This window comes from Xiphias gladius, chromosome 7, assembly GCF_016859285.1.
Source record: "Xiphias gladius isolate SHS-SW01 ecotype Sanya breed wild chromosome 7, ASM1685928v1, whole genome shotgun sequence".
Taxonomy (NCBI): Eukaryota; Metazoa; Chordata; class Actinopteri; order Istiophoriformes; family Xiphiidae; genus Xiphias; species Xiphias gladius.
Window position 1 is genome coordinate 28,306,585 of NC_053406.1, and position 142,125 is coordinate 28,448,709.

Below are 142,125 nucleotides of genomic sequence, written 5' to 3' on the forward strand. Positions count from 1 at the left end.
GAACAGATCCTGGGCGAAAAGAGAGCCAAAGCATCATTATTGAGATCACGTCTGGTGTGGTGCTTAGCGGGGAAGCGTCCTGTCAAATTGTCCTTGAGCCTAGCACCGAACCTGCTCACTCAGTGCAAGCAGATCTCAATGTGAGCTGCTGACACACCTTTAAAAATGCACAAAGGAAACTGCAAGGCACGTCGAGCGACCATTAGATGTTACATCAAAATGTGAGCACGTCAGGTGGACTGGGGGACATCACAGAGGGTTCGGATTTCAGAGGTTTTCTTTCCAACCGAGCATCCGAGGATTGATGTGGGTAAAAGCTGCACTGGCCTAAGTACAAGGACAGATTTCTGACGGGTGATTCTTATCAAGCAAATGCGTCAGTTCAAACCAAAGTAAAGTAAAACAAAAAAAATGACGAAGCCTGTCCTGGTCTCACCTCGTGCTCCTCAGTGACGGAAAGGAGAGCACGCACTTTATACTTCCACTGGGCTTCGCTACGGTTCAGGGGGAAACGTTGCACCTTTGGCTCCTCCACCTTTGTCTGACAGTTTTAGCCACTTCACAAATCGAGCTTTGCATAGAAATGGTACGATGGTGATCTTACAAAGCAGGATGCCCTGCCATGGATCAAGCTACGCAGCCAGGTTTAAAACAGTTACATCAGCTCCACCTCAACCAACTGCAGCAGTAACATTCTGCTTGAACATTAATGCATCAGCAGTGATAATCTCATAATATAACCTATAATAATATAACACTCTCAGACACCGTTTTTCTGCACTGACTGCTTTTACTTTTAGTACTTTAAGTATATGTTGCTAATGATATTTACGTACTTCTACCTCAGTAACGGGAGTTTTACTTGTAATGGGGTATTTTTGTACTGTATTTTCGAGGCACTGATGCCTTTACTTAAGTAAAGGATCTGGGTACTTGCTCCACCACTGATGCCTTTGGCAGCTGGTGCAGTTCATTCCGGTGAAGCTTTTTCTTTTTTTTGTAAATAAAACCACTTTCAACTTGGCTTCCTCTGTTACTGTGGTCCCCAGTATTAATAATATTTAATAAAAATTCAATTGGTCAACAGGTTATGTTTGTGTTTATTGGTATTTGTCTTAACAGGCTGAAAAAGTTCAAATAGACCTGACGGTAGTTGTAGCTGTACGAAGTTTGACCAGAAGTGTTTTCTTGTCCCAACTTCCAAATCAGTCCTGCCCGAACTGTCAATGTCGGCGTCCCTCAGGGGATCCACAGGCCGTATGTTGAGACTCACAGCAGTAATATTAACACATGTCTAGCCGTCTGTAAAATGCGTGGTGACGATAATTCCCTACTGTCGGTTGAAATCAGCAGCATACTGTCCTGCCGTCAGGCCAAATCTCTGGGATTATGTTATTACAGCCGTAATGCCAGTGTACAGTACACACACGCACACACATGCGCGCACACACACATGCGCGCACACGCACACACACACACACACACGCACACACACACACACACACACACACACACACACACACACACACACACACACACACACACACACACACACACACACACACACACACACACACACACACAGAAACATCCTCAGGAAAACTGATGCTTTGTCTTTCAAAGATGTTTCAATGGACAAAGTGGGTTAATAATGTCCGGGCTAACGTGGAGCTTCGGCTTTACACTGGTAACGGCTCCGAGCAACAAATGGAAAATGTGTCAGGATAAATGATTAATATCTGAGTCGTGAGTCATCTTTAGATTTGCCTCTCATTGGGTTGCAGTTGAGGTCAGCGACATGACCAGAGGAAGAACAGATGGATTACATGTCAGGATTATAACGTAAAAACGCCAGCTGCTAAATATAGATTATGCACCTACGTGTGCCGGGCCGAGAGACTCCTGCCTTTATGATTAGATTAAATAACATCAGTAGATCTGAATACGTGGGGAGTTTAGTAAAGCTCTGACAGCAGCTAAGTGAGCGAGGCTGACATTCAGACTACAGCTGCTATCATTAGATCAAATTATAGTCTGCAGATGGAGGTTTTGGGGTCAAGTTTAAAGACATTTTAAGCACAGAGATGAGGTTAGGATCGAGATAGAGAAGAGAATTAACACTGGCTGCTACGTGCTGCACGTGTAATATTAATACAGAGGTAGTTCAGTGGCAGCAGGTCATTAAAAGTGGGTACTTTACAACTAATACCCCTTCTCAAAACCCCTAGTAGTGTCCCCTAGAGGTTGCAATGTTCATGACACTGGGATAGAAAATACTGATGATTTCGATTTTCTTTTCACGTCAGTCTGTCCCTTGAGGCCATTTTTAACCAATATACAACAGCGCCATAGGATTTACGGCGCATTATGTATTTTCTACGGGGCTGTGCGGCCAGTGTTCACCTCGACTCAACTTTGGCCCCGAGACATGCTGACCTCCGCAGCAAGCATCCACTGGGATTCTGCGTCTAGGCTACGGTTACTCGTTTCCCAGACGCCGTCGGCCGAGGCATCGTTGAGAAAACCCAGGCCACAGCAGATCAGGGACAAGCCTTTCGGGAAAAAGTGCCACAGGTAAGGTAAGCAGGTACTCAGGTGGCTCACTGAGAGAGAGACAGAAGTTAGGGCGGGGACAATTTTATCGTAGAGAGGAACCGAGGAAAAGTCAATTCTGAGCAAATCTCTGAATTCACAAAGTTCTGTAACTCTTTTTCTCCAGGACTTGAGAATTAACATCTGAAGCATGGCAGGAAATATGAGAGGAAGAGAAAAGCAGGTTAGAAAATGAGTAATTATTTACATTTTGATGTCGTCTGTAACGTCCCAGCTGCCTCGTATGGTCACGTGTTGCTTTTCGTAGCACAGGCTGCGGCGAGCGGCCGTTCACTCTTGCGCATTCGGATTGAAACGGGCCGTACAGGAAGGAGGAAGTGTCAAGGTCTGGTAGCTGGTCACTGCCAATCCAGCAGCAGGCCGGGATAAAAGTGCTGCTCTCTGGAGAGTTGATGTCTCTGGGAAACTGGACACCGCTGCATCCCGGGCAACACACAAAGGGCACGTCAAAACAGCCACACCCACGGTTTTCTATCGCTTTCCAAGTTTTTATTATTAACTTTTGATTTAATAACAAACCAAACAGCACAGTACTTTACATAATCAAGGTCTTTTTGGACAACAACAGACGGATGCGGCTTTGTGATGTGAAATGAAGAGGCTGACAAAACTGGAACACATTTTACTGTGGACACATCAGGCTGAAGAGCTTCTCTCCAGGGTGAAACCTCCATCACTGGTACAAAATCCACACCTAGTCATTCAAATCGATTAACAGCAAAGGTAATTACAAAGGCTCGTAAAGAACTAGTTAGCTGGAGTGACTCCTGCCTCCTCCTCTCAGACTGTAACTGGACACTTCTCACACTGCGGCAGAGATCAGTTTTGAACACACATTAAATTTATAGTGCAACAATACCAGCGGTCAAACATGTCTCATCTAAACTGAATCTGCTTTGCCAGTTCTGCTGCAGGTCTGCTTTATGAGTGCAGCTGGGTTGTGTTAGCAAAGAAAAATACAGAATCAGATTAGGATCGGGTGTGTGTCTGTGTGTGGGGGGGGCAAAAAACTTTATCGTGACATCCGTAATTTCAGCCTGAAACTTTTCCGAAACAGAAAAGAGCCGAAAAGCCCAAACGTTTCACCCGATGTGGCCGGTAACAGCGAGCGGACTGCGAGCTGCTGCAGGCTGACGGGGGCAGACAGCGGAGAGGGAGAGTGGACCTTTCCCCGCGGCTGAATGGGATGATGTATGGAGCGTTTAGTCCATTCAGACAAGTCACTGTCAACACTTAACAGGCTGGAACACACACACACACACACACACACACACACACACACACACACAGGATAGTCCTTGTGTTCACATGTACACGCGGAGCTGGCTGCCGGCTCCACGGGCCACTCAGAGAGATAATGGCTGCGATCATTGAAAACACTACACGCATGAGGCTGGGAAAAGAGTAACACGTGTGTGTGTGTGTGGGAGCGGACACTGTAGGTGGCCATGGTTAAGCATGATCAAAGCAAATAAGCAAGACAACGAAGTAAAGTGTATGGGGGGGACATCAGACTCAGATGGACATGCTCTGTGAGTTTGTCTGGCACTTTTTATAAATCCTAATTTTATTAGTTTACTGTTAAATGGAGACAGGAAGCACAGCGACGGACAGAGAAAGAGAATCAAACTCCCCAGGTAAAGGTCTCCAGCTGGACTTCAACCATATACGTTTCCTCTTTAGGACCTGAACCGCCAAACTCCTGGCCAATCAAACGCTTTGCCTCATGTCTTAGGTTTTATTCGTACTTGTACTACAGCTGATTGCCAACAGGCTCCTGTGTGAGAGGAAATACATGAACTAGTGTGAAGTCTGTCTTCTAAACCCAACAACCCTAGGAGTCTAAAGCCATGCTAGCAGCTCTGTGAGGACGTACTCTGAACTAAACGCTAACGCATTCTGGTTTAGCCTGTTAACGTTTGCTTATTAGCACTGAACCCAAAGTGCAGCTGAGGCTGAGGCGAGTGTCATTAGTTTTGCGGGTATTTGGTCATAAACCAAAGCATCGGACGAATTAAAATTCTGACCCAATGATGAAAAGTTAAAGTAATTTTGAGGGTCGCGTGAACAAACGTTCCAAATTCCATGGCAATCCATCCAATAGCCGTCGACACACTTCACTCAAAGCCACAAATGTCAACCTTACGGTGGCGCCAGACGAAAAGCCAGGGGATCGTCACAGACACTAGGATTCATCCACAGGGCACCGCGGATATCTCCACCAAATTTCACGGAAATCCATACAATACTTGTTGACGTATTTCCATAAAAGCCAAAAGCGTCAACCCGCTGCTGGCGCTGGGGTAAAAGGCGGGCGATGGCCAGAGTCATCAGGACTGATCCCGTGGGGGAGTATGAACGTCTATACGGTACAAAATTTAATGGCATTGCATCCAGTTGCTAAAATAGTTCAGACTGGACAGTCGAACTGACACTGCCATCCCTGGAGCCATTCAGCTACTGTAGCATAGCTCAGAAGAAAGAAAACAAGACAAAAGGCAACGGTGAGAAATAAAGAGAAGCTGCGCTAAACTGGTGAACTCCCTTATTCACCTGTCTGAGCAGCCAATCACAGTGTTCTCTTGCAAACTGCCACAGCCGTCTCTTCAATCAGCGAGGCGCTCGACAGCGGCCTGACGGCGTCCAGTGGCGGACCGTCGGCTCAGTGAATCAGAACCCTTAAGCGCGTGGTACGCGTCGACGAGGTTCTGCAGACAGTTCACTAAAAAACTGAGGGGACCACACAAGTCACCTGAACGCACATCGTCATGCAAAGGGACATATAATGAAATGCACTTTGTTGGCAGTTAGGAAATTCTAACAATAAAACTAGTATTTCGTTAAAGTCAATCAAAGATATTCTAAATTTTCACTGACTGCAATTAGTCTGATGGAGTAAATGTGTCTTTTATGGTGATCTTCTTCTGTTGCAAAAACTTCAAAATTCCTTCACACAGACACAAAGAATGAAGTAAAATAACCCCCACTCAGCCAAAACATAAAAAAAAACATCAGTAAATTTATCAATAATTTACTGAATGCAAACAATTTAATGGCTCAAAATGCACCGGAACCAAAGCTGGAACAACATGGATCCAAAACCAAAACTACCGTCAATGACAAACCTCACAATATTCCAAAAAAGCAAGCGCTAGAAAACATTTCATAGTAGTCATTCACATCCATGTTTTTTCTTTCTGAATAACAACTTTGGTTTTTACAGGTTGAAGGGATCCAAATGAAACTCTCTCAACATGTATGAAACTGTCAATGTAAGAAAAAAAATAAAAATAAAGCAGCAAAACAGCAGTGACGGGGGGCAACAGTGAACACACAAAATGTCTGACGACACAAGATTTGAAAATCACATTTCTGCATGTGAACGGTGAGGAGGCAAAAAACCTCATTAACATCAAATTTTTCAAAATATATTGTATATAGAGATATAAATACAAACGGGCACTAAAAATAAAAATAAAAAGGGTCTGTGTGTCACTGTGATTGATTTTACTCCCAGCGTATGTACAATCAAGGCTTACAAAGCTCATAAATTCAGGGATTAAATCACATACCGACACCGCCGTCCTCGTAAAGCAAATACTCGCTCTCCTCTGTGTTCCCTCTTTCATCCATCAGTTCGTCAATCCCTCTTCACATGTGCACTTAATCAGCCATCCTTCTCTTTTACTCCACCACATACACCGATATTAATCCGTATTATCTGTCAGTCCGTTTACCCCACTGGTGTTTATCCAACACTCCTCCTGCTGCATCTTCCCTCCACTCATCTGTCCTTCCGCTCCCCCTTTACTCCATCTTGGACATCTCAAACTTCGTCGTCATGGTCTCCTGCAACAGAAAAACACGCCGTCATTATGAATTGTTTGGTAACGGCAGTCGAGAAGCGTTGATTGTGAACTTTCCGCCTAATCTAATACTACAGACTTGGTTCATTCATGTCTGTACCGATCCTTTAATCACTGATCCACCTGGCGGATTTTTTGTGTTCGGTGCTTTGTCTGCACATGTGATGCAAAAACCACGGGTGTCAATTTGCAACCATAACAGCCTCCACCCTTCTTCCAAGCCAGAGCGGGTAAAAAACCACTTCTTTGCGGACCTCGCCTTGTGCACGGGGACACTGATGCGTTGGAACAGGCTAAGAGCACAACACAAACTGCCGACACAAAGTGAAAAGCACACCATTGTCTATAATATCATTGTAAGCTACGGGACTAAGATATCCCTTCCTGTAACCTAATGGGTTTAGTAAAAGCCAGAAAAAACAGTTCCAGACTGAAAGCACACGAAAGAATGCGTGGCCTCAGTCTGTGAGCACTTCTGTGGCTGTTTTCTGGGAGAAACCGGGGCCATCGCAGACGCCCTGAACGCCCTTACGCTTAATCCACTCCAAAGGGATCGTTGTGAACCTGTTCACAGTCGTATCCATGCTCAGTACAATGTGATGTGTCATCAAACGAGAGGAGCTTACTGGACACCAAACCATACTGTTTGTTCAGCCAACCCTCGATGTTTAGTGTTAATACATCGGACCGGTGACCCGGCTAAGAGTTGGTAGAGGCACGCTACCTCTGGCCCCGTTGGTCCAGTTTGAGTAACACATCCATGGGTTTGCAGGCCTATCCGGCGCTAAAACGCTGCACAGAGGTTTTTATACTGAGGAAGGATTTTACAACTTTGAAAAGTTAAGACAATTGCAAGGTAAAAAGTAGAAATATGGTGTTTGAATTTGTGCGATTGGCCAATGCAGCACTTGTGTCGAGTGACGACGCACTGCGTCCTGTCGCAACTCCAACTCAACGGCGTGGCCTCATTCAACTGAATGAGGGGGACCGCTTGTGTTCTTTTTCACGCATGGCTCATGTGGTTCAGTATGCAACCTAAGGGGATTGAGCTGCAGTGCCACTTGTGGCCACTAGCTGTTGCTCCAGTAAAACCCCGACTGTAATGACGTGACGGGGAAAACCCTCCACATCACTCTAGAAACACAAAGTGGATCATGTTTTACACAAGAAGCTGTTAATGGTGGATATCAGTTTTTCACGTCAGTCTTTGTGTGTTGTGTTTTCCGGTCTATGCTCAAAATAAGGGGACATTGGCGTTCAGCAGGACCGTGTACTGCTTTCCCTCTGCTCTCCCTCGATCTTCATTCAGTGGCAGACTATTTCATGGATGCGACGTCTCGGTATTTCAGACTTTGCGAACAACCCCGTCCTCCATTCTTCCCCGTCCTCTGTCCCCCATTTAGCGAGGAGGCCGACATTGTTAAGGTGATTCCTTTTGTTACAGACATGATGGATGAAAACTGCAAACAGACGAGTGACTGCGATAAGATCACAGTCCACATGTCGTAGCCAATTTGTCCAGTTTTAAACAGAAGTCCTGTCTGGAGCGAAGCTAGCTGTTGTTCTTGGTTTCAATACTAATTTACCGAATTAAGCAGACTGACGGGGAAATGCGTCAGGTGATGGATGGCGACAAAAGACAGCCAAGCCTTTTTTTTTCCTTCGTTAAAAACAAGCCGGTTTTTAATCGCTGTTATTTGTGGTTGTTCAATTCAATCAGTCTGTGTACTAGTTAAAAAACGCACAAGATGGGGGATGATGGGGAGGAAAAGCTCCGGCTTACCCTTGAACAGAGTAACCTAACACAAAGTCCATTTTCAGAGTTAGTGAATTATGGGTACAGTCCTGTTATCTGGTCCTAGTCCCAGTCTATGCGGCGCTGAAAATAGTCCCCACCAAATGTGCTCTTCCCTCCTGTTTGAATAACATTTGCTAGAAATCACAGTGACCAGCTGTTTAAAGAAATTAATGACCCCCCCCCCCTTTTTTTTTACACGAAACTATGAATTTTTGAGGTGTTTTTAAAGATTTATGTCTTCAGTAGAAACCAGTGGGCTTGGAGCCGAGCTTCACAGACAGATGAGGGAGGTCGGAGAGTGTTGAGATGGACTGAGACGACGTTTTTTTCATTGTTTTTTTTTTTTTATAGTAAGAAAAAAACGGAAAATATTGCTTTCTCTTCCAGTGAGCATTGGGATGGTGGCAGGGCAAAGCAATGTCCCTTTAATTCCCTCCTTAATCAGGATAAATGACATAATTTGTCATTATGGGGATAACGGGCAGGCTGGGTCCGGATTTCTCCTCAATATACCTCTTAAATAACTAGAGTGCATTATGTAATCCGCCACAATGACATGGAAAGTAGCGAGTTAAGGCAATTATTTCCCCTTAGTTTCATCCCCTAGCGAGGGAGATGCACTGAATTGTTCATGTTTTCTCCAACGTCCGACAACCTTCACTTTAAAACATAAAATCACTGGTGTGATGGGGGAAAAAAAAGTCGGTTATACCCTTAAATTACTATCATTATTAAATCAAGCATCTGAAATAAGCAACATTTTATTCTGAGCCGTTCAAAACCTCCCTTCCTTCCTTCCTTCCTTCTCCCCTTCGTTTGCCCTCTTTGCCTTCCCTCCTCCTCTCCTTCGTTACAACACAAAGAGTATAAGGGGCGTTCTGGTGTGTGAGAGCCTGCCGTGTGCTATGGATTTTAATATCTCTCAGAGTGCATACAGCAGCTTACATAAGAACTTGATTTTACATAAGAGGCACTTTGTTGATTGTTGGATCACTTGACAAGGTTCCGCTCGGAGATGAAAGAGTAAATAATTTCAGAAGTGGTACGAAAACGCTGCGAGCAAACAGACAATAGAGGAGATCAACAAAATCGCGAACAGACATTAAACGCGTCAGGTCTGATGAGACAGTTACTGACTAGTTTTTCCAGAGGATTCGTGCTTAACGTCAGATAAATAATGAGTGTCTTCTTGTGTTTTGTGTGTCTTTGTCTTTAAAACGACCATTAATGGCTGCGGCAGCACCGGCACACCAAACACACGAACGCACACTCAAGCTTCGCACCGTCTTATTGTTCTGCTTTCCATGACAACAGAGAAGGGGATAAACAGCCGTGTGACGTAACTGTGGCCACCGATGCCCTCTGCTGATTGTCTGCCACCCCCTGCTGCTCACAAATATGAAAAACAAGCATGTGCGCGTTGGAGTGTGTGCGTGTCCCCTGCAGACACACACAGATCTTGTTTGAGGAGATTTTCTAAAACTTGGTCTCAGTAAAACAAAACGACTAAACATTTCTTTCTTGGCAAAAAGGCCTCATCTGTGTTTTTACCCTTTTAGGTGCCAAGTATTTACAAAATGAACCAGCTTTTATGTGTTGTTATTGTCTCTTCCTTAGCCTTTACATGTTTATGAATATATTTACATCTTGTACTTGGGGTTGTAGTTTTGAAGTAGTTTTCTCTAAGTTTAGATGCACTGGTGTCTCAACCTGACAACAACTTAACAACTGGGGAAAAAAAACAAAACAAAACAAAACACTGTCTCTTTCTTTCGTCAAGTGTGATTCTCTGCACATTCAAGTTTGCTTTTATTTGTCTATACTGTATGCAACTTCAACCTGATCTAACAGTTTATTCAGTGGGCTAACTCTGAATCTACGTGGACCGTCTTCCGCTGCTATCATGTTCAAGTCCCGCTCACCGACCAGTAAAAGCACACAACGGACACTTTTAAAAACCAACCGACTTTACTCTTATTCGGCCCTGAAATGGCCTCAATTCTCAACAACTGTGAAGTTCAATCTTATCTCATTGTCTGTGTGCAGTTACATCATAGTTTACAAAAGAAGTGAGCAACGTACCTCATCCGAGTCCAGCAGGGGGGGCAGGGCGCTGTGGAGAGAAGACTTTCAGCATCACATCTGAGGTAATGTACCGTATTAACAATTTCTGCAATCAGTGGTATTATAGGCCGTCCAGACCAAGAACGATAACTATAAATATTTATTTTGAAAATCGCTCTAGCTCAAGCGGATGGCGGAGTCCGCACCACAACTGTAACGACCGCGACAGCGGCGAACGACATCGTTGGGACCACCTTCGGAGCGTTTTGACGAGCGACAGAAACGCCGACAGCCAGTCAAAATACATTGGAAATACAGGGTGTCACGTTCAACACGGCAGACGTCGTGGAGAGACTCATCACTGAGGTTAAAAAATAAAAAAACCCGACGCCAGTTTGATAAAGCAAAGTATTTACAAAGACGCTGACAAGGAGGAGGACGCCTTGGATGCAGTCGGGCTCACACTCAGAATCCGTGGTGGGTGGTGGTGTTTTCTTTTTTTCAACAAACAGCAGCTTGGCGCCACAGTTTACAGAACGTTATCGTCCACCGTCGCGGATGCTCACGGCGTTATCGTTACGGCTATCGCTCTCGGTGTGGAGGAAGGCCCCTTGGACTGGTTTCATGCCGACGATGACTTACACATCTGCCATGGACGACGGGATGTTCTCTTCTACCCATTTCAGATCCTCATCCTGGACAAACAACAAAATGGCGTTTAACCGTTTTCGTGTATTTTCTCTTCAGGAATTCATGAAAAAAAGCGAGACTTTTGACAGAGTGGGTGCGATCAATTCGAGATATTTCACTTTTAAAGACAAAGCTGATGATTGAGTTTCTCGCTACAATGAGACGAATGATAACAGCTGAATAAATACTGCTTAATATCTGTAGCAGTAGAACTACAAACAGTCTTGGCCCTAGGTTTGTTCCTCTGAACTGAAAAAGCATTTTGTCATCACTCACCACTTTGTTGGGTTTGACCGTACCGTTGGTCTCATTTTTCATGCCCCTCATCTTCATCCCCTCTGGAGACATGAAGCAGTAAAAAAGGAAAAAAAAAAATCACGTTTACAACTCCTCATGAAGCACATTCCACTGAAATCTGATCATATACTGAAGACGGTCCCACTTCATACGATACGTGGCTCGTAAACATTATGTTCTTTGAGTTCTATCTTGTGCGGACACTAAACATCATTTAATCTCTTTTAGTCTTCATTTATCATGAGGATAACTTCCGAATAAAATACAAACACACAGAAATAAGTGAATAAGCTGCAGGTAACAATCAGACTCACAGTACGCGGCAATTTGAACTAATGGAGTTAATTTTTCATCGATAATTTAACAATGGGCTGTGAGGCAGCTGTTGAAGATCAACCATTTGGCACATTCGCGGTGGTTCTGAGCGATTACTAACCAACTAGCGACCTAACTAACCAACCGATACAACGAACTAAAGAGAAGGGCAACGAAGGAGGTGGAGAAGCGAGACAGAAATAACACAGGAAGGGAAGGAAGGAGGAAGCAAGTAAGGGAGGAAAACAGAAAGAGAGGAGACAGGAAGGGGGGGGTGAAGGAGGTGTGTAAGTTTCTAACCGAACGCCTCATTCATCATGGGCTCCTTCTCCTCTTCCTCACTCTCTTCATCCACCAGAGGACTGAAGGCATACCTGTTGCAGAGACAGAGAAACTGAATTTACTTCACGGTTCAAAACACAAAAACTGTCAAAGTAACAGCAACAGCCCTGATACACCCCCCCTCACCTCTGGTTATTGGCCGATGGTCGCCATAGGAACATGATGACCAATAGGATGAGGGAAAACAAGAAGCGCCAGAAAGCGTCATCTATCCACAGCTCCCTCCAGTCCTACCGACACACACAGAGATAGAGAGCGATAGGGGGACATGTTTAATCAAGACACCTGAAAACCATTCAAAATGTTTACAGGAGGAGAAGAGACTGGAAATTAAATACATTTCTTCCTCTTGTGGCCTGAATATCTCCCCGACAGAATTTAGAGAAGAAGAAAAAAAAAAATGTCAAAGAACACATTCAGTTAAAAAATGTAAGAGTAGAGGGGAGTCGCACAATTGAATTGCGTATTTATGCTGAAATATTCTAACAAAGGTGACGGAAGCCTTTTTTGCAGCCTACAAGTATAATGGGAAGTTCATAAAATTAACACTTGACTTTCATTACAAAAAAACGTATGAATGAAATCACCATTTACTCCAGATACGACTGTATCGACCCTGACACCCAGAATATAAAGTTTATTTAGTACTAATGTTCAGCAGAAAATGTGCCGCTGGCACATTTTTTATTCACACTTTTTACATTTGTAATGAATCTATAAGCAAATTGGCACATAACTGCAAAACGTTCTCCCTGGCAACATATTTCACTGGGTTTTCTACGATATCCACTTGTAGCAGCCAAAGCCTGATTAATGTTTTTATGGTTTATATCTTTAGGAAACTCAAAGCACATCTCAACGTTCTGGACTGGAAATGAATTTGCCACTGGACATGATTCAGGCAGCAATTACGTTTCTTCCAAAACGTACGTTTTTTAAATAATTTTTTGAAGGGTTGAACTGTTGGTGAGGTCGGGATTTTACAGTTCCAGTAACTTTTCAACATAGCCACTGAGTGTTCATCTTTCGAATTAAATGAAAAAGAAATTAAGCAATAAAACACATGCTAAACCCTGCTGATTAAACCCAGAATCTCGAGCACTTACAGAAAGACATTTGGACATCTTGAAGGTCTTGGTTGTCCAAATGATGAAGATGACCGATGCTGAAAAAATAAAGACAAACACATACAAGCTTTAAAGATCTGACATGAGTTCCAGCAAATATTAAACACAAACACAGGGTTTTTTTCATACCTATGACGGCGAAGATGAGCGTGTTGGTGAAGTGTCTGTAGAGAGAGAGCTTCACCACGTTCCTCCTCAACCTCAGCAGCTTCATGGTCTGAGCCAGGCTCACAAAGATGTGACGACACAGTCAAGGCACATCAACCACGAGTAAAGTAAATACACCAACTGCAAATACTCATCAGGGTTTTAGATCGCTGTAAGTGAAGTGGTTTGCCCAGTTTGCGTTTGCACCACAGACAAAGTGGGTTCGAGACCCACCGTTTCAAACGGTCCTGGGTCTGGTTGTTTGGTCTGCAACACAGTTCAAGGGGAAAAGGAGCAACTGCGGCAAACATTTGAGGTGTTACGCACCCGTAGTCTGTGAATCTTTTCAAAGTTTTACAAGCTGCATGTCTTAATTTTACTTATTGTTTCAGCTGCAGAAATATATCATTTCTAATATTGTCAGGAATTGATATAAACACCTTAAAAATACAGCAAAACATACATTAAAACTGAATGTATGTATCACTGAGTCAAACTTCATTTAATCGTTAATTAAAAGACATTAACATTCAGTGCAAATGGTTTCTACTAAACATGGAAAAAACACGTAGACAAACAAAGCAGAGAAATAGCAAACAATACACGGTCGAAACCTAGTATGTGGCTGGACAGCCCGTCATCTGTTTGTTTCTCTCCTACTCTCTGTGCTCACATAGACAGTAACTTAATCCAGCTGAATTCCCAGTAAAGCTGTTCTCATTTACGTGTTGTTCTGTTTCTGTTATCGTGACGACGGAACAAGTGCGAATTAGTGACTGAAACGCGGCCCATTAACACACGTTAACCAGCAGACGCTTCCAAACCATTTCCAAGCTGCTGCTCTGCTGCTAAAGTCCTGATTTTACAACCACGACGTCGTCTGACAAAATCACCAGACACATACGTTAGATACAACGACTGTATTTACTTGTAACATGATCAGTCAGCGTGAAAGTTAGAAGCTCATTCGTGTCTATGTCAGCTGCTGTGTGGTCAGTCAAATGAGACACACTGAGACTTGTGCCTGCGGATGGAAAGCCCGAGTTAATGCTCACGGGGCAACACGGGCAACCCTCTTTTTTTTTTCGGAAAGTAGCCAAGGTTTTTCCAAGAAGTCGCTAGATTTGTCGCTGGGAGCTTATGTGAAGAAAAGTCGCTAAAAGGGCCTGAAAAGTCGGTAAATCTATCGACAAAGGCTCTAAGTCGGCAACACTGCCTGTAAACGCCCCCTGATGTGATAATAGAAACTGTTTGCGCCAATTCATTTTGAGAGAGAAACAGCCAATGTGGAAACTCACTCACTCACTGACGTTCGCGTTTATAGGGCTGGTCCTTCTGTTGCGGTCCAGACAAAAAAAACAAACAAAAAAAAACAAAAAACAAAAAGTGAATGCCATATAAACAAACTCTCAGTAAAACTAAAAAGGGGGGCGAAGGTGCAGTAGCGGATATCCACCAGCAGAGGGTAGAGTCGAGCACAGCCAGAGGAATAGCGGCCAGGAGAACTACATCATCTTCAGCCTAGAGAGAAAGAAAAGTTAAGACAGAGGAGGAAAGGGACGGGATTGGATGGGAAGTGGGGATAAACAGAAGCAGAGAGAGTAAGAGGGCAGGATAGAGAAAAAAAAGAGTGACGGGTTGTACGAAAGAGAGGATGAAGGGTGTATAGGTAAAGAGAGAGGCACAGAGACACAGCGTACCACACAGGTAAGACAGCAGCTAGGCTACTGGTAATTCTAAGTTTGTGTTGCCTGACCTGGGGCAGCAGGTGGGTGGGGTTTACCAATTTCTAAAGATAGTTTTAGAGGAGTCAGCAATCACACAAAAAAAACAACAAAAAAAAAAAAAAAACAAAAAACACCCCATTAAACCCACCCAACAAGCAAAAACAAACAGAACAGAACAGAAACACCAAGAAATTCCTGGTGTCAAATCTGCAGAGGCCAACATGCAGAAAGGAGCCTTAATCCAGACAGAAAGACAGACAGAGGACAAAGCAGGTCTTTGGCTTTTATCTCCCTCTTGTGGCAGCAGGCACAACATGAACAGCTGCCTGAATCACTCAACAGTGGCCGGCAGTTGTCAAAAACTATTTTTGCTTCTATTACAGAGATTAGTTCTTAATCTTGTTACATATCAGGGATAAATATTTCCGTGTCCTTCTTCACCGAGCAATACGGTTGAAAGCTTGTGAGTGAACTTTGAGTTTAGAACATCTTATCAGAGATATTGGTATATCTATAATAACAAATGGCTCAGAGAGAGGTAAAAGTATCCATTACTGCGGCGGCAGAGTTGAACTGAACACCTCCTCTGACAGTGAAGACACACAAACTTGGGCTGATCCCAGTTGTTAGTCGCGTCCTCCAGCAGGTGAAATAAAACGAGAAAGAAAAGTTTTTCAGTCTCAAGCTACTAGTCTGAAACTCTTCAAAAAAAAAAAAAATCGGACCTCCACAGGCCGGCCTTGAAATTTCCGCATTTTCAGCTCGATCATGATTATAAACCAACAGTTGCGATTGCAGTCGGCAGAAATACATCATTAAATAAGAATCTGAAACACATGAAACTGAACAAATCGTATTCTGTGCCAGAAAACTTAAGCAGAGCACCCAGCTCAGCTAGCCAGAGGTGAGCGGCACACCACAGGAAGACACTTGTCTCCGGCGGTCCCTGGCTGGTCCTTTGATAACACGCCCCTCCAAACATGAGGTTTTAATAGGGATGAATTAAAGTAAAGTTCATTTCATGTAACGTTAGCAGAGGCCTGTGGATTGTCCCCCGGCTGACGACAGCACAGACGTTATTGTGGTTTCGGGGATTCGAAGGTGAAAAGGCATCGAGCCATCTATTAAACCTGGACCCGGTTTTACAGGATCTCTCAGTCATACACTCTCTGAAAAAACAAAAGTGCTTTCATGCATCGCAATCTTATTGCCCAGGTTTAGAAGGGAGATGCCACTGATGTAAGGGCGACTTGTTCACTTACACCCTCAGTCCAGATTCCTTTTTACACAAGTAAGAAACTATCTAGTGAAATGATGAGAGGTCTCAGGTATGATTCGGTTTTTTTTTTCAAAGCCTCAGGTTCTGTAAAAAGCAAAAAAAACTTTAAAAATCACTCAATAGTTTAGTTTAGGAGGCGGAGTGTAACCGTGCATGTGATGAACACTGTTTTCCTTTGTTTCGTGGCACTAACTCTGTGTGTGTGTTTTGGGGGGGGTTGTATACGTGTGTATGTATACATACATACATACACACACACAGATGTATACATATACATATTATAGCTTTAATTATTGTGGGAGGTTTGTGTGGATGGGGGTTTTATTTGGCTTTTATCCATCTATTATAACTCGTTGTTCTACACACCCCATGAGTGTGAACACTGGGAGATAAAAGGGGCCCCATTAGTTTGTTTGCATGTTTACCCGTCGTATAAGTTTTGGTTCATGATCTCTCTGCTTTGACCCGATTGCTTTATCCTTGTCTATGTCTGTGTGTGTGTGTGTGTGTGTGTGTGTCAGTTTGCGCGTGCGGGCACGCTGATGTGTGTGTACAGCTTAAAGGATATCCACCAGACAATACAGGCATCAGTGAAGGCCAGCACTATGTCACACAAAAATTTACTGCTGGTGATGTCGCCTCGATCCTGTAGAGAAAGACAGGTTAGAATCGCTCGATCGCTCGCTCGCTCGCACGCACGCGCACACGCTCGCGCCGGGACTTACAGCGTTGACTCGTAGGATTCCCTCGACGATGGAGAAGATCAGGTAGAGCAGACCGACTCCGACCACTCTGTGAAGCAGGGCGCCGAGTCTGGGCCTGGGGGGGACGCACAGAGACACACGGTGCGTGAGAGAGACGGAGTCTCGTTACGACTGTTACAGCAGAAATTTGCAACGAAAAATGTGATAACTAACTCGCGTCTCTCACTTTAAAAATGGAACACTCTGCAGTTTTTTGACTTTGGTCAGAAGAAACGAGCGATCTGAGCTCAGGAGACACGTGACGGGGATTTGTCATCGTTTTTGACATTTCATGGATCAAAGTGATGAAAATGATCATCAGTTATAAGTTACGCGTATTCCTCCCTCCCCTCATTAAAATACAAGGAAACCTCAGGATGCCATAACTACAAATCCCAGACAGCTTTGAGCAGGAGGAAACTTACTTGACGATGCCGTATCCCAGACTGGCAATGATCACCAGCACCCTGGCCAGAGTCCTCTTCACCGCAGAGAGCACCTCGGCGAACACCACCGCCCCGTGGACTCCAGGGAGACACATTACAACTCATTATCCCAGAACGTCGCGTCCATTCGCTCCCTCAGCGTCAAAAACCAACAGAAATCTCCTCTGTGCGTTTTCGCCTACCTGACAAGCCGTCATATCGGATGCTCTGGAACTCGGCATAGTAAACAGCTTTCTCCAACATGCCCAGGAAGATGACTCCCCCGATCCAGAACTGGATCCTGAGCAGATCCCTCCAGTAACAGGCCGACAGGACCAACCACAGCACCGCCAGCAGCACGTACACGATGCACATCACCATGTAGAACTGGAGGCAGGGGAGGAGGAAGGAAAGAACCGCACACAGTATTGACTTTGGGGGAACACGTCCAAAGAGAATTTGTCAAATATAATAGATTCTTAAGTGCTCTTAAAAACCAGCCTTGGACGTGAGTTTGAGAGTTTGAATTGATTTAACTGACCCACTCTGACATGGACCTTTTGGAGGGTGATCAGCAGCAGTCATTTATTCCTGTGACATCAAACGCAGTGTTTGACTCTGGACTTCTGATTCTGTACCTTTCCTTTCTATTTGTCGACTCCTGCTCGAGTAACGTTTCGCTGAAACTACGGCGCCCGACTGTTTAAGGAAACTACTGGGCCTTTAAAAAAAAGACCAAGAAAAAAAAAAAAAGTGAGCCGCTTTTAAATATTTACGTTTTCATTGGTACCAACCGGTTTCAAAATGAGAACCGCGGGGTGAGAAAGTAATGATATGGATTTATTGATGATAACAAAAATATACAAAAACCCCAGACTTAACCTTTGAATCACTGAATGCAGTAGTTTGATTTTAAATTCTGCAGGGTTTTCTTGTGTGTGTGTGTGTGTGTGTGTGTGTGTGCGCGTGCGTGCTCGTACCACCATCAGAGGCCATTCAGTGGCTGATATGTAGTCATGAGGACCGTCCATGCTGATCTGCACTGCAAACACAAACAGACACTGTTAGACCGACCGGTCCAGACCCGGACACAGACACAGCAGTTTCTCGTGTCACACTGATATAAACATCCCGCTCCCTTAAAACACTCGAATCCAGTGTTGTGAGCAGGTTCACCGCGGATCGACCACCAAGTGAAAAAAAAATTGGTCAGCAGAACAAACTGTCAGGCCCCTACTCTTAAAGCAGTCGTCCGTCAAAACGTTTGAATCGCCTGACTCATCTCAAAGGACGTTTACTGTGGGACACGCGTGTACTGCTCAGCTCTGAGTTGTAGTAAAAGTTGCATCAAATGCTATTCAATAAACATGTCAGAAGACACGCAACGGTCAGCAAGCATGTTCAGCGTGTGCGTAAACGTGTCACAGTGGCAACATCCGTGACAGCTGCGATAAATACCTCCGGCCCGAACCTTGAAAGGGCGGGTTCACAATCCCTAGGGTCTCACTTTCGAAAGCAGCAGTCAGGCGTCAGCTTTTGCTTCTGCTGTAATCATTCTTCCCGCTCAACGGCCAGTAGGAGGAGAGGTCCCTCCCTAATGCGTGACAAGTGACGGGGAACAAAATCCCCACCCCTCACTCGTCGGTCTGAGTCCAGTCAAATCAGGCGGGTTTCCTCCACAACCACAGTCTTTCACATACACAGTCCCCTTTCTGTGCCACATCGCCTCCACTGCAGCGCAACGAGGAAACGGACAGAGGGGATTTTATACTAGAAAGACTGAGACGAACCTCAGCACTCAGCGTTTGAATGAATTGTCACACGGGACACAGAACGAAGGATTTCGTCCCAGGCCTCTCACCGTTGGAAGCGCATTGGGAAGGAAGAATTATCGCAGCAAGCAAAACCGGTTTCACTGTTCAAACAGGGAGGGGTGACAAACCGTGGACCCGACCTCCCGTTACACTTGAACATTTTCACGCAAACATCACTAACGGTTAATGGTTAAACACGTGGTGCGGTACACCCTCAAAGCAGTGGAAATGTGTGTGTCTGCGTGTGGAAATGTGCACTGACGCTGCAGACTCCAGGGCGCGGGGGGGTTGGCGGGGTCGGGGGCTCGGTTCTTGTCCTTGATCTCTCTGATGTTCAGGATGAACATGTAGGGTCCGTCCTCCCAGGTCTTAGCCACCGCGTCGAAGTGAGAATGGGCGGCAACCTGTGCAACGAGAGAGAGAGGAGCTGTGTGTGTGCGGAGGGCAAAACCTCACCGGGGATCGCACCGCCGGCCTGGCGTCGTGGCTTCGGCCAAACGCCGGTCTGGGGAACTGGGATTCAAACTAGCAAGCTCGGGCCACTCTTCCCGCCTGCTGTAATAAGCAGGTTAAGCTCATCCGGCTGAGCAGACCCCCTGACTCACCTCTTTCGCAGGGACAGTAGCTTTTCCTGTTTCTCCTGAAGTGCTTTTCTTCTCCGGTGCGGCGGCCTGAGGGAGAGAGACAGAGAGAGAGAGGGAGGGGGAGAGAGAGAGGGAGGAGGAGGAGAGACAGAGAGAGAGGGGGGAGAGAGAGAGGAGGAGAGAGAGGAAGGGAGAGAGAGGGAGGGAGGGAGGGAGAGAGAGAGAGAGAGACAGTGAGAGAGAGAGAGAGGGGAGAGAGAGGGAGAGAGAGACAGAGAGAGACAGAGAGAGAGAGAGAGAGAGAGACAGAGAGAGAGGGGGGGAGGGAGGGAGGGAGGGAGAGAGGAAGGGAGAGAGGAGGGAGGGGAGAGAGGAAGGGAGAGAGGAGGAGGGAGAGAGGAGAGAGAGAGAGGGAGGGAGAGAGAGAGAGAGAGGGGGAGGGAGAGAGGAAGGAGAGAGGAGGGAGGAGAGAGAGAGAGAGAGGGAGGGAGGGAGAGAGAGACAGAGAGAGGGAGAGAGAGGGAGGGAGGGAGAGAGAGAGACAGAGAGGGAAGGAGAGAGAGGGAGGGAGGGAGGGAGAGAGGGAGGGAGAGAGAGAGAGAGAGAGAGAGAGAGAGGAGGGAGGAGAGAGAGAGGGAGGAGAGAGAGAGAGAGAGGGAGGGAGGGAGAGAGGAAGGGAGAGAGAGGGAGAGAGAGAGAGACAGAGAGAGGGAGGGAGGGAGGGAGAGAGAGAGAGGGAGAAAGACAGAGAGGGGGGGAGAGAGAGAGACAGAGAGAGAGAGAGGAAGGGAGAGAGACAGAGGGAGAGAGAGGGAGAGAGACAGAGAGAGGGGGGGAGAGAGAAACAGAGAGGGAGGGAGGGAGAGAGAGACAGAGGGAGAGAGAGAGACAGAGAGAGAGAGAGAGAGGGAGAGAGAGAGGGAGAGAGGGAGGGAGAGAGAGAGAGAGAGAGAGAGAGAGAGAGAAAGGTAAGCAAAAAGCAGCGATCAAGGGAACCTCTTACTAACGCTACTGTTTGCTCTGCTCTGTGTGTTTGCTGTAGGTGTGTGTCGCGTGTGTAGACCTTTGGTTTTGGAAGCTCCACCTCTCTCCTCCTCAGCCCTGACGTCTTCTCTGTGATTGTCTGAAAAACAGAAAAAGGAGCTTTAGGACGGAAGACGGGAAAACACGGTGTCGACACGTCTGGTCTCGCTGGTTTAGTTGAAGGACCGTTAAAGGGTTCTGGTTCCCGTTGTTACCTAAGCTCTCTCGTGCGTGAGTACAGACAGAGACGGGTAGATTCAGTAGAAACGAGGGCTGGATGACGCGTGAAAATAATCGGGCTTTTGTCGAACACTGAAATGGGCCCTGGAAAACAAAAATACAGCGCGGAAACAGATTCTTCGTTGTTCAGTGTTTTACCAAAGGAGACACACTCGCGGCGATCAGGCGAAAACTGAGCCGAGCAGCAGAACGCGACGCTACGTGACAAACCGGCCAGTGTGTCAAATAAAGAGCCGGAGCTACGATGAAGTGTCGTGGCAGAGCAGCTCCGCAGAGTTTGGAAGGACTCCCCAGATCTCTGCGGTCCGGAGTGTGAACACCCAACGCCGGGTCGCTGGATTTCGCCGGCGACTCCGTAAACCTGCATTTATAGTTGTGTGTTAAGGGGCCGCGGTGTAACCTCCGCAAAACTGTAACCGCTCGCGAGGGACGAAGCTTCCAGAGAGATAACACGCGGGCGCAGCACGGGGACACGCATCTAACGAAGGCGTCTGGGCTTCAAAAAAAACCCCAAAAAAAAACCTTCCGCTCGCCGTGATCGCTGCTCCGTGTAACCGAATTACCGTGAATGAATGAATGAATGCGGCTGTCTCGCTTTCAGTTATAGGCCACGGCGGCGCGGAAGTTACCTGGATGTAACTCCAGTTACATGAGCGCGCCGTCGCCCGCCACGACGCGCGTCGCAAAGTGAAGGAAAGAAACGCAAACACACTGTGATACTGGGGGGGTGGGTTTGTTCATCATGAGCTGCCGGACCGAGTCGGGATCCCGTTTGGGGTCCTTCCTCTTTTTACACGCGGCTCTGGTTGAGAAAGACGAGCAGAGAGAGGGAGAGGGGCGGGAAGCGTCTCTCACCGGCGGCTGCGGCGGTTCTGTCAGTCGCGTTTCCGCCCCGAAGACGTTCAGGCCGAACTGCAACATAAACAAACAAACACCCGGTTTAACACACAATCACCACATACTGCTGCTTTCCTTCTTTTTCGTTTCCACTGTGTGTGTGTGTGTGTGTGTGTGTGTGTGTGTGTGAGAGAGACCGCGTTGGGGTTGATCTGCGTTTGGCAGAGGACGGCAGGATACTGGTGGAAAACGTAGAATCCACTTCCTCCTCCTGGTTGTCTGACCTCCGTCAACCTGAAGTAATTTCCTACTCGGGACGCCTGGAGACACACAAACGATATAAAGACGAAGAGACAGACGTGTTGTTCATTTGTACACGACGGGTCCCAACGTGTCAAATCAAGTAGGAGTAATTAGCGGCGACGTAACATCGACCACAGGGAGGTAATTCAAAATGACGCGTGTCCCGAAACACGGGCAGCAAAACCTTATGTAAAATAATCCGCTTCACGTAAGTGAGCTGGACTGATGTTCACTTGACGTCCTCGTGGACCATCTTCTGTCTCTCACCCCACTAGCTCAGACCCTCCCAGACCTTCGGGGTCCGTGAGCTCATTTTCTGACCCGAAATCTTCACAACTCTACCGACCAGATCTGACGGGGTTTTTCCAGATCCTCATCTGAAAACCTCACCCGGGGAGCTCGGGGGGGGGGGGACAGCAGAGCAGAGAACAGTGTCTTACGTCCAGGCTGAAGACCTCATCGTAGCAGCGGGAGCTCCTCAGATACCAGGAGACACTCAAATTGACAGGAGTTGAGAAGTTACAGGTCCCTCCCAACACTGCCGACACACACACACACACACGCACACACACACACACACACACACACACACACGCCAGATTAGCAACTAGAGGCAGTTTCTTTCAGGCAGAATCCATCTCTGAACTGGACGCACAGATTTATCTGACGCCGAGTAAACTGTGTAAACTGTTTCCGCCTCTGTCCTCTCTGTCCTCCGGAGGATCTACTCACGTTTGAGATGGATAAAGCTGCTGTTGAACAGAGTCTTAGTGAAGTAGAAGAGAGTCTGCTTCTTCAAGGTCTCCTGGAAAAAATGAACACACACAGAAGAATTAGGTTTATTTTTCCGATCTGTTGTTTGTTCTCCGGACATTTTTACAGTTTCCTCTTCAGACCTCTAAAAACAAAACAAAAGGCAGTGTGGGATTTTTTTCACACTGTGACCATCATTGTGAAAAACTGAAACGTTCTCCCGGGCTTTTCCGTTTATACTCTAAACCAAATGACTATTGTCTAGCGCCGCACTGGAGAGCGAGGAACCGAAAACCTCGTCGTTTCACCAGAGACGTAAGACGGGCGAGCGATCCGAACCTCACGGAAACTCTGGCTGGATGCTAACAAAAAGAGAAGAGCCTCCCATTTGGTCCAGCACGGTCCAGTACAATCCAGTCCAGTAGATCCTCGTTTTATCTCAGACTTCGGTGGCGCGTTCAAGCTTTTCCGAAAGACGGATGAAAGGAAAACGCTCGGCGAGGGAACGTGCGAGGTGATGATGAGGAGCGGACAAAGGGAAGATTTCCAGCTGATAGCAACGTCCGTGATCCTCATCGGCTGGATCAAAAACATCCGTCCGGAGCGATGTCCCCGTTTCAACGCGAACGCCGGCGACTGGGGTTCCGGACCAACTGAGGCCCAAAACTGCATGAACCTCTCAGTTGTTCGGTTTGAGGTTTTTCTCTGGATCCTGGTCTCCACTGACTCCCACTAAGAGGATCAAGATTTTGATGGCCCCGCTCCTTTATGAATATTCCGTCATTTCCTCAATGGCCACGCATTACGCGCACAGAGTCTGCTACGGACACCGAACCTCTGTCCTGCGTGCGACTTACCGTTGGCACGCGAGCGCGGCGATGGAGAACGAGCGCCGCAGCGGGGACGGAGGGACGGGGAAGGTCCCACGGTTACTAAAACCACGCCTTCTCGCCTGTATGGAAGAAACGGGACGGAGCGTATTCCGGGAAGAGACAAGAGGCGCCGGAGATTGAATTTGAGCAGGAAAGACGGAGGGAGAATCAGGGTTTTGTGCTGCTGTTTACTTCACCCACTGCTTTATTGATCGATTCATTTGCTGCTGTCGGACCACAAATGATCAGATGAGTGGTAACACGATGCTCCGTGTTTCGGAGAGAGCTCGGTGCCAGGAGATAAACAAAAAAAACAAAAAAAAAAGCAAAGAAGAGAACTTGTTTGGTCCTTCGAACAAAGTCTTTCCTCGTTTCCAATCTGACCTCCCCGTGTTTAAGTCTACCTTTGGAAAATGGCTGCCATGTTTCGGGGGAAAAAACCATGTGGCGGCTCGGTTTCAGGATGAAGGGTGTAAGGCTGCAACTCCCCGTCATAACTGATCAATTAAGATAATTACATTTTGGGAATTGTAATTTCACGGAGCCCAAAGTGGCATCTTCAAAGTCACATTGCTCGTTTTATCCGACCATCGGCGCAGAAAAACCAAAAGTGTTCACTATTATATATGATCGCGAAAAAGCAGCAAACTCGACTGAGAAGCTGGAACCAGAGAATATCAGACATTTGGGTTCTGATATAATTAATCGATTATCAGAAGAGCTGCTGATTAGTGTTCTGTCGACTGACTAGAACGATCAATCGAGTGATAGCGTCAGCTCTAGGGTTAGGATTATTCTCCTCATTATTATTATTGTCAGAGCCGAAAACCCTTCAGTTGATCGGCAGAAAATCACGGATTGATACTTTGATAAATTACAAACTGAACATTTAAAAAAAGGAAAAACAAATATTCACTCGTTTCAGATCTAAAACGGAAATATTGCCTGTCGTTCTTAGTCTTGATTATTAATGAGCGGAATATCTTTCGGACTGTCGGTCGCACCAGACATCTTAGGACATGGAGCCCGTTTTATCATAATTATTATTGTTATTGTTATTATTATCAGCGGGGTCACTGAGTTAAGTGCTTCATCGTTCATTTACCAGCAGATACTTGGATTTTTGAAGCAACAATGCCAAACATTTGCCGGCTCCAACAACTCAATTGTGAGGATTTGCTGCCTTTTTTTTTTTTTTTTTTGGGTCATATACGATAGTAAACGAACTGTGGGCCAGATATATATAGAAAAAGACACCTGAACGCATCACTGGGAAACTGTTATGAGCATGTTTCGCTTTTTTTTATGACTTTTTTTTCAGAATAAACGGTTAATCAATAAGGTGAGAAAGTAAGTGTCAGATTAATCGATAACGAAAATAATCATTAGATGCATCTTAAGTTAGTTTGATTATTACTATTGGGAATATTAGAATTATTCGTCTTCACTGCCCTCCAGTGGCCACCGTCTGGAACTGCAACACTACAACAAATCTGTACCCGACACGCAGTTGTTACGACCTTATTGATATCGATATGTATCGATCATGAAGCCCCCCCCCGACTCCATTCACGAACACCGCGGGGTTTCGTTAACAGGTATGTTTGTCTCCTCTGTGATTAACGCGCTAACGTCGTTCACACTGTTTCCAGCCGCGGCGCCGGGTGCGACCCCGTTCGGGTGGGTCGCAGAGCGGACCTCCGCCTCATCGAAACGCGTCCGAACGAGGCCGCGGCTTCCTCATCTCCCCCTCCGACCAGGTGAACGGGTGAAACCATCCGCCGGAAGCTTCCGGCACCGCCGACACCACGTCCAGTGGGTCGAGTCGCGTCGCGGCTACGAGCAGGAAACTCACACTGTCGACGTTCAGGATCCATTTCCCCGGTTCGGACACGGCGCCCACCGGCCCGGTCAGCCCCGTCAGCATCAGCAGTAGCAGCGCCGAGGACCAGAGTCCCGGACCGGCCCGACCCGGACCCGTGGAGCTCGCCATTAGAGCCGAGAGGAAGAAGAAACAACAACCAGCGGCAGCACCGAAACCACCGCGACAACTCACAACAAGCTGCTCTCTTCCTGGTTCCGGCTGACGTTGTCGGGAGTGGCCTGATGCTTTCAGGGACCGTGGGAGGTTAGACCCGTTCACTTACTTGTTTTATATTTTAAAAATATCTGTGTTATTCCTGCTGAAGAATCTGGAGCCGCAGTCTCCAGTTGTCAGCAATTTCATTTCTGTTCATTTACTAGTAAATCCCTCAGTTCGATCGGCTTTTGACTTTGATTTTGAAAGTATTGACCGGAGGTAAAGGTACCTGTGTGTTGCGTGTTGTTATAACGTTTTAGAAACGGGAACGCGAACGGCGCTAAATTACCCCTTTATCGCTAAAGAAAAAAAACAAAAAACAAACCATTTGTTTTTCAGCAGGTTTATTTCATGCTGTGCATTCAAGACCTCCAATCACATTTATTTTGAAAGTGCTGAGCGGGAAGTCTCTATCTGCGCTTGCATGCGTGAACTCGACGCAGTTTGGTCGAGGTAGTTCCTCGCTGTGACCGCGGGGGGGCAGTAAACACCCTCGGCGTTTAGAGAACCGCTGGTAAAACAGCTTCTTCGGTGAATCGGTCGTTACCGTCACCGGCGTCGACGATGTCGCCGGGGATGAACACACCGACGACGGCCCCACGACGCCGAACCACCCGCCGTACTTGACGTCGAGGGGCCGGCGCCGGCCACTGGTTCCCGGCAGTGCTGCAGTTCCCCCCTCTGACCACCGGAGGGCAGTGAAGACTCGCGTTGTGTTTTTCTTTAAGAAGTCGTCAGTGTAAAGGCAGAAACAATGCTACGTATATTCGTTTCCGGTTAAATCCTTCAAAATAAAACGCTAAATAGTTCAAAAGGAAGATAAGTCGTTTTTTGTTGTTGCGTAGTGGATTTAAGTTACACTGTAAAAAAAATCTTTACGATTAAGCATGATGAATTGATTTCTGGCTCAGTTTACATTTTTGTGTTTTTTTCAGTACATATTTAGCTTTTGCATAACCTTTGTTCCCCTTGTCACTTTTTCTGTCCTTTGCTTTTCATTTTAATCGTTAATGAATTTTATTTAAATGGAAGCCTTTTACAAATGTATTGGTAAAATTACTGTTTAATGTTGTATTTTACAACTGTTTCATCTTGTGCGTTAACTTTGGCTTTAATAAAGTTATCAAAATAAGCTGAGGGAGGTGTCTATGTTGTGCTTTTCAGACTAAATTTGTTCTCCACTGTCGAAACCCTGCTCAACGCTGGACAAAGGGAGGGAGACTAAAAATAACTAGAAGGGATAGGAGCAGAGACAAAGTAAAGCCGGACACCGGACCCATAAAACTACCGACTGTACTAGCGTTTGCACACGGAGGACAGGCCTTTGGCAGCCGGTGGAGATGTGTGTTGTGGAACACGGAGGTCAGACTGCTCGGTCCCTGCAGGACACGCCAACAGCAGCAACAGAGTTCAGGGGCCTAGTTTTGAATGTGTGTGTGTGTCGTAATCTCCAGGTGGAAATCAGCTACAATGATCATTGTTTTTCAGCTGTCGTTCCATTGAATACTTTTGGTCAGATTTTATCTTGTTGTTGTTGTGTACTGAGCATTTATGTCTATTTAGGATTGAGGTCGGAATTTTCGGCTAAAACAGACTTGGACTAAAGTACCCGTGCTTTCCCACTGACCTCTGAACGCACCATGAACTGCCTCAGCGGGGTGTGTGTGTGTGTATGTGTGTGTGTGTGTGTGTGTGTGTGTGTGTGTGTGTGTGTGGAGATGTGTGTGTGTGTGTGTGTGTGTGTGTGTGTGTGTGTGTGTGTGTGTGTGTGTGTGGAGATATGTGTGTGTGTGTGTGTGTGTGTGTGTGTGTGTGTGGAGATATGTCTGTGTGTGTGTGTGTGTGTGTGTGAGATATGTCTGTGTGTGTGTGTGTGTGTAGATATGTCTGTGTGTGTGTAGATATGTGTGTGTGTGTGTGTGTGTGTGTGTGTGTGTGTGTGTGTGTGTGTGCAGGGCGGGGTTGCTGATGCATTGAATAAGAACTTGGATCTTTTTGCTCGACTGGTTTCTGGGGCTGGAGGTGGGCGTGACCTCTCTCTCTCTCTCTCTCCCTCCCTAACTCTCTCTCTCTCTCTCTCTCTCCCTCTCTCTCTCTCTCTCTCTCTCTCTCTCTCTCCCTCCCTCTCTCTCTCTCCCTCTCTCTCTCTCTCTCTCTCCCTCCCTCCCTCCCTCAGTCTCCCTCTACCTCTCTCGCCCACTCGCCGTGTCAGTCTCTCCTCTCTTTCCCTCGGAGCAGCAGAGGTCCCGGTAAGTTCGACCGAAACCCGGCCTCACTCGCCTTTTGACGCCTGTTTAAAGTCTACGCCGCTGTTCGCCGCTGTTCGCTGCTGTTCGCCGCTTCTCGCTGCTGTTCGCCGCTGTTCGCCGCGTGTGCGCGTTTTTGCGGGGAACCCGAAGCTCGCGCGGGGGTTTGGGCATTTTTGTTCTGCCCCGCGTCCAGTCGCGGAAAAGTACTGACGCGACCCTCGCGGTGAGTTCCACCGGACTCCGAGGGAACGGAGCTGGGCGGTAGAACCAGCCGAACAGTTAGAAAACAGGGTCCCCTTGACGACGGGTCCAGGTGGAGCCGACCCGACCGCTTCGTCCCCCCGGAGGCAGGGTCCGGATCCTCCAGCGCGACGCTGCGAACGAACAAACCAACTCGTCAAAAACTTCCACCGGTGGAGTAAAGCAGCAGCGGACTAAATGTGCGTCGGCTCTTTCAAAGTAAAAGTATGAATTGTGCAGAATGGCTCCTCTCAGAGTCTCAGGTGAAAGATTTCACCCCTCGCTGATGCTGCTGTGGTTGAGATGGAGCTGAGGAGCTGGTCTATATGCTGCTGGGGAAGTGGATCGATAACAGTGTGTTGCGCTGGTCCACTAATGACAGTGTCTGTACGTGTGTGTGTGGGTAGATCCATGCGCAGAGGGAGTCCGGATCCATCCCCGCAACCCGGACAAATTCAGGTTGTCGTCAAGAAGAAGATCTGAGAACCAGCAAGTCCTCACGATTCAGAAACCGGAACTAGGAATCGATCGCATTTACGACCCTAACAAATAATCGATCATCAAAAACATTTCTGGCGCTTTTTCTTTAATTCGACTAATAGTTTTAGCTTCAATTATATGTTTTGCCAACTTTTATCTTCCAGAGTAAACAGTTGACTCAACGAAAGATCACTGTCATGATTGGTATCGTACTTATTTTCCCAGCGAATCAAGTGTTTGGTCTGTTAAACATCAGAAAATAGTGAAAAATCGGCTCCGGGCGTCTTGTTCTGCCCAGAACCCAAAGAGATTCTCTTCACAGAGAAAATTCCGGTGTCAATGAATGGTATCCAGATGAAAACAGTTGACTTTTATAGTGCTGGAGTTGTTTCCCGTGGTTTTCATTACTTGTCCACTGAACAGGCGAAGGCGTCGACTTATTGTTTATCCTGAATCTTTTCACTGTGTCTTTCTGTAGCAGACGGACGACAAAATGTTTCTGGCCAAGAACTTGATCGGAGGCATCATCAATATTGTGAGGTGAGCGCACGCTTCTGACGGAGCGGGGCTAGCAGTTTCCCCCCGCTCCCAGTCATTGTGCTAAGCTAGGCTAAGCGCTTCCTGGACCAGGGTGTTGACTCATCTCGTTGCCTTTTTTTCTCCCTCCCCAACAGCAACATCGACCCGGCTCAGTTTATTCCTTCAGACCCAGTGAGTACCGACGGCGGGAAGTGCTCGGCTCCCCGCTCCGCCTGGCGCTCGGGAAGTCTCAAACACGTGCATTTCATGTGACGTGTCACGGACCCTCTATCCTGCGCCGCGTATAGATGTTCTGTCCCCTTCGGACCCAAACATGAAGCGACTCGGGCTCAGCTGTAGAACAAAATCCAGTTCAGGCCAACAGCACTTGTTCTGTCAAAACCAGTCTCCAAACGTATTCATTTATTAAGTCCTGAATGTAAAGCACAAGAAATCTACACCCTAGTAAGCCCTTGTTTTTCTTTAGGCTAAAAAAAAAAGAAAACAAGTGAAAAAAATCCGTCATTTGAGTGAAACCATTTCAGCCTGTTCCCAGCACACATCCAGTTTTATAAAACCAGTACGGAGCCTGGAGCACTGGTCAGTTACAGACCAAAGTGTTTGGTTTTAACAGAAAATAGATGGATCAATGAGAGCAAACCCTGATAAACTGATCAATGAAAACTGCACTTAGACGATGGATTTTAAAAATCTGTGGTTGAGGGAGTCTGGCCAGTGCCAGTGTAAGAATGGTGAACTCTTGAAGGGAACCTGGAGGAAGGTTTAATTAAGTTTGAACGTAACAAATAATCAACACATTCATCACCTGTGTCGTGTCCTCACAGCGAACGACCCCAGATGGGTTCCTGACAACTAAAACTGAGAAACGCTGCAAAAACAGCTGGATTCAGACTCGTTTGAATCCACACTCAGGTTTCTCCCAGTGAAAGACAAGCAAACAGACACCCTGGGCGTCGCAGTGCAGGTAGACTGAGGAATGTGTGTGAGTGTGTGACCTAACAGTAGCTCTTTGTTCGTGTGTGTGTGTGTGTGTGTGTGTGTGTGTGCTCGCAGCCTCCTCCTCGCAGACCTCTGAACTTCGCTGAGACTCATGAGAACGATGAGGAGAAACAGTTTCGGAGAGTTTTCCAACAGCTGGCCGGAGATGTGAGTTTGTAATATTCATTTTTTATCCACTTCCTGTCTGTTCTCCTGTCTGTTCTCCTGTCTGTTCCCCTGTCTGTTCCCCTGTCTGTTCTCCTGTCTGTTCCCTGTCTGTTCTCCTGTCTGTTCTCCTGTCTGTGTTAAAGCGTCTCGCGTAGAAAACTGCAGCGGAGGACTCGAACGCACGGGTTCAGTCAGAGCTTGAACCACCAACCCGTCTGCCGCTGGTTTGCAGTCTGAGGGTCACATGACCGCAGGCCTCACGGCAAACCGCGCACGCGACGGCGCAGACTTTGATCTGTTCTGTAATTACAGTGTGATGAGCTGTTTACATCAGCCTCTACGCTGAGCGGAGGGTCCGGCTAAGAACCGAGCTTCGAAATGTTGGCGGCTCGCGACAAACAGCTGGTTGGTCTTAAAATTATCCAGTGACTCACAGGACAAAGAACAGAAATGAGAGAAAAATCTGAAAACATGAGCCTAGTTCTGCGTAGCGGGGTTTTCTACTCGTATCGTGTTAATCCTCTCAGGACCCTCCAGATTGATCCTGGTACCCCTTGTTGTGGATCCCCACCCCTATTTGAGACCGCTGGTCTATGGTGCATCTATGTCAAAACAATCGGGAAAACGCCAGAGTCGCCATGTTGTCGCCTCATTGTGTAGTGTTTCCCTGATGTTGTATCGCATCACCGCGATTCCTGTTCCTGGACATGTGCGTGGACACTTTTCCATTGAGGAAAACAGGAAGCGCGGCGCTTGTGTGTGGAGGCCGACTGTTCTCCTCCTCCGACTACTCAACCGTCGACCCGATTTCGAACGTCAGAGGTGATTTGGCTGCTCGTGAACTTTTGACTTATATTTTTAAAGGTCCGTGTCGCTGCCGGTCTGTCTTTCTTTCTTGCTCTCCACCCGACCCTCCATCACTCGCCACACCTGTCCGCCTGACGTCTGCTGCATTCCTAACTCCAAACCCCACCCTCCGCTGCCCCCGTCCCGCCTCTGTCTGCCTCCCTCTCATTGTGACACCGGGCAGGTTCCGTCGCTCCTACCGGTCCGATCACCACCTGTTCTGGAATATCCAGCGAGGCGAGGCGACAGCAAACGAAAAGACAGAAAACTCAGCCGTTCAGCGCAGGCCCTTGGAGAACCCCGTAGAGATTTAACTTCTCTCTGTGGTCCTCCAAACTCAGCTGTACCCAGGGGGCCCCTGGTCAAGCACTGAAAGAACTCTCTGTTTCTGCTCTCAGAGAGTGATGACACGGTGAAGCACGTACCGGGGCCAAACAGAGCCAACAGGGTGATTCTCGAGCAGCTGCGTTGAAGCCTTCCGTCAAATTTCGGGAACAAAGTTATATGCTCGTATCAGGGTGTATCCAGCCTTTTTTTTGGGGGGGTTGTCAAAGAATCTGTCTGGAAACAGACAAAGGGAGTTTGAAAGGCCGAACTGACATCACCTCATCTCTGTCAGGACGTTTTTAAGATGCCATTTTAAGCAGCAGTGGGATTCCCCGGCTTGTGAAACCTGATCAGAAAGAGCTGTCAAGTGTTTTCTTTAAAATTTCACAAATGCTAAATAATTGTTGACTGAAGCTTTAACGCAGTGCAGGCTGGTTTCTCTTTACTTTTCAGTAAACTATACTCAATCAAACTAGGGGGTTTATTTTTGTTTGTTTGTTTTGCTTTTTTGTGTTTTGCATTTTTTCATGAGTGAATTAGACGGTTGTGTGGCCACAAAGTACAATTGGCAGCCTTGGGGGGGACGGAGGTGGAGTATAAAACTCTACTCATTTCTATGGATCAGCTGGACTTCAAATACAGTGTGTCAGTCTGTGGCGAAGATAAACAGTGAATCCATTTATTTTGTCCTCTGACAAACATGTGGAAACATCAGAGTCGGCTTCAGGGTGTGTTAGACAGCCAGAGAGCTCTTTCTCTGCATTCCTGCCATTGTCTAGAAGGGCAGCACTCGTGCTTTTGGGGGCGTTGTAATATGTGTGTATGTCTATGTCTGTGTGTGTGTGTGTGTGTGTGTCAGAAGTTTTTCTCTGACTCATCCGAGGGGTGTGTGCACCAGTTAGACCAGAACTCACCCAGCTCTAGTTGGGTGGGTTTTTTTTTTTTTTTTTTCCTCTCTCTAAACCAACAGCAGAAACAAGGGTGATGATGAAGACAATGAGGAAGGCTGTAGCAAAGTGTCCGCCTGACCCCACCCACCTGGCACTGCTCCGGGCGGGTGGGGTCAGGCGGCCGTGCTGACTGCCGACTGTCTGGAAACTTCCTGCTAACTTTTTAAAGGCACAAGCCCCGGGTCTGTCGTGGCAGTGGCTCAAAAGCCAAAGCTCGACGGGGAAGAGGGTCTGGGGGATTTTCAGGATTTGAAGTCACAAAATCAGGAATTGATCTTTAACCCCTTGGCATCCAGTTTCCCCCTTTTACTTCCCAGTGGCTTTAAGGCTGTTAAAATCATCTTATTCAACACTGTCTGACTGTATCATTTCATCAAGTAGAAATATTCCAGATGTAATTTTAGAAGCTTTTCCACAAAATTCAGCCTGACATTTTTGGTGTCTTTTGGAAACATTTTGATCTCCACTAGAATTTAACTAAAGTTTGTGGGGGTCAACCAGAGTTTGGCTGCACAGCATGGGTTTTCATATCGACTGAGCCAGCTGGACCTCGGTCGGGCTCAAGTTATTAAAGCGGGTTATCTGTGAGATGAGTGTATTTCTGCACATTGTACTTGCTCTATAAAGAGAGAATATGCTGCCCTGGCGTCAGAGGAGATTCAAGTTACAGTTAAAGCAAAAGCAGACATACTGTTTAAGTCTGAGAGGACACTTGTAATCCTTTTTCACCAGTTACTTTATGATCTCATGATTTGTTCCGATCTTCTAGAAAATAGAAGAAAGTGAGAGTAACTTCTTTTGTGATCACACGGATCACGAGAAGGAAAAAAAAAAAACAACTCAAAGAGTTTATGGTGGTAAAATAATTCAGTGGTCACGACAAAATTCTTTGGACAAAAAAGTCCTCGTCCAGGTCAGGAAACTCTAAGACGGCTTTCTGGTGAACCAGTTGTCTCGAGATTACGGGTTGACGCCACACAATAACTTCCTCCTGCTCATGGGGAAATCTTTACCAAACTTCCCTCTGGCCCTTATAATTTCAGTCGAATCCATCTTTGCTCACACGCGCGCATGGTTTCACCACGAAAATATTTCTATTAAAATTAGAATTTAGTGAAGAAATTGATAGAAGCGAAGAGAGAAAATACCACAGTGCCGTAAAAGATCCCGGTGTCCAGAGATTGCGTGGTGTTGCTTCACAGTGTTTTAGCAACGTGCCGTTGGCAACAGGCAGCAAGAGAGTTGGAGAGTTGTTCTGAGCCCGGACCCTGGTCATGTTTTTTTTTTTTTTCCTTTCAGCGATGAGTCAGAAACTGGAAAAATATCAAAAGGAAATAAAAGGAAACAGCTTTAGTTTAGTTTGAGTCACACCAAGATCAGCCATGACTCACTTTGTTTGTGGGGCTTCCTCTGTGGAAAAAAAAACAAAAACAGTGAGAACACCCGTACTAATGTGTGTGTGTGTGTGTGTGTGTGTGTGTGTGTGTGTGTGTGTGTGTGTGTGTGTGTGTGTGTGTGTGTCTTTTACCAGGACATGGAGGTGAGCCCCAAAGAGCTGATGGACATCCTCAACAAAATCATTTCCAAACGTGAGTCCTCTTGTCTTCTCTATAATAAATGAAGCGGAGATGAGTCAGGTATTGATCATGTGCTGGTTTACTGACTGGCAGTAACGTCTGTGTCCAATAAATATGCAACTAAACCGAACTGCGCTAAAAGTCATTGATCTCTTGTTTCAGATGGAAACCTGAAGACTGACGGTTTCAGCATTGAGTCCTGCAGGAGCATGGTTGCCGTCATGGATGTATCCTTCCAGGAAAATAAAACACAGTACAGTACCAGTGAAACTGGGTATTACTGTATATCATTATTAGCAGTAGTGTCAGTAACAGTGCTAGAAGCAGTAGCAGCACCAGCAGTGGCAGGAGTAGTAGGGAAATCAGAAGCAGCAGCAGTAGCAGTGCTAGTGGCAGTTCCAATAGTAGCTGTAGTAGAGGAAGGAGAAACTCTAGCAGTAGCAGCTGTAGAAGTAGAAGTAGCAGGAGCATTAGTAATAATACCAGTAGTAGCCATGGTAAAAGTTGCAGTAGCAACAGAAGCAATAGCTGTAGCAGCAGTGGTGGCAGCAGTAGCAGTAGCCGTAGCAGCAGTAGCAGTAGTAGCATTAGTAGTATCTGCAGCAGTAGTAGCAGCAGTAGCAGTAGCAGCAGTAGTAGTAACAGCAGTAGTAGTAACAGTAGCAGCAGTTGTAGTAGCAGTAGCAGTATTAGTAGCAATAGCAGTAGTAGTAGCATTAGTAGCAGCAGTAGTAGTAGTAGCAGTATTAGTAGCAGTAGTAGCAGTAGCAGTAGCAGTATTAGTAGCAGCAGTATTAGTAGCAGTAGTAGTAGCATTAGTAGTAGCATTAGTAGTAGCTGTAGTAGTAGTAGTAGCAGTAGTAGTAGCAGTAGTAGTAGCAGTAGTAGCAGTAGCAGTAGCAGTATTAGTAGCAGCAGTATTAGTAGCAGTAGTAGTAGCATTAGTAGTAGTAGTAGCAGTAGTAGTAGTAGCATCAGTAGCAGTAGTAGCAGTAATAGTATTGGTAGTAGTGGCAATAACACATGTTTACTAGTTTTTGAGTTTGAACTTTGACCCCTCTCCCTTCAGAGTGACAGCACAGGAAAACTGGGCTTCCATGAGTTCAAATACCTCTGGAACAACATCAAGAGATGGCAGGTCAGTTCATGTCCTGTCCTTTCTTCTTCTTCTTCTTCTTCTTCTTCTTCTTCTTCTTCTTCTTCTTCTTCTTCTTCTTCTTCTTCTTCTTCTTCTTCTTCTTCTTCTTCTTCTTCTTCTTCTTCTTCTTCTGCTTCTTCTTCTTCTTCTTCTTCTTCTTCTTCTTCTTCTGCTTCTGCTTCTGCTTCTGCTGCTTCTTCTTCTTCTTCTTCTTATGCTGCTTCTTCTTCTTCTTCTTCTTCTTCTTCTGCTGCTTCTTCTGCTTCTTCTGCTTCTTCTGCTTCTGCTGCTTCTTGTTCTTCTTCTTCTTATGCTTCTTCTTCTTCTTCTTCTTCATCTCCCTCTTCTTCTTCTTCTTTTCATTTTTTTTCTTCTTCTTCTTCTTCTGCTTCTTCTTCTTCTTCTTCTGCTTCTGCTTCTGCTGCTTCTTGTTCTTTTTCTTCTTATGCTGCTTCTTCTTCTTCTTCTTCTTCATCTCCCTCTTCTTCTTCTTCTTTTCATTTTTTTTCTTCTTCTTCTTCTTCTCTTCTGCTTCTTCTGCTTCTGCTTCTGCTTCTGCTGCTTCTTGTTCTTTTTCTTCTTATGCTGCTTCTTCTTCTTCTTCTTCTTCATCTCCCTCTTCTTCTTCTTCTTTTCATTTTTTTTCTTCTTCTTCTTCTTTTTCTTCTGCTTCTTCTTCTTCTTCTTTTTCTTCTGCTTCTTCTGCTTCTTCGTCTTCTTGTTCTGCTGCTTCTCGTTCTTTTTCTTCTGCTGCTGCTTCTTCTCCTTTTCTTTTCTTCTTCTTCTTTTCTTCTTCTTCTGCTTCTTCTGCTTCGTTTTTTCTTCTTCTGCTGCTTCTCATTCTTCTTCTTCTTCTCCTTTTCTTCTTCTTCTTCTTCTTCTTCTTCTTCTTTTTCTTCTGCTTCTTCTGCTTCTTCGTCTTCTTGTTCTGCTGCTTCTCGTTCTTTTTCTTCTGCTGCTGCTTCTTCTCCTTTTCTTTTTCTTCTTCTTCTTTTTCTTCTGCTTCTTCTGCTTCGTTTTTTTCTTCTTCTGCTGCTTCTCATTCTTCTTCTTCTTCTCCTTTTCTTCCCCTTCTTCTTCCTCTCCCTCTTCTTCTTCTTTTCGTTTTTTTTCTTCTCCTGCTTCTTCTTCGTCTTCTAATTCCTCCTCAGCTTTTAGTTTCACTTAGCTAAAGAAGTGTTACCCCAGAGAACTGACCGTGGCCTTTTAACTAAAATGATTGTTAAATGCAGCCGCCATATGAAAAATACACACACAAACAAACACACATGGCACAGACATAACATTCACGTGAAACTGTTTCAGAGAGGTGTCGTTTCCATTGTGTGATGATTTTGGAGGCTGCGGCTCGTGTTGCCGTTGCATTTTACTGCGTTAAGTCCACGGGTGTTTCTATTATTTTCTCCAGGCCATTGATATCAATGACGGTAGGCTACATAATAGAAACACCTCCCTGTATAATGCAATACTGTTCAACAGCACCACAAACTACATCCCCCAAAATGATCACACAGTTCAATCAAAACCTCTCTAACACAGTTTCAGTAAAAACATTATGACCTTCGTGAAGGAGGATTAATTCGATTGTTGTTTGATCATTTGTTTGTTCGTCTCCAGGGTATCTATTTATCCCATGACGCGGATCGTTCAGGTGTGATTGGCTCTGACGAGCTGCCGAAGGCCTTCAAGTCTGCAGGTGAGAGACCTCGCGCCGTGCGTGAGCTAATTAAACCAGGAAAATCGTTTCAGTCTGAACAGAGTGTAAAGTTTTACGCTAATCGTGCTCGTGTGTGTGCGCAGGTTTCCCTCTCAATGATCAGCTCTTCAAGCTGATTATTCGTCGCTATTGTGACGAGCATGGCGACATGGACTTTGACAATTACATTGGCTGCCTGGTGCGACTGGACGCCATGTGCAGTGAGTCTCTCTCCCGCTCCTCACCTTCCTCACCCTCTCTCCTCTCTGATTTTAGCTACTTTTTGAAGAAGGAGGCGACTGGTCTGATTTTATTTGGACTTTTAGACCATAATATCTCATCTTTTCCAGTTTCTGCTGCTTGCATTGAGTGAAACCTTCTGTTTATAGGTGCATCACTGCATCAAAAGATGATACGTTAAACGTGTCATGCATCATTTTATACACGTTTTATATACAATATCAGCCATTTGACATTTGGTATCTTTTGAACCTTCATAAGAATTTAAAATAAGGTTTTTAAAGCTTGTGTAGATTTTAGCAGAAATCATACTTTATGCATCCTGATTTAATATTTGTACTGTAAGTGATGGGGGTTCGTTAAAGTGCCTGTGATGTTGAATGTTTAGATGAAAGTTCAAAGAAAAGACTGTGTCCTCCGGCTGTTTCTCTTCATCTGTGAAGAATATCTGAGGCGTAATAAATATCATAGCTCCTTCCGTTTCTTTTCTTTTCTGCATAATTGGAATCTGCGCTTTAAAGAGCTATGTCTTCAATTTGCAACAAAATATAAAAAACGTCCATCCGCCTATTTAACATCAAGTAGGTATAGTAAGAGTTCAATCTGTGGAGTGACAGCTTTTCTTTTAAAAAAGTGGCCGTCTGTCTTCAGTTTGTGCTGTCGAGCTTCTTGACAGCGCATCAGGAACAAGCTACTCTTTCAAATGTTCAGTAATCATTATTGACTTGTTTCAATATTAATATAACTGTACTAAGTCATTAAACACGGTAAATGATGTATGCGTGTCCTGCAGGAGCCTTTAAGACCCTGGATAAGGACAACAGCGGCTCCATCGACCTGGACATCAAGGAGGTAAAGCACAGTTTAGTTCACTTTCACAGAATTCACCCATAGACAAGGATTTTGTGTTTGGTTTCAGAAGTGGTGGAGGTGGAAAGTTTAAAACAAACCAAAAAAAAAATTATGATGAAATTGGTTGCTGAACTTTCCATGATAATGATAATATAACAAACAGAAATGTGAACTGCTGTATTGTAATCCTGCTTAACATCACTTTCCTTTATGGAAACCTGATACTTCAGTTTTACGACGGACTTTGTGTTTAACTGTCTTAGTTTTGACTGATGTTCAACTCTAGCATATTCTAGGACAATATTAAAGGATTTTTTTCCACCAATAAGAAGTTAGCTGGAACACCTTTTTTCAGCCCCGAGCCGCACACAGCCCCAGCAGCCTCACTGGTACGGTAGCACAGCCTGTATGTAGCCTGAGAGGCGATACCCAGGGCAGTTAAAGGTCGGTTCACAGGTCATTCAGTGCCGCTCGTACAGTGATAACTGAAGGCACAGCGGCGGGTGGGATGGTTTTTATCACTTCAGACTCCTCCCATCGTTCTCCCGACCTTCAGGGAGACTCAAAGAAAACAAATCTGAAACAATAAGAGTGAGAGGGACAGGAGTAGGGTTTTTAAAAAGTGGAAATTACGCCCACGCCCGCTGAGAAGGGACAACATCCAGTGATCAGGTGACGTTTCCAAAAACCTTTTCCATGCAGATTCTGTGACACTGACGCTCTGCCCCTCTCTGTCTCACAGTGGCTTCAGCTGACGATGTATTCATGAAGTGACGGAGGGAAGCTGCTCCTCATCATAAACTTCTCTTCTTTCATTCGATCACTCTCTTCCTCTCATTCCACTCTTTACATTCCTGTGTGTGTGCTCACGGATGCGTCATCATGTTTGAAAGCCCACCGTCTCCATGGTAACGGGACCAAAATGCCAGCGTAGAGCTAAAGTCAAGGGAAAAAAAATCCAACTCGGACCAAAGTCGAGCCGATGCTGCACTTGCACTGTCCTGCTGCTGCCAGGCGGCGGCGCTACAGCGTCCCCATGCTACAGATTTCTATATTTAAGTTCTTGATTTCTATTAGGCCGAAACTGTTTGTGGAATTGACTCTGAATGTTTAACATAATAAAGTGACACGACAGACACAACTGACATTTAATTGTTGTTGTGGCTGGTTGTGGGTGTGACACCTTCTTCCACTGGATTTTCTGTTTTTGTGCAAGTTGCGTTTCTCTGCATCTGGTTTCTTTCATTCCAAGTCAGTTCAGCAATGGCGGCTATTGATGCTCATAGTAACTGCCTGCAACAAAGGGGTAACGTCTGATGCGTTACTTTCAGTGTGGCAGAAAAGGGCTCCCAGACGGTGAGTGGTTAGAACAAAAAAAAATGGAAAAAACTTTGAAGTGGTTCAAGTCTGGATCACTTGTGAGATTGTAAGACACAGAAAAATATCTGAACTGTCCACTGACTGGTTTCATTTCTTGTCCTTTTTAAGCTCACATCATTATGACAATGTGTAACAGCTACAGTATAGTTTGTGTATTGGATTGACACCACAAACGTATGGAATAGAATTTTTATAAGAAAGATATAAATTAAAGTGGTTTAACTGAGATTGTTTGTTGAGTTTATAGTGATATTAATGTAGTGGTATTTGTCTTTCAATTGACTTTACCTCCAATTAATGTCCTAAAACCAGAGTCTTTTTAAGTCGTATCCCATTTAAAGTAATGGCCCTGCTTTTTGTAACCTCATTCTTCTGGGGCCGAAGCTTATGCCAGCACGAATAGTTTATTTTGTATAACCTTTATTAAACCACAAAAGCCTCATTGAGATTAAAGTTTCTCTTTTATGAGAGTCCTTGCCATGAAAAGCAGCAATGGCAGAGTTAGAGGACAAACAACAGGCAAAGACAGATAACACAAAAATTTTTAACAAAATCAAAATTGAATGTAATTGTTAAAAAAAATTATATGCTAATACAAATATGTAAAAGATTTCGGAGTACTTCCTGGACAGGTCGTCAGTTTGTCACAGGCTGGGGTGTAGCCGAGAAACACCGAAGTCATTATCAGCCCCGAAGGCAAAACACCCAGCTCTTCAGCATTTTTTGGCTGGACCACAATAGCGGGGCCAGCCCAATAAACGCCAATGTCCGTGACTGACTGACTGATAAACTGATGAAGTTACACCATTGGTCAGCCGAATGCCGTGTGACCGAGTGCTGACGTTACATTGGCCGTTGCTCTCTCAAAATGAAATGGCGCGAACAGTTTGTCGGGTCATCAGGGGTGTGGTTACAGGCAGCGTTGCCAACTTAGAGCCTTTGTAGCTACATTTACCGACTTTTCAGACCCTTTTGGAGACTTTTCTCCTAAAAAAGCACCCAGCGACAAATCTAATCTGACTTTTTGGACAAAAGTTAGCTTTTTTGAGACGAGAGTCGCCGGTATTGCCCCGTGAGCACGAGGTCGGGCTTTCCCTCCACAGTCCCACCTCTCTATGCGTCTCGTTCAGTTGACCACACGGCAGCTGACAACCACTAGTGTAACTGTTTAAATCAGTCGTTTGTCCACAGGTTTATACATGCAGCGGGTGTCTGTGTTGAGCATCAGGTTGGGAAGGTTGGTTTACTGTCCATTTTGTCCCTGATCTTGGTTTTGGTGTAAGTTCAGAACCTGTGATGTTTAATGTGGTAAGGTCCATGTGCCCGACCTGGGGGTCAGGAGAAAAGCGTCGCAAGATGAACCATAACTCGGCTACTCAAAATTATGATTCTTCTCAAAACGTAGCTTTCTATATTTGGAATTTTCCCGATTATTTTAGCGCTCGAGGCGTCAAAAATGATTAGAATAAAACTGAAGAAAACAACAGTAGATGTATGATCATCCCATCATTCTGAGACGTCGCCAGACAAAAAAGTTGGTAACCGTTGGTTTAGATGATGAAAATCCACTCTGCTTCAGATCACGTGGTCAAAAATGACTCTTTTTGTACGTATAGTGATGAAAATTAGAATTTTTTTTTTTTTAGTATTAACTAATGTGAATCTCATATGAGTTCAAGCTGAGTTTTTAATGTCTTGCATCGTATCTGATGGGAAAAGTAGTATTTCCATAAAGAGGACCAACAGTGGTATTTAGCATTGGTTTTATATTCTGTAGAGACTCTGTATCATTATCATGCTGTTTTTATGTCTTGTGTCCCACCTACAATACTCTCATTGAATATAATGTCCTAGTAATATCAGGCCCACTCGCAGCAGCAACTAACGCAATCCCACTTTAACGCTACGACTCCAGCATCCTCGAGGCAAAGCCGCGGTTTCGGTGTGCGATGTGTGTCCGGTGATGGGCGGGGCCGGTGCGGAGGAGCCGGGGGGGGGCGGGGGGAGCGGGGATGCTGAGCGGGGGTAAAGGTAGAGGCAACAGGTTTCGGCCGCGGGCTGCGGGCGACTTGGTGCGACGAATCTGTACCCAAAAAAACAAAACAAACCAAAAACCAAAAAAGAAAACCGCCAACGAGAATCTGAAGAAGAGCGGATGAAAGGTAGGAGGCCTGATTTATCTCTTATCTTCCCGCGAACATCTGGTCCGACTTCAGGTTCGTGTGAAAGCAATAAATGAAGGTGTCTCCGGATGGACCGCGTTTCAGTAGCAAAAGAAAAACCCTCGCAGGTGCGTGTTCAGCTTGGAGTTAGGGAGAGTGTTGAAACATGATTCAGTCCATTTCAACGGGGGGAGAAGAGATTTTGAGCCCAGCCAACATTAAAGGAGGAAAAAGTCCTGCTCAAACCCTGAAGATATTGTGTTAAAGTAAAGTCAAGTTTAACATGCGACCGTCATAACTGAATGACATCTCTACCTGAGGGTGTGTGTGTCTGCCTAGTTCCTCTGTGTAGTCAACAGTCAACAGTGAGTGTGTTTCACTGCAGATGGACAGATCTGTCTTTCAGTCGCCTGTGTGTGACAGTGCCTTTCCTGATACGGCTTTCTGGAGACCAGTACCACCTGATTCATCATCATCATCTTCTTCTTCTTTCTTCTTTAAATTCCGAACCTGCAAATTTGAAATAAACAAGAATGACTAACAGGAGTAATTTCCTCTCTATGCTGATAAAAAAACAAGATTAAAGAGTCAAAGATAGAGTGGAAGTACCTTGTATTGGCGGGCAGAGCGGCGCGGGGGCAAAGTGTAGGTTTACGGTGTCACAATGTGCACCAGGTGGCGGGGAAGGCTCCATTCTTTACTATCTGCTTACTCACAAACCGACTGTTGACACCGTGAGATGCTGACGTCCTCCCGCTGGGGTTTTAATGCGCACGGTGCCGGGCGGATTTGGGAACTCTGAACCGCGGCGAGATTAACTTCTTATTCATCACAGGTCGCTTTCAGAGTCGTCGCCAACGCCGCTGTTGTCTTGCTGGTCGAATGCTGAGGGGTCACAGACGAAGAAGGCCCAGACCGAGTCTGACCGAACTGCCCGAGCTTCGACGCCATCGCTCTTTCTAAAGGCGCTTCTGCTGCTGGCGGTGTGCAGAGGGCTTTAACTGCCTCAAGCTGCGGTTCCTGTCACAGTCATGAGATGCTGGTCCCAAGCAAATGTGACCGGAATAAAAAGAAAGAAAAAGGCGCTTCGACTTCTCTCGTCTTCCTCTAATAAGACTTTTTTTAGAAGCTCAACATTTCACTTTGTCTTACACGTTTGTGCCTTGGTTGAGTTGAGATCTAATGCATTGTTTCCTTCAATGCATTGCGGGTTTAAGGAAGCGCTGAAGCCTGGCGGGCGCAGCCTGCTTACTCATTTCTTATTGGCTGACGGGTCTTTGTATAAATCGTATAACAGGACACCGTGAACGTCCCGTCGGCAGTTTAGCAGTTTAGCATTTTTGACAACAGTCCTGGTGATTTCTTACTGCTGCACTTCTCCGCTTTTGCCCGAGTTTGGCTTTTCTGCCCCACGTTCCGACAACAGATTATTCTCGAGCGTGCAAAAATCTGCAGAAAGTCAAAGGTCGTCGTGACTGAAAGCAAACATGGAACGCTGCGTACAGACTGGTTATTGCAGTCATTCATGTGGAGATCATAATGCTGGAGTGCGAATGAACGCAGCCGTACTATCTCAAGGGCACTTGAATGTTTTTGGGCTGCGGACGTGTTCATTAGTGCTTAAACAATTGAGTTAAGCGATTAGTTCGACGGGTTTCTATCGTTCATAGCTGATTGGTTGTTTACGTCCGACAGCCAGAAAAAATACAATTTCCGTGCCCTGGTGGGACACTGACATTGTGGGGACGTCTGATCATCTAATTAGAGAGGAGAGAGAGTAATTATAAAGCCAAGGAGAGATTCATCTTATATACAGTGTAGGCTTTGTAGTTTTGACAGCAGCCGGCCGTGTCTCGGTCGTGCTGGTGTTAAAAAAAGAAAGGTTGGCTGTACAGGCTTGTTGTGATGTGTCTCTAGACGGACTGGAAAATCTGAAATTCATCAGTGCCGCAATTTCAGTCATAGATTTGTCCTGGAAAACTCAAAAAAGACCTGCAGTGTCTCCGAAGAATGATTAACTAGCACCAGAATAACGAACGGGTCGTCATATAAACCCAGCATCAGACCCAACCAAATATCCGAATTTCTCAAATCAAAGTCGGTTATTCTTGATATGAGAAAATCTGCTTCTACAGCATCTGGATAATTTGGGTCAGACTTCAAACTGGGAGCTTGTTGTTACAGTGCAAGGCTGAACAGCAGTGAGAGTTGATCCTGTGACTGACTGCGGAAACAATCTGATCAAAACCAGGATTCGCAAATTCATCGTTTTACTTTTAATCGATTTACTGACATGCTCACATCTAACGTTTGGTCTAGGAGCTGAAAATGTGGTTCTCCCAAACCAGCAGAAACTACGCCTGCTATCAAGTGAAAGTATCTTCCAGGTTTCCAGTGCAGTTTTACCAGTTTCAAGAATTCTCTGAAAACAGACGGGAACTTTAAAATGGACAAAATTTGGGAAGGAACATAAGAAATAAGTGGATCCAGATTAGCTGCTATTTGTTTTTTCAACCATAAAGGAAGCATTTTGAGCCGTGTTGCTCAAAGAGAGTGAATATGGGTGGACTGGGATGTTCCGAAATGATTGTAGAGGACAGTTTCAGGCCGGTTGTATTCTTTTACTGCCCACAAACAACTAGCTCCGTGGCGTGTGTGGTGTAACGGGTTGGTTGTCAGGAGAACCGGCACCTGGAAGCCTACAATTACTGGCATGGTTTCTCTGGGGTTACAGTCCCACTGCAGCTACGATGAAAACACTCGTGAGAGTGCTGATCTCTGTTGATCTCACACACAGTGGAGCTACGAGAGACAGCGAGACCTAAATCTACGACTGGTGTCAACACGTTCAGGGAGTAATAACTAAGGCACAAATTATTTTACGACACCAATTCAAGCCTGTCTTGTTAAGCTCCAAGTCTATTTATTTACCGATTGTAAGAGAGAATCGTTGTTAGGTATCCCCAACGATGATTATTATTTTGTAATATCAAAAAAGAGTCAGTACAAACACAAGATAACTATTCACTGAACCTAAATGTCGTGTATTGTATTCAGCACTGGATAGATTTTTCTTAATCACAAGAAAATGAAACAGGAGACATAGTCGTCCATGATCTCTCTGATCTTGCACCTTGAGTTTGAAAATCTCTCTGAGGACTTTGAGTGCTACAGTCAGGTCAGAAGTGATGATACTTGCCGTTTGGTAAATCTGGCAGGAACGTGTTTCATTTAAACAGAAATCCCAGTAGCAAGGAATGTGTGCAAGAGTAGCGACTGTTTGATAGGTTTGAATTGTTTTAAGGTTTTTTTTTAGTACCCAGGACTCCCTAGAAAACAGTATTGCCGCTGATTGGATTTTCCTGGTGGAATAAAGTAAATTGAATTGAAGTGGACTGTTTTTACATTGATGTGAACCTTGTCTGTTTGTCTGTCAGATTGTTTCTCTGGTCAATTCTGTTGTCAGTCACTGTAAATAATCATGGCGTCACTTGGCCCTCCAGGTGCCAAAACCGCCTGATGCTGCAGCCTAATCTGGTCACCTGGGACTGAAAACACACACACACACACACACACACACACACACACACACACACACACACACACACACACACACACACACACACACACACACACAGTAACAATCACACGAGCGTGTTTGTCCAACATGGCTTCAGACCCGCCCATCTTGACAGAGCTGGAGGAGCTGCAGAGGAGAGCCAATCAGGTCACAGATGAGGTAAGTGATTTTTTTTTTTTTTTTTTTCTAGAAGATCTAAATGACTTCCCCACTAGTAAATAAACACTTTATCAATGATTAAAAACACACTTCAAGTTGTACATTACAGGGGTTTGCCCCTCAACGTAGTGACAGATGAACACTGACTGTAAAGTAGCCGCACAAAGCCGCCAATTTAACTTCACTCTCTGTGTCCTGGAAATACTCAGAATGCACCTGCTTTAGTTTGAGGAATAATAAATGAGAATAAAGTACTCTGCATGTGATCGGATCAACTTTTGACCAGTCAGAGCTGATTAATTCCAAAGCACAAACTTCTGTCTGCGGGCAGCACAAAGAAAGCTCATGGGGATTAGAACAGTGTCTTGGAACGAAAGAAACAAAAGATTCAAAATAAACTACATAAAACACCAGAGACCGGTTTAGTGTTGGCGTCAATGTCCCTTTAAAGGACACCTGGCTCACCTGGTTGCCATAGAGTCCTCAGCAGCGAAACATCAGGCATGGATGAGCTCATGCGGGCCGGTGCTTAACACACACACACACACACACACACACACACACACACACACACACACACACACACACACACACACACACACACACACACACACACACACACACACAGAGACACACCCACCCTGGGGTTTAAAGGCTACTGTAGGTCAAAGCCATTTGTCACTTCATCATCCCATTGGTGGGGAAGTCCCCGGGGATTGACATGATATTTAAACAACACATGCACGTACACACACACACACACACACACACACACACACACACACACACAGTGAGGGGTGGAAAGAAAAGGAGAGAGAATTACCTTTCGTGACTGCAAACACAGGTCATGACATCTGCTGTTTGTTGACTTTCTAAAGGTTCAGGGCAAAAGAGCCGTTAAAGATCCGATCTGTGTATTTTTGACTAAATACGTATATATGTGTGCTCACATTGCCGTTCCCATAAACAAGAGTTTTATATACAATTGATATATAAAACCTTTTGTGCATTATTCAGTTGATCGTGAGTAAACACCTGTCGATTAGCTTTGGAAGAGGTAGGCTCTAATTCTGAGTTTTGACTGAACATTTTTAGGCACCATTCTGGAAAAAACGATGGTTGTGTTTGGTTTAAAGAGCAGCTATTGAGTGTAGCATTTCAACTCCGTCTCTATTTTTACCTACAATTAGAGCCAAATTAAATAGTTGTTTCCAGGACAATTCCAAGGACATTATTAGGAATTCACAGAATAGTTAAAATAAAATGTTAACCATTTTTTTGGTAGAGAAAATGTGATTCTGAGTTATACAAAGTCAGGGAGACGTCAATGAATTTTACATCAGTTTAACTGTGGCAACCATGATAGAGCTATACTATTGCCTGGAACCAGTAATTTCATTATCTGAAAAAACTACGATTAAAAAAGATTTATTTATGTAGCTCATCGGAAATTGTATTTATTGCTATTTGAATACAAAGTATATGGAATTGGCCTTTTTTTGTGTCTTTCAGTCCCTGGACAGCACAAGGCGAATGATGCAGCTGGTTGAAGAGGTGAACACACACACACACACACACACACACACACACACACACACACACACACACACACACACACACACACATATATATATATATATATATATATATATATATATATATACACACACACACACACACACACACACACACACAGTGGCTTCAGAAAGTATTCAGGGTCCCTTCATTTTTTGCACACTATGTGTTGTAGGTTTAATTTTAATCTTAAATGGATAAACTTGCCATTCTTGTTCATCTACACTCCGTAACCCACCGTGACAAAGTGAAAACATGTTTTTAGAAATGTTTGCAAATTTATTACAAAACTGAAATCTCCCATTTATGAAAGTATTCAGACCCTTTCCCGTGGCACTCCAGGTTGTGGGAAGGAGCATCCTGTTTGCTTTAATTATCCTTGAGATGTGTCTAGAACTTGATTGGAGTCCACCTGTGGCAAATTTAATTAATTGGACATAGTTTACAAAGACACACACCAGTCTTTATAAGGTCCTACAATTCACACTGCATAGATCAGAGTAAGGGAAACAACTATTTCTGAAGCTTTGAGTTTCCCCAGAAGCATGGTGGCCTCAATAATTGTGAAATGGAAGAAGTTTGGAACCACCAGGACTCTTCCTAGAGTTGGCTGTCCAGGAAGACTAACCAAGCAAGAAGGTCCTTGGTCAGGTAGGTGACCAAGCACCCAACTGTCACTCTAACGAAGCCTCAGGAGTCCTATGCAGAGATGGGAGAACCTGCCAGAAGGACGAACATCCCAGCAGCACTCTATTAATCAGGCCTTTACGGTGGAGTGGCTGGACTGAAACCACCTTGAGTAAAAGGCATATGACAGCCCACTCGGAGTTTGCCAAATGGTATTTAAAGGACCCTGAGAGCGTGTGGAAAAAGATTATCTGGTCCGATGAGACAAAAATAGAACCCTTTGGGCAGAACTCCAAACACCAAGCACTGCTCACCACCTGCAGCCATATACAGAGAGGTGCTTGAAGGAAACCTGCTCCGGAGTGCAGGTGACCTGAGACTGGGGCGACGGTTCACCTTTCAGTACGACAGTGACCCAAAGCTTACAGCCAAGACAACGCTGGAGTGGCTTCAGGGCGGGTCTCTGACTGCCCTTCAGTGGCCTGGCGAAAGCCCAGACTTTAGCCCCATAGAATATCTGTCGGGAGACCTGAAGATGGCAGTTCACAGACTCCTCTCATTCGATCGAATGGACCTTGAGAGGATCTGCTATGAGGAATGAGATAGACTGCCCAAATCCAGATCTGCAAAGCTTGTAGAGACTTGCCCAAGAAGACTCTAAGCAGCAATTGCTGCCAAATGGACTTGTACAAAGTACTGGATTTAGGGTCTGAATACTTTTACTTGTGAATGACAGATTTCAGTGAGCAAAAATGGGAATTTTATCCATTTAAAATTAAACCCGACAACACCAAGTTTGCAAAAAGTGAAGGGGTCTGATTATTTTCTGAAGCCACTGTATTTATGTAAAGCTGGAGCAACAGTGAGTCCTACAGAGACTGAAACTCAATCAGCCAGAGAGAGAGAGCAAACTTCATCATGAAGTTCATTATCATGTTAGTGTCATCATCTCTGCATTAGCCTCCTCCACTGTTGTTTCCACAACAGGAAATGCCCAAATATGTCTCGTCAAATGACTTTAAATAAGACAGATGTTGGGATGTGATGAACTTTAATTAATTTTAGGCTTTCACGTGTTTAAAACCTTGTGTGCGTGAGAGCAGAGATTACAAAGGGGTGAGACAGCAGGAAAGGGCTACGTACTGGTACTGCATGTACGGTAGCTAACTAGTTGAGCCGGGTATTAAAAATGGCTTATTTTTACATTAACTCGAACCATTTGACAAAGCACATAATAAGTATTTATGTTGTCTCTCACCCAGATAGTCATTGGTGTTAGTTTATTTATATAGAAAACAATTTGAAATTGCTGCTTTTTTTTTTTCCGTCAAAATAATGTGGAATAATGTAGAAATGGGCCAGAACTGTTCTGAAATCTCTCGCTAGTGTTTTGTTCAAGGATGCTTGAACGTCTGAGACAGATGGCTGCTGAGTTTTTGCCATCGTCTCTCAATGCGACTGCATCACCACTTGACAATCATATGTTATCTAGCTGTAGCAAGTTGACTTTGACTTGATTGAATTGAAACCGGCATGGCTTTTCAGAAGGAGGGAAATTATGCATCATGACAGCTTTTAGTCACTTGTTTTGTTTTTTTTTTTTATGTGCTCCGTCCTCCAGTGTAAAGATGCCGGGATCAGAGCTTTGGTTATGCTGGATGAACAAGGAGGTAATCAGTTCTACTTTGTCACTCTTTAAATTCTTTTTAAACCTTTTTTCGAATGTTCTGTAGAATAGAATTGTTTTTTTTTTTTTTCAAGGAACAAGGTCGTGAGTTAAAGTAATGCCCCGGTATTTTAAGATATTTGTTTACTGAGAGGTAGACGAGAAGATCCTTTTAAGATCCTACTTTAATCTTTGTGTGTTCAATGCCGTTACTCTAGTTTTGTGAAGTGTCTAACCTAGTTTAGCAGAAAGACAGGAAGCAATGCAAACTGCTAGTCTACATCAAAAAAGCAACGGCAAAATTGTTCTATTTACTTATTATTTGTTTTGTTTCAGTAGCGGTTTGACAAAGATTAACATGGATTGTTTTTTCATCGTAATATCGCGCTTTGAAGACAAAATTGTGTTCGCTGGTGACAATATTACGCCGTGACACCTCAGAAAAAGTAAAAATACTACACACAGCTGGGGAATTCTCACATTCATTATTACCTGACTGACCAAGTTAGCCTCTCGCCATCTTTCCAGTGTTTTCACTGAACTATTTGTCCAGGTTTAGAGAACTGATAACTGATAAGACCTCTCCGTCAGTTCACGTGCACTGGAAGCTGTTGTATGAATCTATACTATGTTTGAAGACGTGTTTGAGGCCTACTCGAGGCCCTTCTCTGATTTGAGCTTTGGTTTCTGGGGATTGTAGGCACGGTCTGCACATGTCGGTCTGTATGCTCTCGACCAATCAGATCACTCGGGGGAAACCATCTGTCGTACACTGTCTGTCTCCACTGTTGTTACAACACCATAAAACCCACCACCATAAAACTCCTGTTCCTAACAGAGCAGTTGGAGCGTACTGAGGAAGGCATGGACTCCATCAACAGGGACATGAGAGAGGCAGAGAAGAATCTGACAGACATGGCCCAGTGCTGTGGTCTGTGTATGTGGCCAATCAGGAAGTAGGTCTGGTTTCCGCGATCCGCACCGGCACCAACCCAACTGGTGGCTTTAGAAACCCATACTGGTGCCCAGTTCCATTAAATGCAGCTTCAAATAAGGTGTATATTGGAGTTTGATACCATAACAAGAGCGCCACCAATCGAATTTACTCGTCTATTCCATTCATCCACCCGACAATTTTCCATGCTACCCTATCAACATGGAAGAGTTGGAAATTCCACAAGCTACGCTAACACCGACAAAATGAGAAAGTTTGATTTACACCAGGTTAAAAAAAAAAGTGCTGTTGGTCTTAAAAACTCTTGCCATCAAAGTGGTTGAACTAAGACTGTCAGATGACAGATAGTTTATGCTGCTTTAATGCCTCCCTCAGTGCCGTTGACTTGATCAGCAAGGGGCTTAAGTTACATTACAAACCATCCTTTGCCAAAATGTTGTGCTCTCAGTCTTGTGCAGTCTCTCAGTCTGCACAACTCTTTGGGGCTATTCTGTAATACACAGAGTCCACTCAAGGAGGCCATATAGTACGTACATGGTTACACATGTAAGAATAAAAAAAACAGAAATAAAGTAAGTGGAAAGTGACAGTCGTTGACCAGTGATTAAAATCAAACTCTGCGTAGATATAAATACAATAAAGAAGAAGAAATTTTAACTACCTAAATACATAAACACTGAAAAATACTCAATAGCTACTTGAATGTAGTCACAAACCTAGCAAGACTGGCTAACTCTTTTTAGCTCTTTATATTATATTTAGTTTTGAAGAAAGTACAGAACAGTACATTAGTCCTCCTCAGGTCCAATCTTACATAACCACAGTACCCCTCAATCCAATTCAACCAAAAACTGAGGGAGGGGACACAATGGAACTGGGCATCAAGGCCAGAGTGCAAACATCCGTGATATCAGTGCACAATTTGGCTCAGCGCAGCCCAGTTTGGATCTGATTGCTCCAGTTCCGCAGAGCAATAGTTGGTGCAAAGTGACGTTATTTATGAGTTGTGGCTGCTTTTGGTTGGTTTTTAGTTTGGGGTGCCTCATGTTTAGTTGCTGGTTGCTGGGTTTTCAGTTCAGCTATAGGGTGTTTGGGAAATAGTTGGTGATTTTTCTTCTTTTTTGGATTTTGTTTTGCCTTCCTCGTCCACTCCCATCTACCACCCTCTCTCTCCATTCTTGGCACTTTTCGTCTTTTCTGCTCCTCGTCTTTCGCTCACCCTTTTCCCTGCCGGTTCTTCTCCCTTTCTCCTCCCTTTTCTCTTTCTCCTATCATCCTTCTTACCTCCTTGACCTCTACTGCCACCTCCTCTTCTTCCTCTTATACTTTCGCCCTCCTCTCCCACTTCCTTTCTCTTTCTTTTCTTCTTCCTGTCTGGCTCTTCCTCTCCTCCACCTTTGTCCTTGCTGCCCACTCCTCCATCCTCCTCCTCTCATAGAGCAGTTGGAGCGTATGGAGGAGGGCTTGGATCAGATCAACTCCGACATGAAAGAGGCTGAGAAAAACCTAACTGATCTGGGCAAGTGCTGTGGCCTCTGCTCCTGTGAGAAGTAGGTGGTGTGTGTGTGTGTGTGTGTGTGTGTGTGTGTGTGTGTGTGTGTGTGTGTGTGTGTGTGTGTGTGTGTGTGTGTGTGTGTGTGTGTGTGTGTGTGTGTGTGTGTGTGTGTGTGTGTGTGTTTGTTTGATTGACTGGTACACATATATCAGTGGAAAGTATATGATGCAGTCAGTTTTCTGTTGAAATTAAAGAATTAAAACACACACCCAGGTATTAAGGACACCTAGCTTAAACTATGTTAGGCTAAATAACAAACACCTCTCTGTGTAACGCGATGCAGTCCCACAGCACCACAAACTACATCCTCCAGGATTATCCTGCATTATCACACAGTCCGACTGTTGTATTAGACTGATGCCGTTTCAGCTAGGTGTACCCAATCAATTCCCAACTGAGCGTATTGCCTTCACGATATTTTCTGTTTGTTTGATTTGATTTGGTGTAGTTGACTAGACAGTGCACAGCGCAGATGGATAATGCATATTGATGGGTCAGATTTTGCTACACACACTTTGTTTATTAGTTACCGTAGCTCTCTTTTGTTGCCTGCTGGCCTTGCCGCTGTACGGATTTTCAGCTGTTTAGGTATCATCTTACATCGTGTTTGTCATCTGTACTGTATAAATAGACCACTGCTGTGCCCATACTGGAAAGCTACCATGGATGATTTACCGAACACTTTACACACTTTACATTAACAGACACTGAGACAACGGCAAAGCCTGTATTCCGGTAAATATACAAATAATGTATTCTAGCCATAGGATCAGTATGGGCTCAGTGTGGTTTTTGTCCATCTCATTAAACAGACCGAGATCAATGTTAAAAGACATTCATAAGGTCGTTCCTCTGTCTCTCTGTCAGACTCAAGGCCTTTGAGGAGAGCGGGGCGTACAAGGCAGTTTGGGGTGGAGCCTCTGGTCAGGATGGCGTTGTGTCCAGTCAGCCGCCATCGTCTCGAGTCGTTGACGAGAGGGAGCAAATGATCATGAGCGGAGGATACATACGGAGGTAGAGAGCGAGTAATACATGGGAGAGTTTAATGAAGTGTGTTATTGTAGGCAGCTGGGTGTCGTGTTAGGAGCGGCGTGGTGAGTGTTTGTGTTTGCTCTTCTCTGGAACAGGCTGACGTGTAATACTACCAGTCATCAGTTATATGGGCAGCTGGCCAAACACAGGACACCATCATAGACACACACACACACACACACACAAAATCGGACATCTTTAAACTATAAGTTAGCCGCCATGATGATTTTCCTGTCTGTCACAGGGTGACTAATGACGCCCGCGAGGACGAGATGGAGGAGAACCTGGCTCATGTCGGCAGCATCATCGGAAACATGAAGAGTATGGCTCTGGACATGGGCAACGAGATCGACACGCAGAACGTCCAAATCGAGCGCATACAGGGCAAGGTACGGCTGTCTCAAAATGACATGCACCAGATATCACCAGACATCAGCAAGTACATGACCAAAAGTCATTTCACGCCGCTAAATATAACCATTGGGTGAATAAGGACTTATTTCAGGTTAAAATCTCTATTCACCCACCACATCTGCTTATCCTGTGTCCTGGGTCAGAGGTCTCCAGTCCGTCACAGGTCTAACATATAGACAGACCACCAGTCACACTCAGCTTCGCGGCTTCCGCAGGCAATTCGCCGTCTCCGATGAACCTAACTGTAGGATGAAAAACCAGAGCGGACGCCGACGCGGCTTAATTTGAACCTAGAACCTTCTTGCTCGGAAGAGAGCGTCAATATGTGTACGGGTCATTTGTGTTTGCCCTAAAAAAAACCCAGGCCCATCAACGGGAAAGTAGCAGCGCGATCTTCTGTACAGGGCGAGTGGCAGCCTCGTATGGCAGAGACCGCCTGACTATTTTAAAACCCCGTGAGCTGGATTTGAGCTCTTCGCTGGCTACCACAACCAGGCTAGCAAGTTCCTTTGCTGTTAGCTAAGGTAAGGTTCCTGTAATATACAGTAACAACAAAAGACAAAATGGAAGTGTGACGGAACACGTCACTGAGTGTACAGAACCTCACCAAATATCATTAAATACCACCGATACTACAAAAACATAGACAGGAATTTTCCATATTTGCAACCATTCGGACCCCTCTGAACGGGTTCTTGTTAAAGTTCCCTTTGAACCCTTTCACTCATTTCACTTTCCTGCATCTGAGTGCGCACTGATCAAAACCGGCCACTAGAGGCGTCTCTCCCGGTTCTCTATCAGTTCTAACGGCTCTGTGTCAGCGTGTTCAGGGAGAACGAAGGGTAGCCTCAGTTTAGGACTGAAGAGTCGGGGATTTTAAGAGAGGGAGAGGGAGAGGGAGAGGGAGTGCCCGTAAAAGGACGTGAATGAAACAAACCACCGGACTTCTTTACGTAACAAATGCAGTAGATGTAGTTCAGGTTCAGGTTTTCGTTCAGAGGTTCTGCAGCACTGCAGGGGTCCGTCATTTCAGCACCACAGAAGCAACTGAACCGTGTCCGCTAGTAGTGGCTTTCTGGAATGAGGAGAGTAAATGTGTAATTGTGTCTCTAATGACGTGCTGACAAAGAAAAGAGAGAGAGAGAGATATGAAAGCAGCTCACTCCTACTTTAGTGCAGCGTTATGTGCTGAAAGATGTGATAAACCTATTTTTCCGTGAACAGAGCAGACAGATCCCCCACCAGCTAAGAACAAAGTTTTTTTTTAATTTTTTATTTAGTTTCATGTCAAAAATGTGTTTTTAAATTGATTGCTTTGGTTGTTTTTGGTTTTTTTGTTTTTGTTCATTCTGGATTGTAATGCTTGCACAGCCTGCTCTGGGAAGATGATTTTATTCAGCCATTGCAAAAAAGCAAACTTGATTTTGACAGATAGACAGAAATCGCCAATGGTTCTGTCCTCCAGGTTCTCATTAACATTTCCTGTTTCTTTTTCCTGTCTTCATCTGTCTGCAGACTATCCTCAATGTGTCCCGCATTGATGCTGCCAACCAGAAAGCTAACAATCTCATGAAACGATAGGAGCGCTCTGCCATTTCCCTCTTTTTCTACAAACTCATCCTGCTTGCACTTACAATGTCTTTTGCATGATGTGCCGATGTGCTGCCGCTGTTATTCTCTGCCTTACATAAGTCACTTGTTAGTTGTCTTTTCATGGTGTAAACATCCTGTAATATTATTGCTATCATATTCCTATAGAGACCATGAATCCATTATTCTCAGTAGTGAGGTTATAGCGACCTCTGGGGTGTTAATTAATCTCGTGTTGTAGTATTCCTGTTTATTCCTGTATTACTCTGAAACTCGTATGAGATATTTCTGAAATGTGTCAGAGGGTCATAATGGCTATTTTTTTTTTGTGAGGATTTCACGGCGAGGCCTTCGTCACTTTATATTTCACACTCCGCGTTTCCCCTCAAGGTGGCCTCTGTGGTCAGCCAGCAGAGAGTAAGATCATAGGAAGCTATAATGATCCCTGTGGGGAAACTGGGCCACTGCAGCAGCACCATCACCGCCAACAGCAGCAGAGAGCAGAATCAGGCGACACCAAATATGTAAAGTAAGAAACAATTTCAAAAGCTGAACACGTGCGGAACGACAGGGCGAAGAAGAGCGGCTTCGTGGGCCGGGGCGTGCATCTTAAGCCGATAAATGGCCATATTCTTCTTCCGAGGAAATAGAGGAATAGCTCTGTGTGTGCAGAATATATATCCAAATTTCAAAAAGGGAAAAAAAAAAAAAATCATCCACAGCTATCAGCAAGCAGTTTACTTCCCAGTGTAAACATCACAGCAGAACTCCAGAGCTGCCACCCCCTTTTCTCTAGTCTGAAATGTTCCATAATGGTTGAAACACGTGCATGAGGGCGCCCTCTGCAGGCCCGGCCGGGGATTGTCCAGAAGAAGGAAACACGTATTTGTCCCCAGAGGAGGATCTCTGGCGACACCAAGCGGACAAACGTGGAACCTGCTCTCCCCGGCCTCTCCATCTTCTTTCTTCTCCACGTTGATATAAAATGGTGGTGAAATGATGATGAATTGGTATGTGGGTTTTTTTTTTTTTTTTTTTTTTAATAACATCTTTCCATCATATTGAAGAGGAATCTAATATCAGGGTTTTTGCTGACACTGGCGAAACGCACATGGATCACAGCATTCCCTGAAAATGACATGCAATCTTTTTTTTTTTTTTGTGCTTTTGTGTCTGTTTTTCATAAAAGCCAATTACTTTTTTTGTTTTTGGTTCACATTGTTTCATTAGCTGCTGTGGATGTGTTGGTTCTCTAGGCGTCATTATTGTTCACAAACAGCCAGACTTGCCATTAATTGTGATCTAGAGTAATGCTGAGGTTCAGATCCTGTGTTTTCAGTTTAGTGGTGTTGTTATTAGTAACACGTTAGTAACTTAATTAAGCTGATGACCTTTGCTGACCCGAGCAGAGGCCTCCGTGCTTCTCATACAGTAGGTTGCGGACAACTGCAAGGACCAGGTGGCGCAACTACCGAGCATGTACACTGGTGTTTGTTGTGATGAAATGTTAAGATATGAACATCATGAATAAAATTGTGCACAAATGTACAGCTTGCACTGCTTTGCACTAATTAGTCCTGTCAAGACGTGGTGATTGTCTGGGGGGTGTTATCAGCATCATGAGGAGGTCTAATGAGTCAGTTTTTGCTATTGAATCACTAAAAACGTGAGTTAATTGTGCAGAGTTCGTGAGTTTTGTGTTTGGCTTATTTGAAAATGGGACTGATTGGTGCTCACTGTATCTGGGGCAGCTGGGGGCGCGCAGCAGCCTGAAAATGTTGCGCGTTCAAGGTAGGAAAAAAAAAATTCTCTCGCTCTGCGGAGTCTGCGCAGTTCCGTTGTTCTCGTCACTCCGAACTTTCGGGAGAACCACGGAGGAAAGAGGGGAGAGAACAACGCCATTTTCCTGGTAATTATTTTTTTTACGTATTCAGCTTTTTACACCACACATCAGGATTAATTCCCGATGACAGACCGCACGCGTGCCGTCTCGGCGCAGTAAAACAGGTAGCTACAATGCGTAAAAAAACCAAAAAAAAAAAAACCAAAAAAAAAAGAGCGAAGCGCCGGAGCTAGCCCAAATCCGTCCTCTTTTCGTCGCCCACCGATAGTCGCGCAGCTGTACTTGGCGCCGCGGTGCGGCGCATAAATACAGCCGCGCGTCGTTTCCCACCCGCTGTGGCGTTCCGTACAGATCCGGGTATCAGCGCCCACGCTCGCGGTCGGTCGGGTTTCACCCGTTTTAACGCGGCGGCGGCGGTTCCGGGCTCGGTAGCTAACAGAGATGGCGGAATCGATGGGCTGCTCCCTGCGTGAGCCGTCAGGCACGAGCAACAGGGGCAGGGGCAGGCACGAGCTCAACAAAGGCACAAGAGAGGTCCCAGCTGATTGGCTCAGGCGGGGCCGCGTGACCAGAACAAACGCAATGTAAACTCTGGGGTTTTTTGGGGGGTGTTTTTCCCAACTGTGTTAACGTATCAACAAATACACATCTGGCACGTTTTGACTTTACGTGTATAAACATTATACTACATAGTGGTTAAAAATAGACTTCAACAGAATAGCTACGTAGTTGTAGTTTTTCCTTTTCTCTTAAAAAGAGAGAGGGAAAAAATATACATTGACTTGAGAGTCTTGACTAGTTCAACATTCATCTGTTTGGAGCTGATGTTTGTTCTTGTTTTTATACACATATATAATATATATTTACATTAAAAAGTGGATTTGTGACAAAAAGTTTGGTCATTAGATAAAGATGGACACATCATCACAGTTCAACAAAACATCACTAGTCCTTGGCTGTAAGTCTTAACCAAGGCATTTTTTTATATTTAGAAATTCAACCAAAAGGGGGCAGTGTAGGGACACAGGCTAAAGACCAAAAAACAAGATGTTCTTGGTTTACGTCGTGAAAAAAACTCCAGTCGAACTCTACATATCTTATTGCTCAAATATGCATTCTAATTTTTTTTTTTTTGTATTATTTTTAAACATCAACCTTGTGTTGTTCGTTATTCTCCAACAGATAGTGTTCCTTCTCCATAATTATAGTTTCATCAAAATGGAAACCGATTTTTTTTATCAAACTGTTCTGGCTCCAGTGAGCTCCTGTAGTGTCAGAATTAGATTTTGAGACTCTCGGCATAAAGCCGCACAGTGTGTGACATGGCTTCTAGTGGAGCATAAGTGGACAACTGTGACTGAAAACATATCGAGCAGCAATTATGTATCTATAATCTAAATCTCTATAGTTCCTTTTTACCTGAAGTCATCAGTGGCGCGCAAATGGCATGTCAGGAGCACAGGAGACATCATGGGTATATACAGTACTGTCTGGATTAATTTGTTTTAGCCTAGATATGAATTTTGTAGCACATCACTTCGTGACACCATTAACTCATGAGCCGCAGATATAGTCAGTGTGTGGCCGAACAAGTGCACCAGCAATCTGCTTTTGCTGTTTTTGCATTTTTGTTATCGAGGAGTTGTGCAATCTTGGCTATGAAACATTTATCTGGGAAAGAAAACGTCTCTCACAATTTTGTACTCGGATACTGTTTTATACTGCCACCAAGTGTCGGAAAGGATGATCCACAAAGCAGAAACCACTAATTTGTATTTCAGTTATCGATCAGTATTAATATATTAACTTTTATTTACATTTACTCATTTTGAGGTCGCTTTTGTGCAAATCAACATAAACATTAATGTATCTCAAGAAAACACTAATCAGACAGAAGGATTAAAAAAAACATCTGTTTGAAAGTAAAGGTGCAAACCTGTCATTTTGAGATTGGGTCTCATAACTTACTGATGGCAGTTGCCTTTTTTCCTGCTAAATAAATGCACTAATAATGTGTATTTTTTAAATCTGTTGCTCAGTAAAAAGCACAACAGTTAAGCAATAATGGTGCTAAGCTCATAATGCTGGTCCATCTCTTTATAGGTTTGTCTGTGGTAGAGTGCAATATTTGGCATACTATGCATATTCTGTTGTGCGCTGTGTTTATGTCGACTTAATTCATCTTTTCACTTTGTGTTTTCTCTTCTCTCCCACTCATTCTCCTTTACCTCTGTCTTGCATTCTCCCACTCTCCTTTATCTCGCTCTACTGCCCTCTCTCTCTTTCTCTCTATCTTTGTCTCTCTGTTTTTTTGCAGACCCTTTGCTGTCAGACAGTTGTCTTTAGTCCAAACTGGCAGGTGGATCAGCACCTGACAGGTCCCCCAGGAGGGCGGAGAAATTGGACTCGGTACCAAACTGAGTCGTAGTGGACCATCAGAAGAAGAGGAAGTGGAGTGGACAAGGCGGAGCTGGAGCGATGTCGGCCTCATGGCGTGATGACGATGAAGAGTTTAGGATGGGAGGAGTAAGAGGAGGGTTGAGAGCCAAACCAAGGTTCTCCTTCACTGAGGTCAAACTGCTGCTGGAGGCGGTGAAGAGGAACAGATATATCATCCTCAGTGAGTAGTTGTGTATGTGTGTGTGTGTGTGTGTGTGTGTGTGTGTGTGTGTGTGTGTGCGTGCGTGTGAGCGCGCGTGCGTGTGCGTTGGCTTTGATAAGCTAGATTCCGTCTGTTTGATAGGACCTTGTCCAAAGCTTGTAGAAAGCAGTGTAATTCCACTGTAAACATTACTGAGAAGTTATCAAGCTTATTATCATCCGTTTGGAGAAAAAAGGAGCTAATTACTGGATTGTATTGTTGCCTGACACTAGGATCGGATTCAGCGAGGAACTTGGTGACATTTTGGTTCTGATATTAGAGTTGTGAAGTGGGAGGGCCTGCTGGTTCTGGAAGTGTTCTTTCCCCATTTTTTTTTTTATTCCAATTCCACATTTTTTTCTTAAAGTTATATCCTCGATGCTCAGGCGAGGATCATAAAGGTTTATGTTACGACTACCAGTTTCTTTTATTTTAATTTTGTCTCTGAGAATTTGTGTTTTGTCTGTCAATTTGGCGTGGCGGACAGTTCTAAATACTACAATGCCATGAACCCTCGCCGCCCGTTTAGAGGGGAAGAAAGAAGTAAGAGAAGCGAGAATCAGGGTGAAAAAAAAAAAATGCTTTGCTGTTGCAGCTGTAAACAAAACGTGACACCATAATTGCTGAATGTACCCACAATTGACCCAGATATTAAAAGTGAACTGATTAAAACTCACACCAGCCGTTTGTGGTGCAGGCGATAGAAATTTAAGCTCTTTGATTGGCTGTTTCTTGCTGAAATGCACCTTGGAAGAACTTCTGTGACAAAGTTTTTACATACAAAAACTTTTACCTTCGACTTTTTATCAGAGAACCAGATATTTTCTAACACAGTTGGTAATCTCTCTTACTGATTGTTCAATGGGTAGAGAAGTGCATAGAAGTGTTGAACTGTGAGTCATGTAGCGCTGTCTAGGTGAGAAAATAAACCAGGAGCTCCCAAAAATAGCTCCTCATTATACCACTGTGAATTCCCACTTCAAAGTTTTTTTTCAGTGATCTCCTCATTGTTCCTCAACACAGAAACATAGGAGTTTCCCGGTTCATTTTCATTTTCTATAGGTTTATGTACAGACGGGTGACAAATTAAATGAAAACTCAACATAAAATGTCTTGTTGGGCCACCGGATGTAGCCAGAGCAGCTTCAGTGCGCCTTGGCATTGATTCTCCAAGTCTCTGGGACTCTACTGGAGGGAGGGACACCGTTCCCCCAAAAGATAATCCTTCATTTGGTGTTTTGATGATGGCGGTGGAGAGCGCTGCCTAACACGTCGGTCCAAAACCTCCCATACGTGTTCAGTTGGGTTAAGATCTGGTGGCTGTGAAGGCCACAGCAAATGATTCACATCATTTTCATACTCATCAAACCACTCAGTGACCCCTCATTGAGGGGGTCATTGTTATCCTGTTTCTCCACTCATTTTTCAGGTTTTTCCTTTCATTTGTCACCCGTCTGAAGCTCTAAATACTCCAATACCCATTACTCAACTCAGCCAGTGTTTATATGGAGAAGTAGTTCACTTGCTCAATTCATCCCAAACTGACCTGGAATCTGAAAGTGAACTGATTTTAAACTGGTGCCCCAACAGACTTTTAAGCTCAGCGATTGGATGATTTTCATAGCACTGCTCATTGGGAGTCGTACTTTGTTTATTTATTTATTTCTTGTCAACATGCTTGTTGTACCTTTTTTAACGTTTTATCAAGGAACAAGGTATTTTATAGCACAGGTGCTCATCTTTTCTGCTGAACTTTCAACTATGAGAGTTTCATTCCCATCCAAGGTTTGGATGTGCTTCAGCTGTCACCTGACATTATCTGTGCCAAAAATGAACTGACTTTAACTTCAAATACCCTTGATGCCAGAAATAACTCTTACTTTTAAACACAATTTAATGGCCGTGCTGGAACCGAATTATTCCCAGTAAAGGCAGATTTATTATTCGCCTCATTGATCATTGATTTATTACCTCGCCTCATAGTTATTTCTTGAATTAAGCGTTTGAAAAGAATAATATAGAATTTTTTTTTTTTTTGCCAAAAAGCACCATCATGTCATCGCAGCACAGGAAGTTGTGGTTGGCGGCAGCAGTAAAGTGAGAGGGATTGAAGTATAAATATTCTTTGACAGTAGAGATCACCTGCTCATGTGTTGAGGTCACTATCTGCTAGTACTGATGCTTTTGAGCTTAGTTTTAAGCTTCTTTCGATAGGTTGCAATTCTGATGTCAGGCACAGCTGTAGCATCGGCAAATCATGCATGTATGCACTCGACACTGCAGTAAGGGTTATTACCAGCAGAGGGAGAGCATGAGCCAGATGAACTATCTGCAGTGAGGATACCGCCACTGTTAAGAAATGTTAAATATGACCTGGGCTGATGTCTCCTCCAAAACAAAGTCTCACATCATATACTTTATCTTACTCCCTGTAGGGAAGTTTAACCAAGGTGTGTCAGCTGAAACCAAGAAACAGACCTGGGCTGAAATCACAAATCAGATCAACGGTCTGGGAGAGAATCACAGAGAGGTTTGTTATTGTGATCATCTCATATTACTGATTATGATTGTGTGAATTTACAGGCCCAATGATTTTTTGATTGACTATGAAAGTTTGATGTACACTGTCAGACATGATTTGCTCTTGGTTATAGATGGGAAATCCCCATTTTTTTTTCATTTCTGGAGCAATTGTACTTCTCTTGTGTTAGCGTTCTGTATAGATTGCACTGGTGGTTCCCAAACTTTTAACTTGCAGCTGCATAAAACAGAGCTTTGTCTTCTTGGATCATTCCACAACTTGCATTTGTCAGAGGGTTGTCACCAGTTCAGCCAAAGACTGACGCTTAAATAATTCATAGAGACCTTAGAGAAAAAGCCCAAATCAGAAAAAAATGACTTAAAAACCAATTTTGTGTAGCAGAAACACATTTTTTGTTTATTTTCTATCCTGTTGACCATCTCATGACGCCTCAGATTTATCTTGCAAATCCATGGGGAGTTCTAATAAAATTGAGGGACTAGAACTGTTGGTAGTTTTTAGTAGTTTTTGATTAATCAGTTAATCATTTTGTTTTGAAAGAGGGAAAAATACCCACACATTTGTCAGGGCCTAAGGTGACATCTTCAAATTCTTTGTTTTGTCCAACCAACTGTCCAAAACCCAAACAAGATATTCAGTTTACTGTGATGCAATATGATAGGACCTAGGGTGTATTTGTTGTTTGTCGTTGATAAACGATTGACTGATAATTATAATTATAGGCAGTTAATTTTCTGTTCATTGACTAATTCCCTTTTTCTTCATTAGTTTGAAACATCAGTAGAGGCTACAGTAGTAGCAGGCTGCTACTTGGGAAGGATGTATACCATCATGATAGAGGACTTTTTAAAAGAGGCTGTATCTTCTCACAGGTACGTCAGATTATGAAGAAATGGGCAGACCTCAAATGTGATGGAAAGAGACGTATCGCAGCCCTGCGGGGCCCCAATGGCAGCAACCTGAGGAAGAAGAACCTTGGCCCCGTGGAGAGGATGGTCCATAAGATACTAATGATGAGTCCGAGAGGAGGTGAGCAGAAGCAAAGAGAGAGCGCGAGACATTGGCTGCGGTCGAATAGTCCTTTTTTCTTAGGAAGGTTCCTGAGTGAGATGACCTGGAAGTATCAAAGTGGCAACCTTGATAAGAGCTGGTCGAATCCTCTGAATGCTAAGGGAAGGAGCTTCAGTGCTTCCTGTCTGTCTCCTTTAGCATAGGATACACTGGACTTTCCTTTACAAAAGGAAAGGAGATAATGCCGTCCCTCAATTCCTTGCGGCAGCAGCATTCGGCCGTTCACAAAAACAAACGATCATGACCGACAAAGGACGCAGATCATCATGTAAGTTACCGTTACTTCTTGACTTTCAACAATGTTAAACCCAAAGGCGAACTATGAACGTTAAGCTGCTATTGTAAAATTATCAAAGTGAAGTCAATGTTGTAGCGTAACTTGTGCTCAGTTTGCATTAGTTCTATCTCTTCATTTTGAGCGTTTTCTTCATTGCCAGACTTGAGGAATATCATGAGTTAACTGTACTTCCCCCACCACTGAAGTATTAAGATCCTTCACTTGAGTAAAAATACCAAAAAAGTACCAGCAATGTACAAATACTCAATTACAGGTAAAAGTCCTGCATGGAAAATCATACATAAATTAGCAGAAAAATGCAGTTAAAAGTATTAAAGTAAAAACACTGGTTTGGTCCCTCTGTCTGTCTCTCAAGAGAAAGAGATATGAGACATTTTTAGTCAGATCATGTTTTTAATTCAGCATGCTTGAAAATAAAGAACGATGATATGTACAGGAATAGATTTGTAGCACTAGCTTTGTTACGCTTCTCGTGCATAAATTTAACAATTATTTTCATACCATCATACTAATTGAGATTCATGTCGATAAATGTGAGTGCACAGGAAGGTGGTCGTGAGCAACCGTTCTCAATGTGACAGCCATTTCGTTTCACTTCTCTGACTGGTAACCAGTTTCAATTCCAACCCTGGTTCTGGAGTAATATTTTTCACCGGGTTGTCCACGTTCATATAGCCTGCATTAAACAACAAGATGAGAACGCAGGGGGGAAATAATTTAACATGTGCTTTGTTTGGTCCATCTCTGGAACATTTCGGTTTCACCATGGCATACCCACGTGAATAACATCCGCCGTCGCATAATTACGTAGCTAAGTGCGGTCGGATTCTCTTAGCACCGCCGTTGTCTTTTCCTAAGTCTTTTATGAATTCCCCTTCACACCTTTCCTTGACCTTGTGACGTTTTTCATCGAGGTGAAGGAAAAGTGGTTCGGAAAGGAGATTTCTTTTTTTACTTTTCGACCGCAGTCATTGGCTTTGAAATTTGGTTGTACTAGTTGAAAGTGAATTTCTGATGAGGTCTTTGTTGTGGGAGCCTAGCATAGCAGAATAATAAGACAGACTTTGCCCCCTGAAATAGTTAGTTCTTTGTTGGAGTTTTGGCAGGAAGGACTGACCAATATTTAGACAGCGTTTTCTTTATGTCCAACATAAAGAAAATACTGATATTTTAAGGCAGCAGCATATGAGGTGTAGTGCACCTAAGCAGTGTTGCTGAAATTCATAAATGGCAGAGAGGGTGAGTTTGAATTATTTTGTGTCTGCTGTTCAACACTGCTGTTAGAAGGGTTTTAACAGCTGGTGTACCCGCAGCAAACAAGCAAAGTATTGGAAATGAATCAGGGTTTTTTAATAGCCTGTAAAATCAATAAAAGTAATCCTCGGATGGGCCCTTACACCAGTCCCATGGATTGTATCGGGACATTCCTAGATAAGAAAACATTACATGCGAATGGAGAGGATGCAGACAAATGTCCTTTTAGTTGAATCAAAGTTTCTTGGTTTCACCTTGTAATGAACTAGTTTTCATTTATTGGTCCTCAGATGGCGACAGTGATCTGGACCTTGGCGAAGATGATGATTTCTCAAAGCTTTACACCAAAGGCCTACCCTCTAACCCGCCCCCCTACTCCTACCTCAGCTTGACAGACAGCTCCCACGCGTTACCTGGAGGAGCCTCCTTAGACCTTTCTCCTCTCTCCTCACCAGAGAAAGAACTTGGTGGTAAGTAGAGCTGGTTACTTAGAAACGCAGTGAGGCTTCACCAGTGACAGGGCAGGAAATTCACTTGCGCTAATATGAAAATCGTCCAGTCAGCTTCTCTATATACCCAGAACTGTGTTTTCTCCCTGATTTGCAACCAGAAAGTGGCTCAAATTTCAACAGTGGGCAGAGTTTTCGTACAGCTTTCCTCACCGTTCCGTGTATGCTTTATTTGCATTTACTGAACAGTATCGAGCAATTGGTGTCATTTCTGTGACAGTGAGTCAAGGTGGTTCCAGAGCTTAACAAGTTCACAGTTAAAAGACAAGAGACAAGGGCACACTTGAGAAACAAGGCAGCTTAGTTTCTGAGACGAGGAAACTTGTGGAGATCACAAAAGACAGAGCCCCCATCTAGTAGTTAATAGGTGCTAAACAGTATAAAAAAATGTCCGCACGACTTTGTTAAATATCTTAATTGGTTTTGACCTTTTTAGTAAAAGAAACACTTGATATAAAAGAACACAAAAGCTAAGTTTAATCTTACAGAACAATCTAGTGTCCCGCTGCGAGAAAATAAAAAAATTAGGACAAAATGAATCGGAAAAGTATTTTGACAAATTAATACATAGGTTACTAAACACGCAGACAGCATTGTATTACATTATAGGACTTGATTAACACACGTGAGTCTTTCAGGGGATGTCAGTCCGTAAAGACCGTTCTGCCAAGTTTTTCATTCTCAAAAGTCCAGTGTAATTCAAGAAGATGTTTATAGAACATCAGTGGTTTATTCTTGAACCACTAGGCCATTTCTTCCACAGGGAGAAAGCTCCAGTACATTTTGTAACCACTGTAAAAGAAGATTGATCAAAATCCTGCTTCAACGAAAACACACGTTCTTGCAACAAACAAAAGAAAAATGTCCTCATTGCAAAATAACTCACTGGTATTTTCATTTTCATTTGAATGAGGAATAGCAAAATAGAAAGGTGTACAGACAATTCAGTTGAGCCTCTCAAAAACCACATCAATGATGCGGCGTGATCACACAGCCCAACCAGTGCCATCACCAGACCTGTTATGGCTATTTAAAGGCAGAAAGACTGAAGTGTTTAATTCTGACTGATGAAAGCTGCAGGCTGAAACGTTAGTACCGTTCTGCACTCATTAAAATAAATTAAAGGCCATCTGGATTACATTCTAATGTAACTGTGAACTGCTTAGATATTTTATATTCTGGAAATTTTGAGCTTGTATGATTTCACAAGCAGAGACTCTAAGACACGGACTGACTGATCTCACAATTTACCTGTGTTTTTCAAACGGCCGTGAGAATAAACAACGTCGGCGACGGCAGTTTGATCTTATGCATGTTCAGTTTCTTTTCTACTCTGATGCCTCCTCTCTAAAGTACTTCAAGTTTGAGGTAGTCATAGAACTTTTTGCATTGCAAAATTTCTGTCTGCTGCTGAGCCCTCCGCAGTGATGTGACATTGCCATGTCTTGCAGGAGATCCTTTCCATTCCTCCTCTGACTTTGACTTAGACCTGGGTGACGACGGAGGTAAGAATATGGTTTTATACAGCCGGTATTTTCAGCCAAGCAATCTGACCTTTTGGTTCTGGCTGCAGGGAAAGTTCAAAGTTACGAGATTATCTATGAAACAGGCATATCAGATGTGTCTGTTGGTGCTAGTGACCTTATGAGATTGTAGGATTGTGCAAACATTTAGTGATAACAAGTTATGCAAGGGCCTGTAAATATTGGCCTGTAAAAAGAATGGGACTGGTGCATCCCTGCAGCAAATTGAACAACGATGTGTGAAAAAACAAATTTATTTTAAAAACAGTTTTCGATCAACTGAAACCGACACGTTCTGTCTCTCTGCCATCTACCAGAACGTACCATGGACTTCGACGAAAATGACGACTCCATGTTCTCCTCCCATCCTTCCTCTCTTGCCCCGCCCTCCTCCACCTCCCTGGACCCCCTGCCTGATGACGCCCTGCTGAGGGTCAAGCCAGTCTACACCTACTCCCGAAACAACAGCCAGAACCCCAACCAAATCCAGAACCACAACTACTCCAGACCTACACCTGGACCCTCTTCCTCTGTGGCCTCAACCTCCTCTGTTTTCCATTCAGTATCCGATTCGGACGCCGCCTCGTCCTCCGCTGCGCTTCCTTTGCCGCAGTCCCCCACAAACTCCAATATGGCTGCCTCCTCCCTCCCTGTTCCCCCCTCATTTGCTCCCCCTCCTGCCTCCGCCTCTACATCTGTTGCAGCCAGTGACTCTACCTCTCACCTTGCAGCCTCCTCATCCTCCGTCCCACCACCTCTGGCTCCTCCTCCCGCCTCCTCCACCGCTGTATCGTCCTCCTCTTCTGGTGCTCCTGCGACCGCTGCTCCCTCATCTTCTGTCCTTTCGGCCAGCTCTCATCAGCCACCTCCCTCCTCAGGCCTCCCATCCAATCATCCCCCCACCTCATGCTCAAACCTTTCTGACCCTCTCCCAGCTGGAGCGTCCTCCCGCAGGTCCCAGGACCACGTGGCCCAGATGGCCTCTCAGAGCCTCCAGCAGCAGCGGGCCAGTAGGATGCTCCTGACCTCAGTGTCTCAGTCTCTCGAGATGTTGGCTCAGTCTGTCCAGCTGCTAGTGGAGAGCCAGCAGGAGTTTGTGCAGGAGTCTCTGCTGCTGCAAAGAGAGACGGTGGACATCCTGAGGGACTTCTCCAACACGGCGCTGACTATGCTGAGGGACAAAGCCAACAGTGGACATTTGGCGGCACATCACCCCCCGTCACACTTCTGAAAAATGGAGATGAACAAACTGTAGGTTTTCAAATGAGACAAAATGGGAAGGAACAACAAGCCAAGTGCAGGAAAATGTTGGCCGGCAGTCAGCCACCATGTGGACTCCTGGGGATTTAAACATCTATCTTGTTAGTTAAAATCAAAAGAGAGACGGTGAGATTTGACTTTACCAGCCTGAAAATGGGGCCAAACAATTACCCATTAGTGGCACAAACACATTCAGTTTTAGCCCATGATCTCATAAGATGTTTATTAATGTGCCTGAATCCTGTTTTTTCTTCTGTGTTTACTGTTGGTTTGTGGCAGGCTGATGTGTTTCCCCCACTATTTGGCATTTTAAAGGTGTTGTTTTGAGCTGCTGAAATCCCCCGCTTACAAACAGAACGGCTGACCGGATCGTGGCGATGCGCGGAGATACAAACGCACATGAAGATACACTAGACGACGCAAGGACAGAGTCTTGCGTTTCAGTTGACATTTTAACGTCTTGAGTGCACTGGGTCACTGGGCTCACTGAGTGAGAGGAAATTAACAAAGAAACTGTAAAGTGTCAGTAGAACGTAAAATGGTACTAACCCTGCATTTGAGCTCCACGTCCCACTCTGCATCAGAGTGGGAGCGCCCCTCCGGCAGCCATTTTACTGCTTTCAGTGTTGTTAAACCTAGGTCTACATCGGCTCAGCTAGAACTGGCTCCGCGGTCACACTGTCCTCTCCAACTGCTGGAAATCTCCGCCGGAGTAAAACCTTGTCCGGTGTTGGCCGAGGGCAACATGGCAGGAGCTGGGAGAGAGCAAAAAGAAAATTAGAGAGATATATCTCTCTCAACATGTTTTGTCGAGGTTACTGCTGAATTTACTGCTGCTGATGAAAAAGATTCTTCCAAAGGGTTCATTGGAGTCATTTTTCAAAATTAAGGTCAAAACGTTCTCATTTATACGTGGGATCTAGTAATCTGCTTCCAAAATGCCTCCATGTTTGGTCTGACGGCCTCAGTAACATGTATTATATTATATGGGGGGGTTGTATTTATTTAGATTTCTGGCCCACAATCTCTCTTTAATTGAATTGAGTGGAGAGAATAGATATGGCGCATGCTCCAGTTAGGAGCCAGTCGAGGAAATCATCCCGTTCACACGCCTGCCTCTTGACTCGCTGTAAGGTGAAATCTGGGTCAGTGTCATCTGATACGGCTAAAATCCCAGTGAATGGGTATTAAATGACGCACCGTCATCATCCCTAAATAAGAGTTGTATTATGCAGAGGCGGACTGAGCTAAATCCTGCTGCGGGTAATGTTTGAGACTTATTTTAATCCACCAACTCCCCTGCGTCACACTCGCTGTGTCACTTTTTGCACTAGAACCTGGATTTTGGTTATGACTGTTTAAAGACTTCCTCCAAACCTTCAATACTTCTGCCTCCCTATTGGTATCTGTAAACCAGCAAACAGCCGAGTCGATACAGCAGTTTTTCTGGGGAATTAGTCGAGAAGCTGTTGGATGAGACAACTATACTGCCCACCCCTACAACAGTGTTTCTATCCACGAATAAAAAACGACATTCCAGCGGAAAGCAATGAAATCCTTCATTCAGAGTTTCTGTGCTTAACTACATAGTTTAAAACGAGTTCAAATGTTTAAATGTGTGGACCCAAAAAACCAGGAGTTTGTTGTCTGAATGATCTGGAATGATCTCTCTCTTTCTCCCCAGTCACGGATCATTCAGAAATATGCTGGCTGGAGAAGTTTTTGAGTATTTTTGATTCATTTTCTGTGGAAAGTGAATCAAGGAAAAACAGTTCTATAATGCAGTGGATAAAGGAAACTATTTGTAATATTATGTCATTAAAAACTATTAAAGGATATTTCAAGGCAGGACTTGTGGTAGAACGGTGAACGTGGCTGGTGAATTTTGAAAATCGTCAGCGACTGGAGTCTAAGGTGATTTTATAAAGGAGACTTAATGAAGAACAAGACTGAGCCAATTCCTGCAGGACATTGTCCGGCCCCATAACCGTTTCCTTCAGCCTGACGCCCTGGCAGGCATCAGATGATTGAGTCGTCTATGACGGTTCCTGGAAACACACAGCAGACTTAAATTTCCAGGTCTTCTTGAAACTCGTACAGAACCGCAGTTTATAGAATACACGGGGGTTATGTACACACGCCTATGCATTTTTGTGGTTTGCGACAGACCCCTGAACAACTAACATCCAGTAGAGACTGAGCCGACCGTCAAAGAACCCTTAACCAGAACCATTAAGGATGTTCCGCTGGCCACCATAGACCTAAAGATGATGTGCTTTCGAAACGGTTGTTTCTCTGACCAACGCTCTCCCTTGGCCTCCTTTCTGCTCAGTCCAGCTCATGGCATCGTATTCTGAATCGGCAGACCTCCCACTGAGAGTGCAGTTTCATCACTTGCCGTCGGCTCTCCGTCTGACCGACTGACCAAACGACTGACTGTCTGCTGTAACACCAGGCCATGTGATGTTTCCTGCAACTAAATCCTGAGAATAAAGATTTTATTAATTAAATGAAGACGAATCTGTTGGGAGAGTATTTTCTGAATTTTTCGGCAGCGTCGTAGAAATGCAACACAGGCGGTGGCGAGTTACAGTCTGGCGATGTTCTGTATTTGTCTCATTGTTGAAACAAATCACCGAAACCAACAATGAAAGGTAACAGGTCTTGTGTGTGTATCAGAGCCTGACACGTCTGATTTCTGTGCCAACCACCTGCACCGTTTCCAAAAAGCGCTTGAAAACACATCAGTGGTTCACACTGTTGCACCGGGTGACATGTTCCTTCATCACGGTGAACACACACACTGTAGTTTATTTAGACTCGGTCCCACACACCCACACGTCATGCTGCCAAAAACACTCAATAGAGCAAGAAATGTGGATTAGTCCGCTGCTGAAAACAGTCACCATTGAATGAACTGTTTCCTCTTGCTTGTTTGCCAAAAACTGTCCAGCGGTTTTAGGAAATTACGGAGCCTTTTTTTAAAATTTTTTAAATGAAGTAAACCAACGTGTGTGGAACTGAGAGCAGCAGACAGAGTAGGGGGGTCAGAAAGCGGTGAGGACCGACTAACACGTTGTCGGTTCTGGTCTTTTCATGGAAGCTGATGACAATAAGGAAAATATGAGGGCAGCCTGATCCTTCGGGTCTCTTGAGTTCAGGGAAGTCGTGTTGTGGGGACTGCACCGTATTTCTAAGCATGACACGAACTCACAGCGGGTTCTTCTTGTGTCCAGTACAGAGAGGTGTGGGGACTTTTCAGTGTAGCGTCGTAAAAACACAGCGTGTCCTTTCAGAGAACAGTACAAGAGCCTGCACACACACACGTTGTAAACTGTTCATGTATTTAATGGCTGATGATTTTTTTCTTTTTATATATATTATTTAATCAAATCATCGAGTTTTAGTAACCGCTAGCCGATAATGTTGCTCAGCTCATAAATGAAGATAATCACTCAGTATCTTTGTGTAATAAATAGCTGGACTTTTATCCCCTCCGGTCCCATGAGCTTTCCACTCCGGTCCAGATGGCCGGTTCGAAAAACGTACCGATGGTGCAACGCCTGAAATTCGAGGCACCTTTTCGTGTCAGAAGTATTATAAAATGCGCTCTAAACGCAGCGGCTATCGGTATATCCAGCAGAGATACGCGGGACTGATGAGTCGATTATAAAGACGGAGGGGAAACGGCTGATCTGATAAGAAAAGCAGAGCTGATAATGTCGTAACTGAAGGCCGACACGTCCTGACCTCAGCGAGTTGCTTGGCCCCTATTACGGTAATTCTGGCAGATTAGACGGTTCGCAGGCTCCGCTTTGAGCCTAGGATGAGCCTTCCTATTTTGAAAACAGCGGTTCCTGTGGCTCACGCTCTTCACTTGCTCCAAATCAAAGAAGTTGCAGTTAAATTTGCACAGATTTCGTGGATTTCAGAGTTGCTGGTTAGATTATGTATGGTATGTTTCTGTTTTGGAGGTCAGCGTCAACTAATGAAGAATAAGCCCAGGTATATTTGAACCTGCCTGCACGGTCAGCAGTTCAAGGGAATTCTCAGTTGGACGGTTCGATTCTCCATTTCAACTCAAATTGTGTGATGATTAAATTTCGTGTGCGATTCGTTGATAAAACAGGATTTTATCTGAGCAACATACTCCTATTTACGGCCTGTGCCATGACAAGTCAAAGGCAGTGTGTTAAAATGCTTTTGCCTCATATTTTCTGAAGAAAAATAACTAACAGGAGTGACCCCTACATCCGCTGGTGCTCCTGGAGAGTGGGAAAAAAATCATTTTAACCCACATCAGCGCCTATTTATTTAGAGGGTTTTTATTCTTAACCATTCAGAACGAGCTGAGTGAGTTGAATTGGATTTTTCAAACAGCACCAGCAATCAGTGGCTTTTGAAAAGTATTCAAGTGAAAACATGGTTTTGGAAGCTTTTGCAAATTTATTATCAAAAAACTGAAATCTCTTATTTAAAAAAGTGCTCTAAAAACATATTACTGAATACTATACACAGATAAATCGGGATTTCTTAAAAGAAATCTTGTCCAAATTCATGAGAATCAATTTGATGCAAACTGGGAGCAAGAAGAAATTTACTTTTGTTATCTTTGTTTGAGGAAACTTCCTGCCAAACGCAAAGTCTCTTTGAGTATTAACTGAGTAATAACTGAACCTGCGTGTTTCACCGTAGAGATGCCACAACAAACAGCTCGCATTCCACCTTTATGACGACCTAAAATAGATGCGGTAAGAAATCAGCTTTTTATTTAAAAAAATAAGAGCAGAGATCCCCGGGCAGCTGGACCCCGATCCCTGACTTGATAAAGACAAGACATGAGACAGCAACATGAGGAAGCTGCTTCAGATGACATGCTGAGTGGACATGGATCACACAGCGCTGATTGTGCTACTGTGTCTCTGGAGCTCAGGTAGGAGTCTGGTTTATTAATGGACATTTCAAAGGGCTGACGCTTTGAAAATAAGGCAGAGCGCGGGGAGAAGCATCAACTGCTGTGTGTTTTCGGCACGTTTATATACGTGGTTGGAGCCAGAGACTGTGTTTGTGCGCGTTTTAAAATCTCTCAACTTACGTGGGCCAAATATCCTGTGTTCACTCGAGTCTGAAACTCTGGTCTGGTCTCTCTGCTCCACCGTGCTCTGTTGTAACCCTGTTGCAGCTGTATGTGAATATTCCTCCCCCAGTAACTGCAGAGCCTCCGGGCATGAATCACAGACTGACAGTCCCTACAAAACTGATATCACCTTAAAAAATACTATATTATAATCACTATGTTGAGTAACTGCAACAGAAAGTACACGTACACTGTGTTACTGATATTATCAATCAAAATTAAGACGTATTAAATCATAAGATATAAATACAATAACGATGACAGAAACATCTTAAGTCAACTTAGGAATATTGAAAAATAGTAACGATGTAAATGACATTAAAGGATGTGAAATCAGCAATGTTAAATTCATTATAAAATCAACAAAACCCACCACATGTTGTCATATGCAGTGGTATGCACTGTGTATGACAGCCCTGGTCCCCCTGAATATTGAAGTGAGTAGAAGATGGACTGAGCAACGAAAAGCATAAAGTTAAAGCTTAAACATTATTTTTCAACATTCTGAGCAGGATTCGTTTATAATTTTTGTTTTGTAAAAGCTCAGAGTGAAAAAAAGTGAAAAATGGAAAGGAGCACCCTACAAAAAAGTTTGGCCACGTCAAGAGATCTGGAGGTCTCAGAGAACTGTTACCAAGGCTTCAGGCCCTAATTAGCTTGTTAGGGCTATGGCTGGTTCACAGTCATTGTTAGGAAAAGGCCAAGTGATGCAGATTTCAAAGCTTCGGAAATACTCTGAGTCCTCAAACCTTGACCCAACAACCAGCAGCCATGGGCTCCTCCAAACAGCTGCCTAGCTGCACTCTAAATACTAAAATAACTGACGGCCACAAAGCAGGAGAAGGCTGAAGAAGATAAGAGGCGTTTTCAGGTGGAAGACCAAGACAATTTTCTGAGAGAACTGCTTGTAGGGTTGCTAGAAACGCAAATCTGTTTGACTTCGAAAGACCTTCGGGAGGATTCAGCAGACTCTGGAGTGGTGGTGCACTGTCCTACTGTGCAGCGGCACCTGCACGAATGCCAGCTTCATGGAAGAGTCATCGGAAGAAAACCTTTCCTGGGTCCTGAGCACGAAGTTCAGCGTCAGGAGTTTGCAAAGGAACATTGCAACAAGCCTGATGCATTTTAGAAACGAGTCCTGTGGACTGATGAAGTTAAGATAGAACTTTTTGGCCGCGACGAGCAAAAGTATGTTTGGAGAAAGACGGAGCAGAATTTCATGAAGAGGATCCCCCGGCGGATGGGAGGTGGATCCATCACGCTTTGGGCTTGTGTTGCAGCCAGTGGCACATGGGATCGTTTCACTGGTAGAGGGAAGAAGAGATTCAGTTAAAAAACGGCAAATTCTGGGAGCAAACATCAAACTGTAAAAAAGCTAAAGATGAAAAGAGCACGGCTTCTACAACAGGACCGTGATCTGACACACGCCTCAAAATCCACAATGAACCACCTCAAGAGGGGCAAGCTGAAGGTTCTGCCACGGCCCTCACAGACCCCCGACCTAAACATCATCGAAAATCTGTGGATAGTCCTCAAAAGAGAAGCGCACGCGAGATGGACCAAGAATCTCACTGAACTAGAAGCCTTTTGAAAGGAAGAACGGGTGAAAATCCCCCAAACAAGAACTGAAAGACTCTTAGCTGCTACAAAAAGCGTTTAAAGGCTGTGATACTCGCCAGAGTGGGTGTTACTACGTACTGACCCTGCAGGAGACCCAAAAAATTTTTTCAGGCCCTTTTTGTTATTTTGAAACTGTAAAAGAAGGAAATAAATGTGATCTAGCTTAAAATATTAAAGAAATGTGTCATCTTTAACTTCATGCCTTTTGGAAATAAGGTCGTCTTTTACTCGCTGGACTATTCAGAGCAACAGAAATTTTGACCGGGGCGTCCAAACCTTTTCATGCTACTGTATTCCCAGTCCCTGAGATATTATATGATACTTTAGGAATGTTAGAGCTTGAAGTTATAAACAAAATGCTGGATTAAATGGATGATTTACTTCTTAATGATTATGATACTCAAGGGTAACTTAAAATATTTTCATGCAGTCAGGCTGAGTAATACAACAGATCTTCTGCTGCTTTCATCACACAGAAATATTCAGCATAAGCTAAAACATTTCACAGTGAAGGCCATTTTGTATGCACACGAACGGGCTATAAAACGAGTTAGAGACACAAAATACTAACTTCACGGAGTAGGAGACTGAACTGTTCAGAAACGATAACAGCAGAATGTGTGTAAGTAAAAAATGAATACTATGACTATTTCCAGGTTCATTAAACTCACCCACTCCTGAGCCACTTCCTGCACAAATGAGTTGACCTGTCCGGTTTGATTTGGATCCAGTTCTGCTGAAGCTCACGCTGCACACAAACATCCCTTGCTCTGTCGCCGAGGATGTGTGATAAGCTCTTTGGAAGCGCCATGGACACACCACCTGGCACTGTGTTGGTCAGGTTTTGGAGCGCACCCACCCTTCCCCCAATTTGACCATGTGACTAACCACTGGCAAGCTGTTTAAACCCCAGCGCCAGATCCACGAAATAAAGAAAATAACATTTAAGTAGAGAAACGACACTGGCGCAACAGTGATTGGTTACATTTCTATGAACTGATGACGAGAGGACAAACATATTCAGCTACAAATTCTTGATTCCGAGTTTCCTGTATCTTATGATACAGGGGGCAGATAGGCAGATAGTTGGCAGGTAGTTGGGAGAAGCCAGGTCAAATCAAAACTCCCTATTTTCATGTTTATGTTCTTATGTTTCTCCCCAGGGCTCTGGGCTCAGGACACCAACAGTCCAACAGGTAAAAGAGGAAAAGAAAAACAGAATTACAGACAGAGAAACCAGTTTCTTGTTCTGCGCATATTTTAATACATGGAAGTAACGCCACTTCATTTACCGATTACTTTACTGTCTCTGGTCAGTATTGCCTGATGATGTCAGTTTGGTGGGAGGAGCCAGCCGCTGCGCTGGTAAACTGAGGATAAAACGCCAAGGACACTGGAGACCAGGGGGTAACCAGTACGAAGAACTGGCATCAGCAGCTGTGGTGTGCAGACAGCTCGACTGCGGCTCTGTTGTTTCACTACAAAGAACAAAGAATTTCTCTATTAATTCCATAAATCACCTCGTAGCACGCTCTCCCTGTTATCTCCCTTCCGACTGTGACTCTTCCAGCCCCTTCAGCATAGCGCCTGCTGAATTTCCCATTTCCGACCTACAGATCAAATGTTCAGGTCAGTGTCATCAACTGTAAAGGGTTAACTCCGATGCGCTGAATGACAAGGGAACAATATTTGTCAATTCCTTCCAAAGCTGTTACAAATGACTGTTTTCTGATCTGACACTTCTATGATTAAAATCTGGTTAGGTTTAGGCACAAACATGACTTGATTAGATTTAGGAAAACATCATTGTGTGGGTTTGTTAAGGTTAAGGGGGTTTTGTCGCAACAGTTAAAATTACGACTTGGTTGAGGTCAGGTGATGATTGCGGTGAGGGTCAGAAACCAACATTGACTGTTGGTAGGAAATGGGGCTTGAGGAGCGGTCTCCTGTGCAAAATGTTTTGGCTTTTTTTTTTTACTGGATAGTTTTACCGTATAGCACAAGACAAAAGAAAAGGGGTATGAAATGCAACAAAGGTGATCACATAATATGCATCTGAACCACTAGTCCATCAAAAATTTCAAAATGTGCGTTATGACTCTGTAGTCAACCACACAGCATTTCATACAGAAGGCTTTTATTCTCAATGAGAAATCTGGTCAATGCTGGCTTGTTTATTTACATCCATAGCGTGTGGGAATCTCTGCCTTTTCATCTGCCGTTTGTCGTAAAACTCCTCTCAATCCAGACCTAATTTCATTTGTAGCTGTCTTTGTTAGACTTGAGACTACATTTTCTTTATTTAGCAGTATAAATCGAGTTGAAGAGATACATGAATTGAAAAGTAAGTTTGTAAAGTCTGAAAGTAGGATCCAAAGTTCAACAAAGAGTATTTGTTAAGTATAGTGTCTCATTTGGTTCAGTGTTATTTGATCAACTACACACTAAACAGCTGCTGCTGGAGATGCAAGTTACTCGCTCCCTCTCACTGTCCAGAGTCCGTCAGGCTGGTTGATGGGACTAGTCTGTGTTCAGGCAGACTGGAGGTGAGGTCTAACCAGTCGTGGTCATCAGTGTGTGAGGATGACTTTGACCGGCAGGATGCGGCGGTGGTCTGCAGGGAGCTTGGCTGTGGGGCTCCTTCGGTCTTCCAGGGGGCGCTCTATGGAGAAGCGGAGGCTCCAGTGTGGATCAAAGACTTCCGGTGTGCAGGCAGCGAATCTCTTCTCCTGGACTGCGACAGCTCAAGGCCTGCTAGAAAAACCTGCCCATCTGGCAAAGCAGTTGGACTCACCTGCTCAGGTAAAGCCGCAGCTTTGATTTGAGTAAACTTCTCTTCTTTTTCCTGTCACTTTCTTTCTTTCCGTAATCATTCATCTGTCTTTGTTCAGACCCCGATGATGTCCGGCTGGTGGAAGGAGCTAGCCATTGTGCCGTAGACTAGAGCTGAAACACCAGGGAGTCTGGAGAGCCGTGAATGACCTAGACTTAGGCTGGAACCTGGAGGTAACAAATATAATATGTCGAAGGCTGGACTGTGGCTCTGCTGTCTCAGTACGAAAGATTGAGGCTTCTTCAGTAGAATCGGTTTGGTGGATCAACTCTTCCTGCATTCAGTCTAACAACAAACTGAGGGAATGTGTGAAAGCAAAGGACAGCTGGAGCTTTTACAGCCTAAAACTCATCTGCTCAGGTAAAACCATTAATGACACCTTTGCTAACAGTCATGTTACGGTGTTACATTGTCAGTAGTGGATGACATTGGACTGAACTGCAAAGTGATCCAGGACGAACACAGCAGAAAATTGGGCTTGTACTAGAACATAATTTTCGTAAACACCCCATGAAATACACCCCGATACTGTCTCTGGCAGAAGATGGCAGTTGTCATATTAACTACCACCTTTCCTTTCCTTTTTTACCGAGCGGACTGAGAGCTGCTTCACATTCACACCGGGAAGACTAGCACAGCGGGGGTCGGCAGGTTTATGCCTTCTTATCGATTCTGTTTGTGATATTCATGGACAGAGGATGTGGACAGAGTGCAGCACAGTGGCCATCTCTGCCTCTGGTGGATGATTTTATCCTGCTGGCTCCAACCGACTGTAACCTCCAGTGCGCACTGGGGTTGTTTGCAGCCAAGTGTGTGCATATCCGAGTCCAAGGCTGCGGTGATCTGCCAGAATGCAGCGAACTTCCCCCTCATTCTACTCCTTCCCCGCGGTGTCGCTTACTCGACCGTGTGGTTGCTCTCAGCATCCATCTGCAGCAAACCACTCTCGTGCGTCCACATTTCTGCTCTCCTCTCTCCCCCCAGGTGCCTGCTCAGAGCGGGGTCATATTATGTGAAGGCCACCCTCTCAAAAATGACAGGTGACCACCTGTGACTGTGACAACTGAGAGAAAGAGATCACAGGTACGAGCGGCCCGGATTAGTTTCGTTCGGGGGGCTGGGCTCGCCCTTAGACATAGGTTGAGGAGCTTTGAGAAGAACCGCTGCTCTTTTGTGTAGAAAGGAGTCAGCAGGGGTGGTTTGGTTATCTCATAAAGATGCCTCCTGAACATCATCCATCCATCTAGATGTTTTGTCGGCACATCCAACTGAGAGGAGACCCCAAGGCAGACCCAGCACACGCAGGAGGGATTACATGTCCCATCTGACCTGGGAATGCCTCAGGATCTCCCATGAAGAGTTGGAGGACATGGCTAGGGAGAAGACAAATTGGCTGCCTTGCTTAGCCTGTTGCCAACGTAACGCAGACCAAGATAAGCTTAAGCGGTATAAGCATAAATATCCATGGATGGATTCTTAGAACCTAAAAATTGTCTGTCTCGATCTCTCTCCCTCTGTATCCACAGAGTCCGTCAAGCTGGTTGATGGGACTAGTCTGTGTTCAGGCAGACTGGAGGTGAGGTCTAACCAGTCGTGGTCATCAGTGTGCGAGGATGACTTTGACCGGCAGGATGCGGCGGTGGTCTGCAGGGAGCTTGGCTGTGGGGCTCCTTCGGTCTTCCAGGGGGCGCTCTATGGAGAAGCAGAGGCTCCAGTGTGGATCAAAGACTTCCGGTGTGCAGGCAGCGAGTCTCTTCTCCTGGACTGCGACAGCTCAAGGCCTGCTAGAAAAACCTGCCCATCTGGCAAAGCAGTTGGACTCACCTGCTCAAGTAGGAGAGGAGCTGTAGCTTTGATGTGGCTCACTGGTTTACCTCCTCTACAAATTTTTTTCTTGTCTCAACACAGATCCACACAGAGTCATGTTGGTGGGGGAGGCAAGCCGCTGCGCTGGTAAACTGAAGATGAAAAACCAGGGAGAGTGGAGGCCAGTGGCTGTCTGGGATTCTGAATGGGACCACGTGTCTGCAGCTTCAGTGTGTAGACAGCTGGATTGCGGTTCTGCTGTTTCAACAAATATAACAGATCATTCTTTAGACAGACCTGTGTGGTGGATCACGACTTCCTGTGTCCGGTCAGCATCTGCACTCTGGGACTGTCTGATTCTGACTAATGTTGACAAAACCTATTCTGGCCTTGAAGTGATATGCTCGGGTAATACTGGACAGTCTCATCTTTAGTTGCTTTCTCAATGACTGGCTGCTGTCTGGTTCCTAATGTATGAATTGATGTCTGTAGGTGACTGGTCCTGTTATGATTGCTGCCAGACAAATCTTGTCACTTAACAGTGATTACTGTTCATCACTTTGAAAAAAACAGGAGATGTCACGGAGGATGGATGGATTATGTTAATAATTTGCAATTCATATTGTTTGGGCTCTATTTTCGCGGCAGTGCCACGACCAGCACAAGCAGCACTTTGAGAGTTTACTGTTTTCCTGACCTCACCTTGCCCATCTATAATTTGGCGCTCATTGTAGGGCTCACAGTTCCCCGCTGGGAGCGGAGGCCCAAAAAGGCGTGAGTTTCAATCAAGTGTGGCAGCACAAATCCAGCTGTTGATATTCTGGCCGAACTTGGGTATCAGACGTTGTACTGAGAAGAGTCATCTCAGAACCACGTCTGTGTCTGGTGCAAAACCAAACAGTTGAAGGAGATAATGGAATAACACTTAAAATGTGAATAAACTATTTCACTTAAACACTTTTCCAATCAGTAGATGCATTCAAATCATCATTTGGAAAATAATGTTTGGCAGTTTGTGATCATCTTTAAATTAATATGAGTGATTCTTACAGTATCTTTTGTCCCCAGCTGTTTTATACGGAATAAAAAAGCTTCTCCTGCAGTTCATTAAATCCCTGCAGCCACCTGAAGGCTGCAGGACTCGTGTTGATATATCTGTGTCACATTAGTTACAATATGATGTGACCACTTAAAACAGGAGATACAGTAGAACCACACCCTGTGCTGTGTCCCGGTGGTTGCGCTCGTGCCACTGAAATACGACCCTTTTCCTCTCTGTGTTTAAATGTCAGTTAATTTGAGCTAATCATCTCCCCTTTTGTTAACAGACTTGCTGGCTCAGCCAAACATCTCCCTCTCCCCCCACAATGATAGAGTCTCCAAGGCCAAGCACTTGGGGTTTCAGGTGCTCATGGGCTCCAACTTCACCATCACATGCTCCACTGAGCCACAGTACCAAGGAGGTTCCTTCCAGCTCATCTTCACCACCTCCGGCAGAGCACAGAACTACACCATGCCGGCTGACAACCACTCTGCCCATTTCCTGTTCTCGGCTGTGGACCGCGCCAACCACGGGGTCTACAGATGTGTTTATCACGTCTATGTTTTCTCTCATAACTTCTCCCAAGAGAGCCAGCAACTCTACGTCACTGTCTTAGGTAACTTCATAGAAAATTTGCGTCAGACAGGGAGATGTGACACAGACTAGCTTAACGTGCAGGCTTTACAGTGGTAATTGTGTCAAAATCAGATAAAACCTGTGCAGCTGTGGAGGTAAGGAACCACATCCACCGTAGATGGTGTTAGCACTGCCCTTCCTCTGGTCACCCGTAAACTCAGTAGCGCTAAAGTTCCTTTCGCAGCTGCTGCTGCTGCTTGCAGGACAGGTGAACACGTTGCGGGCCGGTTTGGCGACCAAAGTTAAAGGTCCAGAGTAGCTTCTCCACCAGCTCTCGAGAATTTTATTATTGAGCTCCATTTTAAAATAACCCAATCCAAGCCCAAAGCTTTATGCAAAAAAAAAATAAAAGGTCAATCCTGACCCGATACACGACCCGTTGTCGAGTGATTCTTACAGTATCTTTTGTCCCCAGCTGTTTTATACGGAATAAAAAAGCTTCTCCTGCAGTTTGTTAAATCCCTGCAGCCACCTGAAGGCAGCAGGACACACGTGTTGATATATCTGTGTCACATTAGTAACAATATGATGTGACCATTTACCATTTACAAATCTACCGTCCACTTACAAGCCTTTCCTGAGCTTTCAACCACATCTTGCCGTCTGCATTAGCTGGCTCAGGTGCAGTGATGGCGGTCTTTTCTTTAACTACAGCTGTCTGACTGTCATCTGCCTCACTGGTTCCTGTCTACTGGTGGACACTGTGGTGATTTTGTGCATAAATATTGTTTCGTGTAAAAGGGCCAAACCTGAAAGCTATTTTTTTTTTTGTGAATCCATCTTTGTTCTCCTGATACCAGTAATGTGTGAATTGAACTTGAGTATAGTGGTACAGTCAGGTTTCAGTACTTTAGTCTTCTTTATCCCTCAGAACAGTGTTTTCAACTTGACTTTTCTGTTTTTCTCATAGATTTGAGCATGAAATGCATATAATTAACTCTACTGATTGAATAAAGTGGCCACCTTTCTCTCACAAGCTATATCTGTACCTTCATTAAACTAAAATGAAGAGTAGACAAATTCCTCTCATTCTTGTCTGCTATAAAACAGAGTGTTAACAATCTGTTTTCATGATTTTAAGAAAAACATGAGAACTATTAACTATCGCTTTTATGTAATGGTTTCTAGGCACTACTTTGCCTTTGATTAAAAGGATGTCATTCGAACCGATGTGACGATGTCGAATCTGTTTCAGCCTCTCTGACAGATTTAATCATCAGACTTGTTGTCCTCCTGCTGGGTATGATGTTGCTTCTCACAACCCTCTGCCTCAACTCTAAGGTACTGTACACATCTAGCATGACATATTTAGTCAGAAGACAGCGGTTAAGTGTGGCAATAGCACGACATGTTTGCTGTCACGTCTTTCCAGGCCAGTACAGGCTGGAATCTGGGCTGAGGGAAGAATCCTGAGCTCAGTGATTACGGTCTTGGTGGTGAAGAAGCTGGATCCCCACAACCGCACCCCACTGCCGGATGAGGTCGGAGGTGAAACGGGCTTGAAACTTCTCAGACTGGTGTTAGGTAATTCTCCAGAGTGTCTTTGGCAGATTGGATATCAATCAAGTGTAAATGGACTAAAATGAAATTATTAAAACCACCCTGGGAAGTGGTTTCAGACGCATTTTTTATTTCAATGCTTCAGCCTCTCCAAGATGCAATTTTTAAAAATATTTTCTTTTTCAAGGATAAATTTCTGTTTAGCTTTTATACTCACCTACACTTACACAATAAAGCTTTACTTATGTGATATTGAGACAATGGAGTTTTTCTTGAGTCACTGTGCAGTAGGCATTTTAAAGACGCTGTATGCCACTGGTTGCAGCCTTTCTGTGGAGGTGGAGGGAGTCGGTGTTGTCTCTCTGATTCTTACCACGCACTCAATGCACAGTCCCAACGGCAGGGAGGCGGTTCCACGGTTCGAGGTGCCGGACTCTGAGAGCTAAAACTATGAGCTCTGCACACGGACGAAGCGGCAGGTGCCGCCGCAGTCGTATTCTCCTTTTTTTCCCCATCAACCCGCTCAGTGCTGAACTCATCAGCTGAGAAGTTTTACCAAACGGCACCTGTCAGCCAGCTGGTTAACAGAGACACGTTAGATGTGAATAAAGTGATGCATAATATTCGTGCTGCTATTACTGAATTGTAGATATTACTGAGCTGACACTGTGATCTACAGGATATTTTGCCGACAAAGCTGAGACTTCGCTCGCAGTGTTTCCAGATCTGCTCATTTTTTCCACCATTGTTTCCCTGCACTGCTAACTCTCCTTCGTGGGTTTGCGGATATGCGTTGGCCCTCAAAGCTCCAGTGAGTTAAAGCGATGGACGTTTTGTGCAGCGGAATTGCGAGGGACGTTGAGCCATACTTTGGAGATGCTGCAGGAGCGGTTTGAGAAGATCCTTTATGTGATTTGATGGTTCTGTTATGGCCACGTGGACTTCATGTCCTTTGTAACCGACGGAACTGACATATCTCTTGTCACAGACCTTTTCTGGTCCGTTTTTAGAGAGTCCAAAGGTCTAGTAAATTAGCAGTTTACTGGTGCACCTGGCCCTGTAAAGCCTGGTAAGTAAAAGTAAATGCATTCTAAAAGAAATTGTCAATCAGTGCAAAGAAACTAAAGCTATGAAAATGTGTGATACTATAAAAATCCTCAAAGCAGGCAAGCAATAAATAATTTTGGAGCCATTTTATTTTCGAATATCTTCAGGCTCTGCAAGTGGTAGAAACGCGGTCCGGTTCCGGTAAGACCAAGGTACCTTAGAACATTGAACTGAACTGATGAAGAAAGGGTTTTGGATGTTACAAACAACAGGAGGCTACAGACTGTCAATGTGTGGTTATCACCGGCAGCTTCCCGTTAGCAAATGCGGCTAGAAAAATTTGGGTCCCCAGCTCTGGCCACTTTCAAATCTAAATTAAAATCTCTGCTGTTCCCCGCTGCCTGTGGTTGATTGGTTTCTCTTCTGCACTCTTATTTCCTTTGTTGCACATGGGGTAACTTACAGCTTATTCATGCACTAGAACTGTATTTTCTGGTCTATTTTTATTTTTGTCTCCTTGTATTTTATTTGATTTTGTCTCTTTTTTTTAAATCTCATTTTATTCTATTTTAATTCATTTTATTGTTGTTGTTTTCTTTTTTGCTTTTGTGTTTGAATGTCATTCCAATGTTTTTTTCTTTGCCCGTGAAAAGCACCTTGAAGTGTCTCCATGCTTGCTAACGAGAGAAACCAGACGTAGCTTAATGAGGGAGATTAAAAGACGGAGAGGGGACGCAACATCTGACCTGCAGACGAGAGCCGATACAGACATATAAGAAGGGGAGACGGCGCACAGGCTGGTTCGCACTACAAACCAGCTGGACTGGGATCGTGTACTGGTGGTGCTCGTGCTGCTCTGGAGCTCAGGTAGGACGTCTAAATAAGAAATTGGGGGAAGTGGAAACGATGAAGGTATCCAGACTAGTTGCAGTCCAGTGACTGCAGACCTGAATAATCTCATTAAGGAGGGCCCTGAATGACGCGTAGACATCGTTGGTGTTTTCAGCTGCGGCTGCTCCGAAGACACAAACACACACACAGATTCGACCGACAGTCTCCACAATATGGATATACATGCATATACACAAATACCAGTTTGATAATGCCCCCTGATGGCAACAGCGAGAAATACAGGCTGGACAAAACGTCTTGTTTACTTGCTGCCAACAGTCTCAGTCCCCAAAACAGTTACTCAGTGATTCAATTAAATGTAAAGGCAGTGATTTATTCCTGTTGTGTTAGGATTGGATTCCTACGTTCCTGAAAAAAAAAAACGAAACAGTAAAGCATTTAATATCTTCTGACCTCGGTTGAACTCTCACATATTCGAGAGGACATTTCAAAATCTAATGCATTTGATTCCACTCACACAAGAACGACATGTAATAAATACTTTGGGGGAATAACAGTGGGACGCACTGAGTTTCCTATTATCAACCATTCTGCCGTAAACCTACACAAACCGGGTAATATAGTGAGTAATGTTGTTCATAAACAAAGTGTATTAGTCGCCGAAAGGAAACGCACCGAATCATGAAACGATCACTTTAAGCCCTATAACATTACTGTAATATCCCGTACTTCCTCTGGTGGGACGTAGAACACGTTGTACGGTTTAGTAACTCGCAACGAGCTGAAAATGCTGTAGCTGCTACTTATAACCTCGCAAGCCCGTCATTTCCGATGCCACTTTAAAATAGTCAGATAACAACTTACGACTCTTGCTCTGTGTGTTTACACCTACACCGTGGCTGACCCCAGACATAGCTATCGGCTCATGATATCATATGATAACGTAGCCTGCGTGAGTTTATGATGTTTCTCTCATATGACATCTGCATCATAACAGGTATTCTCAGTCTGTGTGTCCTGTCCATCTCTCCAGATAATGGGACAGAGCTATTAGCCATTTCGGATTCCTAAAACACCCACATCGGGATCCCCACACCCGGCCCGATGTTACTGCACCGAGAAACTGGAGGCCGCGTCCACACAGCAACGGCAACACCACTTTGGCGCACGGAGAGCATCCGCCGCGGATCTGAATTTATCAACGAACGAGATTTGACTCCAGAAAAGCAGCAACGGACAGAACCATCCTCACTGTCGACCGTTTGACCACAGTTTTTCAGCAGTGGCCTGTTGTGACTCGTCCCTCACGCTAGCCACAGATCCACTTCACAGACACAGAGAAACGCAGACGCTCAAATACGTTCTCAGTGATGGATGGTCCAACTCACGAGACTCACAACTTAGCAAATTATTCAGGTAAGTCCAAACAACAGACTGGATACAAGTTAATGTCCACGTTTAGTCGTCCACCCGTCTGTCTCACACCGGCAGACCTGCCAAAGAAGACAAAGACTCACATAAAAAAAGTTTCCGTGCCTTCTTCACGTGTCTGTGGACCAGATCTTTGTTTTCTTTATCCTGTAGCACAGCGGAACCTGTCCTGACGGCGCGAAATCCGAGCGGGATACATTAAATGGATTCTGAACCTTAGGCCCGCACAACTCCCTCATTCATGTCAAATTAAAATAAGTATAAAAATAATACAAATCACTGAATGAAAAATCATTTCTCTCGACTAAGGTCAAGGGGCCTTTCAAGGGGTAGACAGATCAGTTCAGTGCCAGCAGATGCAAAACACTCATGCATCATATGGAATCATGTTCTCTGCCCTACGTAATACAGTAGAGTGTGCTAAGTGATAGAAAACAGGCTGGGATCTAGTGGGCTCCTTCATGGGGCCCTTTGGGAAAACCCGCTACTGTGGGAGGGTGTTATGCTTCACTGCAAGCATGGAGAGAAAGACTAAGGCTCACGACAGCAACCAATAATTCTTTGGCAGATGCTATTTGCACCCGGGGTGTAAAGAGCCGATGTGGCTGTTTACACCCCGGGGTTGAGGCTCTCCTGGACCACTTCGATGAGTCCCCTGGGAGAGGTCCTGACAGAAAGGCTTCCAGGATCTTTTCCTCCACCTTCCCACGTCGTTTTGTTAGCGCTTGTTAAACGGTGCATTGCAACACTTTGTTTTTTGTAACAAAAACAAGCCTGAACAAAAAAACAAGCCTGAACAAACAAGGCGCTTAGGGAGCCGCTGGGCGTTCCATAACGGGTGTAAAGAGTGGAGCCAGCATGTGACTATTCTCGCCCGGCAGGGGCATATTTAGACATCTGGGGCCCTGTTGAGCTGCTGTTGAGGATGCTGGAATTGGCAGAGGCAGAAAAAGTACTCAGACCTTTTATTCAAATAAAATTAACTCTAAAAGTGGATAGTTTAATCCCTAATAACGCATTTTATTTTCTTTGTTGGTCATTTACTTTGTGTGTAAAATCTGAATGGGTAAAGTAACCAGTCCAGTGTCTCCCTCCGAAATGTAGGTTGTATCATAACTCCGCAGAAAACTGTGAAGAGATGTTTCTACTGTTTCTACTGCAATTTTACTTCCTGACCTGTCCGGAGCAGCACAAATCATAACGACCCTTTTCAATCAATTTTATGTCTGCACGATTCTCCCCAGGTCTCCAGGCAGAAGAAAATGATTCTTTTAAAGGTAAACAGAGAAAATACATATACAAGAAGGAATAATTGTACGAATTACTCTCTTACCTGTGTTCAGAAATGGATGATGTCCGGTTGGTGGGAGGATCCAGCCGCTGCTCTGGCGGGCTGCAGGTGAAGCGGCACGGTGTTTGGAGTGAAGTGCGTGACTGTAGCTGGGACCTGAAGTTAGCAGATGTAGCCGAGCTTGGCTGTGGGGCTCCTTCGGTCCTCAAGAGGGCGCTGTGAAGGTCTCTTCTCCTGAACCCTGGAAGCTCAGGCTCAGCTAGAGACACTCGCTCACCTGGCAAATCTGTTGCACTCACCTGCGCAGGTAAGAGGGGAGCTTCAGCTTTGATTGTACTTTAGATTGGAATCTAATGAAAAGGACTTTATTTCTTTTGTGAGTTATTCTCCTCTCTCTTTTCAGAGCCTGATAATGTTAGGGAGTGAGGCGGAGCCAGTCCGTGTGACGGGAAACCAGTGGCTAACTGGTTCTTTGAATGGGACTGGGAGGTAGCACCTGTGGAGTGTGGACAGCTGGACCGTGGAAAAATAAAGGGCAGTTCTTAAAAAAAACAGAAAAGAAAAACCTGTGTGGAGGATCAGACATTGTTGTGTTCAGTCCGATTCTTCACTGCGGGAGTGTTTGTCATCGGAAGCTCCGTCGGCCTGGAGGTGAGCTGCTCAGGTGACCCCCAACCGTGACATTCACGTCCTCAACTGTCTCAGCCATGAAAATGGAAGACTTCTCCGTTCTCCACCGCCCCAGGTTAATAAACAAATCCGGTCACTCCTGTGTTCAGCACCTGCACTGGTGGGGTTTCTGAGGTCAAGGAGCGGGGGGGGCTTCAGGGGCTTCAGGTGCCCATGGGGCCCAGTTTCCCCATCAGCTGCTCCACCTCAGCCACACCACAGAACCACACCCTGCCGGCTGTCAGTCACTCTGCCCATTTCCTGTTCTCTGCTGCAGACCCCGCCCCCACCAAGGGGGTCTACAGATGATGTCTTTACCACGTCTAGAGCCAGACACTGTATCGCTCTGCCTCAGGTGACGTCATCTGAGTCACACGGGGAAATGCGATGCCGTCTTGAAAGTAGCCTATAATAAGTCTGAATCTGAGGAACGGTCAGGAGGTGCCGAGCGTTTGCATGTAGGGGAACAACATACAGTGTCTTCCTGTTTTCTGCTGCTTTTCAGACTAATCTAATAAATGGATAAAGGACACGTACAGCGACTTATTCTCATATAAAGTTTCCGTTGCAGGTTGTCAGCAGGACAATAAAGTGCGTAAGGTAAACTGCATTTTAAATTAAGTCAATGTTGGTTTAAAACCAACGTGTCCACTTGCACAATGGCAATATGAATAGGCCACTTTATACAATTATTTGAAAACATATTTGATGTTAATGAGATTCCAAAAAAAAAAAAAAAAAAAGTCCTCACTTCCATCCACAAAACCAGCTTCCTGCGGGATGGTGGTTTTTGTCCATGGCGTTAGACCGGTTTGAGCAGTTCTGTCTGTACCCTGTTGGCAGTAGGACACAGAGGATAAGAAGTGCGAGTCCAAGTCAAATTAAATTGCATTTTTTTCCTGCTGCAGCATTTCTGCTCTGGGAATAACACGGCCTGCGTTCTCCTTCAGAAACCAAAATGGAGAAATTTCTATTTTACCTTTTTTGTTGGTTTCACGATGGCGCCCCCTGTCTTTACATGATTGCGTTACATTAGGTCTCCATCTGACGTTGACCTTTTTCTCCATACGGTCACTCAGATCACTTCATTAGAAACCTTACCTGACATAAAGCAGCAGCGTAGACGGACGGTCGCACTGAGCCAGGCGGCGGCCCATCTACACGAGAGGAGAGCCGCAGCCTTTGAGCAACGGCCAACATTGGCTTTCCTGCTCAGGTCTCCTTCTCATGCGACGAACAAACACGGACACACGTCATGTCCTGCGCCTCGGCTTGTTGAACGAGCGACCAAGCAAACATTCGCCGGGGAAAAGTGACCTGCTAACATCTGTTTGCAGGCTACACAGCTAATAAGCTGCTCGGCCGCAGCACATTAAACAACATGTAATCTCAGAGCAAATATCTCTTCGGTCAGTTCGGACGCTGGTGTGGGCCTTCACTCTTCAGTGCTACTGACAACACACTGTCCATGGCTTGTAAACTACGGCGCGTAGATTGTTTAATCAGTCTTTCATTCACCTGCCCGAGTTCAGCCTGCACGCTGCTGTCAATCAGACGCCGACGAGCTCCTGAGGGTGCTGAAGCGGAAAGGAACATTTCTGAAATGTTCCTTTCACCTATACAACGCGGAGGAGCTGATAAACAATGTGAAGGAAGCAAACCGCTGCACAAATGCGCCTAAACGGACTTAATGATTGGGAATCTGTTTCAGCCTCTGCCACAGATCTGATCATCAGAGTTTTCCTGGTGCTGTAACGTAAACATCAGTGGAAAGACTGTCGTGATGAAATATCCAAAATACAGGGTTTCCAGATGTGGTGGGGGTCACAGTTTGGTCGGAGTTCGGTACAGTGGGGAAAACAAAAGCTAAGTGTCGGATCTTAGCCACTGATGTTTCACGTCAAAAGCCCTCCAGCGGTTCATAGGATTGGACCCCTCCCTTTCCTGGCGGGCTTTTAATTTGAAACATCCGAAGAAGATGCTGAGTTTAGCGACAGCGAAACAGCAATAGAAAAAAAAAAAACAGCAAAGTAAGAGGAGACTGGAAACAATAAATGAATGCTTTTATTCGAGAAGGTACGGTAGCTAACAGCCACTCACGTTTTGAGTATAGGATCCACATGTGCCGAGGCAAAGACTGAAATTAGACTGTCATAGAATATTAAGACTAATTCTTTAGTTAAGAGGGTGTATTGAACTGAAACAAGCCACCTCTTGCACCAAATATTCTGTAATGATATTTCCGGGACCCCCGGAGAACCGGGGGCGTGGGTTGAGTATTTAGCATATATTTACTCCCGACCACAGGAGGACAAACCCGAAGACGAGAGGACCACAGTGAGCTGGATTACCTTGGTGATACTGAAGAACGGCTGGGCGAAGAGGCAGGAGCCCAGGGACCAGAGTGGGATCTCCGAGGGGCCGACCCAGACGGACTCCTCGGCTCTCACACAACAGTCAAACCAGAGCAGCGTTCTTCGAATTCAGAAAACTCGCACATTCAATTGCTGTGCAGATATTTCACATTAAAAACCTTCCACTGGCTCATAGGCATTTCATTTATTTATAATACGATTTTCATACAGGAGACATAGTTATATCAATTCAGAAAGCTATTGATGAGTTAATAACATTACAGCTCTGACATTAACCATCAGGAATTTGTGTGTCACCAAGTAATATTTTCATGGTTCTACTGTCTTTGGACTTTTGCTTGAAATAATTTTAAGACCCCTGAGTTTTCAGAGAAATCCATGAAGAATTGTAGGGCTAAAAATAATCTACTTAATCTGTAAAAAGCTAGGAGTCAATGAGAAGGGCCCGTAAGCCACTGAAACCAAATTGCAAACATCGTTTGTAGTCAGGTCAATGTCTTTCATCATTTTAATACAGTGCCTTCAGCTGCAGCAGCTCCATTAAGCCTTTATTTAGTGGGAGGTGAACTTAACGGTCGGGAAAAATGGCAAACAAGTGGGAAAGCAGATCGTGGAAGTGGCAGTCGAACTCCGCTTCGGACGCAAAACAAAACCAGACAGACGCTGCGTGAAAATGGCCCGAGATGAAGTCGTGTTACGCGTTTTTTATAGTAACCAAACTTGATTCTTGGCGACTACGGGGCAGCAGAACAAGCTGTAAGCACAGCGTCTGACATGTTATCACATATTATTTCTGCTAGCCGTTCCTCTTCCTTCACCTTTTGGCCTCTTGCTTTGTCTGTCCGCCGTTTGGTGCTGGGCAGGTTTTTTCTACCTGAAAACAGCTGCCTGCTGCTGCTGCTGGAAATGAGAGCACTTAGAGCCAATCAAAGGAGTCCAACTTGGCGGTCTTAAAATGAAAACAGCGAACCGAAAGATGCTGAAGGCGGCCATTCAAATGCAGTCCTCACCTCTTACACACACACACACACACACACACACACACACATTTACAGTGTGTGTTGTATGCTACATTGAGATCCTGATGGAAGTGCTATCAGGGTTCTGCTAAAACCACATATGTAAACAGTAATAGCAGGTAGAAGTGCCAACTATTTAAACCCTTACTGACGGCTGATAGTGCTGACAGGAACAAAAAGACCAATATTATCTAGAGAGCAAGCCGAACGTGGAAAATCCTTTGTCAGACATAAAAAATACATGTCCCAAAGTGGAAGATGAGCTTTTCTTATTCTTGACAGGCTGATGTTTTGGAGATGGTGTTGAGCGGAGACGATGATATGCAGCGCTGCCTGTCATCATTAAAAGTTCCCCACCAGGAAATGGGAGCAGCAATTCAGGCCATCTGAAAACATTTATCACTGTCTAGCCGTGACAAGGCAAATAAGCTTCTGTGTTCAAAACTGACAGTCACAATAGCTTGTTTGTTTGAAGAATGACACAGAGACTGTTGTCAACGTGCTGTAACATGGCAGTGCAAATGAGCTGCGAACAAGACGTCGCGATACACATCAGGTTTTTGTTGCGTACAAAAAATATCGGCCCTCGTCCCCACGACCACTGGCTGTACACCTGCTGTGGATGCATGTCTGACTTTCACCGGGCTATTGACTTTAAACAAGTAGCTCACCATTTTAGGAAATGTGTCTATTCACTTTCTTAGCGAGAGATCGACACCCTCGTGTCTTCATGCGCAGTAGAGAGCTGGAGTCAGAGAAGGTTGGGGCCGGCTCAAAATAAAGATTGGAAGCAGAGGCAAGCAGCCTGGCTAAGTTACAAAGTACGCCTATCGGCAACACTGCTTTGGAGGTAAGTGGTGTAATTGTAAATGGGACTTAATAAAATAAGTAATGTAATCAAGTTCAAGTGCGCCGCTAATTTGGTTGAGAAGCACACAGGTTTTTCCCGCTGTGCTTGTCCAGTTTTGTGTTTTGTACGCTCTGTGGAAGAGTTTCTGTTTAGCCCACGTTATGGGAGAAGGAAACCAGCATGGGCCATGCCGAAACAGTCGCTGCCGAGCTGTCACTACAGTCTCAGCAATGTTAGTAGGACAACTGGGGTTGACTTTTAACACACAAGTCAGAAATTCCACTGTACATCCGAACTTTTAGAAGAAGAAAAAAAGTTAAAATTTCTACACATTTCAAATCAATTTGACAATCACGAGTAATACTGGTTGATGCAATCTGCATGTGGACTCGCAATTACAGCAAATCCTCATCATTTTAAAAAATTTGCAAAGGATTTAGATTTGTATTTGCTTATAAATGTACGTAAGTAAAATGTGAGTGAATCCTGAAGAAGTTTCCCCTCAGTAAATTTTTGTGGGATACAATTACTACGAGTCGAGCAGTGTGCACGGGAAAACTCATTGGTTTGAGTCACCTATCAACTTAAAGAACACTTCAAAATAAGAGGCATCAATAGAGCTCTTCTGTCAAAAGAGAAGTAACACTGAGTTCTGTTGAAATATTAATAACAACATGTCAACATGTCCAAGAAAAATACCTTTTATTTCATTATAAATCCACATAATTGTATCTATGAAAGCATAAAATCCCCATTTCACATGTTGTTGTGTTTTCTCCTTATTGTGGTCATTTGTTTCGTTATATTCAAAGTAAATCATGGGTATCAAACCATCGAAGACTTTAAGGTGTATGTCACATACAAACACAGACACTGTCAAACAGCAAAGGGGGAGCGAGGGGGAGCGAGGGGACGGGACAGCGCAAGTTCTGCCGGCCATCTTTTACAACCGCTTAATACATTTAACAATCTCGAGTGCCAGCGTTGAGTAGTAGGAACACTTGTGGTCAAGTTCACCAGCGTTTCGTACGTGTACAGAAGCTTCCCAGTGTCAAGCAGATCATCAGAATTCACCACTTTCATCACCAAATGTAGGGTCGGACTTGTGTGCTTTGAGTTTGGCTTTGAATAAATCCTCGCCGGAGTTCCTCAAGGCTCCACTCTCGGGACACCGAGGTTTTTTTTTTTTTTTTTTTTTTTTTTTGTAATACTCTGACATAGAGAGAACCAGTCCACCGTGGACGCAAAACACACTGATTATTTCAACATTATCTAAGTCATCCGCAGCCAGAAGAGTTAGACTGGTAATACTGGAGAGAATACTATTCAGTTGTTAATGAAAATGAGAGTGTGCGAAAGAGAGAGACAGACAGAAAAAGAGAGCTAGAGAGAGAGAAAGAGAGAGAGAGAGCTCAAAGGAGGGGAAGAGAGATGAAATGAAAACATACGATTAAAGTGCCAGAGAAGTTCACTGTTTAGTTTGACAGTTTTGACAGTGTTATTATTGATGCTTTGAGACAAGACGTTGACAGTGTGCTCGTATTTTCAATCCAAGGCCCAACATGTATTTTCTCTTTGACTGTTAAGAGATGATAGAGAGGTGTGCTTTTGGAAGTCTGCATATTCTCCCGATACTGTATGTCATAATACTGCAGTAATCCTTTGGCATATGACTGTATGCTGGGGAAAGAGAGGAGCGGTGCCGCCAACCATCGACACACCACAACTGCGAGCATCCTGGAAAAATGTCACGAAATGGTTTTTCCGAACCCACAGCGATCCGTTCAGTATATTCCCAGAGCAGCATTTAGTGTCCGCAGAGATTCCAACTGCCAAATGGAGAGTCTAAATCCACCGGACACCCCTTGGAGCGCCGCGAGATCACTGGATACTTCCCTCAGAAAAGAAGAAGCTATTCCAGACCGTGTTCGCTCTGATTCCTCTGATCCAAGGCTTCAAGCCCCGGATAAGCACCAAACATAAGCTGGGTTCAAAGCCCAGAGCCTGACCTGTATCCAACATGTCTGATCCCAGCCGTGTGGAGGCTTTTGCATATCAACAGGTCGGCCGTTTATCCTCCTCTAGTTGCCTACGGGATGTTCACGTCACATCCCATGTGGCTCTGGTATGAGGTGGCGTCAGAGGGTGGGGTCTGTCTCCGGGTTGAGTACCTGACCGCTGGAGCGCACTGGACGGATGTGACCGTGCAACCCACCGGGGCACCTTAGGGAGACAAGAGAGACGGAGGGAGGCACACATCGCTTGAGTGACTGATGGACTACTGTAAGATTACCACAATTACAGATGCGTCAAGTCTGATTTTAATGTCGTTTTTGGACTCATGGTGCCTTTTTTAGTTTTTTGTATAACCGGCCGCAGTGGAAGTGATATTCTGAATACCATAGCCAAATCTAAAAAACATACTCCGTTGCAAGTAAAAGTCCTGCATTCAAAGTCTTAAGTCAAAGGGTGAAAGTTCATCGGCAAAATATGCTTAAAGTACAAAACGCATAATGCGGGAAAATGGCTCTTGTCAGCGTTTCATCGTTATATTTTCCGTTATTTCTTCATTATAATTCATCCATTCGCGTGTAAGCAGAATTTCAATGCAGCAGCTGGTTGAGGAGGATCTAATTTTTTGCTATGCTACAGACTGTTTGGTCGTAACAGTGCACCATATTTTAGGAACTCATCAATGTTAGTATGGTCATTTCTTAATGAAGTGAAACTCTTAATCCTAAAGCAGCTGATTGCTGTAGCTGTCAAATAAATGTAGTGCAGTAAAAAGTAAAACACTTGCATTTGAACTGTAATGGAGTAGTAATATAAAGTAAGCGTAAATGGGACTTTGTTACATATCTGTTGCTTTTTGTATTGAGAGAACAAACTATGGTCTCTTAGCTGACATTCATTCTGCTGTTCTCCCCTTTTTTGTTTTATGGCTCTTTTCTCATGTGTAAGTCGACTGGTTTTTCATCAGCTGGCCTCCTGTGAAGTTCTTTCCTTTACAGACTGCAGGTTCTGTGAGTCTTTGCTTTTTCTATGTGTTTTTTTTTTTTTTTAAACTTAAACACTTGAGAACTCCCATTTTTTTTTTTGGACAAAGGAAAACCAGCGCAGATGTACTCTACCACCTTGTCTGAATTCACGAAATTACCCCCCCCACACAGTATCTGCAGGGCTCTACACTGTTGTTTTTCAGTACCGATGACTCAGGTACTGCTGGGCCAACTGCTGAGATTTCAGGGCTTTAAAACCCATTTCCTGCCTATACTTTGGTTTGAAACTACCCCCTTCACACCCACAGACTATTCTGAATTTGTACTTGAAACACAGACCACGGCCAAACAAATGGCATCGCAGCAATTTTCATTGTTCGGGTCAGTGAAGCAGAATCCGAACCTATACTTTGGTGCATGGGGAGATGCTACTGATGAAGGTGCAGACGGGTGAAGTGGGTCAACCGAAATCGTGCCAGCAGGGGGCGCCTGGAGCGCAGTTAATGCAAGTAACAGTAGCCTATGCTCAGGAGAAGGTTTATACTAAATCAAGTCATGTACAACGGATTATAATAGGCAGCCACGTAAGTAAATGGAATAATTAATAAGTTAAAGCCAGAATAAGGAAACACAATTATTAACTGGCAAATTTAATGATATTTATATTATTATATTAAATTCACTTCATAGATGCATGATTTAAATGCAAACCGAATGACTCCATCTATAATCGCATTTCAAATTTGATCGCTTTATTCATTAAAAACAAATACTGCAAAGGAGATTCCAACTAGAGAAACACTGTGGTTAGATACAGCGACCAGCCGGAACATGAAAAACCGATGACGGGCTGGAACGTCGTGTCTGATCTGATCTTAAGAATTTCTATTTTAACCCTATCATTTCAAAATCCCATTGGGCGAGCAAGCGTTGTTCAGATTCACGGCATTAAGGTTCAAAATAACAGCCGAAAGTTTGGGAAAATATTCGGTCTGGAGATCAATGAATAGTGATTCACCAGAAAACCCAACGCCCGCCGGACGTAACGAAATGACAAATCAAGAAAAAAATGGAGGGTTAATCAGTAGAAATGATGTCAGTGCTGTTTAGAAAAGGCAAGATATAAGAACCAGCACCAGCTAATGTATTCAGGCATTAATATAAAGTAACGGTCTATAGGTCAGCTGCGATTTCCCGGGCTTTTGTTGTGTTTGTTCAGTTTGTCTCCTGCAGCAGCAGGTCGGTTTCACTTGTCTGCACCGCAGAAATGAGTTTTGGCCCCGGTGTGAAGCCGTCTGAAATCTGCAACGCTGATGCTTACAAGGTGACGGAGAGGAACAGAAAGGAGGGGGAGACGACGGGAGTGGAGGGAGGGATGTGGGAGGAGAGAAGATGAGAAGGAAAAATGAAAACAAGGGGAAGGGAGACCAGAGCAGCGGAGGAGAAAAAGAGGAAGGTGGCTATAGAAAGATTAAAGCTCAAAAGGGCAGAAGAGAAATGAAAAGGAGAAAATAGCTGAAAAAAGGAAGCGAGGGAGAAGGAGATCAAAGAGGATGAAACCACAAAACATGACACGTGAAAAGGAGGATATGAGAGGAAAAGAAGAGGGTAGGTGGGAGGAGAAGAGAGGAGGGGAGGAGAAGTAAGGTGAGGCAAAGAACGACAGAGGGGAGCCGTGGAGAAGGAAAGCAGAGAGGAGAAGAAAGGAAGGATACGGAAGAGAGGAGAGGGAAGATGAAAAGTGGAGGGATCGATAAAGGACGACAAGGGAGGGAAGAAAGGAAAGAAGAAGAAAAGGGGAGAGGGAGAGGGGAAAAGAGAAAAGACCAAAAAAAGGGATGATGGAGGGAGAGACAAGAGGTGAAAAAGGGGAAAAGTGAGTCAAGGAGAAGAGGAGGAGGGGAAAAGACATGAGAGGACAGAGAGAAGGAAGAGACGTTAGCACAGGGAGCAGGACAAGAGGAAAACGGAGGAGTGAGGAAATAGAAAAGCACCAAAAAAAGAGGAGGTGTTAAAAAGACGAGGAGAAAGTGATGAGGAAGTGATGGAGGGGAAAGGAGAGGAAGGAGAAAGAGTGAGGAGGATGATTACATAATGGCAGAGAAATCTTACATAATGGAGCGACACCAATCTGCATACTGTGGGGGATCAGGCCTTTATATAATGGCCCAATAAGGAGGAATAATGTTGTTTACCAAGACAAGGCGATATTTACTGAGCACTTAGAGGCAGACAGACTCCAGGCCTGCTAATGGCTGCTGACTGCTGCTCCCTCTCTCTCTCTCTCCTCCTCTTTCTCCTCTCGGTCTCGCTCTCTTAAAGTATGCCTGGCATGCTTCCATGCCTCTCTCCCTCAAGATGCTCTGTCGGAGCTTTTCTGTACGAACAATGAGTGGTTACCCTCTCACCTGTGTGTACGCGTGCGTGCGTGTGTGTGTGTGTGTGTGTGTGTGTGTGTGTGTGTGCTTGATCTCTCACCTCTCCCGCCTCTTCTTCTTCCAGCGCTGCGAAGCTAAATGTAAGTAAATCTGGAAAATACACAGAACCGACAAAAAAAAAAAGGAGAAGAAGATGGAATTAGAGCTCGGATAGATAGATGATAGATGATAGATGGATAGATAGATAGATAGATAGATAGATAGATAGATAGATAGATAGATAGATGGATAGATAGATAGATAGATAGATGATAGATGATAGATGGATGGATGGATGGATGGATGATAGATAGATAGATGATAGATGATAGATAGATAGATAGATAGATGGATGGATGGATAATAGATGGATGGACAGATAATTTATCAATCAGTCTGGCAAATAACACATCATGATATACTTTGCTTATAGTGCTTCCCATATAAATAGCAGCATAACAGCAGCAAACTAAAGAGAAATCCATTGGATGCTCAGATCGATTCCACTCTGATGTGAAGCTACAAGCTGCTGGTTGGCTTCGTTTAGCATAAAGGCTGGAGACAGGGGCAAACAGCTGGCCCTCAGCTGGCCCTCAGCCGGCCCTCAGCCGGCCCTCAGCTGGCCCTCAGCCGGCCCTCAGCCGGCCCTCAGCCGGCCCTCAGCCGGCCCTCAGCTGGCCCTCAGTCCAAATGTGACAAAATCCACCTAGAGCTCATTTATTACCACGTTGGATCGCGTCTGTTTTGGTACAAAGACCGAAGTGTGAATACCACGTGTTGTGGTTTTAGGTCATCGTGTGCCGGACTGTGGCCGGGCACAGTAACCTCCACCTTCGGTTTGCCGAGACCCCGGTAAGTTGCTCCATTCGACCGAGAAGTGGTCCGGCACACAACCTCGTAAAACCACAGAACTTCACTGCCTTCACGTCAGTTTCATGGCAGGTAACACTGTATTTGCATCTTTGCATACAGAGCGGTGCTGCTCTTCACTGCCTGACCTTTGATTGATGTTCAGATCCGGCACCTTTTTTGGAGAATGTTAACCGTTTGGATGAGATTAAACAGCTGGGCGATCACTGAACACTGTTCGGAGAGATTTTAGTGAGTAAACCAAACTGGACCTTAGCCCAGCTTCATGTCTGCAGGAATCTCCTCCTTTATTCTTCCAGTTCTCTCTACGGATGATCAAAATTGCTGTCGACTACTTTTCTCTCGATTGACTAGTCGATCGGCTGCAAATGTCAATTAATGTTTTATAATTATAATGATAACGCTACACTGGTGATTCAGAACAAGAGAAAACTCCAAAACTCCAAAACCCAATACTAAGTGGAACTTGATTAAAGACTGTTTTAAAAGTCCAGAAGCAATTTTCCAGCCAATTGATTGTTTACTATCACAAAATGGCAAAGTGGCAAAAAATTGAAAATCTCAGGTTTGGAAAGCCCAAAGCGACGTCATCAGGTACCTCGTTGAACCAACAGTCCGAAACCCGAGCACCGGCATCGGTTTTATATAAGCGGCAACCGGCTGCTACTGTTGTGGCTGAGTGGTGTAACTTTCAAACAGAGAAAAGCAGGAAATCCACAAACCTAAATAAGCAACCGACAAATAAACCAGAGGAAAAAAGTGACGGAGAGAAGATCAATCAATGATGACAATACGTTTCCAGATAGAGAGATCATTCTGCCGCTCTCTTTTCTCAGTGGGCTGTAAATCTGGACTTCACTTTTCTATTTGCAGACTTCTCCTCGCTTTCTTCACATCCACTCCTTCTCTCCGTCCCTCCTCCACCTCCCCCTCATCCCTGAGTTTTCATTTCTCTCCATCTCTTTATCCCTCCATCTTTTCATGTCAATAACCGTGTCTCGGGGCTCAGTGACTCATCTGCACTTGTCTCTCTGTTTGGTTGGCTGTTTCTCTCTATTTCTCCCTGTTGTTTTTCTCTCCCTCTGTCTCACTAACTAAATTTAAGTCCATAATCCTCCCTTCTGTCTGTCCCTTTTTTATTTTCTTGGATGTTTCTCTCCTTCACCGACTATAAACCCACGATCCGTCTGTCGCCTGTCCCTCTTCGTCTGCCTTTCTACAAACACCCGGGTCTTTCTCAGATGGAGATTAAAATGACTTTGACTGTTTTATTTTAGTCAAAGGGTTTATGAAGCCACTGGCAGTATTACGCTGCAAATTACAGTCAAAGGCCTCCGTGTAAAAACTGATAGCAGGAAACAGCAGAGCCTGAGTTGGGATTTCACGGCTTTCTGTAAATGTGAATTCACAAGGTTTATTGAGAGTAAGCAGCTATGTAGAAAGAGGGAAACTAATCTACCTTCAACCTTAAAGTGAAGTTGATTTTAAAATCTTTTATACATGCTATTTCCCTGGAGCTCTCACCTGGGGACTCAATCTATTCCCTCCATATCTGCATGGCTCAGAGGGGTGGCCAGGGTCCGTGCGGCATGACGTCGACTCTAAATACCTCAAATTTAAAGCTCAATCTCGGTCATTATCAGGAACTCCTGTACACCCGCTTATCCGTGCAGCTATCCAACCGGCCAATCATGTGTCAGCCTCGCAATGCCTGAAATCCTGCAGAGCCCGGGTCAGGAGCTTCGGTTAATGTTCACATCAGAGATCGGAATGGGGGGGCGGGCGTGATCCCCGTGACTTTGACCGTGGCAGGATTGTTGGTGCCGGACGGGCTGGTTTGAGTGTTTCCCAAACTGCTGATCTCCTGGGATTTTTTACTCAGAACGGAGCCAGAAACAAAAAAAAACTTCCAGCGAGCAGCAGTTCAGTGGATGGAAACACCTTGTTGAGGAGAGAGGTCAGAGGAGTCTGGCCAGACTGGTCGGAGCTGACCGAAAGAGAACCACTGTTTACAGCTGCTGTGAGGAGAGAAGCCTCTCAGAATGAGCAACGTGCCGAGCAGGAAGGGTTCACGCTTGACGCCGACCACGAAGACCGGGGCTCTTGTCCTGACCCAATGATGATATGACAGTGAGTCTTAACCCAGCATTTTTTGTTGCTTAACCTCAAATTTCTGTAAGTGACCTGGAGATGAGTAACACTCCCTGTTCCCTAAGCCGCTGTATAAATATTCCTCTGACGTAATTTCAAAAACAAACAAAAAGAATCACGCTGAGAGAAAAGACCGTGTGGTTGATTTTCTGTTCAGAGCAAAGCACGGATTTTTCCTTCTGGGTGGCTCGAGGAGCACTGCCTCTCCCCGCCAGGTCCCCATAAACCTCCAGAAAAGACGATCTGACGCAGACATCTCCATGCTGTCCTTCCCAGCATCCTCCAGTGGCAGGCTGTGGTTGCGCCGGGTACCTCCCAGTGATGAATGCGTGTGTGTGGATTCATGAATGTGAACGACGGCATCCCCCTACTTTCCCTGGATACATGAGGGTAAAAATAAAACCATCTGAATCCATGCCACTGTGCGGCGTGACCAGCGGGTGTCACTGTGACTCTGTGCAGGTACGCTGCCTGCCGGCCTCGGTGGGGGCTCTGTGGCGGTCGCTAACATTTTAGTCACTGTGCCATCCTGCTGCTCGGCGCCAGGCCCGGATAATAGAAGCACAGCGAAAGGGGCCCTGATGCCTCGTGGCCTTGCAGAGCACACAGTGATGCTATCTGCCTGCGTCTCCCTCCCTCTCTGGTGAGGTGGGAAGGTGGGATTGCACTGGAGGGAGCCGGCCCGTGGTGAATTACTGTGTGTATTTCTGCGTAGCTTGTCTGCGCGTGAACGTAGGTGTGTGTGTGCGCTGATGTCCGGTGAAAACTTAATATCTCCAAAATGTCAACTTTGCTGAAGAATCAGGCCTGCGTCAGTATTTCTGACCACATATGTAAAATCATGTCTCTTCTCAATGCAAATACACAGTACACTGTATTTACAGTGATGCTCTGGCGCTAACTGAGCTGCCTGTAGCCGTCTTTGTGTATTGTATAATAGGGTTGGCTGGCCCTGGTACACACCAATCTACGAAGGTATTCTTGGCATCCTACCTCCACATTTATCCAATTTCAGTTTAACAAATAAGGCTGGGACCTACTGCTGATGCTGCCAGAACTGGAATCTACGAGGTCTGTACCCTCCTACCGTCAAGAGCCTTAATCCTTGCCCCTGCTGACAATCATCCATCATACATACAGGGATACACAGTTATGTTACACACATATATGTGTGTGTGTGTGTGTGTGTGTGTGTGTATATGTGTGTATATATATATATATATATATATGTGTGTGTGTGTGTGTGTGTGTCTATATATATGTATATATAGATATATGTGTTTATATATATATATACATATACATACATATATGTACATATATGTGTATATGTGTATATAATATATATTACAGATATATTTGTATGTATATATGTAATATATTTTATATACACATAAAAACATAGTCTGCCTGTATTTGCCTTTGCAAATTATCAATATCTATACATAATTTCTAGGATAGCTAGAATATATTGAGATCATCAGGCATATCTCAACCATGACACGTTTATAATCTCAGTAAAACACGTTCCTGATTAAAATTTAAAGCTGTTATTATCCAAGAGTTTGTAAGATTTTGAATCTGCCTCTGGGGGCGATAGTGAAGGCTGAAGTAATACGAAGTGATACGAAGAAGAAAAAATGGTTCGCATTTACAGTATCAATGCATAAACATTTATGTTGCATGTTGTGTTCCTGTGGCTGAATGTGTGTGTGTGTGTGTGTGTGTGTGTCTGTCTGTCTAATGGGAGGGGGTACTGATGGCATTTTGGGGAGCGGTGCGTCAGGCAGACCAACAAACACCAGCTCGGTTCATTTGGATCGGAGAGGAAGCAGGTGCATCGAGATTGCCGCTGTCGGTGTGTATGTGTGTGTCTCTTGTGTGTGTGTAGATATTAAGCCCACAATAAATGGCCTGAGGGCCGACAGGGGCCGCTGAGATTGCTTCCATGAGCGCTGGCACATATGCACGGATAGTGTGGGCGTGTACATGTGTGTGTGCAAACATGCGTGACAAAATGCGTGTGTTTTTAGATGGGGGCTGTAGCTATCATTACTGAGAGGAAAGGGGATGATATGATGAGCAGATAAAAAGAGGATGTAATATTATAGAGGAATAGTGGGATGTGGATGATGGATGGAGAAGGAAATGACCCAAAAGCAGAAAGGGAAGCGGGTCGAAAAACGAAAGGAGGAGATGGAGAGAGAGAGAAAAGGAGGTAGGGAGGAAGAGAGAGCAGAGAGGAGAGAGGAGAAGTCAGCTTTCAAAGCTTGATACTGAAAGAGAGAATATGGAGGGAGGATAAAGGAAAGGGGGAGAGAACAACCTGGGAGGGAAAAAGAAAAAAAGGCAATGAGGAGAGGAAGAAAGAGAAATATAAAGTATGGGACTGAAGAGGAACGGGTGGAGAAGAGAAAAGGAGACTCAGAATAAGAACAAGAGAGTGAATGAAACAGAAGAAGAGTGGAGTAAAGCGATGAAGAGATGGAGCCAAGAATGGAAGCGGAGAGACACCAAGATTCACCAGGTTGGACTTTAAGAGAAGTCGGCTGGATCTTTCCTCAGCAGCCCCAAAGAGGTTGAGAGTTTTCTGAGCTTCTGGAGACAGGGAGATGGCTGCGGGGACCGTATCGCAGACTCACACAACAGACCTCCAACATACTAGCTCTTTATCTCTACTGGGGGACATGAAGCAACGGGGCTGCTGGGAAAAGTACATCTAATTTGGAGAAACCAAAACAGTAGCGCCGGCGTGAGACAGTGGCCATTTTCTGCTCCATTTGTTTATCATCACATTTGCCCATATATGAGACAACAATTGTGTTCTTTTCTTTCTTCTTTAAAAAGTTAAAGTCATGTCATATTTGGTGACTGGAGCCTCTTTTGAACAGTCCCCGGTTATGGGTTTTTTTCAGCCTTAATGTTGCCACCGCTGCTAGCGAGTTCCCTCGGGTCTGTTTATACTGCGTCTTTCAGAGTGAATCAGTCCTAAATGTGTTTACGAAGCCCGATCTGAGCTGCGGGACTTGTCCTCTTATAATCAGGACCGATACAGCACTGCTCAGCACTATAGCTGGTTTTGAAATGGCCTGAAATGTTGACTCCCTGACATTTGAAACACTGTGTGCAGTGCCACAGATGCAGTAGAGCCGCTGCTATTTCTGCCGCAGGAGAAACACCTTTGACATGCAGAGGACTGCGAAGAGGTTTTGGAGGAACTGTACCGAGACAACTTTTTATCTGCATCTGATTTGTTATGTGGACAACGACATCTGATCACGGGCATTTACAGCCGACACAAACGGGTTTTCCCGTCCACTCAATTGTAGCCCGCATGGTGACGGGATCTCAGTGTTTAAATTAGTTGCGCGGAGCCGGCAGACCCGTCAACGAACGTGGCAACGCTGCTGTGTGGGACTGCTCCGTCAGGTGGCCTCTCCACTGTTTGGATGGACTCTGAATTGTGTGAGTCATTTACATCCGGCTGCGACCGGTGCAGTCGCATTCTGACTGCAACGTGGTGATTGTGCGCAATTACACCCGCGTTTACATTTGTGTGACTTTCCTGATCCAGATCAAATATCCAGACAGCTGTCACGTTAACACCATGTTTCGAAAAACGGGGTCAGAGCTTCAATCCAAAGGAACAGCGAGCAAACTTCACTCTGAAAGGAGGTCAACTCCAATTACTGCCGCAGCAAATGTGAAGCACGTCAAGGCCGAAACTCGTGGTACAGAAAAGATAATCTTCCGTCATGTTCCTGTCAAGTTGCTTGCAAAACGTTTTCAGAGAGACGAGTATGAAAAGGTCATACAGAGCCTGTGTGTGTCAGGTCACACAGGACATGTAAACCGCAGGCACAAATGACTTGTTTGGTTAAACAGTGAACGGAGCCGCTCAACCTGACAGCGTTAGTGTTACGCTCCATCCCTTGAACTACACGGGGCCAATATTTCAATTCGCACAGAGATAAAAAGAAAAGAAAACGGCTCATAAATTGTGTGAAGTGGAGAAAATCCTCCAGAGCTTTGATAGATACCTCACAATAGGGTATACATCTCAGTTTTAGAGTGAAATTGCTCGTAGAAATCTCACAAGATAAAGAGAAAAGCTACGGTGTCAGATAACAGACAAACAAAACAACCTTGAACTCAGAAATGAACGGAGCGGAGAAGAGAGAGGAAGCATCAAAACAAAACAACTCATTAAAATCAAACAAATGACTACGGGGGGGTGGGGGGGGGCACTGAGAAGGAGACAAAACTTGTTTGTGTTAGGAGGTAGAGGCAACAGGAAGTAATGGAGAAAATGCGTTTGCCCAGGGAAGGGAGGGAAAGTGAGACAGGGAGAAGGTAATAAAGGAGAATATGGCGAGAGAGCCCCTGCGTTCGTTTTCCTTGTCAAATAAACTCCGAGCAGAGCCACGTTCCGAATTTCTGCTGAGAAGAAAAGTGACGACATGTCAGACCATCACCTCAACAAAGGTTACGGTATAATCTAAGCACAATTTGTCTCAAGTACTGACTGTCGTGTTATATCGCGTGACACCGACGGCCCATGGCCGGAAGAGAAGGAGGAGGAGGCCAAGGTGGCCAGGGTGCTAATTAGGGAGCAAACGGGGCTCATCATTATTGTCAAGAATGTGACACTGTGCATAGTGACACAATATGATCAATGTATGCAAAGTTACATAAGATGTTCAGTGCAGTGACCAGCGTGCCGCGGCTATGCGTTACTAAATTTGGAGAGAATGTTGTAAAACAACAACACAATATGGTGACGTGTTTTCACGACGATCCCGAAAAATGTGCCCAAGGATGAAGCTGAGTATTCACCCAGCCCTGGGACCGGAGGAGATGAAACAGCTGCCGCTCCGGAGTACTGACGGGAAGTAAAGGTCCGCGGGGGTCTGCGCGGACCCCTGTGTGGACGTCGGTGTGCAGCCCGGGATTTGTGACCACGGGGACCGTTCGCACCACGAGCTGCACACGCGCTAGAAAAGTGATCTGGATGCTGCCGCATCCGTGAACCGCATCACGTACGACAATCAAAGGAGCTGCTCTTCTTGCTGGCAGGAGGTCGCCATCATGTTTTATAGCGCATATGTGCTCCGCGTACACGTATCCCTATCGTGCTGCGTATAGAAGCGCGTGTGCGTCTCTGTTGTCCACGTGCAAATCTGCATCTGCCCTGTAGTATGATCAAGGCTTAACTCACTAGCACAAGTGTCTGCAGCTTAAATGGACTCGCTTTCGAATTCCGATTCAGTTTTTAATCAAATCGCACACGATGGCGCCGCGGTGTTGTTCCCCAACGTTCTGAATCTGCTACAGCTCTGATTCGCAACTCGGACTTTGCCACCATCACGCATGGTTTTCCATTTTTGCTAACGGGAAACTGATGGGAAAAAACAAAAACAAAAAAAAAGGAAAAGCGCAATTTCTCAGAAATCAAGTTAAGATAATTAAAATGGGTGGCGAGCGACATTGTTGCATTATCCCAGTGAGAGTAACATGTCTCCGTGTTGAACAACATTGAGGTAACTTCAGCCACCAAGGGCTGCTCACACCTGGCAACTCTACTGATCAGTGAACAGCTGAGATGTACTTCTGGGACAACTCTAAATCAAGGACTGTACAATGGGTAACAGTCGGGTAACTGAGAACCAGACTCCTGGATGAAGGATCTTCGGTATGGTTAGCTCCTCCATAGACTGTATGTCAAGCTGCATTAGAAGCACGTTCCCGAGGAATCATGTCTGACTCTGAATCAAAGTGAAGTAATTAACTCAGAGGTGTTACAGTTCCCACAATACTCGTCTTGGAAGGTTCCCCAGCTATTAGATCGGGAAACGCTGTGAATGGGTCTGGCACCGATCAGCACACGGGTGTGTAATGGTGTAATCCATCAGTGAGCATTACAGGCTCTTGTAAGCAGGCCAGGAAACACATTAGGTGTATGTTGTGGTTTTATGTGACTGCTGTTAGAACACGCAGCCTTGCGTTGATTTTTATAGTCGGTGTTAACATGAAACCGGTTGGACTGTTAAAATCTGTTTACCAAGCAGAAAACTGCACAGGAATCTGTGTGTGTGTGTGTGTTTGTGTGTGTGTCTGTTTGTAGCAAATGCCTATTCCATTCAACCTGAGGTAGCAGCATTGCGTACCTGCAACATCCAGCTGCGTCAGTACCTGAGTGTGTGTGTGTGTGTGTGTGTGTGTGTGTGTGTGTGTGTACCTTATCCAGGTGAGTGCCTGTTCATTAAGGTGTATTTTTAATGGCGTGAGTGTTCAGTTGGTGCCCAGTCATGCAGGCTGAAGGAACTTTGTCTGCACGGTTCGCTGCCTGTCCTCTGCATCACCCTCTCTCTCAGTGCCTGTTTTCCGGTTTCAGTTTCAAACAAACTTCACATGAAACTCTCTCTGCCTGTCCCTCTGGCTGCACTAAGGCTGAGGTCTGTCGTATTTAACCCAATTCGTTCCTTATGCCAGAAGCAAAAAAAAACCAAACAAACAAAAAAAAACGTGCGAGTTACATTCTACATGTACGTGAGCACACCAGACGTCCCAGCGGCGGTCCAGACCCCTAAACCTAACCCTGCAGGTGTTGAGCTTACGATGTGACAAAACCTGCACCTGAAAATACTTTGAAAGGGTTGGAGTGAGTGTCCGACTGTGAATCTGATAGTTTGAGAAAATGTCTGCTGCCTAAATACCTGAACTTGACCATGGCTGAACTAACGAGAACTAATTTGGTCTCGTTTAGGGAGCGATTTAACCTTGTGAACTTTTTCTTCTAAGAAATCAGGAAAAACGACAACAACCACGGTACATTTACGTCAGAATACGAACGTACCCCGGCCCTTGCCTCGCGGAGAGGACTGGTGAGCGAAATCTTCACCATCACGTGTTGATCGAGCGAATTGTTTACTACTGGTCTTGCGTATACGGTAAGGGGTTAACCTCCCCACCTCCCCCACCCTGTTCTTGGCGGACGGCAGCTACTCACCGATGACGGGAGCCGCTCCTCAGCGCAAAGTGGAGTTTGGCTCCAGGCACCAGCAACAAATCAAAAAAAGGGGGGTAGGGCGGTGGAGTATTGGTTTGGGCTTAAAGATTGGTGGGTCGTGGGGTTGACTGACAGTTTCTTGTGTGTTATTGAGAGATGGCGTCGTCATGGGTGGGGTTTAAGTCCACTACAGTTGTCCCTCGAAGAGAGGCCCCTCCCATCCCCTCTGTTGATGACGACGGTTGGGAGTTTTTATTTCCACCTGGAAGACAACAAGATAGAGTCCGATCATCACAAGCACGTAGACGACAGAGAGGAGTCACGAGTTGTCTTTCCTCCGGTTACCTTGCCCTGCAGAGGAGGAGGATGGAGGCAGGGCAAGGACGTTGGCCCCCCCCCCTCCCCCTCCGTTGGTCTGGGAGCAGACGTTGGCGTGGCGTGCGACGGCTTTCTGTTTGTAGTGGTTACTGTGCAGCTTGTACTTCATCAGGAGGATGAAGATGAAGACAAGGACAGAGGCCACGATGATCCCCCCGATGATGATGATCATTGTACCACCCAGGAACTGGGGATAAAGATTTCAAACATTCACAGTAAGTCTTGTGTCCACAACCTATGATTTTCAAGTGGCACTGTTGCCTCGTGCCTCATTGGGTCCAACCTCTCCTTTCACAGGGATGAATTAACAAACATAATTACATCAAAAAATGAATACCGACTCAAAATTGAAGTAAAACCTTAACCTTTATGGAAAGCTTTAAAGCTGGCTAATTACTTGAGTTTCCAGATACGTCCCTGACCTTGGACACACACTTTGATGCCAACCTGAACAAGAAGTCTTTGAAGTGCTCAGAATAGCTGGAAGGTTATCTGCAGCTCCATGACAACTGAGCAAGTCCCTCTGCAGAGGAAGATTTTGTGTTATGATTGAAAGCTCCAGAAGGGCTACTAGATACACCCTGACATTAGATTACATTGTTGGCTTATTGCTCGTTTGAAATGGTTTTTTTAAAATTCGATTTCTGAAATACGCCGATGAGGACACAACATTTATCGTGCTGTTTATTACAACGTCACGACCTTTCACAAGTTCCCATCTGGTGGTTCTCACCCAGCGTCCGTTGACCTTTCAAGTGTCACTGGTTTATCCTCTCCAAATTAGCAGGCACATTGCAGGCCAGGTCCAGTTCACTCGAACTGCCGCTGAATTTTAATACACAGTAAAATAATGCCGGCTCTGATTTTTCACAGGTTTCAGATTCTGTTTTTTGGTGTTTTTTTGTTTTTTTGGTTCCAATCTGGTACAAAAAGAGAAAATGAAGTCAGTGCTCAACAACAACAGAAAACTCCTTACGTGCCGACTGTTTTTCAGAGTTTGTTTGTTAATGCAGTGACTTAAAGACTTTCTCAGCTACGCTACCAATGAATTGGGATAAATTGTCTCCATTTTCCTGATATTTGGTACCAGATTCTCCTTCCCACGAGTCAAGGGACTCCGGGGCCCTTTTACGATAAAGAATTCCTGCTGTTGAGCCCAATACGTTGTCGGACTAGTACCAGCGTAACACTGCACTCTAACACGCTCACCTGGTCTCGTATAGAGTGACAGCGTCCGTACTCTGTCTCCGTGGTGAAGGACACGCAGCCCACCAGCTTGGTGCCTGTCAGGGCGGTGATACCATCGTCGTATACGGCCAGAACACACAGCTCGTAGTCTCGGGATGACGCCAGGTCGCTCAGCAGGAAGTATTTGTGGTTAGCCGGGATCATCCTGGATGACAGGAACACAGAGAGAGCTTTTTACCGTATTTGGTCCTGGTTTGTTGATTATTTGAAGCAGAGCAGCTCTTCCACACAGGTTCAGGTTGTGGAGAGAAAAACAATCATTGCATTTCATTGCAGTGTCTTATTTCATTAGTAGATCTTCACTGCCAGAAAGAACCAGATGGCCAGGAGCCAATCACAAAGAGAATCAGGTCTGTTCAGGGCTAACAACTGACAAAAGACAGTTTTTTAGTCCCATCAGAGCATTTTATTCATTTGTTTATTGATTCAAGTCCAGCACCCACAAAAAAAAAGGCACGTGACAAAAGAAGCTGGTTTACTGGGCTGAAAATGTGCAGTTAGCTAAGCATGATACTCTACACTCATCTTTTCTGACTGTCTTCTTAGTTGGAGATACATCAGGAAACATCTGAATGTGAGTGACCATCCGGCGCTCTACTTTGAGACTGCCGCCTCCGGCTGGTGAGCTTTAAGTTCTCCCTCCCGACAAAGCACATTTATATCTACGAACACCAGACCACTACCGGTCACAGCATCGACTGGGGAGGCAGCTGACGGACAGAGAAAGACCAGAGGCACCTTCGAGACCACCTTTGAACAGAGGCAGGGTTGGCATCTGCCCCCACTTACTGCGCGGCCACGGGTTATATCCGTGTTATCTGCGTTGATAAAAAAGACGGTAAGCGAACCCTTTGGGTTAGATTATTTTGTGGGCGACACAATTGAGTTGTTTGGTAGGAGACAGAGGCACATGTTCAGCCACTTGGGCGCCTTCTTCGGTGTCAAAGGTCATTATTCTAATTCGAACACTAAACCGCAGGAGGAAACGCCGCAGAGGTCAGATTAACTCGTCGCAACATTCGTCTCGTGATTTTTCTAGTTTTCCTTTAAAAGGTCCTATATTACTGATACAGTACACACAGTGGTGGAGCTTAACGGAAGAGCTACTCAGAAGCAAAAATCAATTTCATTTTTCACTGTGACTCTGACAGCTATTCTGTTCTAGAGGAGGACAGTGGTAAATAGGTTTGCTGCTGTGTATTGAACCAGACAGAATGAAGGAACTGAATTTTGACTCAAATGGACTTCTGCTTTCTGTTGCCTCAAAATGCCCGAGTACATTTTTTTTTTTTTTTCCCTCATGCAATAACTTTCCAAACAATAAAACTCTGGAGAGCTTACTGTACTTTACAAAACTAGTCATAATGTTGCTTGGCAGACAAGGTTGTTTTGTCTACTATCAGAAAATACAAGTTTTCAGCATTTCTCGGTGTGGGTGACTTTGGCAGTCCTTGGGATCCTTGTGAAGATTACAGCTGAGGCCAAGTTCTTCCCCTACAGACGCCTAATAATTAAACATTCAAGGTGCAGGAGTCTGAGGTCTACAGCCTTGTTCGGTTCTGATGGAAATCTAATAAGCAAAGAAAGTATTTTTGCATTACACGCTGTCAGATAAAACACGAAGCCTCGGTTTAATTTCTTTATCACAGCTGGAATCCGGCTTCAGTAATTGCAATCTTGGGAAAACAGCAGCAAGTGTTGCTCCCAGAATTTTTGACGTGAGATTCGGTAACTTTGCTCCTGCATCATCACAACAGGGACTGAAACGTTTACGCCAGAGACCGACCCGTCTCCGAGATCCGGTCACATTTGAGAACCACCCTGTCTGATATCAGCTGTGTTCTCCGTGGCAGGTGGGTTAGCGGACGGAGGCGAGACCAGCACAGACCCGCTTGTTCGAAAGATGGCTGCGGCCAAACCAACAACCGCGCTGGGATCTAATGCTGCAGCAGTAAAGAGTTCAGGTCATTTCCACCACTGACTGTAGAGCATACGTGCCATTGCCAGCACATGTGCACCATCATTAACACGTGTCCTTATTTCACCGTAGACTGAAGAGCAAATGACAAAGTGCTTGTTTTTACGAACTCTATCAAAGTGCCAGATGTAAACAATGAGGTGGTCTGTTGCAGGTAAGTTGCCATTTAGCCGCGATGCAAAAACAAGAGAAACACAGCCTTGAAGCAAATAAGATAAAAGTTGCATTTCAGCAGAGCAAAAGTTCACCTTGTCCATATATTGATACATGAAAATGAATGGTTTTTTATTTTTATTCCTGTTTTAAATCTATTTCAGTTCATTTAAAATGACCCTCGTTATCCAATACAGTTCAGTCTTATTTTTTCATTCTGGCGAGTCGCTCAGGTCTCAGTTTTTTCCTTTTTCTGATACTTGAAGTGTTGATTTTTATCTTTGCTTCAAGTATTTTTTTTAATCATTCAAACTAAACGTGCTGCTGCAAAGTGAAGACCTGTCCCTCATGTTTTTGTCTCGGCCCTTCGCTATCTAGTCAAGACATTCGGTAAGAGACGTTATATTGCAGTTTTGCAGGTGGTTCTGTTTCAGCTGTGCTGAACAGAAACAGAAGTAGAGATCTAACACAACGCGCTGGTAAAGAGAAGAACGGGGGAGTTTTCCAATAACACAAAAAATTGAAGCTGAAGTACAAAATTGAAGAGGGGAGAATGTGTTCACACACAGGAAAGACAGACAGAGCGAGGGGATGTTGCACTTTCAATTTTTAACTTCAAAATCAAATGGAACAAGGTAGAGTGAGATTAAAGACAGAGGGGAGATGAGGGAGACGGCGGCGAAAAGAGGAAAAAGAACATGGGGGAAACAGAAAACAGACAAACAGGAAGACACGGTGGAGAAGTGATGAGAAAGAGGAGACAAGGTGAGACAGAAAGGAGAAAGACGCGGAAGGAGGGGAGGGAGCGAAAATAAAGAAATGCCACCGTGGAGAACAAAGAAAAACGAGGTGGAGACGAGGCAAAATAAAGAGAGAAACAACGAGAACAAGAGATGAACAATGTGCTCAGAGACGTGAGCCGAGATGAAAAGAGGGAGGAGGAGAGATGAGGACGCACAGACTTCACATTTTCCAGTTTTGGGTCAGACTGGCAGAGCGATGCAGAGAGCAGCCGAACAATCCTCACCGTCAGCTGTTACTTTCACGCTCAACATGGCCGTGGACAGACGATAGAAATCTGTTGACCGGAAGCAGACCCAGATTTTTTTTTAAAGTTTGTTCCACGTCCGCTCTTGTCTCGTCGCTAAGTAGAAGTGAACAGTGGCTGCCCCGATCAGTTCCCGTAGCCTACTATACATCTCGCCAAGCTAGAAAACCCACATCCGTATTTATTAGGAGGTCGTGACCTGACACCGACACATCCGACACAAACCAAAGGAGTCTCCGCTTTGTTTCGGATGAGGAAATATTGTAGTATCATGTTATGAAAACACATTGTTACATATACACGTTTCAAAACCAGAAATGACAATAACAAGCAAACCAGCAGAAAAAAAAACCCCCAATACCAAAGTATTGATATACTGTATATTAGTGGTCTGAGCCTCGGAGCTCTTTTGTTATTCGCTATTTACCTTCATTTCGGTTTGGGGATGAGAGACCAGCGGCAAATTGCTCTGGAGACACACGTCAGACTGGTACATGGTCTACGACGATGCGCCATCCACTCGCCAGCCGTTTCACTCTTCACTATGACAAGAGGCGAGGTTTTTTGTTGTTTTGTTTGTTTGGTTTTAACCTTTAACCTTCTACACCGGAGCTGACACGTGGAAGAAAAGTGGACTTGCACTGGCCGTTCAGGCGCAAAGAACACAAGGAAGGATTTTTAACCGACGATCAGGAGCCTGCTCTGGTTCCTTAAACTAATTTCCAGTACAGATAGTGACGGGGGAAAGATGAGGGAACAGCCTGTAAAAAGAGCGGAGGGAAAGAAAAAGAAAGAGAGAGAACAAAGGCAGAGTATTCTGGGCTGCACAGAGAGAGAGAGAAGGAGATGCTATCGATGGAATGATAATTGAGTGGAGAGACATGGGAGCTGTGAACTAGGCCACCCTCTGGAACACCGAGATTACTGCTAACGCTCATTCGTTCTGTTCCACACACGGGAAGTATAAATAAACAGGCAGGAAAACGGCCAGACAAAGGATCACACGTACTCTGCCCGGAATAGATGCGAGTTGTGGTGTGAGAAGGCCTGACAGCCAACATAGTACCACAGGATCCCGTGACACGACAGCGTTTCGTATTTATGGTCTAGTACTTTCCTCCTGAAGCTCCCTGATCAGCATCTTTGCGGTTAAGGCCGACGCAAATGATGGCGTGTAACGTGAGAGACGTCGCCCGCGGTGACAAGGAGGATGATGAGCAGCCGCGCGGCTCTTCTCCGGCTTTCGGTTTAATGACACCATTTCTGTCTGGTCCAGTCTCAGCGTTTCCAGCAGCGGCAGGCAGCTTCTTCTCATCAGGTACGACACCTGCCTGGCGCCAACAGACGCAGGGACCATCTGAAGAAGACATTCGAGCGTCTAGCGGCTACAGAGACGAGACATTTTTCCCGGGAGCTTGTGGGGACTGTCGCCAGACAAGGGCATCAACATTGGACGAGTCTGCCAAACCCTGGGTGATGCTTTCAGGAACTCTTATTTTCCAGCAGACCTGCGCGTGGTAACCGCTGTACCGCAAGGCCGAAGGAACGATTTTGGTTAGGCAGCTGGATCCGGCCCATCGCCACCCTGACTCTCCACCTCCATGGAGGACGCTACTCCCCGCAGCCGGACTTAACCCCGGTATTGGGTGCAAATTGTGAGCTCGTCCACTATGAGTTTCATTCCCTACCGTTTGCTTCTGTTGCCGTGGTAACTTCACAAGGTCAATGCAGCTTCCGAAATGCTAAATCATCATCATTAACAGCGGCCAACTCGCAGACTCGGCTCTGGCAGCGCCGCACGTGACCATGGTCCTGCCAACGGAGTGTAAGAGGCGGAAACAGCGAGAGACGACGGGAGCGGGTGCGCTTGTGCACATGTTTGTGTTTCTGTCCGTCCCCGTGCTTACGCCTGTATTCCTTCTACGCACGTGTGTGTGTGTGTGTGTGTGTGTGTGTGTGTGTGTGTGTGTGTGTGTGTGTGTGTGTGTGTGTGTGAGAGAGAGAGAGAGAGAGAACTATATATTATTCAGGTGTCAGGCGTTGCTGGGCAGTTCCTATTCATCAACACCGGAGCGGAGGTGACGAGACAAGGAATGGAATTATAAAGCCTACCCTGACCCTATGGGCATTATGTGTGGGTGCGTGTGTGTGCGTGTGTGCGTGTGTGTGTGTGTGTGTGTGTGTGTGTGTGTGTGTGTGTTACAGAGAGAAATAGGGAAGAGGGTAAAAAGAGGATGATAGAGTGATAGCGTTTCTAAAGAAAAACTGCCTCGTGTGAGTATGTGACTTTGCACGTCTCTATGAGTGTGTGTGTGTGTGTGTGTGTGCGTGTGTGTGTGTGTGTGCGTGCGTGCGTGTGCGTGCGTGTGCGTGCTAGGGAGAGGCAGCCAGTCTATTACAGAAGTCTGGTCGATAAGTGCCGCAGCGTTTTGGGACAGACTAATGGTTGAATGAACGCCTAAGGCTCCCTCTCCGTCACTCACACTCTCAGACACAGACGCAGACAGAGACACACACACACACACACACACACACACACACACACACACGTGTGTAGAGCTACTATTATTGCCCGTGGCCTGGTCTTCCATTGCGGTAAGTCATGTCACAGCCTGAGGCTTCGACGCAGCAAATACGGCCACGCCGTCAAGGTTGTCGGTTCGATTCCCTGCGTGGCTCAGAGGGCGGAGACAGGCCCCTACCCTATGCCAAGCTGAGGAAAAGCAGTGAAACATGAACTTTTCCTGGGACAATTCCGTCGGGGATGTGATTTATAGGGCTCATTGCCTTATCAAGTCATACATTTGTATTGCTGACTCGTAGCTGTAAAATTTTCTGGACTTCTCTACGGGAAACAGGCACCGGGCCTCAGTCCGTCCCTTCCCGGTTGTTTCCAGAAACCAGAGGGTCCCGGTTCCCGCTCAGCTCGCCTGTTCACAATGTCGCGCGTGTAGCATTTTGCAGATTTAGGAGATGTGCGGGGTGAAGCTCGGCCGCGAGACCTGACCGGTTTTCCTCCGAGTAACTCCGGCGTGCAGCTGTTTATGAAGCGCCCGGCATTTTGGCTCGTACGCCGCTCATCTAGACTTTTCCCGTTTGGACCAACACCGATTTCTCGTTTTGAGCTGTTCTACGAAACACTTACACTCACACCGTGGCATTATGACTGATAATGTAGGGGCAGCATCTGCACACTACCCTCGTTTCTTGACCACTGCGCTGATTTCACACGTGAGAGTCACGCCACTCGTCGTGGTCGGTAGTTGTGTAACGTCTTCTGTGGCGGCGGAGGAGCTTTGCCGAGTCTAAGAAAAGAAGTCAGGCGATATCGCAGTGTCGGCGTCGCGCTTTTCCGGGCGGAGCGAAAGAACGACGCGACTGAGGTGCATTGCGTGAAATGTACAGTCCACCGTTTTTGGACCTTGACCCATACCGGGGACTGAACATCGGAATATTTTAGCCTCTGCTGCACAGATTATGTCTCACTGTGCTGATCGGTCCATTTCATCAGGAAACTAAGGTCTGATCCACGGTTACACAGTGTGTGTAGAGATGCACCAGATGTACTGAATGTTTGTTTCTTCAAATTTTTACCTTATTAAAAAAATAAATAAATAAAAATAAAAATACATACCTAGTAATTTCAATTTCTTCTCCCTATTTCATTCTTTTTTTTATTTTAAAACACAAAACGAAAACAGACAATAAGACACTCCAACCATTTCCATCGGCTTATATAGGTTTAACAAACAAGCTTAGTGTCTCTATGTAAATCCAGTTTTATAGTGTACATGGAAGCAGGCTGAGGTATGATTCACTCAAATCAAATGAATAGCTGCAGTTGGGGCTTAGTGCCAGTGAAGGTGATTCTTTATACTAAGGCTTTATATATTATATTACCCTTGCCTTGGGCGCAGAACAAGTTAGAATCCTGTATAATAAAAAAATCAGGAAAGCTCCAAGATAATTGCGGTTTAAATATGTCAGCCTGGCAATGTGTATCATTTAAGGTTTTGAATAATGCAGTGCTCGTAACGGTATGAAATACGCTGACTACTGTACAGGATTTAACAGAAGCACGACCTCAAGTGTTGCTTCCCCGTCTCTTCATGACAGCTCCGTGAATAATGCAGCGTTCCCAACAGTATGAAATAGAGCCACTCGGGGTTTTATACCAGGCATGGCGCTAAATCCGACCCATCACTGGGGTTACATTTCGTATCGATCGCCCCACGTTCACATTCTGTATGTATGAAATGGCTGGAAGCCTCCATGCATGTTACGCTCCATTATTAAACGACACAGTCCTCAACTGAGAGAGAAATGTAGCTCCGCTTGCCCCTGGAAACAGCAGCACATCTGGCCTTATTTTCCTTAGAGTACAGATTACAGGTTGGATTCCCGTGTCGTCTGTACAGCGCAGCCTGTCAAACCGCGGGACAAAACGCCGCAGTCATTCCTACATCGCTCCGGAATAGATGGAGTCTTCAGCGCAGGCAGTTGATCGGGTCAAACCATTGCTGCTCAGTTCTCCGTATTCGATCCCGCCCTCCCGCGAAAAACGGCGGCATTTGTCATTTCTTCAGTCGCCTGAAATGACTCAACGTTTAGCTGACAGCCGTAACAATTAGAGTCTGTCTAGAGGTATCGTGACGCTGTTATGCGGAGCAGGAAGGTCTCTCAGGGAGGAGGCTATGTGGAACGTTAGATCAACGGGGTGTGTGATTTGGAAAACGGCTGCTGGCACCTCAACCGTAGCGGTGATAGATCAGCGGAGGGCTGGTGGGTGCGTTCGATCAGACAACGCTCAGGTGCGTCGTTTTGGACGGCAGGGACAAACCGTCTCCTGGGTCATTTAGTTTGGAGGACCTCTTTGCATGCCGCCACTCTCAGGAGGCTTTCTAATTCACCGTCTTTAACCTCTGTTTAAAAGGAACGTACCTGTGACTTAGCTCCCTAAGGGTTTTGCATGTTGAGAGAATTACTGATCACTGTAGTCATTCCTCCCGCCCCGCTCCGGCCGTGGGGCCGTGACACTGCGCTCCGACCACACAGGGAAACACACGCTTACAGACAGACTGGAAACGCGGCGACGCGAGCTTCCAACAATACGCGTCTCCGCATTACGCGACAGCTTCGAAGCAGAAGGTGCAGCGCACAATATGCTGGGTTTTGTCGAAGCGCAGACAGCAACAATGGTCCCGTGAAGTGCCCGGTACTTTTCCAGCAGATATAATCACAGAGCCACGACGGGAGCACGCCAAGAATGGCATTTTGAATGAAGGCGTACCGATACGGGGCCGAGGGCCGGACGTCAAGCTGAGAGTGTAACTGACAGCAGTGAGTCAGAACCACACAGCTAGTAGTGAACCCGAGAGAAGCACCCGGCAGGCTGTCAGCCATCCGAAGACACCGAGCCGCGGGAAACAGCGAGGAAAGCTCACCAAACAACGCCGGGAAAAACGCGAGCCACAGGAAGCTGGGTTTAATGGCCAAATACGCTTTCATGGGATCTGATTCCCGCCGATTTCTGGGACCACTGCGTTATGCCGGGACCAAACCAAGAACTGACCGCCAAACAAATCAACGTCAGAACTACAGCGTCAACGGGCCCGTCTTTCATTCTATTTTTACTTTTATAGATGTTTTTTTTAATTTGTGAAAGGGTGACTTTATTCAGATTCCACGGGACACTGTAGGTATAAAATACACAGGGATAATTCCCTTCATATCCTCGACACAAGGTCAGGGTGAGAGTTTTCCTGCATATCTTCACCATCTTCGCCTCTCGCCCTCAGAATATCAATAAGGAAAGAAAGAGAGCAGAGGAGAGAAAAACAGAGACTAGAGAAATTGAGAGTAGATTGAGTGAGGTAGAAGAGGGGGAGGAGAAGAAATGAGGGAGACGGGGAGGATGAGGAGAAGAAGAACAGAAACCTCCTCGAGTAGACAAAGAGAGGGACCAAAAAATGGACAAAAAAAAAGGCACACGCGTTTCAAACCGAGGCTCATTCACAGCTCGATACACAAACACTGTGTGTTTGGTGTCACGCAGACGGTGTGACTGAAAGCAGAGGCAGATGAGAAATGCGATTAGCAACGTGTGACCTTGGCGAACGAATGGCAGTCAACTGAAATGCAAGTATTAACAACACACACACAATAAAAAAATGTAAAACCTCTGCGTGCTGGCCGCTGTTTCCACCGATGTGCAAGATGAAACACAATAAGTAGCCATAAGGCCTCAGCTTAGATCGTGGGCAAAAAGAATTTAAAACGATTCCAGACGTCACAATTTAGCTATCGACTGTTTTAATTTAACGCCAAGAATAAATCAATAATCAATCAGGCCATTTGTGTGGCAAATGGGGTTTTAAAAAAACGAAGTAACCGTGGCATTTTAGGGGTTAGCTGGGTCAAATCACACACACACACACACACACACACACACACACACACACACACACACACACACACACACACACACACACACACACACACACACACACACAGCGTCCTCCCAAGAAGCACGAGAGCATCAGTGGTTTCAGCTAAATGACATCTGGTCACATTCAAGGGACACAGCCCTAATTCATTGGACGGGACCAAAGCGGGACGTCAGGGGACATTGTTGTAGAGCAGCAAAGTCAAAGTCAGCAGCACATTGTGTCGTTTCATTTGGAGGACTTGTTTCAACATCCTGGTTACTCTGGATAATCCACAGACGTAGCTGTCGACGCTTTCAGCTCCAACTCCTTCGGCTGATGAGGAATTTCTCCGCGCGCCGAGGAATCAAACAAAACTCTGTTTATCCAACCGCTTCTGATTCCCAGGTCGTCAAAGGCCGACGCCTTGTCAGTATTGGGGAAAAGTGCTTCCGGGTGGCGGGTCCTCCCACCAAATATCTCATTTGAAGAGCAAATCTGGGTCACGTCTTGGCTCTCTAATGGGATCTTCGAAGCTCAGAGTGTTTCCTTAGAGTCTGCTGAAAACCCTGTGCGTCAGTCTTCAGACACCAAAGGCTCCCTCGCGCTTATCTGTGAGACCGTCGGTGGGTTTGACAAAGTGTCAGTATTTGATGACCCGGGCACGAGGCCTGACCGTAAACCCAAACCCGTGTGCGTGGCCGGACAAGGTCTACATTTTTATTGCGAACTGACCCTTTTGAGGAGGACTGTTTGTGATGATCCCAGTAAAAGATGTTGACACGGGCCCCGTCACGCCTGAGACTGTCTGGCCTTGGTGTGACACTGTGCAAGAAAGTCAGGAATATTCTAACTTCTATGCAGACTTATAAAAAACAAAATAAAATAAAATAAATAAAAGAGACAGATAAATCTACAGTTGAAAAAACAGAGATTGGGTACAGGTAAACACAAGAGGCCATATTTTCCTGCTTTCACCAAGAGCAGAACGGAGACATGGACTACGCCTGAAAAAACAGACCTGTAAACAGGAAGTTTATGATCAGCTCTTGAAATGTTTCCTCCCACTTACTTATATGTTTCTCTTCTTGGCCACTACAGAGTCACTTTGTTCCCCTCAGCCCCGCTGGATGGATGTAGGTCACCGCTTTTTCAGATTTCATTTTAGCTAAATTTTGAAAAAGTTCGAATACGGTTTTTCCTGAGATACGGTTTCAAAACGAAACAGAGTCAGTGATTAAAAGGAGAGCGAGTAAGTCAGACCTAGAGAGACGGAGAGAAAGATGAAAAGCGAGAGCTGGCGGAGAAGAGAGTGGGCATCATTAGTGGGGAGAGGTCAGCGTGGCCTCAGGGTGGGTTTTACTGTAGGAACGTAATACAAACACACGGGCATTAGGCTTGTGTTCAGGATGCGCCTGTGTTACCTTCACAGCAGGGCTGTTGCTGTGTGTGGTAGAGAGCGGCTGAGGCAGGTGGTTGAGGTCAAGAGATAATGGTGTCATATAGCAATACTGGTCTACTGTGTGTGTTAAGTGTGTGTGTGTGTGTGTGTGGACAATGAAGTCGGCTCAGACGAACAAACATAAAACAAAAAGATGCTTATTCTACTGCTTATCACTGTAAATCCGGATTTAAGTTAGTCGATAAAAAGTAAAGTTTTTCCTGAAGGCGTCTCGAGGCCAACGTTCCTGCTGTTGTGTTGATCCTCCGTCTGCTGTCCCGAAGCCACCGGCACGCTTCCTCAGAACTGCTTGTCGCGTGGTCATACGTGGAAACGCCCTCCGTCCGCGCCTGTCTCCCTTCTCGTCTTTCTTTTCGTTGTCGGCTTCCAAACAGCTCGAAACCCTTTTGGTATCCGGCCTGATCTGACCGCAGGTCTAACCACTTTCTCTCCGGTACGACACGACCCGTGGCCTGTCAGACTCCGCTCTACTTATTGAGACCTCGGCTCAGCTCTCACCGTATAAGTTGCAGGTCGTCAGCCTCGGCCGAGCTAAATTCTAATTTTATTTGTTCAACTGGATTCTCTTCTGTGTGTGTTTCTTCCCTTTTCTTTTCATGGGATGTCCTTTCTTGGTACATTCTGTTTGGTTTGCAACCGGGAGTGATTTGTACTTCAGGTTTTTAAAACGCTACATTAAACAAAATAGTTTTGTCGACATCCAAAGATAAAATTTAGCACTAACGTTCATCTGAAAGCACTGAGGGCGATTAATTTTAATTTGTTGGCTTTGGACGTAGCGGTCATAAACCAGGTGTCGGACAAAAGGAAATTTCAGGCTTTTTGGGCGACACCAGATGATGAGTCAGGTGATCAAAGTCTGTGACAAAAGTCAGGGTAAAGCCATCAAATAACTGAAGTGTTAGAATGACGGACAGACATCGCCATTTTTAGAGCCATTAAAAACAGTCCGGTTGTGTCTTTTGCTGGGTCCCTTTTGTTTGACGCGATGAGTCCTGAAAATCTGTGTTTTCATTTTCATGTAGCAACCAGAACGACGTAGGCTTTGACCCGTCTGTAGCTCCGACGCTGAGAGCTGAGCTCTGAGTTTGAGCAGGAGAAAAAAAACAAAAGAAAACAAAAAACAAAAAAACTTTTGATTTGATCTCAGGCTAAAAGCCCGGCTGTCATCTGATGTGGTGGAGGTTTTCTAACCGGACACCCAGCGGGACAAAGTGACATTTGGCTGATGGAGGAACACCAGATGAGGAGGAGCAGCAGGGAAGAGACATATGCGGAGGTGATATGATGGAGCGAGGGAAGAGAAAGGGAGGATGACATTACGGTGACTGCGCACTGATAGAGTGATAGAAAAATGGATGTGGGGGACGGAGGAATGAGAAAGAAGTGAGTAGTAGTGCTGATGCCTCATCATTTCAGCAGCCATTTCCTAGACGCATGCTCTCCGCCTTCCTTCCTTCCTTCCTTCCTTCCCTTCCTCCTACCTCACTTTCCATCCACCCATCTCTGTATCAGCTGAGTCAGAGAAACATCTCCTCTATTCACAGCGCCGCGGCAATCTCTCCCTTCTCCACCGCTGCCTCCCTCCATCTTTCTAGTTTTCCATTCTCCTCTCTCTCTTCTTTAATCTCTCCTTTGAGAGCCAGACAGCATGGTAATTAGAAAGCCAGCACACACACCGATTCGAGCGCTCACACACACACACACACTTTATCACACCGTGTTGTATAAAGCCTTTCATGGGCACACGCAAACGCAGACACACACACACACACACACACACACACACACACACACACACACACACACACACACACGCACACAGACAGACACACACACACATTCCTGATGCGGGACAGAAAGAGAAAGAGGAGCAGAAGAGAATATTAAAGGAGGTAGAATCAATAGATTCATTTCCTGGTGCTGACAGAGCTTGATCTCTCCCTGGACCCATAATCCTTAGAGTGCATGTGTATTTGTGTGTGTGTGTGTGTGTGTGAGAGAGAGAGAGATAGAGTGGGTGAGAGAGAGGTGAAGGATAAAGCTGGTCAGGTCTTTCTTGCCCTGGGGCAGAATTGAGAGAAGAGAATATTGTAAAAATACAACTTCCCTTCCTCCCCCCTCCCTCCCTGGTGCCTCCCCCACTTCCAACAGACAGAGAGAGAGAGCGATGAGGAAATGTGGATCTGTTACCTCGATGCTTCGTTTCTAGGCTTTGCTGCCAGCGCAGCAGGCTGAACTGAAAACCTGTCTTCCAGCCACGGCCACCATATGAGTCGTCCTTCTGTCCTCTCTGGGGCGACCCACGGGAGCGTCCCATCAAATACCGTCCCTGCGCGGCGGGTGTACCGGACCTTGGTCGTCATGGTTACAATCACAAACGCGCGGTTAGGCTTTCGGCTCGGCCACGAAGACGAAATGGTCAGGTTTAGGGAAAGATCGTGGTTTGGGGTAAAAATAAGAAGCCCATTAAGGTCAGAGGGCGTTCGTCGCCATGGTTACAGTAATAAACACGCAGCTAAGGCTGTGGAATGGTCGCGGTCAAGAGAAGCGACGATGGGGTTTCGCTGACCCCTGCATCCACCGTGACAGTCTCGGAAACCGAGATGGAAAAAGGAAGAAAAGCTCGGAGGAGAAGGAGGCGCTGAGCTGGAAAGCGGAGCGGTCAACGCTCTGACTGCACCAGCAAACCAGTCTCTCCATCCTTCTCCCATCCTCCTCTCCCTTCCCTCCATCCTTCCCTTTGCCCTTCTGGCTCCTTCTTGCTCTCACTCACCGCTATCGGATTTGCTCCATTTTCCGAAACATGGTGGTCTTGGTTTTCTTCAGATTCCCAGTCAAGGCAGAGGTCTGACTGGATTTGTTCTCTTTTTTTTTTTCCAGATGATGCTGCTGCTGCTGTTGTTGTTGTTGTAATGCTCCAGCAGAAGAGACCAGTAAGATTAGGCCAGTAGGGCCTGCATCAGTCGATCACGTGGCTCAGCTTAGTCTGGCTCCGTTCGGGTTACCTGGCTTCACTAAGTCTGACCCTGGCGACCCCGGAGGGCTAAAATCACAAAGCTGGTTACCAACTGCCTCGGCTAACTCTGGGTTCAGTCACCAGCCACGACCGCGTCACGCGAAAGACGCGCGCGTTATTACAAGCCACTCCCATCCGACATCATTGTGATCGCGAGCGTGAGCGAGGTACCCAAAATGACGTGTGATGAAGCAGTGCTACCTGCGGGGGGGATGAGGTCATCGTGGCAGCAAAAAAAAAGAAAAAAGAAAAAAGAAAAAGTGACTTGGAGGTAAAGTGAGGGGATAAATAATATCATCACACAACTAGAAGAGAATAACAAGCTGTGGAAAAAGCAAGACAAATAAGGCTGATGCTAGAGAGAAGTGTGGGAATGATTGGGTTCTCCATTTTCAACACGCAGGAGTCTGGAGTGAGTATGTGAAAAACGAAGGACGATCCTTTTAGTTTGTATTTAGTGACAGATTGTGCCTTTTTGTCTCATCAACATGTGATATCTGTTATTACTTCATCAAGTCTAAAGATTTGATACTTGAACACTATTGCTGAACTTAATATTTTTGTCCACGTCAGCCTGAATGATTACTCAGTCTTTCCAGTGAGTTGATTGGTCAGTTGTCAGTCCGTTGACCGGTTTTGAGGGATATCACGGCGCATTATCCCGCCTAACGGTGAACCAGCTTTGTGAGAGCAGAAAACGGGAGTTAAGCCCAAAGACGGCAGGCTAACCCACTAATCTCTTCTTAAAACTCACTTTTATCTTATGATGTTTTTATCTGATGGTATTTGGTGTAATTGTTTTAAGGGTGAGGTTTATGTTTTACGTGTCGGATTATACCTATTAGAGGACGTTTTGCAGCTTAATAACTTTTCTGAGTTGTTAATCACACATATGCCTCATTGGATGCTTGGGACACATTTGTTTCCAGATTCAAAGATTGATGAACCAATTCCTCTGCTCCGTGAGATCAGGGAAAGTTCCACCTCCATGGTCTCAGTATGAATCCATCTCTCTCATTCAGGCGTACATCACAAATACAATGGACGTCACCATCTGAATGTATTTTCCCAGTGCCATCCTCCGTTTTCCTTCTCTCCTCACGGTATCTGTGCTGTCAATGTTGCACCGCTGGGTCCCGATTGTTCGTCTGCTATTATGACAGGTATGTTTTATATTTTTTCCCCGTGCATGTATACAGGTTCCGCTCAGAACCAAACAGCTCTGTCAGAGAGAGGGGGAGGCTATGCTAGTGAGAAGGAAAATAATCAGTTGGTAGGTATCCAATGTAAAAAAAACCCCCCTACTGGTCAGTAAGTTGGTAAGTTTTTGACATCTTTTTAAACCTGCAGAAATTAAAAAATGGAAGAGTCAAGGCAGTGCAGGATTTTTTCATCTCTAATGCATAATTTGCTCGGCTGGGCTGTGCTCCCCTGCAGCATGGGCAGCCGAGATAACTGCAATGATGGTCGCTGAACTTCACTGAACTTCTAAAATGTTCTTCCCCGTTTGTCGTGCCATTAGGGTAGGGCGGCAGCAGCCAACAGGGAATACCCGGCGCCTTGGAACTGGAAGATTAGCAGCCGGGGAAAATCAGCGAGTTACCCCCTCCTTCCTCCCGCCATCCCTCGACAGCTTCCGCGATGCTGCACCACAACCCGGCTGGCTGCAGCTGCTCAGCTCGCTCAGCTAATGCGGTTCAGAAGTATTGGAAAGCTCCCGAGTGTGAATGTGCAAGGCAGGTGAATAACAGCAGGCATGTGCACTCGACTTTGCCTGGAAAGATGAAGGCAAGGAAAAGGCTGTTTAGGAGAGCCATTTGTGGGGAAGCTGACAGCACCCAGAGCTTTATAATAGTGAGAGGACAAATTTTTAATGAGAACTTGGAAAAGGTAGAGGTATCTTTGAATCAGAGCTCGTAAGCTTTCGCCACAGGCGCGCAGCTTTCAGTATTTTTGCCGACACCACGCTTCTTACTCACATATGAAAGTTAACAAAATGTCCGCCGGTAGCTATTGACGTCCTGTGGACAGACTGCCACTGCATCCCTGCTTCCCTGCTCTGACTGTGTCAGTTCGAGAGCCATTGTTGAAGCAGACTGCAGAGGAGGTGCAGAGAGCCTCTCGTGTGGGTTTCAAAGGCTCTGCTTTAGACTCATTCTGGCACACTTTCATCCACTGTTATGAAGTGTACTGTTGTAAAAATAGCATATGTAGCGCAGACACATAATTTTGAGACACGCTTTGCCCATTACGTCATTAAGTTCATGATGCCGAGAGTCTAGGAGGATTTTCAGACATTCAGGTAGTCGGATATCTATTCAGCACAGGTGTGACAAAACATCTTCAAGAATTAAATAGGAATTGCCTTTGGCTTAGCATGTTGAGATATGAGGCAATACGATTGCAGTGTCGAAGGATTTGAAAGTCGCTGCTATCAAGACCGACCATTACAGCTGATTTCTTTTGCAAAGATGGAAGAAAAGGTACCACCTTAAATGGACAGGTTTTCAGGCTCTGTATACCGGCCAACAGCACCTCAGATTCCCCAAGTGTCTGTTGTGAAACTCAACAAAGTTGAATAGCTAAACATCGATCTGTGGTGCTGTCGGGCGCTGCAGCAAAATCAGGGAATCAGGGCATGCACCTCTGAAGACCCTATATGAAACTGTATGTCACCTCATCGTGCACCGGGAGGTCTGATCATAAAAATCCAATCAAAAAAACCCTCCAGAACTCTGCCGGAAATCCTGCCCATGTGCCCGTCTTATCAAATCAGATTGACTTTCTCTCCTCCACTTACATTCCATCAAGTTACAGATTACAGTCGCCACACAAAAAGCCGTCCGGCACGGTGCCGGTTTTCAATTCAGCAAACTCAAATTTCCAACGAGAGACTAGTGCAGGGATGTATTTAACAACGCTTGTCATGTTTGAACGCAGGTAGAAAGGGTCTTGTACCGCAACCCCGTCTCTTTGAAACTACGTTTGTATACCGATGTTTTGAAGAAAACATAATTTCCGCCTGGATCAAGGTCAGTGGCAAATCTTTTAACAATGCAAGTCTAAGTAAGAGCTACGGGTCCCGAAATTTCTGTTCATACCATTTTCCTTTGTTGTATTATTTAAAGTAATAAGTAATAAGTCCACGTTGAAAATCAAAAGCAACATGTCTGTTCTATTAAATATGGAATAGAGAATAGTGGATAACAATTTTGTCAGTTTAAACTTAATTCAGAGAAAACTGTGATTTTTCTTTTTTTAGTGGAAGGGTACCAACCCTTTCAGCTACGTCTGCATGAAGACTAGCCCGCCCTCGCCGTCACGTAAACATACGCACGCTGGCACGGTCAAATGAAGCCAGCGATCCCTCCCTCTAAAGACAGCTGAGATTTTAATTGAACAGGGTGTGATGACGAGCAGCTCGGTCCTGTGGCTGCTCTGACGGACAGAGTCTCTGCAAAACCTGGGACCAGACTGCAGGGAGGGCAGAGTGGGCGTCGCGAGCCTCTTCTATTACAGAGTACAGTGGAGAGGCCAGCGACTCTGCCAGAGAGCTCCACTTGTGTTATAAAACGTTTTGCACTTAAAGTCAAAAAGTATAAGTACTGCCACTATGAGCTAAAACGGGTGCTTTTACTGGAGTCACGGATTGTGAGGGAGGCCAGAAAAGCCAAGGAAAAAACAAAGCTGATGCTGGCATTCATTTGTTCACAGTCGGTGAGTGTATGGTGGCCAACAGGGACCGAGTCTCTGCACAAGGACTTGACGCAACCAGGGTCTAGACAGCGTCATCAGACGTTTTACCCGTCCATAATCAACCAATATTCAAAGGAAATTCGTAAGAAGAGTTGGATTTGGATGTTTGAAGAGTTTTGTCTGTTCAGTTACATGCGAGTGCAACACAATTCATTGCACTGACTATACATTTGATTACCGTTCTATACAACTGTCCACACTTTTACCGTATGCTGATATACTCTATACTGATAATGAAAAACATCTGTATTAATATCGTGGCTTTGATTTCGACCATGTTGCCTGGGCCTACGTGTTCATGATGCATTCAGGTATTATTATCTCATGTTACCAGCCATTACAGCACATATTTCATCAGCATTTGGTTCTTTAGATTCTGGACCCTTATGTTATAAAACAATTGACAAAAAGTTGCCTCACTTTTGCCACAATAAAAATGTTGTTGTTTCTTGCGACTGCGTTAGCCTCCTGAACGATAACCTGTTTTCCTTACACCACTCTCTTCTCCAGATGAATCTGATGAGTAGGCAAGCTTTTTTGAGCGCTGCTCACTCCCTGCTCAGTCTAAATCTGCTGGTGGCTCCACTGGAGCAACTGTAGGGTGTGCGTAAACGCTGAGCTCAAGGGAACAACAACAGCTGCTCTAAAAGCAGGAGAGAGCGATTTTCCCAGCTGAGCCAGAGAATCAAATTGTTGACCTTTAGAACACAAGAAGGCTGCATCCTCTGTGCCTTCAGGCCGCCACAGTAGAGTGCAAAAGAAGAGAGGAACCCAGCTGTGCCTGTTGGAAATACTGCAGATACCCAGAAAATACACAGAAGACAAATAGCAACTGTTTAGTTCCCTTTCTGTTTGCATTGCACGAGTATAGACAATCTACTGTCATCTCTAACTTCTATAAATGTAAAGCTTGATTCACAGAAAATAAATGTGAATTAAGCCAAAATTATCTATTTTGACATCAAAAAATCCCAATACTCACACTCACATTCGCAATTTGGCTACTGATAATTAGAGAAACCCAATAAAAGCCGCATTACTTTCTGCAAAGGGCAAGATATAACAAACGTTTATGTTCAAGTGACAAAACCCTCTAACAGCTGTCCATATTATGATTCTTGTCCCTTTTGGGGGGGCAAAGGACCAAATAGCACGGGAGGAGGTCAGGGTGGATGGATGGATCAACAGAACATCTAGCTTTGACACTGCAGGCCGCTGTTCATCTCCCGCTTCCTACCGACAGTCGATGTCATGACTACGGCCACGACCACGGCTGTTCCCTAACGCAACGATGAAGGTGCGGTAGCTCTAATGCAACGGTCATTTTAACCCAAACCCTGATGTATCCCCAAACCAAATTGTTTTTTTCCCTAAACCTAACAAAACATTAGCCGTAGCTGTGTAAGATCAGGAAATGGTTTCACTTTTAACAGCCATGGAAGCCGCTGAAAAAAGACATGCTGCCCATAGAGGTCTTTCCTAACCACGGTCTGTGTAATATCACTCGAATGAGGTACTAACATGGGTACATATACTGTAAGTCATGAACCCACCAGACAGTGAACGAGTGGGAGCCCTGAAATTGAGAGGGTTGGGGTATTTCGCTTTGCCTGTTGGCATCGGGCTGCCTTGTTCTAACATTCTGCTGTGAGTACAACACCCCCAGCCGCGGGATAACAATCAGGTCAACCCTAACGTTCAATCTGAAATGATCCGTTTGGACCCTCTGCACTTGATCGAGTGCTCTCTCCAACTGAAGGCTAGAAAATGGTCACTTGAGTGCCTTCGGTTTTGTGCTAAAATGAAAATGCCATGGACGCGTTTCAAACTGTCATCTGTCAGCCCTCCAAATGCTTCGTAATAGCACTCAATTATGCATTCTGAATGATGTTGCTAGGTTACTGAGCTGGCTAATTGGCTGATGGGACCATCCAGTGGTCACTCAGTATCGTGGGCTGATGGAGGGCCCACACTCAGCCACTTGGCAGCTCGAGCCTGAAACATGCTCCGAAATCCACATCTGGTGATTAGGATGTGCAAATCAAGTCATCGAGCTGCGCCACAGGAGGGCTCCGGTTTGGCGAAGGACCGCATGTTTCCTCCAGGGAAGATTCACTGATCATTTACCTTCTCAAGACCAAGAATAAGCACTATTTAAAATGCATTATACTTTATTTTATTAATGCATGCAGTGTTTGACCCAGATTATTTGCGGCTTCCTCATTTGCACTGCTGTAAATGTTGTGTGTTTGGACAATCTATTTCATTTAAAATATCCACCTGTGTATAATTTTCACTGCACACTACAAAGCTCATTGATTGTTTGACGCATTGATTCTTTCCCCTGGACATTTTTCTGCATAGTCTTTGTGTTAAAGAAAGTACAGAAATATTGCTTGACATTACACTTAACGTTCTGTCTCGCTTCACTCATGAATGTTTATATTTTTGCTATTTTTCCCCATTTTGTAGTCTATTGCTGGCTCCCAACGTGAGTTCTTTGTCCCATGTTGGTTTCACCCCTTTTTGCTGCTGTAGCGACCTGATTTCTCAACAGGACCCTTCGACCTCAATCTTATCTACTGTTATCACATTTCTTTTCCTTTGTCTCCCTAATTCCTGGCTAAGAGCATAATACCAATCGTTGCAGGAAAATTTGTGGTTTCATTAATAGTTGAAACAGCCTCCTACGTGAGGACTTAGGTGGTAGCTACCCACACTGGGATGACGTGTGTTTGGAGCAAAAACAGGCAGACAGGAACAGAAATCTCTCTCTCTCTCTCTCCCACACACACTCAATCACTTCCACTACTTGCTTTTATCGTGTAATGATCTTTTTTTGCACCTGGTAAAAGTTCAAACGCACAAACATATGAACACATAAACACATAACACATAACCAACTGTAGCGACGCACAGAATCACACACAAACAAAACAAACTTATCTGCCACACACTCGTAGAAAGGACCGTGTTATACACACACGTTATACAAGTTGTCAGAAACACAATCAGCTGTCCACAGCCACTTCCAATATGACTGCCATATGTAACACTTAACGGAGCCTTTGCTGCTACACAGGCTGTGTTAAGTCACCTGAAAGCCATAATGAGATAGCTACCTGCATGGAGCTCGACATACCAAGAAGAATAAAGAGCACACTCATGTGTCATATCACAATGAAAACACCTGGATCACTTTAAAATCCTCAACCCCAATGTCCTGCCAATGTGTCATTTCTAACTAATTCTGCACATTATAATTATTCAAACCCAGTTTGATCACAAAGTTTCCAAAGATACCAAACATGCCAGGCTGAGTGTTAGGGAATGTGTCTACAATGATGCTTCAGTCGAGAGCTGGAACAAGATGACAGAGTATGTGATGTGATATTGGACTAAGACGTTGTTTTTTTTTTCTTGGATCTGAACCCAGTACACTATCACACAGTGTACGATTTATAAGTGAAGTCCTTTTTTCTCCAGAGGTTACCCACAATCCAGTGCTGGATTCTGTGTATGGCACATGACAGGACAAGCCTCTCTGTTTGCTTACTGTGGAGCATCAGAACTGGAAACATGTTGTCTTATATTTGGGCTAATACAGTAACATTTCTGGTTTAAAGACTTAGAAGAAGGTTATTGCAGCCAGAGCAGTTTCTTCTTATCAAACAACTTACCTGTATATGAGTATATCATCTGTGGAGCTATTGTACTGGATCTGGTACATGCGGACTCCTGGTATGTGGTTCTGTGGGGGCCATCTGATAGTAGCAGAGCTGGATGTAAGATCCGACACACTGACCCTCTGCTGGTCAGACCGGGCCTGGCCTCCGCTGATGTTGGATTTGATGGAGGTGGGGATGTCTGAAGGCCCCGGGTCAGGGTCCAGTTTGGGGTCAAAGTGTGGAGAAGGGTTGACAACTAACTCAACAGGAGCGGTGGCCTCCCCAGCTGCATTAGACGCTATGCACGTGAACTTTCCAGAATCCTAGAAATCAAAAAAACTCAACTTTTATCCTTGAATCTCCATGAAACCAATTATTATGAATTTAATGTTTTATTTGGTTTATTCATGCTGGAACATTTTTGTGTATTACACAATCAGCTGCCCCAAAGTGTTTGGTGTGGAAGCGTACTTTTAAATCCTATAAAGAAGTAATTTTTGTAGATACAGTAAAGCATTAAAAGCTTACTGTTATGTACCAAATGTGCATCACACAAACTGTGGGAGTCAAATAAACAAAAACTTTACACACTGAACAGTGCACAGTAGATCATTAAGTGCTGCAAAATAAATGTGTTTTGGTATTTGAGTCTAAATGAAGGAAATCCAATGCGTTAAAAGTAGACCAAGACTTTCTACAACAAATCAACTGAGCATGCACATAACCACATAGACACATAACCACATAACCACTTCTCTACCTTGACGGAGGCCTTGAGGATGTCCAGTGAACCGTTCTCGTAGCAAATGGTTCTGGACGTGTTTCCAATCAGTTTTCCATCAGGGCTGACCCAGTGTGTCGAAGGTTCAGGATCTCCGATGGACTTACAGCGCAGGCTGACCTCCTGACCCTCCATCACAAACATCTTGGAGGTGTGACGAGTTATCATCGGTGGCTCGCAAACAAACTCCTCCTGTTACGGGACAAATGACCAAAAAATGTAAGTCGCCATCGTTTAATTGACACCAAAGATTTAATCATGGGGAATGCATTGGGAGTTCACTCCTCAAACTCTATTATAGATTGCTGAGATTTAAACTACAGTTTTTACAAAATAAGTAAAACAGCAAAATAAATAAATAAATAAATAAATAAATTAAAAACAGATGGTACAAGTGCGATAAAATAATCAAGGGGTTCAGAGAAAACATGTCATTTCAAAAGAGACAAAAATCCAAATTTGTACTTGATCTTTTCATAGAAAACAGTACATTTTCTCTGGATATGGGCTCTGACTGACTTCCACTGGTGTGCTCTTCCAACAGAGTTTCAGAAGGAGTTCAATTGTTTGCACATGAAGATTAAGCGATCGTAGAGTTTTTTCAGCCATTGCATTATTTAAAACCCACCCACTGGCACCTAGGTCTATATAAAGCCAGCCAAAAACTTGGATGGAGTATTACTGCGAGGCCAAGCAGGGCCAGCCAAGGCTTGAGTATTAATACTCATTTAGTCGTCTTATGGATGAAAATAATTTCAGATTTGTCCTGATAAGCCTCAAATTCCATCCAATATCAACTTTTCACCCTGTTCCTTGAGAATAAAACCTCATCGATTTATGAGCTTTCGATTGGACGGAAGCGGTACAAATGCAATAAGCAGCTGAGGAGCTTTTATCGATTCCAAAGAAGGGATTCCCTTGGCGGCTGATGGCTAATGTCTGACCTCTGATGGATGCATTGGCTCGCTTGTCCTCGCGATAGGAAAGAGGCTATTAACTCTCTGAGAATTAATATGTCCAGACACTTTAGTGACACAGAGGTCTCTGGATCAACCTCTTTACAAGGCTAATCCTCTTATAGTGATCCTACAGCACCTCTCTGCAGCAGGTCCACAACTACTACTCAAGGGGAGGCAAAGGTCTGTACATCATTCTCTCCAATATAATACCAATTAATCCCATCTTTATCTCATGGGGCACTTCCACTTATCATTGTAGCTCTCAAACAGCCCAGAAGGATCGGCTCATGGGGATCTCCAGGTGAGGCACAGCCCTCTATATCATCCTCTTTAAAGTACCATTTTGATCCATACCGCATAATTCTGCTGTTATCTCTCCAAGTATCAGCATTGCTCTGCTATCGTATAGAGGTATTTTTCCAGCAGGTGTTTCAGCGGCTCCTTGACCTTTAGTCCCAAACCATCTAACTGCAATTTGGAGCACTAACACATTTTCAGCGGTGTTGCTTTGTGCTCTCTGAGCTGCTCTATGATGTCTTTTGTGGCTGTTGGTTTTGATAATATGGCAGTAATGGATCATCAGTACAACAGCAATAGCAAAATGTTACTCCTCCACCAAGCAAAGGTGCAGCACCTCGGCCATCTCTTCGGGTAGAAAATACTGCAGGTTAGCTTAGTCAAATTATAGTTTATGCAGGCACATCATATTGACAGTGCTACATGTCCTGACTTTATTGACATAAATCCTTTTAGTCCATTTATTTGCATCTTAAAGTCTCTTTTTAGCTTAGTGTGGATGCTTTGCAGGTTTTGTTTTCTTTTTTGTCACAAAATGTGTTTCAATAGGATTTTGAAAGTGTCATATGGTAGCCCATTACAGAACAGTAACACAATCATCAAGTGAAATCTTTAAAGTGTTTGTTGAAACTGACACTAGCTATGGATATATAGCAGCTTCACAACCAATAAATAACACAGAAAAATTTACTTTTCCTCTCCTTACAGCCTCTGCTCCATTTAGCAGAATTGAAAACGACCAAACGTTGATGTGTACGTGTTGCTCAGACTGCCATAACAACACATTGAAAAGGGGTTACAACCAAGAGTGACATTTTATTGTATTTGGAAGGACCAGGGCTACTGAGGTTGATTGACAGCAACTGGTTTGTGTTCAAGCTTGACTTAAACAGTTGAAAGAATGAAACTGTCCTCTTGTAAAAAACAACCCTGAGTCGTCTGGGCAAGCAGTTTACTAAAACCCATAGTTACATTTCATTTCTGAGCGACCTCTAGCGGCCGTACTAATTATGATTGGAGCAAAGGAGGAAGTTAGGGGACCTAGTATATATAGCAACCTATAAGTCTGCTATATCTACTTATGAGGAGGTTGGCGTGGATGGGTGGGTCCTTTCGATTGTATCTGGCGGTAGGGACAAGCGACCTATATGGTCTTTTGAGTTGAAGGAGTAGTTGGAAAGAACACAGGTGTATTGCTGGGACTGTTAGGGTTAACTTAACCTGCTTTTGTAACAGAGACCTCTGATGAAAAATAGCTTTACTGCCACATTTAAAGTAATGTTGACTAATGTGCACCATCGCTGTTAAATAAATCAATAAAACTATGCGCAGATAGGGAAAAGCCAAACACAGCACCACATCTGTTTTGTTGTTGCCTCTTATGGCTGAATTTTACCCTGACCCTCGTTATCTCTGTGGCTCAGTAAGCCAGATCCTGAGTATTACTATTTATTTCTAACTGTACCACTGAATATAGGGCAGAAATATGCATTTTAGCATGCTGTAGCAAACTCAGTGACTCCACACTTTCACCAGAAGGTTCACTCCTCTGTGACACCAACAATATGCCCTGTTGATGTGTCCTTGAGAGGGAAAGTGATTATGTATCCACAGTGGGTTAAAGCTAAGACATCGGAAAAACACATTTAGAGCGTCGTGACACCAAATGATGATCCTTAGGTGACAGATTTGTATTTTGCAGCTAACAGTGACTTGGGGCTCCTGTTATAAAGAAGCACAATATTTGGGTTATTATTCCAACAAAGGTAACAAACTCAACCAGAGGAATAAATGTGTTCTTAAGCACTAGATGAAATTATGAAAACCTTCAATTACCTCTCCATAACTATTTGTAAACTTATTATCTACCAAACAGTTCCAGGCCTGGGAAGCTTGCTAAAGGACTTTAATCAAGGAAGGATCTTGTTGATCTCAGGGTTTAGACACAGATTATCCAACTAGACAAATGCACATGGGACTTTAAATCACCTGCTGTATTAGTTCAGAATGTATTTCTGTATTTTGTGGCAGTTCATTGTTTTTGAAATGAGGCTTGTACGGCACGATTTTACAGGGATTTTAGCATTGATGACACTCTGCAGTAACTTTTACAAACCTCTCTAATGGTCCAGAAGTATTTGCCAGCCAGGTCTTTAGGTGAAGCACAGGTTTCCAGGTCATCCTCCCTGGTCAGTCTGCGGAGCCAGACCAGCTCACAGTTACAGTGCAGTGGGTTCCCGCCAAAACTCAACACCAGCGCTGTGAGAGGAGAGCCCTTCATCTTAGCGTACACTGGGATCCGCAGGAACAACGGGTCTGGAGGAATCTTCTTCAGCTTGTTGGAAGTCATGTCCAGTCTGGTGATGGAGACAGAGGATCAGGGAGGGGGATCAGTCTTCAACTGTTTGACAATTAAAACACTTTTTTTCTAAAGTTTGCTTGGCAGCATGTGCAGTGCAGAAAAAGGGAGGATTATCACACAGTTATTAAAATTTGAATCCTGTCGAATCTATTTAATAGGTTTAACTTTCAACCATTTGAAGCAACATAAATTAAACAAACTTAGTACTAAAGGACAACAAACCAAAGATGGAATGAAACCAATCGATTTGTCGCGGGGAAGAAAAAAAACAAACTAATTCGGCCACAGTGCTCGGGTCTACTCTACCTGGCAGCATTATTAGACTAAATGAATTATAAATAAACATAAGAAGCTAATATTTATACATAACATATTGAAAGATGTCAATGCTGACATGTTCACACTCAAAGCCTCGGGTGTTAAACACGAAACTTGACATTTTAGACATTTTAGATGATATGCCATGTTGGCATGAAAAATGCTGTTTGCAAAGTTTACACTCCACTGTTTGGTTGTCTAACGAAATGCAGCCACACCGTCTACTTGTTCGACATGGTGTCAGTCTGGAGCTGACTCCGTATAAACGTTCAGCGAATGTTCTGTAAACGTTCAGTAAACGTTAAAGAAGTTAGACCTAGCAGTCTCCGTTGGGTTGGGCGAGCTCAAAGTTGTGAAAACTGGGGGGTGTTTTGACAGTCTTAACCTCCTGCCACCGAAAACAATGGATTAATCCCAGAGGACTACTGATATAGCACTTTTCTCCTTATGAAAGCGACACTGGCGGTTGTCCAACCAATGAGAATGTGGTAGCATGAGAGCATACCGACCAATCAATCTACCAGTTGACCAGGAGACTACAGCCCTAAACCATACTATTTCATGGCTGTGTGTGTTAGAATTGTTCCTCCTCCTACTGGCCCAAAAAGACTTTGATGCAGTTTACAATTTCAGATTCTGATCCCTTAGATTAAAACCAAATTGCCAAAGTATTCTTAACAAAGAAAAAAAGAAAAGGAGGGGGCTAGAGGAGAAGCTTAGACCCCTAGCAACAGAAAATAGAATATAATGCGATTCAAGTTTGCTTCTTGCAGATAGTATGCTATTGACCTGCTGTGCTAACAGCAAAACCAGCAGCTGAACGGATGATGTTTGTGTTTCTCTTCCTATTTTGACGGATGTGTTGATGGAACAGGTTTACGGAAATTGGTCCAAAAAAATAAACCTCTTCATTACAAAATAACCATCATCCAACATTTAGTAAATATTCCAGGGCATAATTTTTCCTGTGTCAGCTACTCATCGTCTCCAGGAATTGAGCAGTAATCTTCTCGCCGAAACACTGGACCTGGTGAGTGGTAATAATGTAGTAGACTCAAGCATTCACTGCTGTCAGCAACAAACACGGGAAAGTCTATTTTCCCCCCAAGAAGTTAATAGCTGTGCACTTGTGTTACTTCATGGACAACAGCCTTGTGGTGTATTAATTTGTGAGAGTTCGCTGGTGCATGTGTGTGAGTGGACACGTGGACAAACCCAGAGTAACACCAGCTGGTCCATGAGTTTTGCGTCTCCGAGGCAGCGATGACAACGATTACAGTCTTTTAAAAAACTGCATGACTTTTTGTCTAACAGGGTGCGACACCTCCTTTAGTTCAGGAGATACATTTCTGATCAGAATGTGGATATCTTAGTGTATTGTTTTATGTTTCACCTTTCAGTCCACTGTGGTTTGTACCCTTAACAACACAATATAACTGTTTCGTAGAGATGCTCATCACAAGGTCCGCCTACATTCAAAGCTTTCAGCCATATCTTCTGGCCTTTCTTCAGCAAATGTGGTTTCCAGTTGTCTTGGTCAGGGTTAAGCTTGTTATTATGCTTCTGGTGCCCCTGGTAGGTCCCGCTGAGTTTTCAGAGTCTCGGTCCCAAGTCTGGTTGGGCTGAGCTGCTCCATCCACAGACTAAGACCACAAGATGTGGCTGAAAGCTATGGAAACACCAAGCAAGTGGGCTCTTTGTTGAAACTGCTATTCCCAAGATAAGGAATGACCCTTCAAGATCCTCAAAAATGTGTCCCTAAAAATGTGATTTAGTTTTTAAATTGTTTTCTCCTGGAAGAAAGTGATTAAATTTTGTATTTGTTTTTCTGACGGTTTTGTCTTAGGTTTCTAATATTTTGTAGGACATCAAATGTCTTTCTCCATCCCCGTTGAGGTCGGTGGACTGCAATTCAACAACATTGCCACGGCCAATAACGTTCTATCCCTGACAAAGTCTGATACTGTGCATTGTAATGGTTTATTAGACTGTGTTCAATTAACCGAAAACCATAATCAAAATAAAATATAAATTAAAGTAAGCTTAGGGAATAATCAATCAGGCGGTACTAGAATAATATAAAAAAAATTAACACAATCATGCAAAAGTTTTCAATGAGGCGAAAATTAGGTTGAAGGAAAGAAAGACTGGAAAAAAGCAATCTTGAGTTGAGACTTGAGTCAGTGGAGAGGAGTTGTGATTTCCTCAGAGAGGTTATTACAAGGTTTTGGGGCCATTGTAGCAAAAGTAGACTCAGAACAAGTTTTCACATGTGATTCGGGATTTAGGATCAGAGTGCCCTGCCAGGCAATGCCTGGGCTCACCGTGAGTTGAAAGCTCAGTGATGTAACTTTGGGCCGGGGCAAAAGTAGTCGTCAAATGTATTGGCGGGAGTGAGGGGAAGCTACAGTAGGACTTCTCTGCTCTCTTTTCTAATTTTGGTGATGACTCCGGCTTTGTTGTCCTGTACTAAAGCAAGTCTGATCAGACTAACATTTATTTAGAAAGGCCTATAGTTGATACATGTCTAAACTCTGGACATTGTCTGGAGAAACAGGTCCGGACATTGTCTGGAGTTGCCTTTTTCGAAGATGCAGCACACGACAGGAGATTGTCTGCATCCGATGTGTTCTCACCAGGTGAAGGGTGGAACCTGGGTAGATCGTACAGGAGGCAGGATAAAAACGTCATCAAGCGAGTGGGCGCACTCGCTCGCTCGCAGCGAACTCTCCGGACAATGATCTGCTCTGTCCTCATCGGCCCAATCGGACATTACCCGCACTTCGTACTGGGGAGCTGGGGCAGGGTAAAGTCCGTTTAATGTCCGGTCCAACTGATTCGGACATGTGCGTTCTCACATACAGTCTAGATAAATTCAGGGCTGCAGTGCGTAGGTGAAAGCAGCGATGATGTGAAAAAAGCAAAGACACAACTGTTTCCAGATTGTTATGAAGAATGGTTTAATTTTAGAAAAATAATATGAATTCATAAACACGTTGCTGTTCAATCAGTGTAATGTGGTTATCTATTTTCAGTTTGCTGCAAAAGTAAGATTTTCTGCATCTTGAGGTAAGACTGGAGGGTGGAGAACCAAAGTTCAGTCTGATTGGTGTGTTTGCTGAGTCTGTGCCATTAATAATAACTACAGATTTGTCTGATTTGTCTTTTGTGTGTGAAAATATGCAAACACTCACACACAGCAAAGATCTGCTCAGCAGAAGAGCAGTCTGAGGTCGCTGTTTTGATCCCAATTCGGTTTGGAAGTCAGTGAAGGCTGTAACATTTACCAGCCTCTCCTATCGATGTGCCCTCGGGCAAGATGCTGAACCCGCAGCTGCTCCACTGGAGCTGCGGACCTGGTCGTACTTGGCATCTCCCAGCTGCAAGTGTGGAGCCAGCTGCTGCTGAACAGGAGCTGACTGCAAAGTGAACTAAGACTCGAAAGCTCATCTTCCCTCAAAGCAAGGTCTTACATGGAGGGATTTCGCTGTGATTTTAGTTGAATTGTATCCGGCCTGCATCCTGCTCTTAGGTCTAATTGGGTTTAATTATCAATTACATGAAGAAAATAGCTCATCAGGTGGACTGATTTTGTTGAACAAAACGTATCTTAAGGGGTTTATTTCTAATTCTGATGCTTCAGCCACAACAAAAATTCCCTTTTAAAAGATGCACTCTCAGAACACAGATGCTCCAATGAGTATTTTATTCTCCATCCATTAAAACCGTTTTGCACCTGGAAGATTTAGGGTTCATGCACAGAGTCAGCGCAGTTTTAAATAATGTATTCTTCTAGTAACAATTACACCCATTTATTATACAACTGTGTAACTGGGTACTTGTTTCTTCATATCTCTCTGTGAGGTCCACCCACTGCTCTCCGGGAGGTTGGTGTCTTTCTCAAGCACATTTCACCAGGAATTTCATGGTCTCCTAAACCCTAGAGGTACATATCCATTAATGTATGTCAAGTGATGCTATTAAGATCATTAATATCACCACTTTTGTAAGATACACCTTATGCATATTTCAACTTTAATTTAAAGGTGCACTGTTCCACTTTCTACACCGGCTGGACTCTAGGTTTGTCTGTCTGCTGTCTGTCCGCTGGGCAGGGAGAGGACAGTGGGTTTTCCTTCTTTTGATGGGGTTGGTGAAAGTGGCTGAGACTGCATCATATAGTGCGTGTCCTGTAAATCTAAACCTATGACTTAAAGGAGGCTTAAAAACATCCATCAAGCTATGAACAAGGCAAAAGGTATATTTCATACATTGCCCCTTTGCAGTGATGAATGCTGACTGCCCTCAAACATGCTGGTGAGATAGACTATTGTATGTCTGTACAAGAAGACCTTGGTTACAGTGTTCGGGTTTTTACTGAAAGACCAAAAAGTGCTAGAGGTGAATTGTATTTTTATGCAGTACTTTGAAATGGAACGTGAAGTCATAGAGAGCTACATAATTTTTTATTTAAGGCAAAAGGAAGTAGGGAGATGACATTAGGATTTCCAGTGAAAAGCCAAAGTTAATAGCTTTTCCCTCCCTCTTTCCATGAAGACCACACGGACCGCTGATGCTGCAGTGTTACCATATGATCCTCACCTGGCCAGTTTGTGCAGGTTGGAGAAGATTCCCTCAGGGACGCTCTCTATCAGGTTGTGGTCCAGGCTCAGGGTGTTGACGCTGATCAGCAGGGCAATGGTATCCCAGGGGATGTCAACCAGGTTGTTGTAGCTCAGATCCAAGTCCTCCAGGGTCTCCAAGAAGTCCTGAAAGAGAGAGGGTGGAGGAGGGCGGGCAGGAACAGAGACTCTGAGCATGATCTAATATTGAACTTTCACTGTGTCGGCAACACTTTCGTCAACTTTAATTGCGTGAAGCATCACCCGGTTTTTCTTATCTTGAAGACAGCTGGAGGTGAGCGAAGGAAATACAAAAAGTGGAAAGAAGGACGGAGGAATGGGAGAAAAAAAGATGGACGGAAAGAGCAGGAAAGAGAGAGAGACAGAATACAGCCTGTTGATCACCCAAAACGTTGTTGTCATTGCTGACTCAATTCTCTTTATAATAAACGGCGTTTCATTGCTTTCTGAGCAAAGGGGATCTAATTTCTGACAAGAGAACCTTTAAGAAGTGTGAAGCAGAGTTGAAAGAGTTTTGAGAGCAGAAAATCAGTCCTAAATGGCCCTAAATTTCATGACTGTCCTCCGGAGAAAACGTACACTCCTGATATTTGTTCAAACTGCTGGAAATGACTCATGTTTACTTTCAGTTACATGGTATTGGTTACACGAGCTCGGGTTTCCTGCAAACAGTCCTAATCCTAAACAACAAAACGCACGTAGGTGGTAACTGTTTGTCAGTGCCTTTTGCATTGGCTGTTGGCAGGAGACAGGACATAAAGCACGGTCTCCGGTGGCGAGATGACACGCTTTGTTGACCCAATCATCCACCCTGACTTCTTCCCTAACGGTGTGTAACGACTCAGCACGAGGCAAACTTTAATGATGATGTAGTTGCATAAAAGTTAATGGAAAGACATGGATTGGAATCCAGCCACTGTCAACTGAGGCAAAGACGCGTTCACAAAAGCTGTATGATATGATGTGAAGACACGAGAGGACAAAAAGAAGAGAAACTGTGGGGAAATAAGTCTGTGGTAAGTTTTCAAATCTGAGCTGTAACGAAAACGCACAAGTTAATATTGGACGGTTCTGTAAAATCCTGAATTATGTTCAGGACAAGAGCATAAGTGCCAGTGTTTTCCCTGTTCTTTCAATCTGTGCATGGCAACTACATCACAGTTAAAATCAGGGGAACATTGTGATTAGAGAAAATAGACCGTGGTTAAGCTCAGTCAAAGATTGTGGTTATTGTTAAACAGTCTAAACTCCAGTCACCCGCTCAAAAGTCAAATACGTTACATGGCCATCCACCGCACCAACCTCCACAGCTTCACACACACTATTTCCCACGGTGGCACTGATCGTCGTTATTGGATGTAAATTGTGAGGGTGTTGAGTCGTCAAATATGAACATAATTCCCGGGGATTATGCGGATGTTACCATCTGACAGCTTTAGCTAACATTTCTATGACTTGTGCATTGGCCTTACAGCCCATGAATTGTCCATACTTGGACAAAACTGAATTGGCTGTGGAATTTTTGACCTGTCATTTTCATTTTCCTGTTTTTGGTTTAACGTGAGTGAAAGTCACGATCTAGTGAGGGAAATAGTACTTTTCTTGCAAATCTTAGCCGAACAATGGGAAGGAGGAGGGAATGGAAGAGATGGTGGGGGGGGATCATGGTGTAGTGGACGACAGCTGAATAGTAAGTCCAGGGTGAAGTTCAGGGGTCTGCTCCATTAGTGAGTTCAGAGTTCACGCCTCTCTGTTCTCTCTTAAAAGAAAGTCCTGCAGAGGTCTAAGAGCTGGTCCTGAGGGGACACTTTGGTACCTCAGCGCTGGACTTTTAATGAGCAGAGAACAGACAGCGTCATTTAATGAAGAGGGGAAAACTGTTTATTTTGGGGCCCGGTGTCCAGCTGAGCAGCGGCGGCAGGCAGGGCTGGCTGGTTCTGTTGGATTTTAGAGTCGGAGCCACAAATGTGGCGTCGTATTCACACGGCACTTGACCCTCAGCAACACAGCTATTCTGAGGGGCAGGAAGTGCCTTTGCAATAACTTTTCAAACTGAGAATCTTGGGAAATGAGGATCTAGTTTTGAACGCTTCGGCTGTGTATCATAAGATTTGTCGGCAGCACCGACCCAAGATTTTCGGACTGGAAACAGTTTGACTTTGTTAGTGTAGCATGAGCTCCTCCAGTGGAGCTGGTGACAGCAGGATAAGAATATTTCTA

The 142,125-nt window shown here is 44.8% G+C and overlaps 6 protein-coding genes across 12 annotated transcripts in view; 4 read left to right on the forward strand and 2 right to left on the reverse strand.

The window, feature by feature from the left end:
* Positions 1 to 3,094: 3,094 nt before the first annotated feature.
* zgc:162698 (uncharacterized protein LOC560165 homolog) lies at positions 3,095 to 25,873 on the reverse strand. Of its 2 annotated transcripts, none has more exons than XM_040129870.1 (21): positions 25,715 to 25,873; positions 22,967 to 23,039; positions 22,675 to 22,772; positions 22,129 to 22,251; positions 21,950 to 22,006; positions 20,895 to 20,954; positions 19,853 to 19,918; positions 19,510 to 19,651; positions 18,414 to 18,475; positions 17,637 to 17,820; positions 17,434 to 17,533; positions 16,991 to 17,084; positions 14,712 to 14,780; positions 13,242 to 13,350; positions 13,092 to 13,150; positions 12,112 to 12,215; positions 11,944 to 12,017; positions 11,308 to 11,369; positions 10,984 to 11,036; positions 10,360 to 10,390; positions 3,095 to 6,462 (listed from the first exon to the last, which is right to left on the reverse strand). In XM_040129870.1, exons 1-21 carry the CDS (start codon positions 25,850 to 25,852, stop codon positions 6,421 to 6,423), a joined length of 1,800 nt encoding a protein of 599 aa, XP_039985804.1. In that variant the 5' UTR covers positions 25,853 to 25,873; the 3' UTR covers positions 3,095 to 6,420. The 2 variants fall into 2 exon arrangements, with proteins under 2 accessions (XP_039985804.1, XP_039985803.1); XM_040129869.1 differs by lacking the exon at positions 14,712 to 14,780 and adding an exon at positions 16,834 to 16,911.
* capns1b (calpain, small subunit 1 b) lies at positions 25,870 to 39,407 on the forward strand. 4 transcript variants are annotated; one of them, XM_040129871.1, is made up of 12 exons: positions 25,888 to 25,987; positions 27,104 to 27,369; positions 29,387 to 29,448; positions 29,583 to 29,619; positions 30,502 to 30,594; positions 34,249 to 34,306; positions 34,457 to 34,521; positions 35,364 to 35,432; positions 37,050 to 37,128; positions 37,233 to 37,349; positions 38,162 to 38,220; positions 38,963 to 39,407. In XM_040129871.1, the coding sequence occupies exons 2-12, from the start codon at positions 27,280 to 27,282 to the stop codon at positions 38,987 to 38,989; spliced, it is 756 nt and encodes a 251-aa protein (XP_039985805.1). In that variant the 5' UTR covers positions 25,888 to 25,987; positions 27,104 to 27,279; the 3' UTR covers positions 38,990 to 39,407. The 4 variants fall into 4 exon arrangements, with proteins under 4 accessions (XP_039985807.1, XP_039985805.1, XP_039985806.1 ...); XM_040129873.1 differs by lacking the exon at positions 27,104 to 27,369 and having other exon boundaries at positions 25,870 to 25,987; XM_040129872.1 differs by lacking the exons at positions 25,888 to 25,987; positions 27,104 to 27,369 and adding an exon at positions 28,094 to 28,188.
* A 2,249-nt stretch (positions 39,408 to 41,656) lies between these two features.
* zgc:101731 (SNARE_SNAP25N and SNARE_SNAP23C domain-containing protein) lies at positions 41,657 to 55,935 on the forward strand. 2 transcript variants are annotated; one of them, XM_040130424.1, is made up of 8 exons: positions 41,657 to 41,762; positions 45,266 to 45,501; positions 47,014 to 47,055; positions 49,325 to 49,373; positions 50,208 to 50,325; positions 52,747 to 52,893; positions 53,156 to 53,300; positions 54,841 to 55,935. In XM_040130424.1, the coding sequence occupies exons 2-8, from the start codon at positions 45,430 to 45,432 to the stop codon at positions 54,904 to 54,906; spliced, it is 639 nt and encodes a 212-aa protein (XP_039986358.1). In that variant the 5' UTR covers positions 41,657 to 41,762; positions 45,266 to 45,429; the 3' UTR covers positions 54,907 to 55,935. The 2 variants fall into 2 exon arrangements, with proteins under 2 accessions (XP_039986358.1, XP_039986359.1); XM_040130425.1 differs by lacking the exon at positions 50,208 to 50,325 and adding an exon at positions 51,763 to 51,874 and having other exon boundaries at positions 54,841 to 55,934.
* A 591-nt stretch (positions 55,936 to 56,526) lies between these two features.
* On the forward strand, positions 56,527 to 70,360 carry zgc:113149 (uncharacterized protein LOC541363 homolog). 2 transcript variants are annotated; one of them, XM_040130422.1, is made up of 7 exons: positions 56,527 to 56,824; positions 59,076 to 59,378; positions 61,835 to 61,929; positions 62,814 to 62,970; positions 64,855 to 65,034; positions 66,525 to 66,578; positions 66,914 to 70,360. In XM_040130422.1, the coding sequence occupies exons 2-7, from the start codon at positions 59,237 to 59,239 to the stop codon at positions 67,825 to 67,827; spliced, it is 1,542 nt and encodes a 513-aa protein (XP_039986356.1). In that variant the 5' UTR covers positions 56,527 to 56,824; positions 59,076 to 59,236; the 3' UTR covers positions 67,828 to 70,360. The 2 variants fall into 2 exon arrangements, with proteins under 2 accessions (XP_039986356.1, XP_039986357.1); XM_040130423.1 differs by lacking the exons at positions 56,527 to 56,824; positions 61,835 to 61,929 and having other exon boundaries at positions 59,269 to 59,378.
* Positions 70,361 to 72,524: 2,164 nt separating this feature from the next.
* LOC120791568 (scavenger receptor cysteine-rich type 1 protein M130-like) lies at positions 72,525 to 82,631 on the forward strand. The gene is given in 11 exon segments (XM_040130013.1): positions 72,525 to 72,789; positions 75,777 to 75,809; positions 75,931 to 76,242; positions 77,110 to 77,415; positions 77,505 to 77,546; positions 77,549 to 77,806; positions 78,973 to 79,278; positions 79,355 to 79,660; positions 80,581 to 80,910; positions 82,126 to 82,211; positions 82,303 to 82,631. Coding segments are annotated over 11 exon segments (2,052 nt in total). The 5' UTR covers positions 72,525 to 72,743; the 3' UTR covers positions 82,330 to 82,631.
* A 24,563-nt stretch (positions 82,632 to 107,194) lies between these two features.
* Positions 107,195 to 142,125, reverse strand: part of si:cabz01090165.1 (uncharacterized protein LOC100333421 homolog) — a 38,705-nt gene continuing 3,774 nt past the window's right edge. Inside the window, exons 3-9 of the mRNA XM_040131104.1 lie at positions 139,865 to 140,031; positions 134,699 to 134,939; positions 131,306 to 131,518; positions 130,558 to 130,868; positions 108,998 to 109,181; positions 107,818 to 107,975; positions 107,195 to 107,361 (exon numbers count right to left, since the gene is read on the reverse strand). Of these exons, the coding sequence (XP_039987038.1) occupies positions 107,241 to 107,361; positions 107,818 to 107,975; positions 108,998 to 109,181; positions 130,558 to 130,868; positions 131,306 to 131,518; positions 134,699 to 134,939; positions 139,865 to 140,031 (1,395 nt within the window). The 3' untranslated portion in view covers positions 107,195 to 107,240. The remainder of the gene's footprint in view (positions 107,362 to 107,817; positions 107,976 to 108,997; positions 109,182 to 130,557; positions 130,869 to 131,305; positions 131,519 to 134,698; positions 134,940 to 139,864; positions 140,032 to 142,125) is intronic.

Coding starts and splice junctions, on each gene's coding strand:
- capns1b (XM_040129871.1), top strand. CDS start 27,280: ATGTGTGTTGTGGAACACGGAGGTCAGACTGCTCGGTCCCTGCAGGAC. Junction 29,620..30,501: donor AGTTTATTCCTTCAGACCCA/GTGAGTACCGAC, acceptor GTGTGCTCGCAG/CCTCCTCCTCGCAGACCTCT. Junction 35,433..37,049: donor ACAACATCAAGAGATGGCAG/GTCAGTTCATGT, acceptor GTTCGTCTCCAG/GGTATCTATTTATCCCATGA.
- zgc:113149 (XM_040130422.1), top strand. CDS start 59,237: ATGTCGGCCTCATGGCGTGATGACGATGAAGAGTTTAGGATGGGAGGA. Junction 59,379..61,834: donor GAACAGATATATCATCCTCA/GTGAGTAGTTGT, acceptor TACTCCCTGTAG/GGAAGTTTAACCAAGGTGTG. Junction 65,035..66,524: donor ACCAGAGAAAGAACTTGGTG/GTAAGTAGAGCT, acceptor CATGTCTTGCAG/GAGATCCTTTCCATTCCTCC.
- zgc:101731 (XM_040130424.1), top strand. CDS start 45,430: ATGGCTTCAGACCCGCCCATCTTGACAGAGCTGGAGGAGCTGCAGAGG. Junction 47,056..49,324: donor TGATGCAGCTGGTTGAAGAG/GTGAACACACAC, acceptor TCCGTCCTCCAG/TGTAAAGATGCCGGGATCAG. Junction 52,894..53,155: donor AGCGGAGGATACATACGGAG/GTAGAGAGCGAG, acceptor TGTCTGTCACAG/GGTGACTAATGACGCCCGCG.
- zgc:162698 (XM_040129869.1), bottom strand. CDS start 25,852: ATGGCGAGCTCCACGGGTCCGGGTCGGGCCGGTCCGGGACTCTGGTCC. Junction 17,534..17,636: donor CCGATATGACGGCTTGTCAG/GTAGGCGAAAAC, acceptor GTCTCCCTGGAG/TCCACGGGGCGGTGGTGTTC. Junction 6,463..10,359: donor CCCTGCTGGACTCGGATGAG/GTACGTTGCTCA, acceptor TTTCTGTTGCAG/GAGACCATGACGACGAAGTT.